The 123,515-nt window shown below is 51.2% G+C and overlaps 4 protein-coding genes across 6 annotated transcripts; 1 reads left to right on the forward strand and 3 right to left on the reverse strand.

Annotated features, from left to right (window-relative positions):
* Nucleotides 1-7,578: 7,578 nt before the first annotated feature.
* On the reverse strand, nucleotides 7,579-31,345 carry PPP5C (protein phosphatase 5 catalytic subunit). Its single transcript, XM_032613952.1, has 13 exons — nucleotides 31,154-31,345; nucleotides 24,715-24,956; nucleotides 17,348-17,495; nucleotides 16,540-16,661; nucleotides 13,604-13,669; nucleotides 13,184-13,282; nucleotides 12,161-12,266; nucleotides 10,639-10,781; nucleotides 10,447-10,534; nucleotides 9,530-9,570; nucleotides 9,257-9,435; nucleotides 8,270-8,351; nucleotides 7,579-8,101 (listed from the first exon to the last, which is right to left on the reverse strand). The coding sequence occupies exons 1-13, from the start codon at nucleotides 31,272-31,274 to the stop codon at nucleotides 8,039-8,041; spliced, it is 1,500 nt and encodes a 499-aa protein (XP_032469843.1). The 5' UTR covers nucleotides 31,275-31,345; the 3' UTR covers nucleotides 7,579-8,038.
* Nucleotides 31,346-33,058: 1,713 nt separating this feature from the next.
* Nucleotides 33,059-64,592, reverse strand: HIF3A (hypoxia inducible factor 3 subunit alpha). Its single transcript, XM_032614715.1, is given in 17 exon segments — nucleotides 33,059-36,457; nucleotides 38,792-38,873; nucleotides 40,464-40,581; nucleotides 41,685-41,956; nucleotides 45,467-45,571; nucleotides 46,903-47,013; nucleotides 47,015-47,058; nucleotides 47,061-47,093; nucleotides 48,066-48,184; nucleotides 53,117-53,264; nucleotides 53,435-53,541; nucleotides 55,012-55,220; nucleotides 55,726-55,838; nucleotides 56,387-56,471; nucleotides 58,065-58,210; nucleotides 59,322-59,512; nucleotides 64,551-64,592. Coding segments are annotated over 17 exon segments (2,007 nt in total). The 5' UTR covers nucleotides 64,577-64,592; the 3' UTR covers nucleotides 33,059-36,359.
* A 22,322-nt stretch (nucleotides 64,593-86,914) lies between these two features.
* PGLYRP1 (peptidoglycan recognition protein 1) lies at nucleotides 86,915-90,687 on the forward strand. Its single transcript, XM_032613872.1, is given in 5 exon segments — nucleotides 86,915-86,947; nucleotides 86,950-87,066; nucleotides 87,068-87,198; nucleotides 89,752-89,873; nucleotides 90,506-90,687. Coding segments are annotated over 5 exon segments (585 nt in total).
* Nucleotides 90,688-91,309: 622 nt separating this feature from the next.
* Nucleotides 91,310-109,380, reverse strand: CCDC61 (coiled-coil domain containing 61). Of its 3 annotated transcripts, none has more exons than XM_032611784.1 (14): nucleotides 109,334-109,380; nucleotides 102,005-102,163; nucleotides 101,670-101,752; nucleotides 97,865-98,028; nucleotides 97,121-97,282; nucleotides 94,628-94,838; nucleotides 94,457-94,539; nucleotides 93,605-93,774; nucleotides 93,411-93,486; nucleotides 92,936-93,078; nucleotides 92,768-92,846; nucleotides 92,537-92,591; nucleotides 91,726-91,801; nucleotides 91,310-91,611 (listed from the first exon to the last, which is right to left on the reverse strand). In XM_032611784.1, exons 2-14 carry the CDS (start codon nucleotides 102,150-102,152, stop codon nucleotides 91,514-91,516), a joined length of 1,548 nt encoding a protein of 515 aa, XP_032467675.1. In that variant the 5' UTR covers nucleotides 102,153-102,163; nucleotides 109,334-109,380; the 3' UTR covers nucleotides 91,310-91,513. The 3 variants fall into 3 exon arrangements, with proteins under 3 accessions (XP_032467675.1, XP_032467674.1, XP_032467676.1); XM_032611783.1 differs by having other exon boundaries at nucleotides 91,726-91,804; XM_032611785.1 differs by lacking the exons at nucleotides 101,670-101,752; nucleotides 109,334-109,380 and having other exon boundaries at nucleotides 91,726-91,804; nucleotides 102,005-102,140.
* Between the last annotated feature and the right edge of the window lie 14,135 nt (nucleotides 109,381-123,515).

Below are 123,515 nucleotides of genomic sequence, written 5' to 3' on the forward strand. Positions count from 1 at the left end.
TGACACTCTCTAATCAAATTATCTCATTTGATGACTCCCAAGATATTCATTTTAAGTTTTGTGTAGAGAATATAAGAAAGTACTTGCTGTCTGAAGCCAGAGGAAAAAGACCTGAATTTTTTCAGGGTTGGCAGACTGATGTTACGAAGTGTATTCCACAACAGAAAAATGGCAATGACTGTGGAATCTTTTGCTCCACACACACAAAAAGGCACTGCAAGTGCCTCTCCAGAGGGCAGCCTTTCCAGTGTTCACCAGAAGACATGCTTGAGTGTGGAAGGGGATTCACAAGTTGCTGTGTGAGTGCTGGCTCCTGGGCTGAAACTCAGCAGGGACTCTGGGAAATCTGACCAAGTCAGAGCAGATGATTTTGTTGCTTGAATCTCCAAACACTTATTTCAGTTTTTACAGATATTTCAGATCAGTGATGTTGGGCCACTCTTGCTACCTCAGGTTTACCTTTTTGTCCTTATTCATTTCTCCAGTTACCATGCACTATTTTTTAATGTTCGGGTTGGTTTCAGGTTTCTTTTTGTTTTTTGGTTTCAGTTTTAATTTGATGAATTCCATGCATCCCTTCTCCCTCATATTTAATATTTATATCCAAATGCATGCATATAGACAGGGCATGCCGTGCAGAGGGTTTTTTTTTTTTTTTCAAGTCTAAAAATGAAATAGTCGGGCTTCCCTGGTGGCGCAGTGGTTGAGAGTCCACCTGCCGATGCAGAGGACACGGGTTCGTGCCCTGGTCCGGGAGGATCCCACATGCCGCGGAGCGGCTGGGCCTGTGAGCCATGGCCGCTGAGCCTGCGCGTCCGGAGCCTGTGCTCCGCAACGGGAGAGGCCGCGGCAGTGAGAGGCCCGCGTACCGCAAAAAAAAAGATGAGATTACCCTGAATTATTCAAGTGGGCCCTAAATCCAATGACAAGTGTTATTATGAGAGAAAGAAGAGGAGAACCCCATGTAAAGATGGAGGCAGAGATTGGAGCCAAGAAATGCCAGGAGAGAGAAGCTGGAAGAGGCGAGGAAGAAGTCTACCCTAGAGCCCTGCTGACATCTTGATTTCGAACTTCCAGCCTCCAGAACTGTGAGAGAATACATTTCTGTTGTTTTAAGCCACCCAGTTTGTGGGGATTTGTTACGGCAGCCTTAGGAAACTAACACAAATCTGGACATAGATTGGATTTGGATATCATTGTAGATACACATACAGATAAGGACGCAGATGTAGATACGGCTGTAGCTCTAGATAAGGATACAGCTGTCAGTGTAGATATGGATGCAGATGTACTTAAGACAGAAACCTACAGACAGAGACAGAGATAACACAGATCTTGAGGAAACCCTGATACAGGAATGGAGCCAACCTGGGCTAACCATGGGGGCACTGCCAGAGGGAGGCCACCGCAGATGTCACAGACACAGCCTCCCACAAATGCTCCACAGCCAAACTCTCAAGGTTTTCTGGAGAATCCCAAATATCTGAAATGGCTTTCTTTAATGGCCCCAGAAAGCCTGCTCTTTTCTAGTTGCTAGATAATCATTTGGCACCCCCCCCCACCACCGAAGTGTAAAAGCAAAACTCGTCCCCAAAACATCTGCAGCTTTCTCTTATCTTTCTCGTATAAATCCCGTTTTGCCTTTACGCACTGACAGTAGTCCAAGGCCGTCTGCCTCCCCTTCCCACGCTGATAACTGTCTTCAAGTTAGACACAGGGGTTTGGAGCCCAGGAAAGAAGAGGGAGCTAGAAAGGGCTGAGAGAGGGGGCGCTGGGTCCCTAGGGAAAGTCAGGAGGGGAGTGCCCACCAAGCCACTTGGGGATCCAGCAGCCAGCGCCTTTAAACCAGCTCCAAATGAGTGTTGGGGCAGCTCTGGGAAAGAGGTCCCAAGAAAACGCCTTTAAACATCCCTGTCTTAGGGACAGGAAAACAGGCCCAGATAGGAGGGGACATAGAAAAGGGTAAATGCCAAATACTTTGATTCAGGCTCAGTTAAAATTGGTAGTTGAAACCAAGTGACGCAAATTAGAAATATGTCTGTCATACAAATGAGTAGGGAAAAAAAACGCGGAATAGAGAAAAGGTACTCCCTTTACCCCGGTACTTTACTGCCATCTGCTGGAACAGTGTTGTAATGAATATAGAACACCACGACTTTAACAGCGCCCCCTAGAGCTGTAGAATAGACAGTCACAAAAGTATCTAATGAGAACTCTTGAAAGGACAGATGGTTAACAAAAATGCTTTGAGAATTGCAAAGCTCTGAGGGATTTATGAGTCTTTATTATCCGCGGTAAGACTGCAAACCATCTGTCCTAAAAGGAGAAAAAAGAGATCACCCAGGTGGGATGAATTCTTATTTAACTTAAATCTTTATGTATTCTGTGTTTCATCATCGTGAAAATTTAGTTTGTTTTGTTTGCTGAAAGGGGTCAAAAGCTTTCCCCCAAATGCTCTTTTAGCATTAGCGTCAAAGGTCTTATTATTCAAGAAGCTCTGCCCCTTCCTAGCTGTGTCCTCAGGTAAGTTGCTGCCTGACTCTGTGCCTCAGTTTCCTCATCTGTAAAATGGCAATTCTTGTTATGAGGAGCCAATGTGTTCATGCCTGCAATACGCCTGACACAGGGAGTGCTCAATATTACTGCAGACTGGTTAAAGGCACAGACTTGAGCCCAGCTCTGTGTTCAAGTTCCAGCTCTGCTGCTTGCTGGCTGTGTGATCTGGGACACGTAACTTAACCTCTCTGTCCTTCAATTTGCTTATCTGTAAAATGGGCATCAAAAAGCATGTCTATTCACACAAATGAACTTATCTATGGAACAGAAACAGACTCACAGACATAGAGAACAGACTTGTGGTTGCCAAGGTGGTGGGGGGGGGAGGGAAGGATTTGGGATTGGGATTAGCAGATGCAAACTAGTATATATAGGATGGATAAACAAGGTCCTGTATAGCACAGGGAACTATATTCAATACCCTGCGATAAATCATAATGGAAAAGAATATGAAAAAGAATATATATGTATAACTGAATTACTTTGCTGTACAGCAGAAATTAACACATTGTAAATCAACTATACTTCAAAATTTTTTAAAAACTGCGTCTATTCATAGTGTTGGCATAAGAATTAAATGTTCATGCATGAAAAGTACTTAGAGCCGGCCATGTAGCAATTACTTTATGAGTTGCCTGAAAAGGTGTCCATTTTATAGGTGAGGAAACTGAAGCTTGCACAGATGCAAGCGTTTCCTTGAAGGTTGCTATCCTGATTGCTATCCTGCCCAGGGTCTCTGCGAGGCCAAGGTGGGTGGTGTCCCCCCCCCCCCCACGCCCCCCACCCCTGCCCTGCCTTCTTTCCCACCACATTTGCATCCCGCATCCCTGTTTTCAAAGTGACTGCGTCTATTTTTTATTGTGGAAAAAACACACAACATCCAATTTACCATTTAAACCATTTTGAAGTGCACAATTCAAGTGCATTTAGTACATTCACTGTGTTGTGCAACTTTCATGTCCATCTGGTTCCAAAATATTTCCACCCTTAAAAAACCCTTGTATCCGTTAAGTAGCCACTCCCCTTTCTCCCTGCCCTCCAGGCCCTGGCAACCACTAATCTTTCCGTCTCTATGGATTTGCCTCTTCTGGACATTTCAGGTCAATGGAGTCGTACAGTATGTGGCCTTTTGTGTCCAGCTTCTTCAGTTAGCATCATGGTTTCAAAGGTTCTGCCGTAACATGGATCAGAACTTCATTCCTTTTTAAGGCTGAGTCCATATTCCGTTGTATGAATAGACCGCATTTCTTAATCCATTCACCTGTTGGTGGGCACTGGGTAATTTCTGCCTTTTGGCTGTAGTGAACAGTGCTGCTATGCACATTCGTGTACTAGCTTTTGCTTGAACGCCCGTTTTCACTTCCTTTAGGCATATACCTAGGGGTGGAATTGCTGTGCGTCAGGACTGTACCTGGGAATGGTAATTCTGTTTAACCCCTTGAGGAACTACTAAACGGTGTGCCACAGCGGCAGTGGCAGTTTCCATTCCCACCACGAACATGGGACGGTTGCAATGTCCCCGTGACTGTTTTTAAAGTACAGGCTGCAAAGCATGAGGCCCCCTGAGGCTGCCCCTTTAGTCATCCCGAGATGGGCGCTCGCCCCAGCCTTCCCGACACTCTCAGGCTTTAATTGCTTCTGCCCACGTTCATTCTCCAATTCCTCAAGTGGGCTCCCTCATTCTTTGGGCCTCTAGCCCTGCGGTCATATTAACTCTGGATGTAGGCAGACCTGGGGGTCCAAATCCTGACTCCTTGCTTATTCTGTGTGCTCTGGGCAAGTGGCCTCAGTTTCCTCACCCTCCTCGTGCAGACACCAGAAGGAAACCTGAGGGAATTTCCCTGAAATCTGGGTGGAGGGAAAGGCGTTCTAACTCTGACTCACAAGCCAGAAGCAATCAAAGAAAAACCAATACCTTTGATTTCTTAAAAATAGGGAATTCCCTGGTGGTCCAGTGGTTAGAGCTTGTCACTTTTACTGCCGGGGGCCTGGGTTCAATCCCTGGTTGGGGAACTAAGATCCCACAAGCTGCGCGGTGAAAAATAAAAAAATAAAAAAGTAAACTTTTACATGGCAAAACCACCACAAGCAAAGCCTAAAGATAAAAGACACGTTGGGACAGGGTAAATTTTACGTGATGTGATTTTTTTTTTTTTTTTACCACAATACTAGTATTAAAAAAAAGGGGGGGGGGAGAAAATTATCTGCAACGCCCATGACAAATACAGGGCCTTTTAGTACCTCACTATGTACTGTTCTGGCTGGAGATCCACAACCAGAGTCTAATCGGGCAGAAACATCAGACGGACCCCAAATAAACATTCTTTAAACAAAGAGGATGGAGAGGATTGTCTTCTTCACGAATGTCAATATCATAAAAGATAAAGAGGCTGAGGAAATGTTTCCGATTAGAGACCAAAGAGACAGGAGAACTAAACGTAACCCAGGGCATGACTGAGCAGGTCAACAGATACAACTGGAATACAGTTAGTAGGATAAATACAAAGAGCACAGCCACGTTAAATTTACTAGTGGATAACTGTAGCGTGACTATGTGAAAGCACCCTTAATCTTAGGAAAAACACACTGAAGTGCATAAGGCTAAAGGATCATGAGGTATGCCAAACAATTTACTCTCGACTCAGGAAAAATGTGTGTGTGTGACACATACAGGGACACACACACACCAGTGCAAGCAAACGGAACAAAATGCTCTGTAATAGGTGAGTCCGGGTAAACGGTACACAGGGGTGTTCTTCGGACCTTTTTTGCAACTTTCTACCTTTAAAGTTGTTTCCAAATACAAATTTAAAAAAGAAAAAAAGAAACCGTCGGTATTTTAAGAGGACTGCCAGCGGCATGCAGTCTGGAATCGAGTCATCCTTAAAATAAAAAGCAAAATCGAAAAGCTGACAAATTAAATGCTAGCCACGCGCCTCTTTCTATAGGAATAATTGCATCTCTGGGCTTAAAGTTAATTCTAAGCAACTTGAGACCAACCAATAAATTTACTTTTAATCAGAAATTTAAGTAAATTATTAAAAAACTTCCTCTGAAAGTGCTGTCAACATGGGTCTTGGTGAGGCCTCGCGTGGCAGGCAGTGTTCCGGGGAGGGGACTGGCACAGTGTCTCCCATCTATTTCCCCAGCCCCTTGAATCTGGGTCCGTCTAGATGACGTGGTCGATGGACACGATGTGGGGGAGGGAATGCATCGGGACTTCCGAGACCAGGTCGTGAGGTCCTGCGGCTTCTCTCTGGGCATCCAGGATGCTCCCTGGTGGGCCCCGGCTGCCATGCTGTGAGAAGCCCGGGCCACAGGGAAGGCCAGTGTGGGCACTCCAGCCACAGTTCCCAGCCAGCAGCCTGCCCCAGCTGCCAGGCGTGGGAGTGAGCCATCCTGGACGTCCAGCCAGGCCAGTCTTCAGGTGAGTCCAGGCCCAGAGGCCACCTGACCGACCACAAATGCCTGAGACTTCAAGTGAGAACTGCACGGCCGCCCTGTCAACCCATGAAACAGAGAAAGATGGGGGTGGGGGGAGGGGTGTGTGTGTGTGTGTGTGTGTGTGTGTGTGTGTGTGTGTGTGTGTGCGTGTGCGCGCTCTTAAAGTGAGTTTTAGGGTTTGCTATGCAGTAAAGGATTCACCTCACCCAAAGAAAGGTCTGGCCAAGGCGGGGCTCTAAGCCCTGGGAACATCCTCCCAGATAAGGGTCTTTTTTTATCCAGGTGGCCTATACGTACCCGAGATTTATGCTGGGGACCCTGGGCCACACGGTATCGGCTAGTCTCTCTGGAGACTAAGGTCAGCCATGTGGGATGGGTGGCCAACGTGACCAAGCCCAGTAAAGACCCTGAAAACCAAGGCTCAGGTGACCTTCCCTGTGCGTGTTGTCACATGGTTGCTGGGAGAAAGCAGCGCCATCCGTGTGACTTCACTGGCAGAGACAACCGGAAACCCGCGGCTGATCTCTCCTGGGCTCCGCCCTGTGGGCCTTTTCTCTTTGCTGATTTTTTTTTCCCCTTGCTGTGATAAACTAACGGTGCGTATAACAGCTTTCCTGGGTTCTGTGAGTTCTTCTAGCAAATGACTGAACATGAGGGTGGGCCTGGGGACTCCTGAACTCCGGGGTTACCAGCAGGAGTGATCATAACACCCGGACGCCGGGTGCCTCGCCCGCTGGAATTCCCCCTGGAGGTCTGAAGGACTCCTCAGAACACTTGTTTCCCATGGGAAGTAAATGCAACTGGCACATTGGGACTCGTGCCTATTTTCCTCAGGACAGCCCAGTGCATACCCCCGGAAGGTGGTTCATTCACACCCACTGCAACACCGACTTGCCGTGGAGAAGAGGACCTACCCGCAGGACCTCTCTGAATGCCAAAACAGAATTAGGACTGAGATCACCTCATTTCTGTCCCCCGGGTCGGGGGGCGGGGGCGGCACCTGAGGGGTCAAGGTACTCACCGGACTCCACCCTCCATCTGCTGTCATCTGGAAAAGGTGGATCCAAAAGAGCTCAGACTCAAAAACAGACATCTCTCCAGTGGCCCAAGCCAGGGAGAGCAGCCTGAATGGGGTTCAGCAGTAACCTCTGATGGAGACTAAAAGGGGAAGTGGTAGAAAATACCTCCAGTCTTCCACGGCGGGTGGAGACGTCTGCTTCATTGCGTGATATAAGGACCGAGGCTGGCCTGCCCAAGAGGGCTCTGCCCCACTGGGCTGTGAGCAGCCTCAGTGAACACTTGCTGACGGGGATCGGCAGAGGGAAGGAGGAGCTTCTGCTCTGCCCTGGTCTCCCCACCTGCACGTGAGCCGTCGATGGGGGTTCTCTGTCCCAGGCAGCAGAACTCTCCCTCAGGAGCCCACTATGATGGGCAAAGGGGCTGCTTGGCTGGCTGGCCCCAAGACCGGCCTGTCCAGCTCCAGGGTGCCCCAGGGAGATGAGAGATGAGGGGATGGGACTTTATGAAGCGGTCACCCCCATCCCAGCAGCTCCCGAGGCTCCACCATCGGAGACAAGCTGACTTACAATAATGACTTTATTTTAACATAATTAATTACAGACATAAAAGAGCCGGGAAGGGGGTGAGCCCCAGCCTAGCCCCGCCCTGGGGCTGCCAGGAGCGGGTGAGGTGCAGGTGAGGCCTCCCTGATGACCCTCCTTCCAGGGGTCTTCCCTTGGCGGGGACCTATTGCTTTAGCAGGGGAGGGGCCACACAAGCAAGGGGGCGGGGAAGCCTCTGGGCCCCGCCCCCCCCCAGCAGTGCTGGCCTCCCTCCAGAACGCCGGCTCGGTGCCCCACCCTCCGCCTCTCCACCTCCTTCTTCTTTGTCCAGGGAGCAGACCATCTGGCCAGCCCCCCACCCCCTCTGCAAACCTAAAGGGGAATAAATACAAACTTTACAAAGTAAAAGGGGGTTCCAACGTTGCCTGGGCCGGGCCCGGGGTCGGACAGGGAGCAGGGCCCCTGCCGCGTGGGCCTCACATCATCCCCAGCTGCAACAGCGTGCTGGCATAGGCCATGGGCTTGACGTCGGGATGAGGCTGAGAAACCAGAGGCACACAGGTCAGACACAGACAGAAACGCGCCGGCACGTGGAGCACCAGATGCAGAAGCCAGCCCTACCCCTGAGAGCCGTTATGCACTCATAAGAGCCTCTTGCCCCCGGGGCCCAGGCCAGGGAGAGCAGGGGACCCAAGGGGGTGACTCACCACTGCTGTGAACTGGTGGAACTGGGGCCGCAGGTCAGAGCCCCGGAGGTGGATGTAGGCAGCTTTGTTCCCCATCTGGTCGCTGCGGGGACAAGGGCAGAAGGGCCAGTGTGGTCCATCAGAGGCTGGGTGGGCCTGGGGCATCAAGGAGGAGGTGGGGCGGGGAGAGGGAGGGAGAAGAGCCCTGGACAGAGTCAAGGACACGGACAGACAGAGGCTCACCAGGCAAGAGAGAGGAATCCAGGTGAAGAGGGGCCCAGGGGGCCGAGGCAGGAGGCGTGGGGATGAGGGGGAAAGAGGGCCACGTGGGAGCCGAGGGCGGGGAGGAGAGGGCCCAGGGAGCAGGGCCGGCAGAGGGCCTTCCTGACAGGATGGGCAGAGGGCACGGGCAGCCCCACAGAGGCAGGACTCTTGCCAAAACCTGGTCTCCAGGCTGACCATGCCCTGGCTCTAGTCAACAGGAAACACAGGGGACAGAGGAACGTGGTGTCCGGCCACCTGGGGATGGAACGGCCAGAGCACAAGAGACTCTGGTTTCTTCAACCAAAAACCAGCAAGGGGGAGGGCAAGAAGAACAGGCAACTCGAAGATCAGGAGACTGAAAACGTGGCCCTTGTTTGGGTCCTGCTTGGAAGAAATCGACTAAAATGAGATGTTGATGAGAGACGTGGGGAAATGGAACTCTGGCTGGGTTCAGGTGACTCTTTAGAAGGTGTGACAGTGGTGTCACAATTATACACAGGAAAGAAGACTTCCTTCTTTCAGAAATATACTAGGGCAACAACGGGTAGAAGCGAGAATGCCTGGGGTTTGCTTTACAATAGCCCACGGTAGGGGTGGTGAGAGCTGGTAACTGCTGAACCTGGGTGACAGGTGCGTGGGCGTTCATCATACTATTTTATCTACTCTTACGCATCCTGGGAATTTTCTATCACAGAAAGTTAAAAAAAGAAAACCACCAGATGGGTGGCGCAGGTGGGGACGTACCAGTAGTTGGGGGCAGAGAAGACGGTGACGCAGCGCCCGCCGTGCGCCACCTCATAGCCCTCGGCCTTGACCTCGTGGCTACGGATGATGTAGTCCAGGTTGTTCTCCTCCAGGAAGGCCTTGGTGACGTCGGGCCCAAACTGACAACTCACACCCCGCTTGCTGACCGAGCGCCCATTCTGGGGAGACAGGGAGCTCAGGGTGCCTGCTGCTCCAACCCGCCCGCTCTGCCCACAGCCCGCACCTGCTGGCCACGGCCCCGGGCAGACTGACCTGCGGCTGCGGGTCCGACCAGAGCAGGTCGCACATGGGACCTGGAAGGGAGCAGAGGGGAGCGTCGGGGCCTGACGGAGGGCAGGGGAGGGGCCGTCTGCCGCAGGGCGGGCATGGGGCACGTGAGACGGGACTCTGAGCCGCTGCTCGCCTCCCCGCTGACCTTCCCCCAGGACCAGACCCCATTCAATCCATTAGGGCCCCAAAGCTGGAGGGAACGTTTCTTTGTTGTTGTTTTTTTTAGCCGCACCACGCAGCACGCAGGATCATAGTTCCCCCACCAGGGATGCAACCCGAGCCCCCTACAGTGGAGCGCCGAGTCCCAACCACTGGACCGCCCTGGGGCCAGGGAAGTCCCTGGAGGGAGCTTTTAACACTGCAGTTCTGACCAGGTCCCTCTGTTGCTCAAGCCTCTGTGGCTCCCCCTGCCCTAGGAACAAAGACCAAGCTCTTCACCCGGACCTGTGAGGCCGGACAGGGTCTGGCCTCACCAGCCCCTCCGCGCCCCGCGCTTGCCCGGCCGCACTCCTGCGAGAAGGCACCTCCTCCTCCTGCCCTGTCGGTGTGCGCGTGGTGCCCCCAGGAGGCCCTCCCACGGCCCGCTACCTCACCACTCCACACACGCCCTCTCCCCACAGCTGTGTGTGGCTAACACTCTGCTGTGTGTCCCCATGACATCACTCCAGCGGCAGCAGGTGAGCTCACAGAGAAAGAAAGAAACGACCGCTGTGTGCTGCGGACACTCCTGCTCCCCGGCCAGCACTGCCTCACGAGGGAGGTGCACTGACCCACGTTACAGGTCAGGAAACTGAGGCTCAGCCTTGCTGTCTCTTGCCGAGGGCGCAAAGCCCATCGGGGCAGGGCTGGAGGCCCCGAGCCCCAGGAGGGAGGGGCTGTCCCCAGCCTTCCCCAGTCACCTGAATCTGGGGGCTGCCGACTCCGCTCGATCTTCCTGATGTCATCCAGGGTGACGCCGTCTTCACTGAACAAGCCCCCGTGCATGATCTGGGGTTCAGGTGGGAACAGCAGCGTGAGGGCAGGGGCCAGCCACACCTCAACCCTCTGACTCGCTGCACCTCATAGCGGCGGCGGGGGCGGGCCTGCCTCACCAGCACTTTGCCATTGATACACTGGGCCAGCGGGAGCCACTCGAACACCTCACTGAAGAGCTCGTACATCTGGGCTGTGTACTTGGCCTTCACCTCACCCTCAAAGCCATAGATCTGGTTCATGTTGTCCGTCTCATGGTTGCCTGGCCGACAGCAGGACAAAGAGAAACCTCAGCACCGCTGGGTGCCCTCTGGCTCAGACCCCGACCAAGGCTGAGGACAGCCTGGTGGCCCCAAGCCAATGGCATCCACACAGCAGCTCACTGGTCCCTCCCAGAAACCCGGCCCCTTTCTAGAGGGGCAAACGGGCTGAGAAGGCACACGGCCACAAGGCCCAGGCCTGCACTGATCATCACGGAGTGGGTGAGGCCTGGGTTCAGCCCTGGCCCCGATCCCAAGTGACCAGAGGCCTGTCCCTTGCCCCGTGAGCCTTGGGCTCCTTCTTGAAGGACTGGCCGTGCGTTCTGGGCAGGAAGTACCGAGGAGGGGGAGGTATTGACGAAGAGGCGGCCCCCTGCAGAACGCCTGCTGTGGGCCGGCCCCACGCCCTGCTTTTATCTCCCACCCGCAACCTCACTCCTCCCTCCTGGGGCCTGGGGGAGACAAGGAAGCTGCCAGGCCCCCACGGCTGCAGCAGGCGCTCATTGAGCGTCTGCCACACGCCAGGTCCTGCTGCAAGAACCCCCCGAACCTGGCTGTGAACCTGCCCGGTGTCAGCACTCGTGCCCCCAGGAGCCCCCAACCCAGCCCGCTGCCCTCACTTCCTCCTGGTTCCCCCCTTCTCCCAGCTGCGCCTTCCGCTCACCGCCCCACCTCTCAGTGGGCAGGTCCTCCACCGGCGGCCCTCACTCCCTGGTGACCTCATCCTGCCCAATACCACACGTACGCTGAGGAATCCACACTTTACAGCCCCCCGGGTGCCCCCAGACATCTCTCAGTCTCACAGCCACGTCCAGAGCCAATCTTCCAGCCTACACCCTGCTCTTCCTGTCCCCCCATCTGTCAGTGGCAGCCACAGCCCTCCAGATGCTCCAGTCAAAACCTTGGAGTACCCCCTTTGACCCCTTCTTTCTCTCACACCCTCATCCAGCCCACTGGCAAACACTCTGGGTTCTACTTTGAAAAGTGAGCCCCAATCCAACCACCGTTCCCACCCGGGTCCAGCCACCACCAGTCTCCCTGCTCCCACTCTCAGCCCTTGGTTTGTTCCCCACACGGAGGCCCAAGGGATCCTCTTAACACCAGAGAGAGCCCCTGACCCTCCTCTGCTCAGAGCCCTCCCATGACCAAGTCCTCACCAGGGCCCACAGAGCTCCATTAACGCGATACCGCTGCACAGTGCACAACCTGCCCGACCTTACAGGGCAGGCCCGTGCACGATCTCCGTGAAGACACAAAACAAACACACCTGCAACCGGTGTCCCCACTTCTTAGGTAAGAAATGGGAGGCTCACAGAGGAAAAAGCGAGGGCTCTGCCCAGGTCCCCACACTGACCCCAGACCCTGCTGCCTTCCAGCTCACCTCGAAGTAGGTGAAAGTGATCAGGGTACAGGAGCTTAAAGCCGAAAAGGGTGAGGATCACTTCTACAGAGAAGGAGCCGCGGTCCACGAAGTCGCCGTTAAATATCTGCCCTGCTAAGGAAAACAAGGGTGGGGGGGGACTGCTCCCTCCTCAGCCCCTCCACACCCCGGCTCCTGTCGGCACTGCCCCGGGGTCGAGAACGCCAGCAGGGCTTGGGGCATCTGGGCTTTCGTCTCTCCTCACAGTGTAGGTCTGGCCCAGCAGCTTGGCCCCTCTGAGCCTCGGGATGGTACTAAGATCTCCAACCTCGTCTGCTCCTCAGGGAAACTGATGGCAGAGCGGGAGACCCCAGGTGGTCAGCCGGCTTCAGCTCTCCCCCCAGTATAGGCCCAAAACCATAGGGCAAATGGGACACAGGCCCTCCCACCCGACACTGCACAGGCCTGGCAGCCCCACCCAGTGGCCATTCATCAGGCAGTTATAACATGAGCAAATACTTATCCAGCATGGACCGTGGGCCACTGAGCACGTCACAGGTGTTAACACACTATTCCTCTCAGTAGCCCGATGAGGGAAGCCCACTTTACCACTATCTCTTCTCCCCATTTTACAAACGAGGAACCCGAGGAAGTGCGAGGTGAAGTGACCTGCCACAGCCATAGCTGGAAAACGGCACAACCAAGAGGGAAGCCAGGTGTGGGCAGGGCCAGGCGCCCCACCTATGTGCTCTTGTACCACACACATCCAGCCCTCTTTCAAGCCGGGGAGAAGCTGGGGCTCGAACACACTGGCCACCTGCCCAGGTCACACAGCAGGCGGGGACTGGCCCTGACCGGTCTGGCCCCAGAGCCCGGAGCGCAAGGCCGCCAGCCGCTCCACCCCCACTCAGTGCCAGAGCAAGCACGCAGGCCTCTCCCTCCTCAGGCTCACACCTGTTTCCCAGGCAGGGGTTCCTCTCCCTCCTGCACCCCATACCCGGGAGGCGGGGCCGGGGAGGGGCCTGCCCTTCCGAGGAAGGATACGTAGGGGTTGGTGTCCGAGGGTAAACCATTGAGCTCAAATATGTTGAGGAGGTCATAGAACTGGCCGTGGGTGTCCCCGCACACCGTCATCTTCTCTGTCTGGAAGAAAAGAGGCCACCGGAGAGGGAGGGGCCCAGAGAGAGATGTGGGGAGCGGGGAGGAGCGAGGGGAGCGGGGAGAGGTCACAGCAGACCGAGAAGAACCGTGCAAAACACACAGGCGTAAGGCACAGAAATGAAGAGGGGAGGAGAGAGACAGCCAGGAGGAGAGAGACAGGGTCGGGGAGGAGGGCAGACGTCAGGGAGAGAGAAGGCAGACCAAGCCCGGTGGGTCTGTGAGTTTCTGAGCTCCGTGGCCCCTCCCCAGCCAGGGAGCCACCCGCCCCGGCCCGCCTGCCCGCACACTGCCCCCAGCGCGCACCTCTTTGAGCGTGGTCTCCACAAGTGTGCTCAGCTTGGAGAGGACCTCTTTGACCTGTACCAGAATCTGGAAGGCAGGGCAGGCTGTGAGTGGGGCCAGCTGGAGGGCCTGCCGCCCACCCCAGCCCCAGAGAGACTGTACTGGCCAGGAGACGCTGCTGGGCTGAGGGTGAGGGAGAGGCGGGGAGGGGAGAGGAGAGGAAGGGGCAGGGGAGGCCTGGCTGCGCGGGTGCTGGCCGGGAACAGAGGCGGCCCCTGAGCTGTGACCCGAGTGTCCCATGCGGTATTTAAACATCAGGATTATTTCATGGGAAAACCTAGATTCTTGGTTTCTCTTAAAACAATCAGCATGGATGGGCCTAGAGACTGTCATACAGAGTGAAGTCAGTCAGAAAGAGGAAAATAAATACCGTATGCTAACACATATATATGGAATCTAAAAAAAAAAAAAATTGGTTCTGAAGAACCTAGGGGCAGGATAGGAATAAAGATACAGACATAGAGAAGGGACCTGAGGGCACAGGGAGGGGGAAGGGTAAGCTGGGACGAAGTGAGAGAGTGGCATGGACTTATATATACTACCAAATGTAAAACAGACAGCTAGTAGGAAGCAGCCGCATAGCACAGGGAGATCAGCTCGGTGCTTTGTGACCACCTAGAGGGGTGGGATAGGGAGGGTGGGAGGGAGACGCAAGAGGGAGGAGATATGGGCATATATGTATATGTATAGCTGATTCACTTTGTTATAAAGCAGAAACTAACACACCATTGGAAAGCAATGACACTCCAATAAAGATGTTAAAAAAAACAAAACAAAAACGATCAGCATCATGAAGAAACACACAGGATGAAGCCAGATGTGGAACATTTTATAAAACAACTGGCTTGGAAACGTCTAAATGTCAATGTCACGAAAATCTCCCAAAAAGGCTTGAGACTGCTCTAGGTGAAAAAAAGGTTAAAAAGGCAGGTCATATGCAGTAACTGATCCTTCAGTGGATTCTGGATTTTATTTTATATTTTATTATTATTATTTTTGGCCACGTCGCACAGCTTGTGGGATTCTTAGCTCCCCAACCAGGGATTGAACACAGGTCCTCGGCAGTGAAAGCACAGAGTCCTAACCACTGGACTGCCAGGGAATTTCCCGGATTTTGGATTTTTTTTTTTTTTTTTTTTTAAAAACAGCTAAAAAGAATGTCTGGAGGGAAAAACTGGGGAAAATTAAAATATTTGTCTAGAAACACAGAGTATTAGTTCTTTCAGATTGAAGATGACCTTGACAATGTCATGTACACCTGACAGTGTTTGCAAATCTTATGGACAGCCTGTGGACTGTTTGCATTAGTCAGTATTATTGTATTGGTACTAAATTACTAAGGTGGGATGACTAAATCATAGTCACGTAGGAGAATATCCTGTTTTTAGGGGATACAGATTATGATGCAACTTATTCTCAAATGGTTCAGGAAAAAGAAAAAAGTGTATGTGTATATACACACCCATATACATAGAAAGATGAAGTGAATGTGTCAAAATGTTAACGGTGAACCTCGGTGAAAGGGGTATGATGTTAACCGCACTGTTCTTTTGACTCTTCTGTAGGCTTGACAATTTTCTAAATACAAAGCTGGGAAAGTAGAGTGTTAAAGAGAAGAGGAGGGAATTCCTTGGTGGTCCAGTGGTTAGGACTTGGCACTTTCACTGCCGGGGCCTGGGTTCAATCCCTGGTCGGGGAATTAAGAATCCCACAAGCTGCACAGCAGGGCCTGGAAAAAAAAAAAAAAAAAAAAAAAAGTAGGAGATGTCCACTTCAGGTCAGAATGTAAAGATTTGTGCAAGGCTGTCATTCTTGCCCTAATGACGAGAACAAGCCAAAAAAAAAACAAAAACAAAGGAACAAACAAAACAACCCCTGAAACATCTGAGAGCAAGGACACAAAGAAACCTAAATTCATCAAACTGCAGGCAGTAACGGCGAGAAACCCTTCCCTGGGAGAAAGGGGCCGTGACTGCATCCCTCCTGGCAGCGCGCCAGGAGGGCAAGACCCTTCAAGGCTGAGGGAAAGCCAGCAGAACCCTCGTGCCTGCGTGGGCTGGCATTACAGAGCCCTGAGGGGCCCCGCCGCAGGCCTCCACCCTCGCCCTCAGATTCTCTCCCACAGCCACCCAGAAGGCGAGGCGCAAGGCGGCGTGGTGGAGAGAGGCCATCTGAGGCACAAAAGTGGGGGTGAGACTGGAAGGCAGAGAACTCCCCAGCCGCCCCATCTTGGCAGCAGGGCTGAAAACCAGAGCGCTTTCCTCCAGTTCCAAAAGCTGGAGACTTTACAGCATAAAGACATCCCTGGGATTCTGCCAGGGCTAAGATCCCAAGCCCTGCTGACGGGAGAGTCCTGATTCCACTCTGAAGACACCTGAAACCGGCGGTGAACTAAGTCCAGTAAGACCTGCCCCTAAACTGCAGATGAGATGGACAGAGACCCTCACAACAGCAGCCCGACAGAATCAGGTCCTGCCGTTTCCTGAAGGGAAGTTTTGTCTCAGTCGCTACTACTCTTTTACACAAGATGTCTGGCATACAATAAAAAATTATAAGACGCAAAGAGCACACAACGGAAGCAGACCCAGAGATGGTGGAACATCCAGACAGAGACTTTAAAATAACTATGAAAAAAATGTGTTAAAGGATCTAGCAGAAAAGGTAAATGACATGCACGAACATATGGGGCAGAGAGATGAAAGCTATTGAAAAAAATAACCCAATGGAAATGCTAGAAATAAAGCATTCATTCGCAGGGTGCCAGGCACACCACGGGCTCAGCAAGTGTTCACTGCCGGTACCGCCCTTCTCCTCTCGCGCCCTGTGATGGGGTTCAGGCCCGGCTGTGATGCTATCCTGGGGTCCCAGGCGCGTTCAGCCCTCGACGGGGGCGTTACCTGGTAGGCGCATTTCCGGTGCAGTTTCTTCTGGTCCTTGTACCACTGCATGAGCTCTTTCATGAAAGTGATTGTCACTTTGCCGTCCTCAAGCTTGGGTCCGCTGTACTCATCTTCGATGGCTGGTGTGTGAATGGGGGGATGAGAGTCAGTGGCCATGGCCACTGTGAGGGTGGGAAGTGGGGCCTGGCTCCCAGGCACGGGGCAGACGGCGCTGGACACACAGGTTGAGAGGGGGATGGAGTGAGAGAAGATGCCACTCCCCGGCCGGGTCCTCTCATGGCCCGCTCCTTCCGTTCAGGTCAGCTCAAAGGCCCTCTCCTGGACTGGACTTGATAGCACTTAGCACTGTTAACTAACTAGTCAATCCTCTCTCCCCACTAGGACACCAGCTCCAGGAGGGCAGGGACTGTTTTGTTCTCAGCTGTATCCCCAGTGCCTACAACAGGGGCACCTATTAGGTGCCCAATAACCATCTGTGGAATGAATGACAGACTCAGCTGAGCGCCCAGAGGACCTACGGACAAACCAGACACAGGAGGCCCGTGACGGGTGAATGCAACTGTGGAGGGCAGGGTGGGTGGTACAGCAGGGAAGCTCGCCCGAATCCGGAACCTCCAGACCCAGCTCTGGACTGTGGAGTCCCCAGAAGCGCAGGTGAAGGAGCAACAGCGTGTGGGGACGGGCACCAGAGGCACCACTGAGCCCCATCCCCCCTGCGCCCCAGCATGCACTGGGAATGGAGGGGTCAGGCAAAGACGAGGAACGCTCTGGGCCGGGCACAGCGGGGCACCCAGGCCTGACTCACTCATGCTCTCGATGTCGAGTGAGTCCACGACGGAGCGCTTGTGCTCGTCACCTGCGATGGCCCGCTCGAAGGCCTTCTGCTTCACGATCTTGTTGCATTCCTGGTATTTCATCTTGGCATCCCTGTCGTGGGGCTTCACCTTCACCACCTGGGTACGTGGGTGGGTGAGAGGGGAGGGAAGGAAAGAGGCATCAACACCCAGGCCGGGGTCGGGGCCATAGGGAGACGGGGACGCCGCGGCTGCCCTCGGCCTGCCTGGCCCGGGGCTTCACGACTGCTGAGCAGAGCACCCGTGCTGGGTGCGCTAGGGGTGCAAGCCTGGGCTTGCTTCACCTCTAGGCCTCAGCTTCTGCATCCCCAAACTGGGCCTGACAGAGCTGCCCACACAGGGCTGCCGGGTGCATAAACGTGCTAACCCACGTAGATGCTCTTCATAAATCTTAGCTCTGACCATCATCAGAATAAAACTGGCCCCACTTCAGCTTCCTCACTGGAATCAGAGCGGGCTGAGGTGCACTCTACTGATACCGTTACAGTCAATACCAAGGAGGGTGGGATTGACAGGAAAGGGTGGGCCGGATCCAAAGTCATAATTTACAGCCCAGACTCATCCGAAGAGGCAATGACTTGCTGGATAACCCGGACTCGCTGAGCCTAAGTTTTCTCATCTGCAAGATGGGGGAGATGACAGGCTCCACCTGCCAGGGCTGTTGGGGCATGCAGCCTAGGCTCTGTGGGCAGCAGCGGGCACCTCGTGGTGACGTGGCCCTTTTTCAACCTTGGGCTCTGGGGAGACCCAGGACAAGTGAGTTCCCTCAGTTTCCTCCTGTGTAAGGTAGAGGTGACAGTGTTTCTACCCTAGGGGGCTGGGAGGACTAAACAAGTGAACACTTGTGAAGTGTGTGCAGCGGTGCCAGGCGGGAGTCCAGTCCACATTAGCGTAGGCTGCTCTTCAATGCCCTCTCTCGTGGGCTGCTGCATTCATTAAATGAGATCGTATGGAAGAAGCGGCAGGCATACGGCTTTGGGACACACTTAGCTCTCAGGAAAAGGAGCCTGTCCTCTCCGCTCTCCTTACCTTCTACCCTGCTTCCTAAAAGCTCTGATCCTCCAAGCTGAGAGGCAGGCAGGGCTGCATTCAGATCCCAGCTCTGCTACTTACTTGCTGGGTGACCCTGGGCAAGTGAATTCACCCCTCTGAGCCTCAGTTTAGTTATCTGTAACTGTTCCTGTAACTATTCCTGTAACTATTAGTGGACCCTGCCTGACCTGCGTACCCTGTTGGCCTCCCCAGGAGCGGACTCCCACAGCTCCTGTGCCGGGGGGCCCGAAAGGGGTGTGCCAGGGCTGGCCCTCAAGGGCAGGGATGCCCCCCGGCGGAAAGCCTGGCAGAGTGAGTCAGAAGCCTGGGAAAAGGCATCTGCTAATAACCCCTGAGGGTCAGTGTGGCTCACGCCCCTGAGAATGGGTGTGCAGGCCAGGAGCGGGGGCAGGAAGCTGGTTCGGGGCAGGCTCAGGCTAGGGCACCCTGCCAGGCAGCTCCACGCGGGGTAGGGGTGCGGTGCGAGGCTTGGGAGAAAGGCAGCACCAGACCTTCCCTGGAGTCCTCCCCACCAAGGAGACCTTACGAGTCCACACCGCAGGACGAAGTCCAAACCACCACTGGGCCTGGCCCACAGAGGCCCGCCCACCCCTCCACGTTCTCTGTTTGCCCAGCACTACCAGCCAGACCAAACTCCCAAGTCCCCAAGTGCACCAGCTCCTTCTCAACTCCAGGCCCCGTACAGGCTGCCCCCGGCCCAGAGCACCTCATTTCTACCTCCAGCGACTTTCTAGCCCCTCCTCCTCCTCCAGGTCTCAGCTCCCCTTTCCCCTCTCCCCCAGGCTGGGTCAGGCACCCCCTCTGGGCTCACACAGGGCCTTGGGCTCCCCCCGCCCGCCCCAGCCCGGAGCACTGCTGGAGATGGGTCTGCCTCCCCACTGCAAGGCGGCCATGGCCACGAGGGCAAGGCTGAGGCCGAGTCCCAGCTGTGAACGAATGCCCCACTAAGCATTCCCTCTGAGCCACTACCCTGTTTGCAGACAGCTCAGAGGCTGGGGTGCAGGATGCAGGCAAACGCCGACGACCCCGGGAACAGAGGGGTGGGAGCAGCGACAGCAGCAGCGGCACCGGGACACAGCTAAGTGTTCGAACGCTCACCACACGGCTGATGTTGTGAGCAATTACCTTGCTCACTGTATCCTAGAGCAGCTCTATGTGATGTTATCACATCTCCACTTGACAGATTAGGAAACTGAGGCCCAGAGAGGTGAGGTCACTGACCCGAGAAGCCAGGATTCAGCTCTCTCGCTGCTTGAGATCCTGCTCCCCCAGCACGCTGGGATGTGCTCCCCTCCCTACCGCTGCCACCGTCCCCACGGTGCCCTGCGCGGCCTCCAGGGAGACACCGTCGTGGTCATGAGTGCAGGCTCTGGGGCCAGGCCTCCAGGGTCTGCATCCAGGCCTTCCAGGGCAGGCAGCCCTACCTCTCCAGCCTCCCTCAGCTTCTAGAAAGCGAGGGAGGCTGGAGAGGTGGAGGGTGGCTGTGAGAATTTAACACCAGGCCCATCACAGGGCCCAGCAGCGAGCGAGTGCCTGTGCCAGGGCCTGGGGCTGCTGCGACTGCTACTATAACTGGCTGCCTGGCTGGGAAAGGGAAGTGACCCTGCCAGGCTCCCGCTCCTGGGGAAGGTCGTTTGCTCCAGGTTGGAGGGGCCTAGTGGGTCCCAAGGCCTGTTGGGTCAGAAGCGAATGCTGGACTTTTCTTTAAAAAGTGGGATCTGGGGGCTTCCCTGGTGGCGCAGTGGTTGAGAGTCCGCCTGCCGATGCAGGGGACACAGGTCCGTGCCCCGGTCTGGGAGGATCCCACATGCCGCGGAGTGGCTGGGCCCGTAAGCCATGGCCGCTGAGCCTGCATGTCCGGAGCCTGTGCTCCGCGACGGGAGAGACCACAACAGTGAGAGGCCCGCGTACCGCCAAAAAAAAAAAAAAAAAAAAAAAGTGGGATCTGGGTTGTATCCGTGTCAGTATCCAGATTCTGATAGTGATGCCAGATACGTCACTGGGGAAAACTGGGAGAGTGGGATCTCTGTATTACCTCTTACGGCTGCGTGTGAAGCTACAACGTTCTCAAAATAAAAAGCTGCTTTTAAAAAGTGGTATTTTCAGCTGGGAGTATTCACAGGCAGTTAACTACAACGACTCGAATCAATGAAATGATAACATAGGCTTGTGATCCCCACGTGAAGCCACGGGGGCTGCGCGTGTTTGAGAATTGGGAACTCTTCGGATTTTAGAAAGGTGACACAGTGCACCCGCATGCTGTATGTTACAGGACACCTCCAGCAAGTCCGGGTGGCACCTGGTAACCACACACACTCCCGTTTCTGCAGTGAAACTTCTAGTCGCACTACATGGGGGCAAACAAGACCATCAACGGCCTATCAGTTCAGATCAGATTTTGCCACCAAATGAGTTGCCCAAACTTACCAGACTATTTTTCACAACGGCTCGGGTTTACAACTGAGGTGAAGGAGGACTGTAGTCTGGGAGCAAAAGCTCACTTCAGGGGACCCACATGACAATGGGTGGTGGGCCATTATGACTATTTCCAATGTAGAGGTGATGGGATGCAGCCCAGAGAGAGGCCACGCCTGCCAGTGGCACATGGGCAACCAAGGAAGCCAGGGGTCTGGGGGAGGCAGTGGGAAGCAGGACACTAGGGTTTTCACCCCATGGGTCGAGACCCTCCAGTGAATTCATCTAGGAGGTCACACCAACACTCCTTCCATAATAAATCAGAGTGAGACCATCGGAGTACGCTGTCTGAGCTAAGGGCGATGATTATGCCGACAGGTCTGGGACCAGGCTGTCCCTTCCTGGCTGCGGGACCTTGGGGCAGTGACTGCTCTCTGGGCCTTGGTCTTCTCACCTGTAAATCAGGGATAGTAAGAGTCCCCACTGCGTAAGGCTGTCATGAAGGTCACATGAGTTTGTACAGCACGAAGGTCACCAGCGCACCCGGCCCCTGAGAGCGCCGTGTCAGGTGTCAGCTGTGACCGTTCCTGTCACTATCATACGTCCACACCTTAGGGGAACGGGCGTTCGTACAGGCTAGTGAGGCAAAACGCACTGCTAACTGACTGTGCTGGGCTATGCTGTAAGAAGAAACCCAAATGCAAACCATATTACAAACCAAACCCCAAAAATCCCAGGAGAGGGTGAAGAGTGCTGAAGGAGTCCCCCAGATCCGGCACGGGCCCGTGTGACTCACCACCTGAGTTCCAGCCACAGACGGGAAAGAACACAGGTGGAATCTTCTGAGAAGAGGACCCAATAAGGGGGCGGGGAATCCTGGAGCCAGAGTCCCCCGGAAAGGATGAGCTTGGAGATGAGGGGCATTGGTGGGGGGATTCAACATGGACCCATGGAAAGGGGAGATCAGCACCTGCCCTGGAGGGAGAGCAGAAGAGAGGTGCCCCCACGTCCCCGCCCCCTAACAAGGCCCTGTGTCTGCACACGGCCCTTCCTGGGGGCCGCAGCCTCTTCCCCAGACACCCACAGGAGAAAGCGCACCCAGTACTGAGCAGGGGCAGGCCCTACTCTGAACGTACTACTCTTGCCGAATCCTCACAAGGCCACTGAGGCAGGCTCTGCTGTTATCTTCCGTTTACAGATGAGGACACTGAGGCCGAAGATCCAAAGCTCTCAGAGATACACAGCTCATAGCCGGGCGTCCTGACCACGGAGCCGGTGCCTCCAGCCCCTGCATGAGTGACCTTCAGAATTTGAGACTATGACTCACAGTAAGAAATATATATTTTATCACACCTAATACGCACCCGTATTCACATAAATGAAAAATACTCTTTCCCGAATATATACGTACTTCCTCCAAACAATGAACTGCTGTCTTCTTCTCTATTCTGTTTGATGAAGACAGAAGTGCTGGTCTCAAACTGTTACACTGACTTCACGGCCCACTAACCATTACAAGCATGGACTATGGGTTAAAGTCTCAGCCCTGCCACTTCGCTGCCGGGTGACCTTGGAGGAGGGACTTCCTCTCTCTAGACCTCTTTCTCCTTCTTGCAGAACAGATTGAACGCATTTTCCTTCTTGTAAAAAGCACGTCAAGAGCTCACAGCAGAGCTAGGCCCACAGTAAGTATGCAGGTGAGGAAACTGAGGCTGAGAAAAGAAAGGTCCTTCACCTGAGGGCCCAGGCTGCTGTGAGACAGAGCCTCAGGCTCTTTGTTTAACCAAGGTCACATCTTGGTTCCGCCTCCGAGGATGCCATGACTTAAGAGGGGGCCTGGGCACATCCTCCGTGAAACTCCAGCACGTCACAAGATAGCCCTGGAGGTAGAGACTCTGGATGGGGAGCCACCCCAGGGCCCAGCCCTCTGCCCTGCACCCAGAGTCGGATGAAACGCGTCAGAAAGGACGGCCTGCAGGCGGGCGGCTGGCCCAGGTGGGCAAGGATCTCAGGCTCGTGCAGGGGCTCCCCAGGGCTGCTGGCAGAGCCCTCACAGGGAAATGGACCGTGACCCGGCCCCCAGGGCATCCGCAAGGCCCGGGAGAAAACTCAGATGCAGTATGCCCACAAGACGGTTGCAAGTGACCTCTCAGCCTCATGGAATATGTGGGGCGAGGCCCCAGTCTGGGCCAGAGCTGTGCCGCAGACCTGTGCTTGGGGTTCCTCTTATCTCCTGCCCCCTCCCATCTCCTCCAGGCCCCTCCCCCCATTTGGGGACCTGCAGGAAAGCCCTGTCCCCATCCAACCCCACCTGTCTTCCGAGTTACTCATTACAGAGCCCTCCAGCCCTATGATCTTTACACACACCACTTCACCAGAGCCCAACAGCTGCCCAGGAGGTGGCCACTCCTCTTGTCACCATTCTCCAAATGAGGACGCCAAGAGACAAGGGAGAGGTTTGGCTGGGGAACGGCCTGGGAGCCCACGCTTGCAAGGGCTCTGTTCTGCTGCTCCTTCCTCCGTCCTCCTCCCGGGGGGTCACCCCAGCCCCCTCCTCCATTCCGCCCCTCAGTCTCTGAATTATCTCTTCCTCCAGGCCTCTGCCCGACCCTGACACAGGTGCCCCCGGCCCAGCGCCTGGCTGGAGCCTACACTTGGCCTGACAGCCGCCCTCCTCTCCGGGCCAGCAGCCAGCCCCAACCGTCTGCCCTGGCTCCCTCCAACTGCAGCCTGTGGCTCTCAGCCTCCCCTGCCGCCTCTCCCGACACCACAGAAGCTGCTCAGCGTGTGTGACGAATGAAATGAAAGGAGGGAGTGCCGGGTGCGGGGGCAGAGTGATCATTCATTCAACGAACACTAAGCCCCTGTTGGATGCCAAGCACCACCCCAATGACCAGAATAAACAAAACCCCTACTCTCAAGGAGCGACTCTCTTGAGTGGGGAAAGACGTGGGCCGGAGGGCTGGGCTGCCTGCCTTCAGATCCCAGCTCTGCCACTCGCCTGCTGCGTGCTGGTGGGCAGGGGACTTGAGCCTTCTGGGCCTCAGTCACCCCATCTGTACGATGGGAGTAATCACAGTTCCCACCTCACAGGGCTGCCGCACGAGTCCCTCAGCCAGCTGACGAGAAGGGTATCGAACATGCCTGGCCCGAAGGCGTGTGCTCTGGGAGTCCTTACCCTGTCGTTATCATCAGAGCAGTTACAGTGATGGGGTGGCAGACGAGCGAGTGAACTGGTGAATTCTTGCCGTCCTCTAGGTCTCCTCCCTTGTCACCTCGTTAAAACACATTCCCCGTTTGCTCCCCTCTAACAGCATATCACCCTCGTCTATTTCCTCCCAGGCCCATATCCTCACCTGCAACGATTCTGTGTACCCTCACAATGACGGGTTTGCTTTTTGCCCTCCTCCGAATTATAAGCTCCACCAGAAGAGCTGTGTGCCTCTTGTTCACCAACAATAACAGCAACAATTATCATAATAGTTAATTATTACAGAACACTGACTACATGCTAGGGGCAGTTCTAAACACTTGGAAAGCAGAGGCTCATTTACTCTTCACGGCAACCCTGAGAGGTGGGTCTTACTGTCCTCCCATTTCACAGATGTGGGAAAGGAGGCACAGAGAGGCCGGGTCACCAGGTGACGATGGCAGAGCTGGGCTACGAGCCCGGCTGGCAGCTGTGGGATGAGCAAGCCGCAAGTAAACGTGTGAATGCCCCTCACACCTCCCCCGTCTAGTCCAGCCGCACACACAGAGGCCGTCCTCCCCCAGCCCGCCCCACCCGGCCCTCAGCACCCGCCCGGCTCAGAAGCTGGGAGCCGGCTCACCGCCCCGAGGCCTGGCTCACCGTCTCATAGTCGCGCAGGGCGGCCCGGAACTTGCCCAATGCCATGTTGCTGGCGGCCCGGCGGTAGTAGCCCTTGATGTACTTCTTGTCCATCTCGATGGCCCGCGTGGCGTCGGCCAGCGCGTAGCCGTAGCACTCGGTGCGCAGGTAGGCCAGGCTGCGGTTGCCATAGTAGATGGCATGGCTGGGGTTCAGCTCGATGGCCTGGCTGTAGAACTTGATCGCGTTCTCGTAGTCCTTGGCTGTGAAGACGGAGGAAGAGGAGCGTGAGGCAAGGCTGCCACCGCCCAGCCAGAAGAGGCCCTGGGCTGGGTACTCGCCCGGTCCCCCAATTTACAAATGGGGAAACTGAGGTCCACAGCCGAGCTCAGAAACGTCTCTTCAGCCCACCCCCCTTCCCTGTCCTGGCCTGTCCCACCCTAGCACAGGCCTTGTCTCCTCAGGCCCAAATCCCTAAGACCCCAAATCACTTCCACACACCCATCCACCCAACCATCACCCCCCAAGGCCCCAGGTGGACAATACTTCTTCCAGGACTTCAGGAGGGTCTTACTGAATGTTCCCCATGGCCCGGAGAGGATATGTTACTGAGTGCCAGACCTGGGCTGTGAACCAGCAAGTGTGAGTCTTCCCTGAGCCCCTTGGTTGTCCAGCCCCCCAAGCAAGTAAACAAGCCCAAAGAGGGGTTCTAGTAGAATAGGAAGTGGGGAAGTTAAAACCTACTTAGGTCTCAAGAAGGGGACACTTCAGCAGAGACCCAAAGGAAGCGACAAACCAGACCAGAGGAAGAGCATTCCCAACAGAAGGAACAGCAGGTGCAAAGGCCCTGGGGGGGGGAGGGGAAGGGGTGAGAGAGCATTATGTTCCAGGACCAGCAAGAGGGTGGTGTGGCTGGGGTGGAGTGAGCTGGGGGAGGGCAGGATATGAGGGCAGGGAGGCTGGCGGGACAGATCCCAAAGACCACAGCCAGAGCTGGGTGTGGACATCAATGTTCTAAGTGTGGAGTGACAGGATGTGACATCTGGCCAAGGGGAAAGGTCAATTTTATTTGAAATGAGCTACGGCCATGCCTTGCACGTTACATCTCAGCCTGTGGAATCCTCGCATCCCCACGGCATAAGCACCATCTGGTGCTCACTTTACAGTAAGCCACAGAGGTCTTGTTCAAGGTCAAACATTCAGTCTGTATCTGCAGAGCTGTCTTGGGTCCTGCCCATATGGCCATTCAACAGGCAGGAGGCCGAAGCTAGGAGGTGTGCCCTAACTGCGGAGGCCATGATGTGCCAGGTGCCACGTGGGGCTCTTGGTGCATGAGTCGCCTCACTGAACCCTCACGGCAACCCCGAGGACAGCTGCATTAGCCCCATTTTCCAGGCGTGGCTCTAGGAGGGAAACCCCAACACACAAAGTGGCAGGCAGGAATTGTGAGCCAGGCCAAGACCCAAATGCTCCCACTCTCATCCTCAGTACCAGGTGGCCTCTCAGTGGGAGCCTGGCATAGAGACAGGCACAGACACAGGGGCAGGTAGCCTGGGCCCAATTGCTGGCTCCACTCCTTACTAGCCGTGTGTCCTTGGGCAAGTTATGTGCCCTCTCTGGTCTAAAGTTTCAGAGTCCTCCAGACACTGAGCCTAAAATGAAAATTCCTGCCCTAACTTCCACTACTCTTTTCTCCAGAGCCATCTGATAAACCATGGCTTTCCTTTGTTTGCTTATAATCCATCATCCCAGTTTGAACCTAAGCCCCATAAGGGCAGGGGCCCTGATTGTCTTACTTCTTTGAACCCTTGCCCTGTCTGAGGACACAGCAGCCCCCAGCCCTGCCCTCCTGGGGCTCACAGTCCAGTTGCGGGGTGGGAGTGACACAGCACACACAGATCCACCCCCAGGCAGTGATGACCCAGAGTGTTTTACAACTGGGGCAACCCAGAGGGGATGCTGGAACTGAGACCTGGAGGAGGAGAAAGAGTGAGCCAGGTGAAAAGAATGGAAGAAGAGGATTCCAGGCTTCATGAATGGTTCCTGAATGAAGGCAGGAAGGAATGAAAGAAAGAGAAAGACAGGACACACCTACACTAGAGAAAGAAGCCAGGTGCTGGGAGATGCCAGGAACAATATAACAGCGATTCCTCCTGCAGGCTGACGTCTGGCAATCTTTCAAATGGCTCGGGTGTCACCTCCCTTGGGAAGCCTTCCTTGACACCCAGGCTGGATCAGGCACCTCTCCGGCTGCCTCGGCCCCTGGGCTCCCCTATGCCAGCCCTGCCCCCTCTGCGTAGTCACCGTTAGGTGATGGGTGTGTCCCCCAGGATGGTGAGCACTGGAGGGCAGCCCAGGACTTCCCAGAAACACGCAAGGGCAGAAGCTGGCAGCCCAAGTCTGACTGACCCTCCCTGGAACACCAACACCTTCGAGGGCTCCTTCCAGCCTCCCGGCTGGGCTCCAGAGGCAGACTGGCCAGTGCTCTTGCCGGGCCGTTCGGCATCGGGTGGGGAGCCTGGTGTCTCGGAGCCGGACATCTGGCTCTGAGGATCCCGACCACGAGACCTTGGGCAGACAGCCTCCCCCTCTCAGCCTCAGCTTGCTCATCTGAACTGCGGGAACCACAATCGGCCCTGCCTCATGGGCTGGTTGTGAGGGTGAAAGGAACTCCTGCATGAAATGTGGCTACAGCAGAGAAAGAGGTCAGCAGAGGCTTGTAAAAGAAGTGAATAAATGACTAAATGAAAGGAAGAAGAGACTAGAGCAAACAGGAGGGGCCTGTGCTTCGCACAGCCACCCAGTGGCACCAGATCCCAGCCCTGCTCTGTGTGCTCGACAAATATGAACGCATTTAATCCTCAAGAGAGGCCCCATTTTAGAGGACGAGACTGAGGCGCAGAGAAGTTAAGGTTTGCCCAGGGGTCACACAGCAGGTAAGAGGAAGTAACAAGATTTGAACCCAGGCAGCCTGAGCTCTTAAGCCTGTCTACAAACTCTTAGACTCAGAGGCCTCCTGGGGGGTCAAACAGAACCCCTCTCTTTTTACAGAAGGGGGTGGGGGGCAATGAGGCCCAGAAAGAGGGGAAGAGAGCTGAACGACATTGGGGATCAGGCTCTGCCCCACCAGGGCCTCTGGAACAGGCCTGAGTTCACAGAAGTGATCCAGCCATGCTGATGGGGGCGGGGGGCCTGGGGCCCCTCTTCTCCCACCATGTTGAGCCCCTGGGCCCCTCTTCTCCCACCATGTTGAGCCCCTGGGCCCCTCTTCTCCCACCATGTTGAGCCCCTGGGCCCCTCTTCTCCCACCATGTTGAGCCCCTGGGGCCCCTCTTCTCCCACCATGTTGAGCCCCTGGGGCCCCTCTTCTCCCACTGGGGCCAGGACGGCTCCAGGTGAGGCTGTGGCTAAGGACTCTGAACGTGGGTGCCAAGCGCGTGGTGAGGAAGGGGGATATCCGGGCTGTGCTGCTCACACACCCTGACCTTAGGCAAGCGGTTTCACTTCTCAGAGCCTCAGCTTCCTCTAGAAACAAACAGGCCCGCCCCTACCTAGTGCCTGGGGGAGGATTAAACAAAGTGGTACCTGGCCACCATGGGGGGCTCAATTCAGGCGAGCTGTAATTATTCTTTTTATTGCTATGCCCCCAGCCCTGGAGACTGGGGCTCTGCGCCTGCAGCTGCCTGCCAAACAGCGAGGGACCTGGACCAGAAGGGGCATTCCCCTCCGTTCCAGCTCGGTGCCAGGACCGCTGGCTACCTGCCCAGTCTCAGGCTGCCTAAGAGCTCAGATCCCAGGTCCTGGAGGGCAAGGAGCCCTTCCCGACGGCCTACCGTTTCCCAGAATTCTTCCCTCGCCACAGCGTCACCCCCATACTTGCTGCTCCTCTCGAGCCCCATTGCAGGAACAGCCCCACCTTCCACACCACCCCCAGCTGGAGACTGGACCCTGTCCTGGACACCTGCAGTCACCCTGTTCTGTCATGTCAGCCTCCGGAACATCTCTCAAGTCTATTCTCTCACTTCCACCCTGAGAACCCCTCTCTGCCCTGGTCTGGCCTTCACCCTCTCCTGCCCAGGTTCCTGCCCCAGCCTCCTCCCAGCTCTCCCAGCGTACGCCCCCTCCTGCCGCTCCCGAGGGGCCTTCCTGAAGCACAAACCCCATCCAGTCCTTCCCCACTCAGAACCATCCACGGCTCCTCGGGGTCCTCAAGTGGAAAGCTCGGGCTCCTGCCTGCAGCCTCACCATAAACTCCTCTGGCCTCTTACACTCCAGCCCCACTCACTTCCTTGGTGCCAGGCTCACCTCTGGGCCTTTGTCATCCAGCTCTTCCTGCCTGGGGTTCCCTCCTCCCTCTCTCCAGGCAGCCGCTGTCATTCTCCCTCTGAAACATTTCTTGAGTCGATTTCCGTCTCTCCCGCCTAGCGGGCACCACCCCCCTCCCCACTCACCTGTCCACCATTCTAGTCTCCTTCCTGGTCTCCAGCCTCGCCCTTGGGTCCAGTCTCTACGAGGCCGCTGGGGGATCACCTTCAAACGCGCTAATCAGACAGTGCTGCTCCTCTCTTCAAACCTTCCTTGGCTTCCTACCACCCTTGGGATCACGTCCCTGACCTGCCTCCAGGATCTACCTTCCAGCCTCACCTCTCACCAGCCCCACCTCCTTCTCGCTCCTCTGGCCTGACCTGGCTTTCCCACTCTTAAAATCTGTTCGTGCTCCCACCAGAGGACAGCTCTCCACTAATGCTCTGGATTCCTCCCATGCCCCACCCCTCCTCCAGGGCTCTGCTGCTGTAGGTCTCCTCTCTCTCCTGCAAGATCAACTCTCTCTCTGTAGGACCATACTCTTAGTCTCTTCTATCCTTAAAAAAAAGCACCCTCCCCCCATTTCTCCACTCCCCCTCAGAACCAAAATTCTCAAAACCCTTGTCAACAATTGCTGTCTCCACTTCCTCATTTCCCATTCACTCTTCAGCGCCCTTCCCTCTGGCTACCATCGCTATCACCCCCTAGAAACTGCTCTGGTCAAGGCGACCACCAACATGTTATGGAGGCAAATCCAATGGTCAATGCTCGATGCTTGCTTTGGCAGCATCCGACCTCAGGTAGAGCCCCTCCTTCTAGATGCACTCTCTTCTCTCAACTTTCCTGATTTTCCTTCCACCTCACTGACCACTCTTACTCAGCCTCTTCTGTTCTAAACATTAGAATCCCTTGAGGTTCCGTACTAGGCCCCTTCTCTTCTGAGGTGACCTCATCCATTCCCAGGGTGTTCCAGTCCACCCACAGGCTGATCATACCCAAATCCCTCTCCAAAGACTTCCAGACTGGCCCGTCAACCTACTCAATGTCTCCTCCTGGATAGCAGAGTCAAATCCACACTAGTCTATGCAGTGACTTGTGCCACCCTACATGAACTGGCCCCTGTCCTAAGCTTATCTTGTACCTGTTTCCCTACTAACTCGTTAAAGTTCCAGCCAAGCCAGCCAGTCTCTTTTCATTCCCGACCTCAGGGCCTTTGCACAGGCAGCTCCACCCACCTGGGACACTCCTTCCCAATTCTCTTTCTAAACTTAAATGCCTTTTCCTCAGTAAGATCTTCCTTGACCGCTCTCTCTAAAGTACTAGCCTCTAACCCTTATTCTCTACTTCACACTACGTTGGGGTTTTTCCAAAGGACTCATCACAGCTTCTAAGTATTTTAATATTTATCTGTGTGTTTACTCAATGTCTGAGTCTTCTGCTAAATTACAAGCTATATAAGGGTAGGGCTACATCTGTCTCATCTACTGCTACATCCCTAACGTCGAGCATGGTCCTTAGCACATAGCAGATGCTCAATAAACGTAATGAATGAATGAATGAATGGGTACCCCACACCTTTCTTTCCCAAGATCCTAAGTCATACTATTCTTGGGATTGCCTCACCTCTACTCTCAGAACCTCCTTTCTCCTGGTGTAACCCCAAATCTCCTACTTCCTTTCCCTCCCATCTAATGATCTATTCTCCACTCCCATGATTTCCTGCTCTATTGGGACAGTTCCCCCCTCCCCCCCACTTGGTGTCTCTCCACTTGGTAGCGCCATCACTGCCCTGCCCCATGTCACTACTTGGTAGCGCCCTCTTCAGGTCTCACCATAAGCTGGCACCTCTGGGGTCTCACATTTGGTAGTGCCCTCATTCCCGTCCCCCTCCCGTTTCATACTTGGAAGCGCCTTCCTCAGTCTCCCCGCTTAGCACCCGCTCCGTACGCCACTTCTAGGTATCACCCCTTCTCTCAGAAGGCCCCTCTGTCGCCCCTTGGTAACGCCATCCTCGGCCTCCCCACGCCCAGTCACTTGGTAGTGCCTGCCCCGCGCCCAGGCTGGCGCTCCTCGTTGCCATGGTTCCGCGCGGGCCCGGCACCCCTTGACCTGGGCCGCTCTCCACCCTCCTTCGCTCCCTCCAGGGCGGGCGCACCTTTGAAGTAGTCGTTGGCCTGCGTCTTGAGCTCCTCTGCCCGCTTCAGAGCGCCATCAGCCGGGGGCTCGTCCCGGGGGGGCTCAGCACACTCAGTCCGCTCGCCCTCCGCCATCGCCATGCCGCAAAGCGACCCCCCACCCTGGCAACCGCGGCCAGCGGCACCCGGCCGAATCGTCGCGAAGGAGTGCCGAGTTACCGCTGCCGCTGCTGCACAAGTGTCGTAAAGCGCGGGCCCTGAAGGCTCCCTTCGCGCGCCTGCGCAGGGCGCTTTAGCCATAGAGCGCGCGGAGAAGGTGACCAGAGGGCCCCCTGACGGCGCCCTTCCTAGCATGAGCCAATGGGGAAGGCGAAAAGGGGCGCGCGGGCAAAAAAGGCCCGGCGTGGCCCCGTCTCCCAAAGTTCCATGTTCCGAGCCGCAGAAGTTTCTCGGGGTCTTAAAGTGGGATTTCCCTGCCGTCTTCTCCCGTTGGTAGGTGGGTTGCGAATGCTGCTGGTGGGTGTGGCTTTTCTGCGAGGCACCACCGTGCCCAACGCGGAACGGGAGCCGGGGGGTCAAACCCTTCTGTCAGTCTACCTGCGTGACCTTAAACAAAGAAATCTTCCCTTCCTCTCTAGGGCCTCACTTACCTCTCTCTGAAAAATGGGCGGTTTCTCAAACCAACACCAGAAAGGGCCAGTGTTTCTAAGTTATTAATTAAAGGTGCCCTGGATCCCCTAGCCCTGAGCTAGGCTTAGAAGTTTGTTGCACCACCTCCTTTCTCCTTCCTCGCCCCCCAGTCACCAGCCTTCCATGGCTCCTCGGTGCCCTTAGGAGAAAACCCAGACTTTTTCTGATGACCTAAGAGACCCTGAGTAGTTTAGCCTCAGGCAACATCTCCAGATGCCACTCCCATCCCCAGTCTTCATTCACGGTACACCATTCCAGACTATCCTTCCTAAACCCACAGCCGCTACTCAATACCGAACTGTAGCACTAAATCCTTTAAGGCCCTGCTCTGGCTCCTCTCCTGGAGATAGCACAAGCTCTCCCACCCCCAAAACTTCTTGTCCTGGCAATCTGACCCTACCACATCCAAGAATCACCCGAGAAGGTAAATACTAGTATCGTCTCCATTTTACAGATAAGGACACTGAGATTTGCAGAGGTCAACGTATTTGCCCAAGGTCATACAATAAGAAAGTGGCAGAGCCAGAACTTGAACCTGTCCACCTAACTCCTGTGCTCTTAATTCCTACTCTAGGTTCCTCCAGAGCCTACGCTGTGGGTTAGATTTTTTTTTTTTTTTTTCTGGTGTGTGTGGGAAGAATGCCGTAATGGATTTGAATCCTGGATCCTGGATTCGAGTCCAGCACAGCCCTTCCCTGCTGTGTGACCTCGGGCAAGTGATCATCCTCTTTGAACCTCAGTTTCATTCACTGCAAAATGGGGATAATAACTGCCTATTGTATAGGATTAGAGGAGAGTTTGATAAGATCACGTAAGTAAAGTGACAGAGGGCCTGACACAGTGTAAGTACTTTTTATATCTACTCCGAAGTACTCAAAGCGGGACAGAGTACCTAGAGCTGATGGGGGGGGGGGCGCGGGCAGCTCTCAGGAGGTTGTGGGAGGACCTCACCCAGCTGAGGTAGGCAGGGAAGACTTCTTGGAGGAGGGGATGTCTGAACCGAGATCTAATGTATGAGTAGGAGATTATCAGGTGAAGAGAGGGGAGAAGAGAGAAAGGCATTTAAGGCAGAGGGAACAGCAAGTGCGAAGGCTTAAAAGTGGCTTTCTTTTTTTAAATTTTTATTTATTTATTTATTGCCACACCGTGTGGCTTGCGGGATCTTAGTTCACCCCAAGCAGGGATTGAACCCGGGCAATGGCAGTGAAAGTGCCAAGTCCTAATCACTGGACCACCAGGGAGTCCCTAAAAGTGGTTTTCTTCCTTTGAAAAGATTACTTTGTGGAACACAGGAGAGGGGTTATGAGGGTGACAAGACAGAACAGGCACACCCGTCCACACAGGAAGCTGTAGACACAAAACCTCTCTTTGGCACGTGTGCACGCACACACACACACACACTCAAGTACAGAGAATCATGTCACAGAGACAATACACAGAATTATCCTGTCACACAGTCCCATACGTGCATCTAGAATCACACCACCACACAGACAACACGCAGGTACAAAAAAAAAAATCGCAATGCCTCCTACACTCAGGAACACAGAAATCCACAGTAATGAGGAACACACATAAGGCTGAACCATTTCACCCAGACAGTAACACATGTAGGAGGAATTACAACCCTCCCCACACACAGGTTCACAGAATTATGTCACAATGACCCACACAGAATGAAAACATCACCAGACACACAACGTTACATAGACCTATATCACAAAGTGACATGGACACCCAGTCAGCCGGTGCACCCCCAACCCCTGAAGCGACCCCACAGATGAGTCAACACACAGAGCTCTGGTGCCTACCAAGGTGAGATCTTTATGGGGGTTTAGAGATCAGTGGGTTTCAGAGCCAGCATGGCTGGTCCAGTCCCTTCCCCTCCCCCAGCCCACACAGTTCCCTCCATAGAGGGCCTAGGTCACCCGCTGAGAGAGAGAGGGGTCAGACCCTTCCCCTCATAGCACCGATCTGGACAGGCCATCCCTTGACAAAACAGTGAGAAGTGCCTTCCATAAAGGGGGTGAATTGGGTTGAGACAGGGAGGCCTTTTCCTGTGGGAGACCGAGAATAGCACCATCGTCGAAAGAAGGTTGGGGGAAGGGGACGGGGACACATAGGTGGTGGTGGAGTACTGAGGAGTCCTGGCCTCTCTCCCCACCCCATGATATGCAGATAGGGCTGTGCGTGTGCCTGTGCGGCTGGGGAAGTCACCTGGATTATGAGGGAGCCCCAGGTTCCCCAGATACCTGGGGTTAAGTAATAGTAAGTACGTATCTGAGGGCTGAGGTGGGGAGGGAGGGGGTTCTAGGACAGAGAACTTTTAGGGATATGAGACTGAGAATGGAGAGGCTTGAGCATGAAGTCCATTAGCTCAAGGACCTGGAGGGTAGGGATCTGGGATGGGAAGACTGAAGGCAGAGAGTAGTAATCAGAGCAAGTTGAGTTGGGCGGGAAGCCCAGAATAGAGTTAGGAGGGTGGGGTCTGGAGTGAGGGAGTCAGAGGTCTTACGATTCAGAACTAGAGGAATCTACAGGGCAAGGTCCAGATTCTAAAATCAGAAGCCTTTGGAGGCTGAGTTCTAGAGCCAGAAGAATTTGGATCTGAAATCAGAGGCACTTGGACGCTGTGAGGTCTAGAACCAGAGATACAGAGTAAGGACTAGAATTTGAAAAAGTCTGAAGACCAAGTTCTAGGACCAGAGGGATTTGGGAGTTGTAAGGTCTAGAATCAGGAATTTAAAGCTGTAAGGTCTAGAACCAGAAAAATTTATAAGGCAAGGTCTGTAATCAGAAGATGTTTGAAGGCTGAGTTCTAGATACATGGTAGTTTGGAGTCATAAGATGTGGAATGAGGGGCAATTGGAGATTGTGAGGTCTAGAACCAAGGAAATTTGTAGGACGAGGTCTGGAATCAGAAGACATTTGAAGCCCATTACTAAAACCAGAAGAAAGGGAGATCATCAGATCTGAAATCAGAGGGCCCTGGAAATTGCAAAGTGTAAAGGTTGTATAGTCCAGGACCAGTCAGTGGTAGCGATGATGAGGTCGAGAGCAAAAGAGAACTGGAACATTGTGTCTGGTTCTGAAAGGTCCAGACACGAAACCCATAAGGTCAAGACATGAAACCCATTTTACTTCTTTTTGATGGGAGAAGCAAGTCTCGAGTGTAGAGTTGAAAAGGGATGAGCTGGGCATCATGAATCAAAATGACTGAGACATCACAAAGTCTAGATCTGGAACGAAATGCATTACAGATCAGGAAGACTAGAACCAATCCCAAGCTTGGGGATGTGGGGTTCCAAAATCAGAAGAAATCTGGTTGTAAGAGCTGGAATCAGCAGGAGTGGGAGCATGCGCCTTTGAGAACAAGGGAGACCTGTGGGGAGAGCTCTAGAACCAGAGGAAGGCGGAGAGTGGGCTCTAGAACCAGAGGAAGGCGGAGAGTGGGCTCTAGAACCAGAGGAAGGCGGAGAGTGGGCTCTAGAACCAGAGGAAGGCGGAGAGTGGGCTCTAGAACCAGAGGGTTCTGGTGGTCCTAGGCCTGAGGGAGTTGTGAGGCCTAGAACCAGGCAACTTTGGAGAGCGTGAAGTAGAAAGATAGAGTTGGAGATTGTGAGGTCCAGAAGGAGAAAAAGCTGAGGACGGTGAGATCCGGAATCACTGCCGTTTGGAGGATGCAAGGTCTAAACCAGACCACGTTGGGGGTTGTGCAGCCTAGAACCAGAGAAGGCCGGGAGTGGCACAGTCTAGAACCAGAGTAGGTCGAAAGCTGTGTGGTCTAGAACCACAGAGGGTTGGAGGTGGCATGGTCTGGAAGCAGAGGTCGGAAGCTACACCTGGGATAGGAAGACCACCTATGGAGTCGGGGTCCAGGTCAGGCAGGAGCCAGCAGAAGTCCAGAGCGGAGGGGTGGGCAGAACTGGATGGCCGCTTGGGAGGCTAAGGGCTCAATCAGGAGTCGCCGGGGGTGAGGTCTGGCCCAGAGGCCTCCCGTCCCCATTGACACCTGAGTTGGTGGGAAGATCAGAGTCCCACATTCTTGTGGACCCCAGGCAGTTCATAGCGATGAAAGACATATCATGAAAGCAACAAAAATAAAAATAAGAATGAAAAAAAGATGGATGGAAAACAAGGTGCTTCTGGTTATCAATACTCCCCCAAGCCCAGAAATGCAGACCTGAGCCCCAAACTCCCCCACCCCTAATTACCGAAAATAAAGCCAAGAGAATTGGAGAAAAGGATGAGGTAACCGGTACTGAGAACCCCAAGGGAAGTCCTGAGAGAAGCAGGAGGGGGCCAGGGACCCCCTCCCAGAGGTCACTGAGCTGAGACCACCCCGGAGCACCCCCAGACAGTGGGGGTGGGGCAGAGGGGTGGGGACTGAGGTAGGCCTGAGGCGGGCGGGGGTCACCGAGAGGAGAGAGGGAGCCCCTCTCCCGGCACCTCCATCCTGTGCATTGGCTGCCGGCTTGGAGTATGATTGACGTCCTTTCTTGTTGGGGGAGAAGGGAGGTGGGAAGAGGACCTGGCTCAGTTGGCCTGGGCCAAGCCTGCCGCTGGCTGAAAGTGGCTCCTGGGCTGGGCGGTGTCCTCCTCCGGGTAGAGAGAGAGCAGGGAGGGGCCCAGGCCTGTGGGGGAAGATGGAAGGTAAACCAGTGGGGAGTTACCACCCAACCACCCAAACCCGTCTTCAGACAGTTAAGAGCATCGCTGGTGAGGCAGGCATGCCCGGATTCAAATAGGAGTGAAATCTTGGGCAAGAGCTGTTCTCTGAATCTCAGGCGTCCTGATGTTAAGAAGCCTGGAGCCAGATGCCACCTGAGTTTGAATCCAGGCTCTGCTATTTACTTGCTGTATGAACTGGGACAGGTGACTTTACCTCTGTGTGCCTCAGTTACCTCATCTGTAAAATGGGCTAACAACAATACCTCCCCTGCCTCCCACAGGGCTGTCAGTGAGGAGTAAATGAGTGAATCCATGTAAAGCGCTTTGAACAGCGCCCAGTGAGCTGTGGTCATCTGGGAAACAGGGATACTTAGACCTACTTCACTCATGAGAATTCACTCATTCAAAAAATATTTGTTGAGCACCTACTGTGTGCCAGGCACTGGAGACACAGTAGTGAACAGGATAAATGAAACTTCCTGCCCTCGTGGGGCTGACATTCCAGTGAGGGACGTCAATTGGATCATGTACATAACAGACTGAGCACAAAGCTTGGCACAGAATGAGCTCTAGATAAACGTTAGCTCTTCAATTACAAATATGTACTGAGGCCCTGCTCTGTGCCCAGCCTTGCACACACGGTGAAGCACGATGACCAAGACAGGCCAGGCCCCTGCCCTGTGAGGAGCAGACAGACAGTAATCAAATAATGTTACGAACTCCTATGTGAACGTGGACTGTGATGAGTGTTTCAAACCATAGCTTGGGAAATGAGGGAAGGCTCTGTGGGAAGAGTCGTATTTGATCTGAGATCTAAAGGATGTGGTAATTAGACAAAGAACGGAGGGAAAAGCATTCCAGGCAGAGGGATCAGCATATGCAAAGGCCCTGAGGCAGCCTCCTCAAGCAAGATGACTTCAAAGTCCTCACAATGCCCCACAGTGGCCCTGTGGAATCTGCTTCTCTCCTCTCTTCTCTGTGCTTTAGCCACACTGGCCTGATTTTTCCCCATAGAAGACAGATACACTCCCACCTCAGGACCTTTGCATTTGCTGTTCCCTCTGCCTGGGATGCTCTTCCCCCAGAAATTGTCACAACTCACTCCCTCACCTCCTTAAGGTCTTTGTTCAAATGGCACCTTCTCAGTGAGACCACCCCTAATCATACTGTTTAAAATGGAAATCCCCCCACCACAGAACTCCTTTTTCCTCTGCACACATTATTTTCCCAAGTAGCACTATTTTTCATCACGTGTACTCTTTATTGCATTTGTTTCTTTGTTCTGGACTGTCTCCCTCACTAGCATGTCAGCTCTATGAGGGCAGGGGTTTCCGTGTGTTTTGTTCCCAGTTTTGTCTTCAGCTCTTAGGACAGTGCCTGGCACTTACTGTGTGTTTAGTGAATATTTGTTACACACATGAAGGAAAGAATGAATTAAAGGATAGTGACTGTGGCTGAAACGGAGGATGTGAAGCAGAGTGCAGTCTGAGACGAGGCAACAGTCAGACCCCGCAGAGACTGGAGTCCAAGATGAGGGGCTTGATCTTTCTCTGAAGGGCGCTAGGGAGGCATAGAAGAGCTTTGAGCAGAGGAAGGCCAGGGTCAGATTTGTGCTTTGGAAAGCTCCCTCATGGCCAGTACCTGCAGGTTTCAGGTGGAGCTATGGCTATTCATAGTTGTGCTGGAAGATGATGAGAGCAACACAGACAAAGCAGTTTGTCTCATACTCTGCAGGGTTGTGGGGGTGGGGTGGTCTGGGACCAGCATCACCTTAAGGGCGACATTTCTTGAACATTTATTGTGAAACAGGTCTCGTGCTAAGCTCTTCCTGGGCAGCATATCCACAAGTCCTCAAAACGTCTCCTTAAAGTATAAACTCTTATATTGGGTGGGCCAAAAAGTTCGTTGGGGTTTTTCCTTACAGAAAATAGGCCCCCACTGACAAGGAGGGGGAAACCGAGACTCCAGAAGCAGAAACTATCTCCCAAAGCCACACAGCTGGGAATGACCAAGGGACAATCAAACACAGGCTTCGGGAGACCTAGACTCAGGCCCGGGCTCAGCTTCCACCTCAAGGGACAGCTTTGGCCAGCCCCTGCCTCCCTCAGGGCCTCTCTTTCCTCCCACAGTGTCCCTGAGAAGAGGGAGGGGCTGCCTGTTTCCACTAAGGTCATGTCCAGGCACAGACAGACCCCCCACCAGCCTCAGAATCATCCCACCCTCTCTCAGCCATCTAAGGCACCTCCCACAGGAGATGGGGACCCAGAGCCTCTCTGTCTACCCAGGTTGCTACTCACCCAGGGGCTCATTCAGTTCTAGGAGGTGGGTGCTGGGATCCTGCTGGCTCCCTGGGGCTGGTCCTCCTGTCAGAAGGAAACTCTAGGGGACACAGACAAAGCCGCCATCATCATCATAATCATCGCCGTCATCACCGCCATCATCATATCCAAGGAGGCAGGATGGGGCAGTGGTTACGGGCACTGTGGTGTTCAGTGGCTGCTTATTGGCTGTGTGAATTAGGGTGAGTCACTGTCCCAGATGTCCTCTGTGGGTCCCTCCAGAGCCTTGTTCTCCCCTTCTTCAGTGCCCCAGCAGGCTGACCTGTGTGTGTGGACTCCATCAACGTGCAACCTTGCTCGGTGTGTTCCTTTGAGGTTCACATGATGGGAGATACCAGCAGGTGGGAGGAGGAAGACAAGGGGTATTTGATCTTCTAGCTGCTTCCCTGCTGGGTCATCTTGGGTTGGCTGTGTCCCTCCATGGAAGGTTTCAGCTCTTACAAGGTGGACCCTACTCTCTCCAGGATCCAGTGACCACCCCTCTGCCCTGTGCCTTCAGGCTAGGGATGGTGTTGCTAGCCCCAGGGTGATGTCTACACCTTTGCCAACAGTCCTGTTACTAAATTCTCCTCAACACCCCATTTGAACATGTTCTGTTTCCTGTCCAGTCTCTGACTGATACAGTTGCTTAACCTCTTGTGTGTAAATGTGAATAATAATATTTCAAGAGTGGCTGTAGGGACTGAATAATCATGCAAGGCACTTGGTTCAGTCAGCGTCCGGCACATGGTGGGCGCTCAATAAATAAGAGCTGTTGATACTATCAACCACACTCGCACGTTCCAACAGCCCTGTTCAGGGCTTCCCTGGTGGCGCCGTGGTGGAGGGCCCGCCCGCCGATGCAGGGGACGCGGGTTCGTGCCCCGGTCCGGGAAGATCCCACATGCCGCGGAGCGGCTGGGCCCGTGAGCCGTGGCCTCTGAGCCTGCGCGTCCGGAGCCTGTGCTCCGCAACGGGAGAGGCCAGAGCAGTGAGAGGCCCGCGTACCACAAAAAAAAAAAAAAAAAAAACAAAAAAACCAGCCCTGTTGAGAGTGAGGAGCCCGAGGTGCTGCTCTTGTTCGGTTGGTGTTTATACGCCCATTTATCAACAGCCCACTAAGGAGCAGCTAAGGGCCTGATTTCATTACGTCTCACGCCAGTCCTATGAAATGCAACCGTCTGCTACTTCCCAGATGAGGAGACCGAGGCTGAGAGTGGTGACGTCACCCACCCAAGGTCTCACAGTTACTGAGTGACGGACCTGGGACTCGAGCCCAAGTCAGTCTGACTCTAGTGTCTGTACTCTTAAAGCTACACTAATAATCCAAGGCCAAGACCTGTGCTAGGTTTGGGAGGGAGTGTTGCGTGGGAGCAGAGAAGATTCCTAGAGATATTCACCCTTGTCATTTCTCCTCTTACCCTGCTTATTTTTTCTTCTTAGCACCTACCACCAACTTACGTCTATTTGCAAAGCCCTTCCATACCTGTTGCCTGAACCAGCAGATCAAGGTCCTAGCCCCAGCTGGATGGCTGACCGTCCATTTGACCTTCAGCCAGGCCCTGCCTCCCTTGTTTTTCCATCTATAAAAACTAGGTTTAAGCCTGCTGGGTTGTGAGGGCCAGAGAATCCCACGAATCCCCACACGTACCAGGCTGAGGGGAGGCAGCAGGAAGTTTTCGGGTTCTGGGCTGGGGGGCCGTTTGGGGGGTCTCACTCCCAGCAGCTCCACCCCCTCTGCCTCGTCCTCTGCGCTCTGGGCCAGGGCCCTGGAGGAAGACAGGCAAGAATCTCAGAACCCAGCAAACCTGGGCAGGTGTGGGCACCAGTGTGAGCAGGTGATGAGCGTTCATTCACTCCCCCAAGCACCTATTTGTTCCTTTACGCATACACCCACCAATCCATCCATTCATCCATCTGCCAATCCATCTTCTCATTCATGTATCCAGTGATCCATCACCCACCCACCCACCCACCTATACAACTACCATCCGTCTATCCTTCCATTCGTCCGCCTATCTATCCACCCACTCAGCCACCCACTCATCCATCCATCCAACTACTATATTCACTAATTTCCTCCCTCTCTCACTTCACAAATCTTTATTAGGCACCCACTGTATATCCAGCTCCAAACTGAAAGCCTTGGAAAATAGTGAGATGTATCCATGAAAGCCTTATAAGGATAGTAACGAGACCACCCTGGAGACTAAATGGGCACATGCCTACAATTTGGAGAGCAAAAACTTGAGTATTAGTAGTGCAACATCTTTGGAAGGGGGACATGGATCCTCTGAAATTATACGCGAGATCATGTGTCTATATGTGCGTGTAAATCTTCTTGGGAAGGGTCCATGGCTTTCAACAGATATCCAAAGGTGTTAGGGAACTTAGTTCTAGACAGTTTCTCTGACACTGTGGCAATGTCCTCTGAACTATGACAAAAATTGTTACTAGGCCAGATAGAAACATTCTAAAGGAGAGGGCCGTGGTTGACTGGTGGGATATGGATAAACAATGAGAACAGTGGAGGGCACTCCAGAAGGAAGGTACAGCCTAGGCAAAGACATAAAGTTTGAAACAAACATGACATGTGCTGGGGACACTGCGGGCCTGGCTGGAGCAGAGGTCAGGGTAGGAGGAATAATGAGGAATGAGGCTGAAGTAGGAGGCAGGAGAAAGATGGGGTCAGGGACCTTCTCTACACTTCTTTTTTTTTTTTTTTTTTGCCATGCCACTGCTTACAGGATCTTAGTTCCCCGACCAGGGATTGAACCCACACCCTCAGCAGTCAAAGCGCGGAGCCCTAACCACTGGACCGCCAGGGAATTCCCTCTACACTTCTTTATATCCCACCTCTACTGTGGCTCACCTCTTCCGAGCCCCAGCCATGGGGGAGGATGCTGAGGGGTCCCCTCTGGAGGGGCTGGAACAGCTCAGCCGGGGGTCACTCCCCCAGCGGGGCAGCAGGGAGGGCTCAGGGGTTGGGGGTGACATGCCGTGGAAGCTCCGTGCACGGGGCCGGGGGACAGCCCCTGGAGGTCTGTGGTAGGCCCTGGGTAGCTGCTCACTGGAGTTGAGCTGGAAGTCATCATCCATGGAGATGTAGGGGGCCAGCATCTCCAAGTCCAGAGCATCGACGTCCTGCGGAGGGCAGGAGGGAGTTAAGAGCATGAGCCTTGGCCTTGGGTGGACCTGGGCTAGAGTCCCAGCTCCACCACTTCTGAGTTGTGTGCCTGAGGTCAAGAGTCTGAGCCTCAGTTTCCTCATCTGTAAAATGGGTAGAAGGACTCTGTGGTAGCCAGTTGCCAAGATGGCCCCCAAGGGTCCTCACCTCTTGGTATTCACACCCTAGGTTATTCCCCTACTATGGTGACTAGGGCTGACCTGGTAACAATAGGATATTGAGGAGATGATGGTGTGTGACTTCCAACATTAGGTTGTAACGATACTGTGGCTTCCGTTGTTGCTGTGCTCTCTCTCTCTCAGGTCAAGGACTTTGAAGGGCCCGTTAGAGGAGGCCTAGATTGCCTTGAACAAGGCATTAGTCAAAATTTGAACCATGAGGAGCCTGCCACTGAGGGCTTGAAGGCAAGTGAGGAACACATTATCCGAAGCTGGAGGAAAGATTTTTGCTGGGAAGTGGCTGAAAGTTTAGCAACACTGTCACCTGCAGTTTTGTTGAAAGTAGAAAATGCAACTAGTAAGCTGGGTGATCCAGCTAAGGAGATTTCCAGCCAAAGTGTTGAAGGGGCTGCCTGATTTCTTCTTGCTTACTTGGAGTAAAAGGCAAAGGGAGAGAAAAGATAAAGGAAGAAATGTTAAACAGGAAGGAGCTGGGGCTTGAAGGGCTTGAAAATTCTCAACCTCCCTGTGCAGTGAAGAATTTTACCCAAAAAGAGGTTCGGCCTTTGTCCTGGCTCCTGGGTGGTGACATCTAAACCCTTGGAATTTCCCAAGTGATAGGTGTGTCTTGGCTACTCGTGATGGACCCCTTGGACCACACCGGATAGTTTATTCTGACAAGACAACTGAGGATGGGGACTCTCCATGCCAGGAAAGCCAACCATGGGATTTGAGGGCTGGGGCTTTGGGCCCCATGAAATCAGCCTGACCTCCAAGGAAAATGTGTGTGTGTGCTGGGGAAGGTGGAACTGGAGATGGAACTCAACTGCATTGGCAATAACTCAACTGATCATGCCTGCACAATGAAACCACAATAAAAACTCTGGAGACCAAAGCTGGGGTGAGCTTCCGGGACTGGCAGTATTCCATATGCATGTTTCCACACATCAATGACAGGAGGGTAATACCATCCCTGGGGACCTGAGAGCTTTGAACTTGGGACTTTCCCAGTCCCAGATTCTACCCTATGAATTTCTTCCTTTGGCTGTAATATTCTTTTGCTATAATAAGACTGCAATCATAAATACAGTGCTTTCCTTAGTTTTATGACTAGTTCTAGTAAATTATAAAACCTGAGGAAGCCCATGAGAGTCTCTGAATTTGCAGGCAGCTGCTCTGAAATGAGGGTAGCCCTGGGGCCCCCCAAACTTGTGACTGACGTCAGAAGTCTTGGGCAGACTTGACGGTCTGGAGGATTGTGCCCCTCACCTTGGGTTTGGCTGACTCTGGGAACCAGATAGCAAGTGAGGCTAAAATTAAGAAATGGTTTCTGAGCAAAGAAGGGCACTCTCAGGAAAGCATGGTCTAAAGATTAAGCCCAGGGTGTGTTTATAAAATTCCTTGTTAAGACCCCAGAAAGACAAAAGGTGGTGCCTAGAATATCCTCAGTCAGACAAAAGGTACTCTAGGGTTTAAGGATGTGCCTCATAGGTCTTCTCAATCAAACAATAGGGCTTCTGTTACACCTCAGGGCACTGTCACTCAGCCATCTCAACAGAAGCCCAAGGTAGAGAAGGGTTTCTCTCAGAGATTTGTGGGTATGGCTTTTGTCTAATGGAGTGAACTCCAAAGAGATTCATTTAAGACATACAATGTTTTTTGTTGTTTTTTTTTTCTTTAAAGAGAATTATATGAACAGAAGCATTGCCAGCTTGGCCTGAAAGGGACAGAGATGCTACGAAATGAAAAGAGACCTTCGGGCCATCAGAGTTCTAAAAGCAGGAAGCAGGTTACAAAAACCACTCAGCTGCAAATACATGTTACCTTTTTATGAGAAAGGAAGGATGACTCAGAGTGAATTGCTACGAGCCCAGAGGGTGGAGCCAAGAACCACGGAGAAAAACTCCTGGGTGTTTTTTGAGTCAGAATGGGTTCTGACCAAGGAACTTTTGATATTTGCCCGACTGGATTTCAAAACTGCTGTGGACCAGTGATACCTGTGTGCTCTCCTTTCCCCTATTTTTTGAATAGGAGTGTTTTTGGCAGTTATTCTATGCCTGTCCCATCACTGGATGTTGGGTACGTGGGTGGCAGACAACTTGTCTCTTTAGTTCACAGACCAGCAGATTGAGAGGAACTGTATTTGAGGTGCTTTGCCACACCCAGACCTGACTGAGGTGACGAGATTCTGGACTTAAAGTTGATGCTGTAGTGGGAAGAGACTTTGGGGGACTTGGGAGGGGGTGAGTGAGTTGGGTGTGAAGGAGAGACATAAATCCCAATGACCCTGGCCTTTTGGTGTTCCCACTTGTTTGTGGCTGCCTTCCACATTGTGCCAGGGTTGGTCTGTATGGCCAATACAATACAGCAGAAGTGATGGTATGTCACTTCTGAGATCAGCTTATAAAAGACTACATCTTCTGTCTTAGGTTCACTCTCTGTCTCTTGGATTACTTGCCTTGGGGGAAGCCAGCTGCCATGCTGTGAGGATGCTTAGGCAGCCTCTATGCAGGCCCACATGGTGAGGAACTGAGGCCTCCAGCCAAAGCCAGTGAGGCACCGAGGCCTGCCAACAACCACGTGTGTGAGTTTGGAATTGAATCCCGTAGCCCCAGATGACTATGGCCCTGACTGAGAGCTTGACTTCAGCCTCATGACAGACTCAGAATAAACCATCCAGCTAAGCTGCTCCCAGATTCCTGATTCTCAGAAATTGTGTGACCTAATAAATGTTTGGGTTTTTTTTTTTTATGTGGACCATTTTTAAAGTCTTTATTGAATATGTAGCAATATTGCATCTGTTTTCTGTTTTGGTTTTTTGGCCCCGAGGCATGTGGGATCTTAGCTCCCCGACCAGGGATTGAACCTGCACCCCCTGCATTGGAAGGCAAAGTCTCAACCACTGGACTGCCAGGGAAGTCCCATAAATGTTTGTTTGAAGGTATTTGAGTTTTGGGGTAATTTGTTACACAGTGATATATAGCTAATACATCCATGCCACTGTCATTTATCTCTCCAGACCATCAATCATCCAAACATTATCCATCTATCATCCATCAAACGGTCTATCTATCCAGCTACCCATCCAAACATACATCATCCATCCATCTGTCCATCCATCCATCCATCCGTCCAAATACCTAAGCATTACCCATCCATCTCTCTACCATCATCCACCTAGTGAAGTCAATGACCCATCTATCCATCCATCCACTCATCCCCTTAACCATTCCACCATCCTTCTCTAAAACTTAGATATGTCACCCAGAACCCAGAGGTAAAGACCGTTCCTTCCGTGCCAGCCCTTACCTGAGCTATATCTAGATCTGTCTCCACTGCCTCAAGGTCTTTTCCAGAGGCGAAGAGTTTGTGTGCATTCTCCACATCCACAAGTAGTTCATCTGGGAGATCAGCCTGTGGGGAGAGAGAATAAGAGACTTAAGGAAATCTTGAGCCTGGGAGATGTTAAGCAGTAAGGCAGTCTAAACATTTGACCTCAGGGGTAGAAGTGAGGGTCAAATGTCAGCCAGCTGGGACACCAAAGGGGTCAAATAGCAAATGTGAGTTTCTGCACCTGGGTGTTCAAAAGGCTGAGTGCCTGGGTATAAATTTTTTTTATATATAAATTTATTTATTTAATTTTATTTATTTTTGGCTATGTTGGGTCTTCATTGCTGCATGCAAGCTTTCTCTAGTTGCGGCGATCGGGGGCCACACTTCATTGCGGTGCGCGGGCTTCTCATTGTGGTGGCTTCTCTTGTTGTGGAGCACGGGCTCTAAGCACGCGGGCTTCAGTAGTTGCGGCACGCGGGCTCAGTAGTTGTGGTGCACGGGCTCTAGAGCACAGGCTCAGTAGTTGTGGCGCACAGGCTTAGCTGCTCTGTGGCATGTGGGATCTTCCTGGACCAGGGCTCGAACCAGTGTCCCCTGCATTGGCAGGTGGATTCTTAACCACTGCGCCACCAGGGAAGTCCCGCTGGGTGTAGATTTACAGAGCAAACATCAAAGGTTCGAAAGACCAAAGCCTGAGGCCAAGATATTCTGGCCCTCTGGGGTTAAATGTCTTGGAGTCTGGAGGAAAACAATGCCCGGTCCAGCTTCCCAAGGATAAAGGGTGAGGTCAAAGGTCACAGTCTATTTCTCCAGTGAAGAGAAGATATTGGGGGGGGGGGGCGGTCACAAAGGTGGGAATAAGGAAAGTCAAGACCAGATAATATGGACCCCTGAGTGAAAGGTCAGACTATCTGGACTCTTAAGTGAAAACAGTAACCGTTATGGTCTCTTGAAGCCTTTCTAAGTGCTTCTCATGAATGATTTCGTTGAACCCTCACAATAACCAATGAGGTGGCTACTTGCTATTATCTGAATTTTACAGGTGAAGAAACTGAGGCCCCACTTGTCCAGGGTAACACAGCTATAAATGGCAGAGTCAGGATTTGAATCCAAGCTTGTGCAGTTTAAGACATTAGACATTCTGGACTCTGAATTCAAACCTCAGAAAACCTGGATGCTTGGTCACAAGCAATGAGGGGGTCACCCCACGGCCAGTCCCAAACATCCTAGGCTTTGGTCCAGATAACAGTTGAAGAATTTGGAATCTAGGTCTTGAAGGAACCCCCGACTCCATCTCATCCCAGCCTTTCCACTACACAGATGGAGAAACTGAGGCCCAGAGAATAGCAAGGTTCAAGCCAAAGGCCAAATCAGCCTAGACCCTGAGGGCTGAAGTGGAGGGGACTGCTTACCGGAAGAGGACTTCGGGGGCGTCGTGGGGCTGGGGGTGCGCTGGGGGTAGCGGCTACTGAAGTCCCATCCAGGATCGGTGCCAGGAGGCGACGGAGGTCAGGGCTACAGAAAACGACGGGGGTCAGCGGCCAGGGCGGCCTCACTCAGGGCAGGGGGTGCAGGAAGGCTAGGATCCGGGGACCAGAGGTGTCTGCAGGACACATCAAGATGGGGAGGACACAGGAGGGTCACCCAGGGCTGAGGGGCAGAGCCCTCTGCCAACCCCCCGGGAGCATAGCTGACTAGGTAATCAGCATAGACCCCGTTCACAGTGCTGCCGAGTCCTGGAGAACTCTGCTGTCCTTCAGTTGCCCTGGAGGGGCTAACGTGGGGTGAGGGCACACAGTAGGCTGGGGACTGTAGCAATTGCCCAATGGTGGGGAATGTTTTAATATTTAAAATTGACATGGCTGGACCATGGCACGTGACTGACCCAGTTCTCCGGTGGCACAGAATAACATTCAGCCTGGGGGGCTGTCACGTTAGGAGAAAAGACTGGCCCATGATCCCCAAGGAGATTCTAAGGTCCCTGGAGGTCAAGATGTGGCCCTGAGCCAGTTCTAAGCCAGAAAAGGAAAGGAGATGGGGGACCTCATTACCACACCCAGGAGCATGGGTTGCCAGCAACAGTTTGGAGACGGTGAGGCCCTGAAGAACAAACAGGGAGGGAAGCTCATCCATCCAGGATTGGAGGGGGTGGGGTGTTAAGCAGAGGAGAAGGAAGAGGTAGAAAGGAGCCAGACGTGGAAGGGTCAAGATTACCGGAAGCCAAAGAACAGTGAAGTGGGAGCACGGAACAAATGGAAAGTGGGGGCGATTGGAAGCCACAGCAGGATTCAGAGCAGAGAGCAACAAGACTGAAGCACTCATCCTGGGAACAGAGAAGAGGGAGGAGGGAAGAGAGAAGGGCATTCTGGGCGAAGGAAACTACATGTGCAAAGGCCCTGAGGCATGAAAGAGTTTGGTTTGTTCCCAGAGCACTAAGGAGGCTGGTGTGGCTCAGAGAGTAAGAAGGGGAGGGTAGCAGGTCACACAGGGCCAAGCGAGTGGCATTAAGGCACTTGGGCTTTCTTCCGAGCATCCTGGGGACACAACCCCTCCCAGCCCCAGCCCTGCCCCATACCCAAGGCTGTCACCAGATTAGGGGCATCCTTCTGAGAGGGGGTGCCCCGCTGAACGTGTCTGCGAGAGTGTCGCTCCGTTTGCTCCAGGGACAGCACCACTTCGGTCTCTTCCACCCGGCTGGGGTACAGGGCAGAAAGGGGAGTGGGAGTCAGGGAGGGTGCTTGGCAGCCTCCACATATGATGTCCTGTTAGAGGAGGGCAGTCTTATCCGGGGGCTGGTGGGCAATGTGCAGAAAATAATTTGCCACATTGACTTGTTTTAAAGATTTAAATTTTGTTGAATGCTTTTTATTATAATAGCATTGAAAAGAAAGTGAAGTGTGTCTTCCCAAGCTCCCTCTGTGGAAGGAAAGGCAGAAAAAAAGAGTTGGCATTTAGCACAGCCTGGGGAGAGAGAGAGAGAGGAGAGACTGAGGGGCCATGAGGGGCAGAGAGCAGGGAGAGTGAAAGGCATGAGAACTAAATATCCTCTTTATAGATATTTACTTATAAATACATTCTTATAAATGTATTGATGAGGAATATGCACTTACTATATTCTTATGTTGCCAAATAGGAAGAATTTATGGGGATATATTTTTATGAATAAGAGATTTTACTTATGAAGCTTCTATTCGTAGGCATTTGTCACATTCAAGGGAACGAATTTATAAATACATCCTTATGTCCCTCGTGCCTTCCTGCCGCCCCCTCCCTCCCCAGTCTGTAGCTGAAGAAGCCACTCAAATGTTCTCTCTGCAAATTGGCTTCTGGAGAATGGGTCTGGGGTGGAGGACCAGACCTTCATTTGCATCTCATTTGCAGAACACTATCCAGGTCAGAATGTGGGTGGTCCTTCTACCAGCTCTTTGAGAAGCTGTGACCCTTCCCCATCCTCACCCACCCCTTCTGAGCTGGAAACATCCCAATTTAGGCTGGATCCAAAGCCACCCCACCCCTCTTGAAAAACATAAGGTCGCACAGTCACACATGTATGCACCCTCGGCACTTACAGGCACAAACAGGAACTCCCATATACACCCAAGTGTATACATCAGATACGCACGCATGCTCTATACACTTGGGCTCGCACATATACATACATGCCACATGAAGTGCACGCGTTCATTCATTCCACAGACATTTCCCACACAACCAGTAATACTTAGTGGTTAAGAGCAAGGGCTCTGCAGCCAGCAGCCTGGGTTCAAATTCCAGCTCTGCCACTTATGAGCTGTGTGACCTTGAGCATATGGCTGACCTCTCTGGGCCTCATTTTCCTCTTCTGTAAAGAGGGAGTGATAATAGTACCTCCTCCCCAGGTTGTCGTGAGGCCTAAATGAGTTAGTGTATGTCAAATGCATAGAACCGTGCCTGGCACGGGGTGAGCTCTATGTAAGTATTTGCCATCATTGTTTATTGAGCAACTACTGTGTGCCAGACACTGTTCTAGGCGCTGGAGATTCAGCAGCACACAAGACAGACAAAACTCCCTGCTCTCATGGGGCTTAAATGCTAGGGGGAAAAGACAGACCTTCAATAAAAGATATTATTTGTTGGTAAATGTATCTATCTAGTTACAAAATATATATTTCCACTAACGAAGCACTTGAAACATGGCTGGTTGGAATTGAGGTGTACTGTCAGTATAAAATATACCCCAGATTGAAAAAATTGAGTATGAAAAAGAATCTAAAATATCTCATTAATAATTTTTAATATTGATTACATGTTGAAATGACATTTTTGGATGTATTAGAATACACGCCCATCTACCTGTATTACAATGTATAACACACTTAATAGTGTATTATTAATTACATTAATTAATAATGTATTACTGATTTAACAATGTATTATTGATGTGATATATTATTGTATTTAATAAAGTATTATTGAAACTAATTTCACCTGTTTCTTTTTACTTTTTTTGGGGGGGCGGGTATAGTTGTTTTACAACGTTGTGTTAGTTTCTGCTGCACAGCAAAGTGACGCAGAGTTCCCTGTGCTATACAGCAGGTTCTTATTAGTTATCTATTTTATACATATTAGTGTATAGATGTCAATCCCAATCTCCCAATTCATCCCATCCCCCACCCCTCACCCCCCACTTTCCCCCTCTTTTTACTTTTTTAATGGCTATTAGAAAATTCAAAATAACATATGTGGCTCATGTCACACTTTTTTTTTTTTTTTCCTACGGGGCTGGCTTGAGGGATTTTACTTTCCTGACCTGGGATCAAACCCGGGCCCTCAGCAGTGAAAGTGCAGAGTCCTAACCATTGGAGTCCTAACCACTGGACCACGAGGGAATTCCCACGTCACACTTCTATAGGACAGTAAGTATTAGGGGAAAAAAAGGCGAAGAAGGAGATATGCAATTTTGAGAAGGGCAATCAAGGAAGAAGGCCTGGTTAAACACACAAATAAATAATTACAAATGGTTCTAACTGCTCTGAAGCAAAAGGACAGGACCAGGAGGGAAAATGGGGAGATATGACCTCCTGTAGGGGTTCAGGAAAGGGTCTCGCAGTAAGTAATGTCTGAGCTGAAACCAGAAGGATGAGTGGGCGTCATTCAGGAGAAAGAGGAGGAGGGAAGGGGGAGGAGCATCCTGGCAGAGGAAACCCCACGTGCAAAGGTCCTGAAGTTTGGAGTGATAAGGGGAGGCATGCAGGAGTCAGGTCACACGGGGCCTGAAGAGCCATGTTAAGGTTTTTGGGCTTTCTCTTCTGGATACTGGAGAACCACAGAAGGGCTTTGAGCAGGGGAGAGACATGAACCAATTCGTATTTCAGAACCTGCCCCCTGACCTCGGCAATTGTGTGATCAGTGGAATCCAAACCAGCTTTAGATCTCAGTTAGGAGGTTAATGCTATAAACAAGGTGTGAGATGATGGTGGCCATGGAGACAGAGAGAAGGGAAACAAATTCAAGATCTATCCCAGAGGTGGACAGAGTGGATGGGGATAGGAGGGAATGAGAAAAAGGATGCAGGAGAGACTCCTAGGTTTCTGGCTTGAGCAAATAAGAGATTGTGTGGTTTGGTGGTTATTAGTGTAGCCTCCTGACCAACCTTGGGTCAAAACCCAGCTCTGACAGTTACTAGCTGTGTGACATCAGGCAAATGACTTCCCCTCTTTGGTCCTCAGTTTTCTCTCCTCAAAAACGGGGATCGAAATAATTGCTATACCTCATGGGGTGGTTGTGAGCACAAAGCCCAGGGCCTGGAATGTTGTAAGTGCCCCGTGCAAGTGAGTTGTATTTTTATGGAGCAGGTGCTCACTGCAACGGAAGGAGGCTTAGGTGTGGAAGGATGGATTCTACAAAGTGTCAGCACCTGGGCACGCACAAAGAGCCACGCAGCTGCACACCACACAGTATGTACACAGCACTAAGCATGATTCATACCATATGCTTCTCATCTCACTGTTACTAAGTAAACACCTATTCTTTCTTCACCCATTTTCTGCCAGTAAAACTGAACTCGAGGCAGATTGAAATTCCAGGGCCTGGCCATCAAAAGGCAAATCTTCATAATGAATGAAAGGAGCTTGCTGCAAGATATGGGGGCGGGTCCTCTCTCCTTAGCTCTGACCGTGAGGAGACTTCTCCCCAAGGCTACAAGTTATTCAAAGATTCTGATTTGAAAGGGTGTTAAGGAGAGAACATTCCAAGGATGATCAGCCTTGTTTTCTTGTGTATGAAGACTTAGATGAATATTCCTGTTACCAACCTCTGTTTTCTAATACAATCTGTTCTTGATCAAAAAGACCCAGGGAAACTCCTATGGCTTTAGAAATGAATGCCATGTCCTGGAAGATAATCTTCAAAGAAAAGCTGTAAGTCTCCGTCTTAGGTGATCATTTGCCGCCCTCGTCACCATGTTGTCATGGTGAAAAACTTCTAAGGTGCAAGATGGAAGCGGCGGGAAAGATTCACCACTACACACCCATTAGAATGTCACCCAATGAAGACAAAACAAGACAAAAACAGACAATACAAATGCTGGCAAAGATGTGGAGGAACTGGAACCCTCACACGTTGCTGATGGGAATGCAAGACGGTACAGCCTCTCTGGAAAGCAGTTTGGTAGTCTCTTAGGAAGCTAAACATACACCGACCATATGACCCATCCATTCCATCCTTGGGTGTTTGCCCAAGAGAAACGAAATGATCTCAAAAAATCCTGGACGAGAATGTTTACAGTAGCTTTTCTTGTAATTGCCCAAAATAGGCAACAGTCCAAATACCCTCCAACTGGTGAATGGATAAACCGTGGTCCATACATATTCACACCACAGAAGATTACCTAGCATCAAAAAGGAACGTATCGATACACACCTCAACGTAGATAAATTTTAAATGTATTAGGCTATGTGAAAGAAGCCAGGCTCAAAGGCTACATACTACAGAATTTCGTGTACATGACATTCTGGAAAAGGCAAAATTCTAGAGTCAGAGAACAGATCAGTGGTTACCAGAGATGACTGGGGGGTGGGGTGGGGTTCACTATGAAAGAATTTTCTTGGGTGATGAAACTACACTATAGCTTTTTTTGGGGGGCCACACTGCGTGGCTTGTAGGATCTTAGTTCCCTGACCAGGGATTGAACCCAGGCCCCTGGCGGTGAGACTGTGGAGTCATAACCACTGGACCTCCAGGGAATTCCCTACTCTATAGCTTGATTATGCTCGGGGTTACACGATTCCATGCACTTGTCGAAACTCATAGAAGCGTATACCAAAAAGAATGAAACTTCTCTATGTAAATTACACATCAACTTTTAAAAAGCACAAAAAAGCCCCCAAGATTCAGCTAGATTTCTTATTTTAACTTGAATATAGAATCCTTTTAGTTTAAATTACACGCTCACACACATTTGTGTCTACATGCAGATACGTGTGTGGTCAGTCACACATGTTCTACATACGTGTACCTGCGCACATTCCCTCACACACGTGTGCACCACACACATGCACACTTGTGCATATACACATACACACCTGTTCACACGTATGCAGACCAGAAGAGAACCACACACAGCCACCCCACCTCATTCCCGCTTACCTGATCAGGAAATGGACGCAGACGATACTCTCAGACTGGGGGCCCCGGCCCCCCGACACCACTGTGGCCTGGGTCTGGGTCCACAGGTAGCCACCACTCCGGGCCAGGAAGCGGTACTGCCCCGTTACTGCCTGGCCCTTGCTCAGCACTGGGGAGGGGCATGGGGAGGGGTTAGGGCAACTGGGGAGAGAAGGCCGTGGGAGCAGGGTGCTGGGTATGAAGGGGCCAGGGAAGAGAAGGTTCCTGGGGACTTGGGGAAGCAGGCAGCTGGTGTTGGCTGGGGCCATGCAGCACTGGAAACGGAACCTGAACACGTACAGGTATGGATGCTCTGGCCGACTGTATCTGAGTCCAGCGCATGGATGTACTCATAGGCAGAACAGCCAATCAGGTCATCAGGGCTGTAGCCAGCAACCTCCGCAATCCTGAAGTGGGTGCAGTGGACCCCGGTCAGTTCAACTGGCGAAAGTGGAGGGTGGGTGAAAGGAAGGAGAGGGGGACACGGGGATGAAGCCAGCAAGACAGAGAGAGACAGGGTTGTAACAGAGAGAAAGGGAGAGTAAGAAATAGAAAACGGGGTGTGGCCGGTTGAATGATGGCCCCTGAAGATGTCTCCGTCCTAATTCCCGGAACCTGTGAATATGCTACCTTACACGGCAAAAGGGACTTTGCAGATGTGGTGAAGTTAAGGATCTTGAGATGCGGAGATGATCCTGGATCATCTGGGTGGGCCCAGTGTAACCACAGGAGTCCTTATAGGAGGGGAGTAGGTGATCAGAGTGAGACTAGATGTGATGATGGAGGCAGAGGCTGAAGTGATGCTCTGTGAAGGTAGAGAGAGGGGCCACAAGCCAAGGAATGTAGGAGGTCTCCAGAAGCTTTCATGGCAAGGAAACAGATTCTTCCCTGGAGCCTCCAGAAGGAACATAGCCCTTGATTTCAGCCTCATAAGACTCATTTCAGACTTCTCACCTCCAGAACACTGAGATAGAGAATTTGTATTGTTTTGAGCCACTACGTTTGTGGTAACACGATACATCAGCCATAGGAAACTAATAGGGGAGGAGAGAGAAGGTAAAAATTGGAAGAGTGATGAAAAGAAAAGACAAAAAAGGGGACTTCTCTGGTGGTCCAGTGGTTAAGAGTCTGCCTTCCAATGCAGGGCACGCAGGTTCGATCCCTGGTTGGGGAACTAGGATCCCACATGCGCGGAACAACTAAGCCTGTGTGCCACAACTAAAGAGCCTGCATGCCGCAACTACAGAGCCCACGCACTCTGGAGCCCGTGTGCCACAACTAGAGAGAAGCCCACACCCCACAGTGAAAGATCCCGGGTGCCGCAACTAAGACCCGAGGCAGCCCAAAAATAAATAAATAAATATTAGAAAAGAAAGAAAGAAAGAAAGAAAGACAAAAGAGAATGTGAAAGAAATAGGAGAGGGGAAGAGAAAGAAAGAAAGTCACAAAAAGAAAGATAAAAAAGAATGAATAGAAATAAAAAGTAATCATGATGATAATGATTTTTAAAAATAGGCACTTCTAGAATGCTTTGTACCAGGCAACTCACTGAATGCTCAGAACAACTGTTCAAGGTAGGTTCTGCTATCACTCCATAGGGCGGATGAGGAAAGTGTGGCACAGAGAGGTGAAGTCATTTGGCCAAGGGTGCACAGCCAGCATTTGAACCCAAGCAGTCCGAACCCAGATACGAAGACCCACAGACAATTCAGAGACAGAGAGATACACAAAGACAGAGATAGATGGAGTCAGAGAGATAGAAACAGAGCAGAGAGAGCAGCTGGGGGGTAGGAGAGGAGACGTGAATGAACTTGGGCAGAAAGGAAGAAGAGGAGCCAGGCTGGCAGGTGGTGGGTGGGCCCCTGGCTCCTGCCCACCTCTCATCACAGTAGGTGAACTTCATGTCCAGGCTGTGGCGGCTGAGGAAGGCCCCCCGGCCCAACGGGGGCTCCAAGCTGCCAGGGTGGGGGATGGCTTCACAGATTAGCACCAGGCATTGCAGGGGGGGCTCCAAGTTGGGGCTCCCGGCCGGGGAAGACTGTGCAGGGGGCTTGTAGGCCCTCATGTGTCCAGAACAGTGCAGTACCTGGTGGGCAGGGAGCGAGGCAATGATGGACCTGGGCCTAGGGCTACCCAAGGGGCTGGGAGATATATCCCTGTAGGCCCCTCCCCTCAGGGAGCGGAGAAGAAGAAACCCCTGAGGATTCTAGAGACCCAGCTCAGGGAGCTCTGAGGACCCCCAGACCCCAACCCCACAGAGACCCAACCTAAGAAGGTTCTGACAATCTCTAGATTCTTAAGACTCAGGGAGCTCTGAGGACCCCAGATTCCAACCCCATGGAGACTCCAGGCCCAGGATGCTGAGGACCCCCAGCCCCAGGCTCACAGAGACCCAGACTAAGAAAGGATACAAGGACCCCCAGATCCCCAACCTCCTAGGTACCCAGAGGATGCACTAGACCCAGCCTGAGAATGCCCCACTGGATCCCTGGCCCAGGAGACTCCCGGACTCCAACCCACTGTGAGAACTTTAGGGCTCAGGTCCAGCCCCAGCAGGTCCCTTGCCCTCCTCCAGGCCAGGCCCTGCCCACCTTCCAGGTGGCCGCCTTGAGGTTGAGGGTGCGCCCGCGGCTGGTGAGGGTGCTCTTCATGCGCAAGGAGAAGCACCGCTCGGTGGGGGCCTCCGGCTTCTTTTTGGACAGGCCTGAGGAGGGCCGTGGAGGGGGGGGGGGAGGAGCAGGTCACCGGGCAGCTTGGGACAGGGCCCAGTCCCTCCAGCACCCTGGTTACTAACCTCTCCCCAGCCTCATCCCCAAAATTGAGACTTCCGACCCAGAGAGGGTCTCCACGGGGTATGCTATGCTCCTTTAGACCCCCGGGGTGCAGCCATGTCCCTGTATTCCCCTGGGGCAGGGCCACATCATCCTCATCCCATTTTTCTCAGTCCAGTATTTCAGAGGGGGAGAAGATATGCTGAAGAAAGGATGGAGGGCTTCCCTGGTGGCGCAGTGGTTGAGAGTCCGCCTGCCGACGCAGGGGACGCGGGTTCGTGCCCCGGTCCGGGAAGATCCCACATGCCGCGGAGCGGCTGGGCCCGTGAGCCATGGCCGCTGAGCCTGCGCGTCCGGAGCCTGTGCTCCGCAACGGGAGAGGCCACGACAGTGAGAGGCCCGCGTACCACAAGAAAAAAAAAAAAGAAAGGATGGAGCCTCAGTTTCTGTAATTCGGGGGCAGAGATCTCCAAGGACTCACTCTGCCGGGGAGTCAGGGCGTCCTGAAGCTCCTCTTGGTCACAGGGATGGACAAAATCAAAGATACTGTGTCCAATCAGCTCAAGCTGGGAGGGAGGGAAGCAGGGGGTGTCTTAGAGGAAAAGCATTTTTACCAGGGCCTCTGACCCATCTCCTCCCTCCCATCCTCATCAGCCTGCCCTAATTCATGAGGCTGGATTATTTCCCCAGTCTCCTTATTCATTCATTCATTCCTTTCTTTGGCATATAATTTGCTGGGCATTCTTCTACATGGTATGGGCACAGCAGTGGCTATGAAGACAAAATCCCTGCCTCTCAGAGCTTACTGGCTAGTGGCGGGAGATAGCCAATGAACAAACAAAACAACACACATGCATAAAACAATATACTAAATGATATGAAGAAAACTAAAGCAAGGTAAGATGATGAAATGATGGGACGCTATCTTAGAGGCAGTAGTCAGGGACAGTTTCTTGAAGAAGTGACATTTACACAAATTGCTGAACAAAGCCAGTGAGGTGGCTCTCTGGAGTAGAGTGTTCCGGAAAGAGGGAACAGCAAGTGCAAAGGCCCTGAGGTGAGACCCTATTCAAATTCCATTTGCTGTGCAAGCCCAAGACCCAACTCCTTATTTCAATTCAGGAAATGAGACTGGTGCTGGGAGGAGGTGACACAGATGAAAGGGGACCCACAGAGCCCACAGTCCAGAGCTAATGCTGAATAGGGGAGGAGTGAGATCTTGTAGTTGGATGTGAATCCGAGCCCTGCCACTTCCGAGCTTTGGGATCTTGAGACATTCACCTATCTGAGCCCAAGAGCTCAAACTAACAGAGAAATTGGTACCAAGAGTGGGATAACAAGGCAGGGGAAAGGAAGGGATGCCAACTGTGGAGCCCATTTATGTGAGCTAAGAAGAAGAATGGTATTGCTGTAAGGATCAGCTGAAATTGGTTCTACTCTCTAAATGTCTCTTGTTTGTCCTCCCATCCCCAGGCCCCTCATCCTACTTCTTTTCTCCCACTTGGGGCCCTGCATCCACTTCCTTATGGATTTTCCAGCCGCTAGTCTCACTCCCTCTAATTCTATCTCTGTGCAGTACCTAGAGGGATCTTTCTAAATAAAATGAAATTCTGATTCCACCTTTCTGACACAACCTCTCCCCTGCTTAAAATCTTTCCATGGCTCCACAGTGCCCTAGAGATAAACCTTCTATTTTGGTCCTAAATTATGTCCTCTCTAGCCTTTTCTCTCTCACTTTCTCCCATTGCACTCTGCACCTAGCTTGGATTAATGTCTTTATTTCCCCCAAATGCTGTTTTATCTCACATCTGTGTCTTTGCATATTCTGTTCCCTTGGCCATGTACATTGCCAGTCTTCTCTGATCCCATCCATTCTCCATACCCTTTGAATGGCTAAGCCCTTCAGGTTTTAGCTCAGATGTCTTCTCCTCCAGGAAGCCCTCAATTCCCACCCAGGCTGGGTCAGGTACCACCCTCCACCCCCGGCTTGTACAGCCCCCTAGGCTGCCCCACCCCAGCCCTGACCATTCTGAATCTTCCTGTCTGGTGACATATTTGTCTCCCCTCTGCACTGTGGGCCTTGTAAAAATAGGGCTAAGGTGGTTCTGGTCACCTCTGTATCCCAGCATCACCTGCACAAAGCAGGCAGCTCCTCTTACCTGACTGAGGCCCAGGTGTTTGCTGACATTCTCTGACAAGTAAGCCATGTCTCCCTCGGCGGTGAGCACCATAACGAAGCCCTCCAGGGCCTTCAGGTAGCAGGCATCCAGTGGTTCGCCCCCTGCTCCCACCTGGTTCCACTCCCCTGGTGTCCGGACCAGGATGGGGCATCTCTAGTCAGCGGTAAGGCCACCCTGGCTAGCCTCCCTCTGCTTTCCTTCACTCAGAGGAACTTATAGGTACCTCCAGGTGAGTGGAGCACATCCCAGTGGCTTGGGGTCCAAGGAAGAGGGCAGGACCACCAAGAACTGGAATTCTAAGGGAGCAGAGCCTCCCAGGGGTACAGAATTCTAAGGAGATAGGGGTTTCCTAAGGGAACAGAACTCTAAGGAGGGTAGAATCTTAAGGGGATGAAATTTCTAGGGGTCAAAATTCTAAGAAGCCGGGGCCTAGGAGGAGTCAGAATTCCAAGGGGGCCAAGCTTCCCAGGGGTTCAGAATTCTTGGAGCAGGACCTTCCAGATCGGCGGGATTCTAAAGAAGCAGGGACTCCCAAGCAACAGAATTCTAAGGAGGCAGAATTCATCTAATGGGCAGAGTCTGCCAGAGGATGAGTTCACTTTCCCCATAATAAAAGCTTTTCAGGGTCCTGGGATTCCAAGGGTGTGTGTGTGTGTGTGTGTGTGTGTGTGTGTGTGTGTGTGTGTGTGTGAAGGCGTCCTACAGAGAATTCTAACAGGGAGGGAATTCAAGGGGATGGCTACAAAGGGGACGAGCAATAGAACTAGCGACCTGAGGAGGGGAAGTGGGACTCTCTCAAGTAATTAAATATTGGGCAGTGAAGCCTCCTGGGGATATTGATTATAAGGGAGGGAAGCTTAGCCGAGAAGATCTCTCAGGAGACCAAATCCTAAGGGTCCAGATGCCTTAGGGAGTTAGCCGGCCTCCTATTCCCTAGGGTTCTAACTCTAAAGAGGCGGAGCTTCCCAAGGGCGCGTTCCAACGGGCGGGGCCTCACAAATGATAGACTTCTAAGGGGGCGGGGACTCTTAAGAAACTGGGTTCCGATTGGCCCAGAACCTGAAGGGGCGGGGCCTCTCCCACTAAGTGGATTCCAGAGGGGTGGGGCTTCGCCGGGAAGACATAGGGGGCGGGGTCTTGTGGAGATGAGGCTTCCCGGAGGAGGGGCCTCCCTGGGATGTACCTTTCCGAGGGCGGGGTCTTGCTGAGGTGGGAATTCCCGGGGGCGGGCCTCACCTGCGGCGCAGAGTTGGTGCATGCGCAGGTAGCTGATGGTGAGGCGCATGATGGAGGCCTTGTCCAGGTGGGCGCTCACCCCGCGCGCGAAGGGCAGCGTGTGCGCCAGCTGGTACAGCACCTCGGTCTCCTGGCTGCGCCGGCTGCGGGCCGCATCCCTGGACTTCTCCTTGCGCAGCTCCGTGCTCGACCTGCGGGCATGGGCAGCGTTCACTGGCGGCGCCCCGGGAAGGGAAAGAGTTGGATGGGACAAGCACGTGGGTTGCTGCCACATGGGTCTCGGGTTCAGAGAGAGCAGAGCCGCGACTGTGCTGGCCTCGCAGTGTGGCCCGGGCGAGTTGCCGGAGCTCTCTGGGCCTGGGTGGATTATACTGTGGAGTCGCTCCTTGCCTCAGGTTTTATCTGTCCCGGCGCCAGCCCATGCTGCCCTCCGGTGCCTCACTCCTCTCCAAGGCGTGCCCAGGGCCGCTCTGTCCCCTCCCTGACTTATCTGCTGTTTATTCTCCGGGCTTGGGAAGACCGGGGAACAGGGAGGCCTCCGGCTGGGAGGGGGCTGGCAGAGCTGGCCAGGAGCCAGGGAAGGGAGGGCGCAAGAAGATGCCTGCAGCCCCCCAGGCCCCCTGCCCTACAGCCTCCCAGAACCCCCTCTTCTGCCCTTTCCCCTCCTCAGCTGAGCTGAGTCCTCAGAATCTTGGAGTACAGATCTCAAAGTCCAACGACCCACCAACAGGGGCCCTGCCAGGGTGACACAGCAAACCAACCCCAGGGCCAACGGCTCACCACTCATCTCTGCCCTTTAATCCACTTCAAATGCCTGAATTCTGCATGTGGGGTTGGGAGGAGAGGATGAGTGTCATTTTTTTCAGAAATATCTACCACTTAGCCAGCTTTACTATTAGGTCAGACCCCGTGCCAAGTGTGTAACTTACATTAACCCGTTTAGCTCAGACATCCCTAGAAGGAAGGTAGTAACATTTTCCCCATTGAACAGATGAAGCCCAGGCACAGAGAGGTGCAGTGCTTGCCCACAAGGAGTGAAGCCAGGGTTTGAACGCTGGTCTTCCTAAACTCTTCAGTTTCCTCTGTTGTATGGCCCTGGGTTTATCTCCAGATTTCAGTACTTCTCCCTGTTTCTGCCACTGTCTTAAAAGTCAAACTCCAGGTCTGTCTGAATCCAAATTATAGTTTTGGGGAAGAAAATTATAGAGTATGTTACATATAGTATAGTATATGTAATCTTATCTATATTGATACTATTGATAAAACCATTAATAAGCAGCTATAAGTTGCTAAGCATTTATGGGTCTGGCGTTGCTCTAAGTAAGGACTCAGCCTATGTGTACTCATTCAATCCTAAGAAAGCCCTAGGCAGAGAGCACTTTAAACCTCCACTTCACAAAGGGGAAACTGAGGCTCTGGAAAGTCAAGTCCTTTGCCCCAAAAGTCACAAAGCCATTAAGTGGTGGAGCTGGGATTTGAAGTCAGGCAGTGAAGTTCCAAAGCCTTTATTCTTCTCATTCCTTTCTTGTGACGTCCCCGCCAACCTCCATGGACGCAAAACTCTAGGAGGGGAAGCTGCCCCTTCCTAAAAGCCAGAGGCCACTTCTGGGGCATCAACCTCACCCCCAAGCATGAGACCTGCAGCCCAACCCACAGGCATGATGGAGGGAGGGGAGTGGACTCTCCGGACTCTCCAGATGGGAAAGAACTCCTCAGTGCAAGTGGGTGGGAGGCACAGAAGGGGGCAGCTGGGTGGAGGGAGCCAGCAGTTGCCCTCATCCCCTCCCTCCTGGCTGATGGGGGGCAGGGGCCTCCAGTCCGGCTCTGCCCAGGGGACATTCCGTCCTCCTGTCCCGTTCTGTTCCAGCCCTGTTTGTCTTCCTGCCCAGAGGGTGGGGGTGGGCGGGCCTCACTGAGCTGGGGGCCCAGACAGAGGGAACAGGGAGTAGGAACAGGAACGGGGTTGGGGGGTGGGGTTGGCCCCCCACCTCCTGGGCAGCTGGGCTCTATAATCCTCTCTGTGGCCAAATGACTCCTCCCTCCATAGAAGAAGCTAGCTGGTGGCTACAGCGGGACCCTCCTTCTAGCTCCCAGCCTGTTCTCCGGATGTTCTGACAGGAAGTGTGGCCTCTCACTTGCTCCACAGATGCCCGGTCTCTGGCCTTTCCCTTTAAACAGAGTCGGGGCTAGTTCCTCTGGTGCAGGGTTCCAATCTCAACTCCCTTACTTAATAGCTGTGTGACTTTGGACAAGTTGCATAGCCTCCCGGAGCCTAAGAACAGCACAAACTCATGGGGCTGTTGTGAAGATTAAATGAGTTAATATATGTCAAGGGCTTAGAACCGGGTCCGGCAATTGGTTGGTGCTATATAAAGGTTCAACTTTTATTATCTCCCCTTTGTCCACATCAGGGATGGAAGGCTTAGGAGCATCGTAGGCACTGGAGAAACCCTCGGGCTTCAGTGGTAACCCCATGGTGTGGTGTGTGTATGTCTGCAAGTACAAACGTGATTTAAACGACACCTTGGGAAGAAAACTAAATCATAGTGATACTAATAATAATGATAGCTTTGGTGGATCAACACTCATGGGCTTAGAGACCCCATCAAATCCTTTCAACAAACCCTAAGAACCTGGAAAAGTGATCTCCCTTTTACAGAGTCAGAAACCAAGGCTCTGAGCAATTGCATCACCCAGCCAAGTAATCAAGCTGGTAATCCCAAGGCCCTCCACCAATGCGCAACCACGCTCAACGCTTCTGTTAGTCTGACCACGTATCTGCTTCTACCCAGAACCCTGTCGGACTTGAACACAGTTTATTGCTCACCTATCGGGTATCCTGCCCCGAAGATCTGTCCCCTCACTGCTTCTCATCTTGAGCGGGTGCAGGGGAGGGGAGGTATAACCCTCATTTTCCAGGCTACAAAACTAAGGCTCAGAGAGCAGTTGCTGGCACAAAGCCACACAAGCCAGGAAGCGGGTGATCTGCAATTTGAACCCTGATTTGGAGGCCTGTGCTCTTAAATGCCATGCCTTGGTGGGCGTGCCACCCAACGGACCCCTGTCCTACCCCTCCTCTGTCCATTGGCCCCAGTCCCTTCCCCTTGTCCCACCACTGCTGCCTCCAGATTTCCCCAGCTGGCCAGTCCCCCCAGCTGGCCCCAAGCCCAGCCCTGGTCCATCCCCTTGGCACTCTGCCCAGGTTGGGACGTGCAGCTGGAACCCTGCCACCCTTCCTCTGTGTTCCAGTAGAGAACGGGGGTGGAGCCAGGCTGGGAGGCCCCAGGGTAAGGCCTGGGAATGGGGACTAGGGCTTGGTGCCCCCCCCCACAACCAGGAGAGGGAGAAGCCCACCTCTTCCCTGCCCTGAAGAACTTGCCACCCGAGAGCAAAGGCATGGAGAAGCGGGGACACCCTTCCCCACGTTCAGGGCTGCTCCTGGGCCTCTCTCTCCTGATATTCAGCTGGGTACTGGGGGTCTTGCAAAAAGTGTAGAGGATTTGGGTGGGGGCTTAGGTTGAATACATGCAGGGACTCCTCTTGGCATTGCGCCAAAGTGGCCTGAGAGGGTTTGGGTTTGAGAAGGGACTTGGGGTAGGGGTCAGTGGGAGTCTCTCTACCCCTGACTCTGCTCCTTCCTAAGGACATGATAATCCAGTGGGGTGCCTGTACCCAAAGCCCTATGTTCTCTGGGAACCTTCTGACCCGAGGGGCACCCTGGGCCGAATGCCCATCAGGGACTTCCCAAGAATCACCCTTGCCTGGGGTGGGATGGCAAGGATGGAAGAAGCGAAGTGGGTAAGGGAGTATGGGGGGCCCACTCACCATCACCCTGACCCTCTTTGGCCCTAGCGCCATCCTAGGGGTGCAGGAGGGGATGGAGCGTGGCTGGGATCTGGGTGCGAGTTATGAGTGGGTGGTGCGTGGGCTCGGATAACACCACAGGAGAGGGCTGGCCTTGGATGGGGAGGGGGGAGTGCCCCAGCTCAGCCAAGAGGGGCCCCCACCTAGGCAGGAAGGGGTGCTGGGAGGGGCTAGACCAGGGTTGGCCTAGAAGGGGTGGGATAGAGTTCCCTGGCAGGCCCAGAGCCAGAGACTAGAATAGAATTGGGGGGTGTATAAGTGGGGGGAGTGAAAACATGGGGGTGGGGAAGGATCCAATCAGACCTGCGAAGCCAGGGAGGAGGGAAGGGGGTGAGGTTTCCTGAACGCCTCAGATTGGACAAGAGAAACCAAGGGTGTGGGATATTTTCCGGGGGTCCCATGAAAACATGGCCAGATAGGACCCCCTGGCAGTGGACCCAGAGCACGAGTTCCCTGTGCTGCCCCAGCAAATCTGCACCTGCTGGGAAGGGAACACAGAAACCCACCACCTGTCCGGGATGACCCCAGCTGGGCTCTGTGGCAGGGGGCGCTTCCCACAGCTTGCACTGAATCAGACACAGCACCCTCGCTGGAGTCTTCCCCAAATAAGGCTTGGGTGCCCCTTCCCACTGTCACAGGGACTGGGTGGGAGTGGAGGAGTCAGATAAGAGGCTAGACTTTGGGAAGTGGGTCAGGCTGTTTTCTTGTTCTTAAAGAGGGTGACCCTACCTTCCAAAAGGCCCCTGGGAAGGGTCCCAAGGTGGCTTCTGAAAGGTGACCATCTCTGCCTATTTCTAGGCAACTCAAGGTTTGGGAGACTGTCAGGGAGGGTCCAGTTAAAGAAGATCTCTCTTCTCTTGAACTCAGAAGCTGACTCCGCATTCCAAGGGACTCCCTATATCTGGGAAGGCTCAATTTGGGGGTACCCCGGATCCCCTAGGACCCTAGGGGTCTGGTGTCAAAGAACAACCTCAATTCTGGGGGCTCGGAGGCCAGAAGGGTCAGTATGTGGAGGGAGAATGCCTCCCGCAGAAGCCTGGGAACTGCTCAAATGCAACCACCCCCGATTCCATGGGGACCCCGAGTTTCAACCCCAGTCAGGAGGGGAAGCGAACCCGGAACAGCAGGAAATCTGGGATCACGACCCAGATGTCGCTCCTGGCTAGAGGGGCGTGGCAGCCTGGACTTGGGGAAATGCCCCCACCCCTGCAGTCCCCTAGGGTGGAGGGTGCGGCGGGGATGTGTCTCCAACCGCGCGCCCGAGTGGCCCTAGGCTTGCACCCGCGCCTTCCCCACCCGGCTCAGGGGTCGCTGGAAGAGGAGCCCCCCCAATTCTTATCATTCCTGACCCCCAAAGCCCAGTACCTTGCGCGCTGTAGCCCCAGCGCCATGACTCGCCAGTCGCCGCTGCGGAGCCCTTCGAGGCCCCTAGCCCCTTCCCCTGTCCTGCGAGCCCCCTCCCCAGCTCCTCCCCCCGCCGAGCGGTTGGCTGCGCAGCGCCCGGCCCGCGGCTCTGGTTGGTTGACCGGTCTGTCACTTCCATGAAAGAGGCGGGACAAGAGACGAAGACTTGGAATGCCGGAGGGGGGGTGCGGAGGGGGGGGAGAGAGGGGGGGGGTGTAGAGGGGGCGGGTGCAGTGGAATACACCCACCCACCCCCCCAGCCACACTCCTTGCCGCGGACTTCTCAGCAGTGTCGCCAGCGCGGTGCAAGCAAGGTCGGCTGGCCGCGCCTTCTGGCCCAATATCTCCCGCCAAGTTCCGACACCAGTACTCTTCTGAACCCACCTAGTTCACTCCAGCCCCCACCCTCTAACTCGCACCCCCGGCTCACTCCTCCATTTCCTACCCCCGGGTGGGCCCCTCCGACCTCCAATCCCACCCCCTCCAGTGGCCCAGCCCTGCCTCCTGAGTCGCCCAGCTCCGCCTCCACCCGTTCCCTATCCACTGAGTCCTCCGCTTTTCCTCTCCGCCCCCAACTCCCGACCCCACCCCAGTTCTACAATCCCTCCCCGCTCTGTATCCCATCGTTCCCTCTCAGTCCCGAGCCCCTTCCTTCCACCTTCACCCCTCCATCTCGTGCCCAATCCCTCTGCTCCCCACTCCTCCGGTCTGGCACCCTCTGTACCCCAGCCCCACCTCCTTGCCTCTCTAACTCCGTTTTCAGGTTCTCACTGGTGAGTGATCAAGTTTATGTCAAGTAAATATGTAAAACTCAATCACACCCACTTTTCAAAAGAGCGGAGAAATGATCTTTCTACCAATGAAGTAAGAAGGGAGAGGCACAAGGTCACCAAGGAGTGGTGAAAGTGTTACAATTGGATAAGGAACAGGGTGTGTGTGTGTGTGTGTGTGTGTGTGTGTGTGTGTGTGTGTGTTGGTGGTGGTTGGGTTCTAATCTATAGCAGACCAATATTCAGGATGCAGCTTTGGGCAGGGAAGAGGACACTATAGCAGAAGTCTGTGGTTTTTGCCCACCCTAGTGTCCCACTCAGTTTTCTTTTGGGGAACCACTTCTCTCCCCTCTCAGTCTATTTAATTTGAATAGGGCTGGCCATAATCCTCCCCTCACCAGCTCCAGGGACTAGACCTAGCCAGTTTATTCTGTTTTTCTGATCACAGTGATTGGTTCAGGGAAGGCATGTGACCTAATCTAGCCCAGTGAGAACCAACGCTGAGACATTTGCTGCAACTATCACAAAAGAGGTTCTCTTTCTACTGGAGTTGCCAAGCTGGTGGGATATGAGCCTGGAGCTCATGGGGCTCTGTTACCATGAAAGAAGAAGCTTTATGCTGAATGTCAATGCAGAGGAAAGCAGAAATGAAAGTTTGTAAAAGACAGTCCTAATACTAGCACTTAAGTGCCTGGATCCAGCCATACCTGAAGTCCATTTTAATCTTAGAACCATTATGGGTTGTTTGGTTGTTGCTCTTGTTGTTAAATATTGTTTTATTCATTTACTTTGTGCTTAGATTAGTTGAGTTGATTTCAGCTGCTTACCCCCAAAAGAATCTTGATAAACTGAGAGAATATCTCCTGAGCCTCAGTACAGAGACATGCGAATGAGAGGTCAAAATTAGGAAGGGCTGCAGGAGAAGCAGGTCCTATCCAAGGAAGCAGAGGCTATCTGAGTCATAGCAGATAGCCAATCTGAGGATTTACAGTGCCCAAGGAAAATTGACATTTGTTAAACAAACATTAAAACAGGACTAAAACTTGTATACACAGATGTGCCAGGCATCTATGATCTAGGTTAGTGTTAAACTTCACTTGATGGTTCCTGGCAGCAAAGGTGATATGGGAAATGTGTTTTTCGAAATGATTTCCAATTTTTGCTAAAAGGATATGTTCTTGTTTGGGGCTTCCCTGGTGGCACAGTGGTTAAGAATCCGCCTGCCAATGCAGGAGACACGGGTTTGTGCCCCGGTCCGGGAAGATCCCACATGCCACGGAGCAACTAAGCCCAGTGCGCCACAACTACTGAGCCTGCACTCTACAGCCCACGAGCCACAACTACTGAGCCCGCACGCCTAGAGCCCGTGATCCACAACAAGAGAAGCCACCACAATGAGAAGTCCGTGCACCACAACGAAGAGTAGTCCCTGCTCGCTGCAACTAGAGAAAGCCCGTGCACGACAGCGAAGACCCAACACAGCCAAAACTAAATAAATTAATTATTTTTTTTAAAAAAAGGGATATATTCTTGTTTTTCTGGAGAGACAAGTTTTGTTCCTGGAGCTGAAGCTTAGGGGAGAGCTTTACATTATTAAAATGCAAAGTGATCCGAGCCACCAGGAACTATGGGAGCTCGGTGCAGGCACCTCACCCAGCCTAGGGGGGTTGTCAAGAAGGTTTCCTAAGGAGAAGACCTCTGAACAGAGACTTGAAGGATGAATAAGAGTGAAGAAGGTAAAGAGAGAACTTCCCTGGTGGCGCAGTGGTTAAGAATCCGCCTGCCAATGCAAGGGACACGGGTTTAAGCCCTCATCTGGGAAGATCCCACATGCCGTGGAGCAACTAAGCCCGTGCGCCACAACTACTGAGCCTGCGAGCCACAACTACGGAAGCCTGTACGCCTAGAGCCCGTGCTCTGCAACAAGAGAAGCCACCGCAATGAGAAGCCCGCGCATCGCCAGGAAGAGTAGCCTCCGCTGGCGGCAACTAGAGAAAGCCCGCGCAATGAAGACCCAACACAGCCAAAAATAAATAAATAAAATAAATAAATTTATTAAAAGAGAGAGAGAGAGGGAGAGAGAAAAGTATTCTGGGCAGAGGGAAGAGAATGCAATGGCTTGGAGGCAAAAAAAGAGCTTGAGATATTTGAAAGGTACCTGTGGCTACAATGTGGAGTGTAAGGAGAGGAGGTGGGCAGTGGTGGTGGAATGGTGCATGCAGGTGAGATCAAACCAGATCTGAAAGCCGTGAAAGAAGTTTGGGCAATATCCTGGGAGCACTGGGGAGCCATGGCAGAGTTTTGAGCAGGACAGGAACACAATATGTGCCTTAAAAAGATTCCTCTGGTTGCCATGTGGAGAGTGGATAACAGGGCTGAGACTGAAGGTCAGAGAACAGGAGGGAGGCTGGGGTGCAGATCTGGGTGTAAAGAAGAGATGCCTGGGCCAGAGAAGGGGCAATGGGGGTAAAGAAGAGGAGACGGATTGAAAAGATATTGCGGTTCACCCCCCCATCAACATATTACTATACTGATATGGATAAACAAACTGTGGTACACCCATACAATGGATACTACTCAGTAAGAAAAAAGAATGAACTATTGATACACATACAACACAGATGAATCTTAAAATCATTATGCAGAATGAAAGAAGACAGACACAAAAGAGAATTACTATGTGATTTCAATTCCATGAAGTTCCAGAATGGGCAAGGCTAATCTACGGTGGAAAAAAAACAGTGCAAATGTCCTGAGGTGGGATTTGCCTGGTAAGTTCAGGGATCAGCAAGGAGACCAGTGTGGCTAGAGCAGAGGGATGGATGGGAAGATTGGGAGATGAGATCAGAGAGATGATGTGGGGAGGAAGTGGACAGTGGTGTGGAAAGATCATGCAGGGTGAGTTTTTTTTAGGTTATGTGTTGGCTTTCACCCTGAGGGAGATAGAAACATAGAAGGCTTTTGAGCAGGAAAGTGACATCTGAGTTAGGTCTGAATGAAGTCCTCTTTCCCCAAAGGTTGGAAAGAACTGGAAGCTCTCTCATTTACAAAACAAACCACCCAAACGAGATTTATTTTGCTCATGAATCTGCAATCTGGGCAGGGCTCAGTGGGGACAACTCATCTCTGCTCCACTTGGCATCAGCTGGGGCAGCTTAAAGACTGTCAGCAGGAATGATCTGATGCTTCCTCAGTCACATGCCCGGTGGTTGATGCTGCCTGTCAGCTGAGACCTCACCTGGGGGCTGTGGCTGGAACATCTACATGGGACCTTTCCATGTAGCTGCTTGGGCTTCCTCACATCATGGCAGCCAAGCCCCAAGGGAGAGGGAGAAGGAGTGAGGAGACAGGCAGAAGCTGTGTCTCCTTTATGACCTAGCCCTGGGAGTCATGCAGTGTCACTTCTTTTCATCAAGGCAATCACAAAGTCCTGCCCAGTGGAGGGAAACAGACTCTACTTCTTTTTTTAAAAAAATTAATTAATTAGGCTGCACCAGGTCTTAGTTGTGGCACACGGGATCTTCGTTGCAGCGTGCAGGATCTAATTCCCTGACCAGGGATCGAACCCAGGCCCCCTGCATTGGAAGCATGGAGTCTTAACCACTGGACCACCAGGGAAGTCCCCAGACTCTACTTCTTGATGGGAAAGGTCAAGCTTCCACAGGAAGAGCACGTGGAACTGGAAATATTACTGTGGCCATTTTGGAGAAATATCTCCCACACTCTTTATAGAACATCTTGGAGCTCTGCTATGAGTAGCACCGTGGAGGTAGAGTCTTAGGCTTTGGGATATTGGAGAAAAAAATGCTTGATTTATTGACAGGGAAATAGGGTTCAGCAACAAAACCCCAGAACCAGGCACACACCCAATCTGACAAGTCAGCATCTCCGGCTGCTGTTTTCTGTACATCTGCTCAGATATTTTATTTGCTGGTGTTCACCTCTGTAAGACTCACCCTCCCTACTGCCCAAGACTGGGGGGAATTGCTCCTCACCTCTCTACTGCTGCCTCTTGTGATCCGATTTTCTCTCTGCTCTCCCTTCCCCTGGCTCTGACTCCTCATAGTATGGGTTTATAAAGGTCAGCTGGCATTCCTGGAACACGGCCAGGGGCAGAAAATCCCTCCAAACTCAAGCCAAGGCCAACCTGGAATCAGATGATGGACGTAAGTAGGGCGAGGGTTCTGTGCCCAGTGCTGTTCTGCTTTGACTGGAACATCACGACAGCCCCATTAGGTGGGCTCCATTATTTTCCTATAGTTTCGTGGTTTCAGTATATGGTTGTAGAGCCAGCCTTTGGGCTCCATCGCGTGCCAGCTGTGTGACCTTGACCATGTGATTTAACTTCTCTGTGGCTCAGAGAGTCATTTCTGAAAACTGCATTTAATAAAAAAATAATATACCCTGTGGTAGATTGGATGATTGTTTCCAAATCTCCACTCCCCTGCCAGCCAAGGGGCTCCATCCTGGAGGGTGGACAGACAAGGCTCAGACAGGCACGGTCACTACCCACACGTCCACATGCATACATGTCCATGTGCATTTTGATGTCACGCATATAGGATAGGTGTCACGTAACAGGCTGCCATTAACACACAAGTCAGTAGCAACACGTGGATTCTGACAAATAGACGTGTCAGTACATACCATGGTCAAGATATATGTCTTGGCATTAGGCATGCCTTGATGTGAGCCTGCTTGTTGATGCTAGCACGTGGATGCATGTTGTTGCACACACAGATAGTGACACATATCTGGGTTCTGTAAATAAGGGCACCTGTCATCGATAAAACATGTGAGACACACGCACGACTATAATCACACACATGTAAAAGTCTCTTGCATGTCATGGTTCCCTATGCAGACGCTGATGTGTATGTTGGTGTAGACGCAGGTAACTGCCCCGCCTCTGCACTGTGGCCGGAGTCCCCTGCTCGCGTGCTCAGCGCTTTGGCGCCCCCTGCAGGAGAATCTGTCGCTCCACTCTGGGAGGCCAGGAGGCCCCTCCCAGCGCCCTGAGACCCCACCTCCCTGGCACATCCCTCCTTGAGGGTTCAGTGAGCAAGACCCAGTAGCTGGGGCAGTCCCGGGAGATGTATGTAAATCTGTAGGGCTTCTGGTATTTGGTGGCCAGGGCCAGGGAACCCAGATTCTTGCAATGCACTGTGCAGCCCAGACCAGGAGGGGTTTCCTGGGTTCCTGCCCGAGTTCGTAGGTGCAGGAAGAATCTGTTAAGGATCATCTTAGGCTACAGTGGCTCCCATTTTACATATAAACAGCAAAAATTTTACACTATTTTAATACACTCTGAATTTTTCAGGAAAGCAACTACATGTGAATCAAGGGAAGATCATACCCTATTTGGGGCAAAAGTTGGTATTAGGAGTGCTCACCATGTCAGAGAATCATATCACTCACATTCTCCCTCCTTAGGGTATTTGAATCCCAGACAATCTAGCTGGTCACTCTGTTTTGGTTTCTTTCTTAATAGACATACGAATGTTTTTTGTTTAGCCCTTATTTCAAAATGTCAAATATAAAGATAAAAATCTGACTGAGTCTTGTCTTCTTCACCTTAAATCTAAACTTATAATTCATCAAAAGCAGGAACATCGGGCCCTGTAGTGTCTGAGAACACTGACCTAATGGAACACTTCATATTTAATCATAGATTACAGGCTCACCATCAGTCATCCACAATTCCAGGATCCAAATAGCTCTGAAAAGGAGAGATTGTTGTCTAGTGTACTTGACAGCAAAACCTGACCCGACCCGGGCTATTTTGGTAATCTATATTTATCCCACTGTGGTGGGATAAACAGCCCACATTTCACTGCGGAAATATTGATCTGTTTGATTCCAGGAGCCACCCTGAACCTAGCTGGGCTGACCTCATATATGCCATATACACAAACCACCTTTCTAAAAACCAAACACATGCTTCATTCCTAAACACACATGTCTAGTAAAGGATTCTAGAGTGTATTTTTCTTTTGTTTCTTTTCTAAACTACAGATAACGTACTGCAATAATTTTAAGTTAGAGATTATATGTACAAATAAGTTATGCTGTACATGAATTTTGTTTCCTGGTAATAAAAGGAATACTATAAAAATCTATTATTTTTAAAGAGGGTACTGGATTGAATAGATTTAAGACATATTATATTATATTATTTTATTTTATATTATATTACTAAGCCAGTGATTCCCAAGTATGGTCTGCAGACCCCTGGGAGTCTCTGAGATCCTTTCATGAGCTCCACAAGGTCAAAACCATCCTCATAAGAATACTAAGATGTTATTGGCTTTCCTCTTCTTCCTACTATAAGGTAAAGTTTTCCAGAAGCTATGTGATGTCTGATATCATTACTCTGATATTAACATGTAATGGATTTATCATTGCTACTTTTCAATAAATAAATAAATCTTTAAAAATTATCAGTTTAAATTTATATAAGGTAAATATGAATAACTACCCTATGGTGTGCTGGTGCCAGCCCTTACTGACTTGGGAGAGTGAATTGTTAAATTTAGGATCATGTGTACCAGTTGTTAAAACTTTGATAGCATGAAATGGGCCATGGTGAAGTATTTACACCATAGAAACATCGTATCATGGACTTTTTTCAGAAGGCTGGTTGAACAGTACACCATATTGTATATTACCCACACAAGCAAAGACTCTCCGGGGGTCCTCAACATTTTTTAAGAGTATAAAGACGTTCTGAGACCAAAGCATATGAGAACTAGTGGTCTACCTAAACTAAAAAACAATGAAGCCGTAACCTAAGCCTGACGCGCCCCCTGGTGGATGTGATGATATACACACTCAAACATACATACCTAAAAAGTGTGTGCATGCGTGTTTGTGAAGAAATAGCTACAGGTAAAGGTCACATTGATTACATATTTTTAGTGTCTTGATTTTACATAACAAGAACACCTTCGATTTAGTGAAATATTATGTGCCAAGGAATGTTACAAGATTTCACATCATATCATTTAATCCTCACATCTATCCTATAAGACAAATATTATTACCTCGCTTTGGTTTCCAGAGCCATTGAGGGTAAGTGGCCGACATAATGCCTCATCACCTCACCTTTGAATATTTTGTGCGTAATTACTGCAAACAAGGGCCACTTTTCCTACATAACTACCTTCAACATCAGGAAATTCACATGATACATCACTACCTTTTAAGCCTCAGACTGCATTCAGGTTTCAAAAATTGTCCCCCTTTATAACAACAGGGCCCAAGTCAGAACCACCCACTACACTTAATTGTCATGTCTTATTTGAATTTCATGGTCTTCACCCTTTTGAAGCTTGCAGGCCAATTATTATTTATTTTATTATTATCATTTTATTTTTTGGCTGCACCGCGCAGGATGTGGGATCTTAGTTCCCGGACCAGGAATCGATCCCACGTCCCCTGAAGTGGAAGCACGGAGTCGTAACCACTGGACCACCAGGGAAGTCCCAGACCAGTTATTTTGTAGAACATCCCTCGATTTGGGTTTGTCTGATGTTTTCTCATCATTCACTACAGGATATACACCTCTGGTAGGAATGCCGCAGAAGGGATTCAGTCTTCTTATTGCATCCTTTCCAGTGACACGTGATTATGATTTGTCTCATTATCCATGAAATTAACTTTGATTACTTTTAATAATTTGAGCCTATTAATACCTCTCACTTTACTTCAAAGTGATATTACTGGGGAAAGGTGGGGAGGAGGGATAAATTAGGAGTTTGGGATTAATATATGCACACTACTACATGTAAAATAAATAACCAACAAGGACCTGCTGTATACCATAGGGAACTCTACTCAATATTCCTTTTTTTAAAGGTTTTTTTTGAGGTGGACCATTTTTAAAGTCTTTATTGAATTTGTTACTATTTTATATTTGTCTCTATTTTATGTTTTGGTTTTTTGGCCTTGAGGCATGTGGGATCTCAGCTCCTCAACCAGGGATCGAACCCTCACCCTCTGCACTGGAAGGCAAAGTCTTAACCACTGGACCAGGGAAGTCCCTCAGTATTCTGTAATCACCTATATGGGAAAAGAATCTGGGGACTTCCCTGGTGGCGCAGTGGATAAGACTCCACGCTCCCAATGCAGGGGGACTGGGTTCCATCCCTGGTCAGGGAACTAGATCCCACATGCATGCCACAATTAAGAGTTCGCATGCCACAACTAAGGAGCCTGCCTGCCACAACTAAGGAGCCCACCTGCCACAACTAAGGAGCCCTGGAGCTGCAACTAAGGAGCCCACCACAACTAAGACCCAGTGCAACCAAATAAATAAATAAATACTTTTTAAAAAAAGAAAGAAAAGAATCTGAAAAAGAACGGATATAATCATATGTATAACTGAATCACTTTGCCGTACACCTGAAACAAACACAATATTGTAAATCAGCTATACTCCATCCAATTTAAATTAAAAAAATACAAAGATTAAAAAATGATATTACTTTCATACATTGGTGTGGAATGTCTATGCAAATTAAGTTCTTTCTTAAAAAGTCCTCTGTGTAAATCCAGAAGTAAAGACAGACAATTGTTACTTTATCTTCCATAGACAATACCACATAATACTCCCCTGAGGAAGATACTTACCAAATACTGTAAAATAGATCATACTCCTGGATGGGAAGAATTTCTTTTTAAAATGCTGCACTAGACGTAGAGAATGGACTTGAGGACACAGGGAGGGGGAAGGGTAAGCTGGGACGAAGTGAGAGAGTAGCATTGGCATATATACACTACCAAATGTAAAATAGATAGCTAGTGGGAAGCAACTTCACAGCACAGGGAGATCAGCTCGGTGTTTTGTGACCACCTAGAGGGGTGAGATAGGGAGGGGGAGGGGGAGGGGATGTGGGGATACATGTATACATATATTCACTTTGTTACACAGCAGAAACTAACACAACAATGTAAAGCAATTATACTCCAATAAAGATGTTAGGACAATTAAAATATCACTTCCTTGATAATAAAAAAATAAAATGCTGCAATATATAAAAATATATCTAGTGCCATTCTAACCAGTTTTTCATACAATTTGAAAATGAAGAGTAGCCCGTGCTGGCCACAACTAGAGAAAGCCCAGGCGCAGACACAAAGACCCAAGGGCATGATAAATAAATAAATGAACGAAAGCATTCAAAGGTCTTTGTAAGTCCTAGAAAACAAGTGCCTTTCTCTAGGTCATTTTCCTACCCCCAGCCCCTCTTACTACGCACCTGACATTCTCTCTGTAATCCTGAAAGTCCACCACTTTCCTGCCTGTTTCCTGGGAGAGATTCCCTGTGTCCAGATAAAAATAACACCTAGATGCTGCCAGGAGGAAGATTCAATCAATTTATTCCTAGGGCAAAGGGGAATCCAGCGAAGAAGTACATGAAGACAGGAACTGATGGGGACTTCTCTGGTGGTCCAGTGGTTAAGACTCTGCGCTCCCAACACAAGGGGCCCAGGTTCAATCCCTGGTCAGGGGACTAGATCCCACATGCTGCAACGAAGACCTGGTGCAGATAGATAGATAAATAAATATCTTTTTTAAAAAAAACAAGAACTGACAGCATCCTCCTGGGTTTCACATCCAGGAGCCCAGCTCTGCCATCCTTGACTAAAAGCTGTGGGAAGGACAAGCCAGGTCTTGTTCAGGGGTGTCTGACCAGGTCCAGCCTGTCCTTCCTAGAGGGTTTGGAGGCTCTTGGACTGGGATTCAGGAGACCTGAGTTCTATTCCAGCCTGTATCACTGACCAGCATGGGACCTCAGGTCACTATCTTGCTTGAATCCAGGGAGCGGGTTGAGAGAATTCAATAACTGGCCAATTGATCTCACCCTTACTGTCCAGAAACCCAGAATCTTTTAGACATGGCAAAAGCAGAGAGTCCCAACCTGAGACAGCTTCCACTCAGCAGCCTCGGCCCTGCCTCACGAAGCTGGGCTCAGGAGCGAAGACAGAGCCACTCCCACACAGAGAGGACCAAGGTGAGCAGAATAGGATGGGGCCTCTGAGGGAGCCGGTAGTGAGATTGCATAGTGCTGTGTGTAACCGCTTTTATGACACTTGAGAAGGGATAGAAGCACGATGCCAGCACAAAGCCTTATCACTGTCAAATCAGGGGCTCTCAGCGTCCTTCGAGCCTTGGCCTGGTCCCCGCTGCCCCCCTAACAGCACAGCCTCTGAGTTTCCCCTGCAGTGTCAGGATCTCTCTCCACTTTCCTACCGCAGGGCCTGACTCAGCTGCCCTGAGAGATCAGACTCCAGGCCAGGGAGGGTGGGCTGGATTCCTCCCTCCACAGAGATGTTAACCCCGATGCTGGCCTGGGGACTGTGCTTCTGTCTCTCACCCTGGCTGGGATCCAGTCCCGGCCTAACTTCTCTTTTTGGTCGAGACAACCAGGTTTGCATTCCTCCAGGAAAATCCTGATACTGAGGACCAGAGAGATGAACCCTTTTATTTATTTATTTATTCATTCATTCATTTAGGCCATGCAGTGCAGCATGCAGGATCCTAGTTCCCTGACCGGGGATGGAACCTGCGCCCCCTACAGTAGAAACCATGGAGACCTAACCACTGGATCCCCAGGGAATTCTCGAACCCCTTTATTAGAACACGTGATGGGGCAGGTAAGTTAGTGATTTTTTTTTTTTCTTTTTTAAAAATTTATTTATTTATTTAATTTTATTTTGGCTGCGTTGGGTCTTCGTTGCGGTGCGTGGGCTTCTCACTGCGGTGGCTTCTCTTGTTGCAGAGCACGGGCTCTAGGCACACGGGCTTCAGTAGTTGTGGCTCACGGGCTCTAGAGCGCAGGCTCAGTAGTTGTGGCGCACGGGCTTAGTTGCTTCGCCGCATGTGAGATCTTCCCGGACCAGGGCTTGAACCCGTGTCCCCTGCACTAGCAGGCAGATTCTTAACCACTGCACCACCAGGGAAGTCCATTAGTGATTCGTAGGAAAAGAGGAGGTGATTCCCAAACCTTCTCTTTTCTCAAGTGTTCTAACCACTTGTCTGTGACTCACTGGGGAAAATAGATATTACATCATTATGTACCTTATACACAGTCACAGAAGAAAGTGCATTAAACAGTATAGCACAGCATCCTGTTCACAGCACACTCTCCCGTATTCTAGTCTATTCTTATTCAAGTAAAACATACTATTGTTTATGCCCAAGTGAATTGGTTTTACATCCTACCAGGATGCCCCAGTCTTTTCCTTGGGAAATATTGTTCTACCTGCTGCTGTAAGGGATGGGGCCAGAGAGCAGACGGGGAAATGGTCCTGCAAGAGGAGGTGGAATTACCACATCCTCTGTCAGGAGAAAGGGGTGATCAGTTCCCTGCTACAGGGTGGTGACTTATGCTTCAGAAGCCTTCTCCCTGGTCTCCCGCTTCTACTAACTCTCCTGTCCACCTTCTTCACAGCAGACAGACACCAGGAAGTTCCACAGACACAGATTTGACCACCTTCATTCCCTGCTTATGATCCCTCCACAGTGCCCCGTGAGCTCAGGATCATACCCAGAGTATCTGAAAGCCTCACGAGATGACCAGCCCTGCCACCTCCAGCCCCTCTCCTGGGCCCACCTTCTGCTCTTAGAGGCTCCAGATTCACTGAATCAGCCACAATTCTAGCTCATCCTTGAAATCTCAGGGAAGATGCCGCTTCTCCAGTATCATCATCGCAGACTCTCTCCAGGTAGCACTTGGTCTTCCCCACCTATGGCTTCCCAACCAGCCCTGACCTTCCTGAGTCAGAGGCTGGATCTGTGTCCCCAGTGATGGCACAGGATCTGCTACTGAGTTGGCACTGTGTCCTCACATCGCCTAGAGTTACAGAACCAAACGTGGGCCTGCTTGCCTGTGTGCAGTAAAGCCAATCTACTGACACCAGGTTGTGATGAAGGAAAGTGCAGCGTTTACTGCAGGGCGCCAAGCAAGGAGAATGGGCAGCTAGTGCTTAAAAGACCCAAACTCCCCAATGGCTTCCAGTGAAAGATTTTTAAAGACAGGATGAGGAAGAGGGGTTGTAGGGTGCATGATCAGCTCGTGGGCATTCTTCTGATTGGTTGGTGGTGAGGTAATCGGGAGTCAACATCATCAACCTTCTGGTTCCAACTGGTCTGGGATCTATGTGCTTGTGGTCAGCAAATAGTTAACTTCTTCCACGTGGTGGGGCTTTCAGTATCTGAAAAACAGCTCAGGGACTTCCCTGGTGGTCCAGTGGTAAAGAATCCACCTTCCAATGCAGGGGACACAGGTTCGATCCCTGGTCAGGGAACTAAGATCCCACGTGCCATGGGACAACTAAGCCCACGAGCCACAACTACTGAGCCCAGGCGCCTCAACTAGAGAGCTCACGTGCCACAAACTATAGAGTCCACCTGCTCTGGAGCTGGTGCGCCACAACTAGAGAGAAGCCCACGCACCACAGCGAAAGATCCCACATGCCTCAATGAAGATCCCGCGTGCCACAGCTAAGACTCGAAGCAGCCAAAAAAAAAATGCTGTCAGAGTCAAATATGAGAAAGCAAGTCCTCCTCTTATACAAGGACAGGAATAGTGTTACCTATAAATGGCCTATTTGGCCCTTTGAGAAAGTATAGCAATTCAAACCCAAGACTCTCTGACCCTGAAGCCTCATCACTGTTGAGTCTGGTGTTCTCAGTGTCCATGGAGCCCTGGCCTGGCCCTCAATGTCCTCCCACCCGTACAGCCTCTGAGACCCACCCTCTAGCCCTGCCCTGATCTCCTCTCACTTTTCCACCCAGGTCCTGACTCAGCCCCCTGGAGAGATGAGGCTCCAGATGGGGGGAGGCGAGGGGGCTGGGCTCCTCTCAAGGAATGCCAACCCCAAGCCTGCCCTGGGCAACCAGCTTCTCTCTGGAACTGGCAGGTATCCAGACCTACCTCGCCCCTCTTTTTGGTAGAGATGCCAAGCTGGGTGCCAAGCCTACCTTCAGCCACTCCAGGAAGCACCTGGGATGGAGGATGTGAGAGCTGAACCTATTTTTGGGGAAGACATGATGGGACAGCTAAGTCAATGGCTCTGAGGAAAGCAGAAGACAAGCCTGTGCCTGGAGTCTTTCCAATCGTGTGTGTTTATTACCCATTGTATGTGACTCACTGGGAAAGATAGATATCACATCCTTATGTGAGTTAAGATTCTCTGCAGTGCACGCGATTCTATCTTCCATCAATTCTCTTTTCATTTTCAAAGAACTCATTAAGATAAATTCATTGGTTTTACAACCCGAAGGAGTGTCACGACCCACAGTTTGGAGAACACTTTTCTACCCTGCAGCTGTAAGAGGAGGGGAGGCCTGAAGAACAGGGGAAGAAATGGCTCTGGGAAACGAGTGTGCTATACATCCCACCCCCTTGAGAGAGGTCAGACATTTAGAACTCTGGTAATTGCATGATTATTTCTGCTCCAGAAGCATCCTCTCTGGTTTCCTGCTTCCTGTCTGTCCACCCCCCTCACAGGAGACAGACACTAGGATTTTCCACAGACCCAATCCCAGCCATCTCTCCCCTGCTTCCCCACCCCACAAACATAGGACTCAACCCTGTGTTGGGGGCTGGAAACCCAGGCTACCAACAGCATCAGGGCCCTGCCAGGAGTGAGCAAGTTGGGATGGGGCTCAGAATCTTCTCTATTCTTGATTTTACTGACTGCCTGGTGACATCTATTAGGAAAAATAGACATTACATCATAATGCATCTTTGAGATACATGCATCATGCATCTCAAAAAAAGCGAAAAGAAGTATAGGCAAGTGGCTTCTCTAGTGGCGCCGTGGTTAAGAATCCACCTGCCAATACAGGGGACAGGGGCTCGAGTCCTGGTCTGGGAAGATCCCACATGCCGCAGAGCAACTAAGCCAGTGCGCCACAACTACTGAGCCTGAGCTCTAGAGCCCGCGAGCCACAACTACTGAAGCCAGCACACCTAGAGCCCGTGCTCCACAACAAGAGAAGTCACCACTATGAGCAGCCCACACGCAGCAATGAAGACCCAATGCAGCCAAAAATAAATAATTAAAAAAAATAAAAGAAGTATAGGCAAAAATGTGCACTGTCAGCCTCCCTCAGGGGAGCAGCTCTTTCATCTTCTGATCCCAACTGGCTTCTCTCAGAGGAAAAACTACTCCCCTCTCCCTCAGATCTACTTAAAATCTGGTGTGGACTTTTTGTCCAGAATGGCAACAAAACAAATTAGTATGGTAACGATCTTGGTCACATCAATCACCTCTAAAGTCATCTATTGCTTACCAAGTACCCAGCACAATTTCTCCCATTCTCTCATTCATATTCTTCACATCTCCCAAATCAGTTATCATTTATATTGTTTAGATTATTCCCAAAGCAATCAACAGATTCAATGCAATCCCTTCCAAAACCCCAATGACTTTTTTCCTTCTTCCAGTAATGTGAAAGCGTATTCTCAAATTCATATGGAATTGCAAGGGACTCTGAATACCTCAAAGAATCCTTAAAAGAACACTCTTGGTAGACTCACAAGTCCCAATTTTAAACTTACTATAAAGCTACAGTAATCAAAACAGTGTGGTACCGGCATAATGATAGACATATAGATCAATGGAATGGAATTGAGTTTCCAGAAATAAACTCATGCATTTATGGCCAATTGATTTTTTTGTTAATTCTTTATTTATCAAGAGAAGCTATTCCTTAGCCCAGATATTCATAGTTCATAGTTTCATAGTTCAGAAACACAGGTAAGTGACAAACTTCCACAGAACCCAACCCAAAGAAATTCTTTGCATTCCAAAATCACTTTGCACTCTGAAAGATACCAGCCTTCCTCATCTCCTCAAAATCTTTTATAGAATCATAATTTCTGTGGACAGACTTCCCTGTGGTCCAGTTGTTAAGAATCCACCTCCCAAAAAAAAAATAAAAAATAAAAAATAAAATAAAAAAAAAAGAATCCACCTCCCAATGCAGGGGACGTGAGCTCAATCCCTGGTTGGGGAACTAAGATCCCACATGCCGTGGGGCAACTAAGCCCATGCATCGCAACTGTTGAGCCCGCGCACTCTACAGCCTGTGTGCCACAACTAGAGAGAAGCCCACGCACCACAACAAAGAGCCCACGTGCCACAACTAAGACCTGATGCAGCCAAATAAATTAATTAATTTTTTAAAAAGAGTCTCTTTTTAAAAAATAATTTCTGTAGAAATCTGCATTTTCAACTCTCAGGGAGACAATGAATGCTCCAACAATATGAAATCACAGATTCTTGGCCAGAACACATCTGAGGTTTTGTCAAAAACTGGAAGCCATGGTAGTTTTTCACCTTGACAGCTCAACAACAATGTCCTTACAGACTGATGGAGAAATGGACTTTGGCCAGTTGATTTTCAATGAGGGTCCTAAGACCATACAAAATGGGAGGAGGTTTTCAACATGTGGCAGACTGGGTCAAATGCATATCCATAGGCAAAAGGATGAAGCTGGACCTCTACCTCACACCATAAACAAAACTAAATCAAAGTTGATGAAAGGCCTAAATGTAAGAGTTAAAACTAGAAAAGTCTTAGGAGAAAACATAGGAGTAAGTCTTCATGACCTTAGATTTCAAAATGGTTTCTTAGATATGACACCAAAAGCATAGAGGCAAAGGGAAAAAAAAAAAAACCCCAGCATATATTGGACTTTAAAAAATTTTTAAGTTTTGGGTATCAAAGGATACTGTCAAGAAGGTGAAAATACAACTCACATAATAAAAGAAAATATTGAAAATCATATAGCTAATAACGATCTGGAATATAGTCTCCAGAATATATAAAGAACTCCAACTGAATAACAAAAAGATAAATAATACAATTTTAAAATCGGCAAAGGACTTAATAGATATTTCTCCAAGAAGATATCCAAATATCCAATAAGCACATGATAACATGATCAAAGTCATGTTTTTTTTTTTTTTTTTTTTTTGCGGTATGCGGGCCTCTCACAGTTGTGGCCTCTCCCGTTGCGGAGCACTGGCTCCGGACACGCAGGCTCAGCGGCCATGGCTCACGGGCCCAGCCGCTCCACGGCATGTGGGATCTTCCCAGACCGGGGCATGAACCCGTGTCCCCTGCATCGGCAGGCGGACTCTCAACCACAGCGCCACCAGGGAAGCCCAAAGTCATGTTTTAAGGGAAATTCAAATCAAAATTACTAGGAATTACCACTGTATAGCCACTAGAATGGTGGTACTTTTTAAATGATAAAAAAAAAGTGTGTTCACAGGGGTATGGAGAAATTGCAAACTGCACACTTTGCTCGTGAAAATGCAAAGTGGTGCAACTACTGTGGAAAACTGTTCATTCCTCACTAAATTAAACATGTGAACAAACAAATTTACTCCTGGATTATAACCAAAAGAATTGAAACAGATGTCCAAACAATCATTTGTACATCAATGTTCATAGTAGCATTTTTCACAAGAGTCAAAAGGTGGAAACATCACAAATGTCCACCAAATGATGAATGGATAAAAAGATGTGGTATGCCCATACAATGAAATATTATTTCTCTTAAGAAACGAAGTGCCGATACATGCTGCAGCATGGATGAAACTTGAACACATTGTGATGAGTGAACGAAGCCAGACACAAACCACCACATCTTTCATAATTTATATGAAAACTTCAAAGTAGGTGAATACATTGAGACAGAAAGCAGATCAGAGGTTTATAGGGGCTGGGAGGACAGTGGGATGGGCAGTAGTGATTGCTTAATGAATATGAGATTATCCTTCCGGGGTGATGAAAATATTCTGGTGATGGTTATACAACATCTTGAATGTACAAAATGTCACTGAACTGTACAATTTACAGGGGTTAAAATAGTAAATTTTATGTTAGGTGTATTTTTCCACACAGATAAAAAAGAAAAGTAAAAACATTTGAATGGGGGTGTGTGTGTCCAAAGAACAGCAGGAACTGTCCACACCTCTAGTGCTGACCAATTCGACCTGTTTCTGGAATGATACTTTCTCTGAGTATTTCACTTTATAGTGTGCTTTTTTTTTTTTCCAGTACGCAGGCCTCTCACTGTTGTGGCCTCTCCCGTTGCGGAGCACAGGCTCCGGATGTGCAGGCTCAGCGGCCATGGCTCACGGGCCTAACCGCTCCGCGGCATGCGGGATCTTCCCGGACCGGGGCACGAACCCGTGTTCCCTGCATCGGCAGGCGGACTCTCAACCACTGCGCCACCAGGGAAGCCCTATAGTGTGATTTTGATTCCCAACTGCTCGTGCAGAGCGAAGGTTGGTGTCGTTCACCTAAATCTGAAACCCTTGATCTGTTTGGTCCCAGAAACAACTCATTCCCTTCTCACTGAGCATCAGAAGCACAACTGGCTCTAATTCTCAGGTGTCTTCCTTGACAACAAAGCCACACACACACAAAAAGCTGTGAAAAGTGCTCAAGAGAAGACATCCAAGGTGCTATCAGGATGTAATGAGGTTACAGACCACATCCTCAGAGTTCAGGGACATTTCATGTGGGCAACATTTAAACTGAAAGCTGCTGTGGGGGTGGTGCGGGGGCCGTGAATAGAATGCACGTGAAGAGATTGGAGAGAGGGTCAGACAGAAACCACCATGCACGAACCCTGGAACTTGTGGATGTGGGGGGCACAGACACTGATGCTGAGGCACAAGTAAGAGGGAAGAGAGTGGTGAGGCGTACAGCTGAGGACTTGGCGGTTGAGCCGTGGGAGACATTTTGGGTTGTAATAAGCAGTTATAATAATTTGGGGGCAAGGGGGAACTATGAGGAATGGGCAGGACACTTGGCATCATTGCCCTCCACTGAGAGCCTCCTTGTCTGCAGAGGCTGGGAAGATTCAGACTGCCTTTCCCACACTGCCTTGCAGCTGGAATTCTGGGTGTATTTGAAGCTCTGGGCATCACAGCCAGGTGTTTCGCCAGCAGCACCCGTGAGTTTAGGCAATAGCTTTGAGGTGCTGAAAAGCCACTAAGCAGAAACAAGGGCATCCAGATCCTGGATCACAGCTCAAGAGTGCTGTCCTGAGTATCATTCATGGAGACACAGCCTAGAGCCTGTTCCTCCAGCCACTCCTATGACATGTAGGCTCTTAATTCACTATATCATGTGGAGGATCCAACCAGGCCTGGGTCAAGCCAGATCATCCATTCTTTCATCACTTGAAGTCACTTTGCAGGGAGCAGGGGTCTGTTTCTGTAATCCCAGGGATATGGTTGGTGCAAAGGGTTGACGCAGCCTCCCCATCAGCCAGCAGAGGAGGAACCTGCTGGCTCTGGGGAGCCCCAGCCCCTTCTGCATACCTGACCTTCTCTCCATACACCTGAAAGTCTACCTCATTCCTGCTTGCTTCCTGGGAGGGGCTCCCTAAGGCCAGATGGAAATAACACCCAGATACCGCCAGGAGGAAAATCAAGTCTATTTATTCCTGGGGCAACAAGGAAGCCAGTGGGGAATCCAGTGAGAGCAGGAACTGACAGCATCACCCTGGGTTTCACATCCAGGAGCTCAGCTCTGCCAGTCCCAAGAAGGGACACATGGGAACGTTAACCTGGGTCTTCCCCAGGGTTGTCTATGAGCAGAGGCTGTCCTTCCTAGATGGGCTGGGCCAGGGATGTTCGGAGGCCCCCGAACTGGGGTTCAGGAGGCCTGGGTTCTAGTCCAGCCTGAGTCACTGACCAGCAGTAAGACCTCGGGTCAGTGTCTTCCTTGGATTCAGGGAACAGAATGAAAGAATAAAACAAATGGCTGTTTGAAGTCAGAAGTAGAACTTTCTCTAGCCATAAGTAGTAGCAGGTCCCGACACCAAATGATGGCTCAATCATCACAAGCCAGGTCCCTCCCAGATCTGGGCTCTCTTGCAGAAGACAGAGCTGTCCCCAGACAGTGAGGTCCCATGGTGGACACAGTAGGATGGGAGTCTCTGAGGGGGCTGGTGGTAGGATTGGACAGGACTTTGTGCAAAGGATTTTTTGATACCTTGAGAAAGGGGCCAAGGCAGGATGTGAACCCAGGGCTATCTCATCCCAAAGTCTCAACACTGTTGAGTTAGTGGCTCTTGGTATCTACAGATCTCAGAAATGGCACTGCTCTCCCATCAGCACCCAGGCCCCCCTACCCTGTCCTGATCTCCTTTCATTCTCCTGCCCTTTAGTGACTCAGCTCCCCTGAGACACAAGGCTCCAGGCCCTGGAGTGCAGTCTGGGCTCGTCCCTCTTCAGAGACGGAACACTAACCCTGCCCTAGAAAACATCCTTTCTCCCTCACCCTGGTTGCTGTCCAGGCATCTACCGCACTCCAGATTTAAGCAGAGGCAACCAGGCCTGGGTCCTGTCCTGCCTGGAGCCATCACAGTAAGGGAATGGAATCAAGGTCAAGAGCAATGTGCCCCAGCCTGTAAAACATGACGGGGCAGCTAAGTCTGTGGCGCTTATCAAAGGAGGAATCCACCCTTGCCCTGAGCCTCCTCCATTCAAGACTTTGTTAACCAACAGGCTGCAGCTCTCTGGGAAAAAATAAATATTACATTATTATGTGGCTTCCAACATCCTTGAGGGCAAGTTTCAGGACACAATGTTTAATTGTTGAAATCCACTCCCTAATCTATATATTTTCAATTAAAAAATAACATAGCTTATGACCAACTCTAGTGGTTATCTAACCTACTAAAATGTTGCAATCTGCTGTTTGGAGCTACTCAGCGGCTGCAGGAGAAAGGACACCAGAGACCAGAGGGTGATGTGGGGTTGGGAGGGGAGCATGCTGTACCCCTGCCCCATGGGTGATAAAAAACAAGACTCTGGTAATTGCACAAATATTTCTGCTATAGCAGGACCTTCCCTGGACTCCTAACTCTAGTCTCAACCTTCCTGTCCACCCTCCTCCCAGCAGATACTGGGATATTCACAGACACAAATCTGAATACTTTCCTTCTGTGCTCAGGACCTGGCCATGGTGCCCAGTGTCCTGAGGATAAAGTCCTGAGTCCTGGGACTTCCCTGGTGGCGCAGTGGTTAAGAATCCACCTGCCAATGCAGGGAACATGGGTTCGAGCCCTGGTCCAGGAAGATCCCACATGCTGTGGAACAACTAAGCCCGTGTGCCACAAATACTGAGCCTGCGTGCCTAGAGCCTGTGCTCCATAACAAAGAGAAGCCACTGCAATGAGAAGCCCTCGCACCTCAACAAAGAGTAGCCCCTGCTCACCGCAACTTGAGAAAGCCCCCGCACAGTTAGGAAGACCCAACGCAGCCAAAAATAAATAAATAAATAAAAATAAATTTAGTTTTTAAAAAAAGAATGGAACTGTCAGCTTACTACCAAGGGTAGATTTGAGGTCAAGTCCCAGTGATGATTTTTTTTTTTTTTAATTTACTTATTTTATTTTTGGCTGCGTTGAGTCTTTGTTGCTGCGCGCGGGCTTTCTCTAGTTGTGGAGAGCGGGGGCTACTCTTCATTGCTGTGTGTGGGCTTCTCATTGCGGTTGCTTCTCTTGTTGCAGAGCACAGGCTCTATGCACGTGGGCTTCAGTAGTTGTGGCACTCGGGCTCAGTAGTTGTGGTTCACGGGCTCTAGAGCTCAGGCTCAATAGTTGTGGTGCACAGGCTTAGTTGCTCCGCGGCATGTGGGATCTTCCCGGGCCACGGCTCGAACCCATGTCCCCTGCATTGGCAGGCGGATTCTCAACCACTGCGCCACCAGGGAATCCCCCACCTCCACCCCAGTGATGCTTACGTGGCACTATGAGTCAGACATCTTCTAAGGGATCGACCCATGAGTTAGATACGTTATAGTATCAGCCCCATTTTGCAGGTGGGGAAAACTGAAACCCAGAAAGGTTGTCACTTGCCCAAGCTCACACACTGGAATGTCACCAGAATTCAAACTCAGGCAGCCTGGCTCTGAATGAGGGCTCTGGACCACCAGGCTTTACTATCTCCCATGTGGCAGCAAGGTGAGTAGCCCTCTTCTGGCCTGTTTACTCAACTGTGAAATGGGCTTCCCATTAGTCACCTCTTCAGTTTGCTGCAAGGGTTAAATGACATCGGGCTTAGGTCCAAGAGGAGTGTTTTTAAAATGGGACCCTTTGTTTCTTCAGCTCCTTGCAGGAGGATGGGAGAAGAGGCCTGGCCGCCTGCCTCCCATGTTAAGTCCTGGTGAGCTGTCCAATGCTCCACTGAGCGGAGAGACAAAACAGGGCAGAGATCCAGACCCTGGGTCTTCCAGAAACCACGGGGCGAAGTGCCCAAGGGCCTGTGTGCCTCTCCCCACCCCCCACTCTCGGCTGGGTGAGGGGCCCCTTGGCTTTACCACGGTCTCCCCCCTCCGGACCGGAGCACACCGCATCCTGTTGGGGCCCTGCCAGAGAAGGAAGCGGAGTCTGGGTTCCCACTGGGAAGTCCCGCGGGGTGTGGTGCAAGGCCTTCCCTGCCCCCCAGGCAGATAAAGGCGCAGAGCCAGCCTGGAGCTGCTAGCCATCTCCGCGCGCCCTGCCTGCCATGACCCGCCGCTGCGCGCTGCTCGCCTGGGCCCCCGCTCGGCCGTCCTCAGCCTCGGGGCGGCTCAAGAAGCCTCGGTAAGCTGCATCCCCATCGTGCCCCGCAGAGAGTGGAAGGCCCTGGCGCCCGAGCGCAACCAGCGCCTAAGACGGGCCCGTGCGCTACGCGGTGGTGTCGCACGCAGCGGGCAGCGCCTGGGACACCCCGGCCCCTTGCCTGAAGCAGGTCCAGAACGTGCAGCACTACCACGTGCGGACGCTGGGCTGATGCGACGTGGGCTACGAGTGAGTGCGGAGGAGAGGCAAAAGCTGGAGACGGGACTGGAGCAGAGGGAGGAGCGCGGGCCCAGGAGACCGCGGGGACCCTGTTCTAGAGCCGCCTGGCCGACACCCCGGGCACCTTACTCAACCGCGCAGCATCTTCGTTTGTCCCCAGGGTCGCCGCTTAGGGCTGGGCGTGTGCAGGCAGCGCAAAGATGCTAGGAGGAGGGGAAGCAGCTGCAGTCCAAGCTCTGTCCCCAGAGGAACGGACAGACTTTGTCAATACACAGGAAGATGTCCTGTGCACTGGATTCCCTTGGTAAAGTCCGGTGCCTCGTTAAGCACCAGGCCAGGTTGCCGTCCCAGCTCCGTTTACTGCTGGCTGAGCCCTGGGGCAGGCATTCACCCTCTTTCAGCTTCAGTTTCACCTTCCTCCTCTGCAAAGTCAGGGGGGTGGTGGCCCACTCCATCACTAAGCCAGCCAATACCACTTAGGACACCGCCTGGTGTGCAGTGGGAGCCCCCAAATCCATGGACTGTTGGTGCCTATTACCATGTGCCAGGCTGTGCGCCATATGCTGGGACGGGGGCACAGCCACGAACAGTGTGAATCTAGCCCAAAGGGATTTAAAGACCAGCAGACAGCAACAGGTAAGAAACAAGCAAAGTCAACAAGATGAATTCAGATGGTGAGAGAAGCGATGGAGAAAAGGAACAGAGTGACTGACGCGGCTCCGGCATATGGGAGCCGAGAGAAGAGTGTGGTAAGCTGGGGGTACAGCAGAGGTAGAGGCCAGGAGGCTGAGTGAGTGGGTCATTCCTGAGGGACAAAGGGCAGCGTGGCTGGAGGTAGCCGGGAAGAGTGACATGAAATGAGGAAGGAGTTGGCAGGGGCCGGATGGCACGGGGTCTTGTGGGCCATGGGGAGGACCTCCGTTCTACTCTAAGACAGGAGCCATGAGAGGGATGTGAGCCTGCTTGGATATGAGAAGCTCCCTCTGGCTGCAGTGTGGAGAACAGACTGTAGGGGGGTGAGGGCAGAAACAGGGGCAGGGATTGGTTAGATCTGCCTCTGGGGCCCATGCCCACCAGCTCCCTTTCCAGGGTAATAGTCTGGGGTCCTGCACACGGGCTTCTATAGCAAGAGACTCTACTGGTTCTCAAGCCTCGGTAAACACCAGAATCACCTTACTGGAAATGCAGGTTCCCAGGCCCCACGCTTAGAGACTGCTTCAGTAGGGCTGGGGTGAAGCCAGAAAGCCTGAGGACCTCGCTTGGAAAAACCTGGAAGCCTTCAAGGGTGTCCCCAGCTCTTCTGGCTCAAGATTTTACCATTCAAAGGCTCCAACTTCAAATTTTTTTTCCAAAAGTCAGGCGCTCCAGTTCTAAGCGTTTCCCTGAAGGAACGAAGAGCGGAGCTTGGCTCCACAGCCTCTGGTCTAAATCACTTTATAGAAAAGCAAACTGAAGTTTGTTTCTCAGATTTTAGGATTCAGAGTCTGATCCAAATGTTTGGAATCCCCCTTCCTTGTCGCATCTTGTTCGGAGCCTCAGTTTCTTCACCTGTAAAATGGGACTCCTGACTACCCACCAGGTGGTGGGGTTTAAAGTTTAAATTAGATGCATCCATTTAGCTAATGTACAGAGAGTACCAACTGCTTGTGCCAGATGCTGGGGCTGTGGCAGGACCATAACCGGCCCAGCCCTGGGGGTCAATATCACTATGGTATTTCTAGTCTCTTCAATCCGGATTCTGAGAGTCTGCCTTCCCAAATGGCAGATTCAGGACCCAGTATTAGAGTTCCCACATTCTGTGCATCCTTGGTGACCTTGGGAGCCAGAGGACTGAGGTGACAGATATCGCATCTCCAAAACGCCAATCTTCTGGTTAATTCCAAATTTGTGCCAAATTAAACTTGCTCAAGCAGGACGTGTTGAATGACTGAACCTGACAGATCTGCTGCCAGGATTGGAAACCTCAAAGAGGCAGGTGCTGCGGCTCCAGGGTTTGTGTCTGGTTGCAGCGCCAACCCTCGAGTCCCTGATCCTGTCACTCAAGTGTACCCCAGCAGGGAAGAGGAAGCAGGAAGCAGGCTGGGGAGAGGGCAGAAGAGCTTCTCAGTGGAGAGTTCTGAGAAGCATTAGTGTCCAGGACGTGACCTTGGGTAAATAATCTAAGTCTGCTTCCTCAGCTTAAAGTGGGGATGACAACAGTGCCTGCCTCCGAGGACTACATGTGAGAATTCAGCAAATCAAGAGCTCAGCCAATCCTCCAGGGAGGCAGGAGAGAGCCAGACCATGTGAGTGGGAGTCACGGAGACCTGGGTGAAAATCCTGACTCCTCACGGGGTTGAGGATGCAAAAAGGTGCATGTAGAGCTGTGCTTGACAAATGGCAACGGCCATGGTCATTGTTCTTACTGTGGAAGATTAGAGGATAGGAGGAGGGTGTTGGGGAAATTGTGTGTGAGTGACAGGGACAGGGGCGGGGCGAGCAGAGGACAGGGAGGGAGTCCTGCCCCCCGACCCCCGGGGAAGCCCTCCGTCACTCATCCAGACCACCCTCCCACCCCCACAGCTTCCTGATGGGAGAAGACAGGCTCCAGTATGAGGGCTGGGGCTGGAACACCTTGGGCGCCCACTCAGGTCCCACCTAGAACCCCATATCCCTCGGCATCTCCTTCATGGGTAACTACATGGGTAAGTGACTGTCCAGCCATCAGCTAGGGGGCTGACATGGAGCCCGGGGGATGGCACCGCGTGGTGAGTAGTTGCTGGGAGGCTCTGCCACCTAGAAGCTCTGTGACCTCGGGCAAGTGACTCTGCTTCTCTGAGCCTTGTTTCCTCTTTGGGATAAAGGCCATTTGCAACCACATGGGTTCAGTGAAGATTAGTCTGTCTCTATAAAAGTTCTTAGACCAGTCCATGGCACCTAAGAAGTGCTTGATAAATGCCAGCTATTGCTGCGGCTCGGCTGGGGAGGTCTGGGGGCAGATGAGGGCAAATAAGCAGTAATCTTGACAGCTGACACTTGCTGAGGGCTTACTCTGTACATAAAATAACTCTTTTGATTATCCCACAGCCCTGTGGGCAGGTGCTGTCATTCTCCCCTTTCACAGATGAGGAAACTGAGGCACAGAGAGGTTCTGTCATTCTCCCCTTTCACAGATGAGGAAACTGAGGCACAGAGAGGTTAAGTCACTGCTTGGTGGCGGCAGGCTGGGTTCTGGGCCCTAGTGGGCCAGTTCATAGTACAAAATCAGAAGCACTACCCACACTCCCTCTGCCCTTCGAGGAAGCCCCAGCCTAACTCCTGCCTCTACCTCCCACAGGTCGGGTGCCCCCGCCCCGCGCCATCAGGGCAGCCCAGAGTCTGCTGGCTTGCGGCGTGGCTCAGGGATTCTTGACTCCTAGCTACGAGGTCAAAGGACACCGGGATGTGTAGCAGACGCTTTCTCCAGGCTACCAGCTCTACGAAATCATCCAGCAATGGTCACACTACCACCACGTGTAAGGCCCTGTCCGTCTTCTCACACACACCCCCACCCCATCAGAAACCCCACTGCCTCCCCCTCCCCCAATAAAGGCGAACCTCAAACTGTATTTGTGTCCCGCCATCCCCCTCCCCACCCTCTCTCTCCCCCATAGGATCCCAGCCATCGCCCCCCAACCTCCCAGAACTCTGACCTTGCTCAGAACCCAGAGGCCCCGGCCCTGAACCAAGACCCCAGAGATCCCAGCTTGGAAGCCAAATCACAGCTCAGAACCCAGAGGCCCCAGGTCACAGCACAGGAATAGCACCAAGTCAGCTGAGATGTCACCACCAGAAGCTCAGGGGTCCTCACTTCCCAGGCAGTGAGCCATGCGGCAAGACACCCCCTCTCTACCACACCGCCAAAGACATCCTGGGCAGCATCTCTGCTTGAACTCCTCTGGGGACAAGCTGCTCACTCCCACCCCTCAGGTTCCGCACCCCCATTGCTTTAGAGAGTGCGGGAGTTTTTTCTGAGCCTGTACTCCAATCTGCCGCCCAGTCATAGGCATGGCCAGAAATACAGGTCCCAGTTACACCCCCTCCCCACCCAATCTTCATTCCTCCTCACTCCACCCCGACCCTTCAGTCATAAGCTGAGGGATCCCAAGGGCACATATGTTTATTTACAAAACACACTTACCCTCCCTCCCAGAATGCAATGCCTGCGGGAGACGTAGGGATTGGGGCCTCGCACACCTGAGACCCCAACAGCACCAGGAGGAGCAGGGGCCTGGGCGGGGCCAGGACACACCAGCCCCGCCCCTCACGCCGAATCCATCCGAGGGGCAGTAGTCTCTCTCTGAGGTCACGAGTGCACGTCCAGTCTGTTCATGTATTCCTGCAAGGCCTTCAGGCGGGCGTCGATTTCGGCCATGTCCGCTGCCTGGTGGTCCGAGCTGTACTCTGTGAGAGCAGGCGTGGCTGTGGGGGTCCGTGAGGGGCCCAATATCCTGCCCTCAGTAGCATCCCAGTGGGCTCTGGGGCAGGTGAGGGGGAGATGTGGAGTCCCAGGCTCACCTTTGATGGGGACCCAGCCCCCCGAGTCTGCCAGGCGTCTCTGATGGCGGTCGCGTTCCAGGGGGCTAGGCTTCTGCTGCTGGGGGTGGCAGGAAAGGGGGTCAGGCACCCTCTATGCCTGCCCCCCAAACCCCACCGGCAATTCTGAACCAAAGGACCTCATAAAAATTAAGGGTTGACACCTACTGAGTACTTATATGCAAAATAAGCTCCCTGTAGCTTCAGCAGAACCCTCAGACGTGAATGCCATTACCATCCCCACTTAACTGATAAAGAAACTGAGCTACAGAAGCTAAGTGGCTACCTCGAGTCACACAGGTTCTAGGGAGGCGAGGCAGGTTTCGAGACCTGGCAATTTGAGGCCAGAGCCGGTGCTCCTAACCAGAGCCTCCTGCCCCCACCTCAGCCCCATCCTCCTCTCCAACCCAAAGGTCTCAAAACACTGCCTCCAGGGCTTCCCTGCTGGCGCAGTGGTTGAGAAGAGTCCGCCTGCCGATGGAGGGGACACGGGTTCGTGCCCCGGTCCGGGGGGATCCCACATGCCGCGGAGCGGCTGGGCCCGTGAGCCATGGCCGCTGGGCCTGCGCGTCCGGAGCCTGTGCTCCGCAACGGGAGAGGCCACAGCAGTGAGAGGCCCGCGTACCGCAAAAAAACAAAACAAAACAAAACAAAAACACTGCCTCCAGAGGTATTGCGGAGCCGCTTTTACAACCTGATCCCCTAGAATGGAATCATGGGAGAAAGGGCCAGCGAGCTTCCGGTGGTTTAACGCTGCCCCTGCCTCCTCCAAAGCCTGAGGAAAGACACTCACCGTATTGGACCCACTCCAGGTGGTGGGGCTGGGCGGCTTCCCCCGGCGACGAACGCTGAGAGGATGGAGTAATCAAGGACCAATGGGAGGGGTCTGTGGCACCTCCCACCTGGCCCTCTTCCTTGGTTTCAAGGCTCCAGCCTCCATCACCCAAGTTCCCCGCAAAAGACTGTTTCGAGTCTCCCCAGACACCTGTTTGGGGGCGGTCCTTTCCCCCAGCCCAAGTTTTACCCTCTAGGGAGGGATTCAGAGAAATCCTCGAACTCGCTGCAGGAGCTGGCGGACGAGTAGCGGCTGCGGAAACTGTCCACTAGAGGGAGAAGGAGAGTGTGAGCCTCTTGCAGTGGCCACAGCCCCGCCCAGCTCGTCTGCCAGTCCCGCGCGCTCCGGCCCAGTTACCCGAGGAGCGGCGGTTTCGGGAGCGGTTAGCCGCGTCTCCTCGACCGGTCACGGCTGCGGGGGGCCGAGTTTGGCGAGACCAGGAGGTGGATGGACCGTCCCCGCTTCCTCCGCTGCCCAATCGGTTTCGCTGCTGCTGCTGCCTGGAGAACAAGAAATAAGACGCCCACCTGTGCGCCCAACTAATTCGGGAAAGGGCGTCGCTGCGCCCCGTGGGTCACACCTAAATAGGGAAAAATCATGCGGAGACACAGACCAGGTAGGGGTGGGAGAGACAAATAAGCAGGGCGGGGGGATGGGGGAGGCTGGCGATCAGGAGAGGGGATGGAGGTCAGGCGGGAAGCAAGAGCAGGTAGGGGGAAGGGGAGAGATGGAGCAGGTGACAGGTGATGGAGATGGGAGTTGGGGATGGATGGTCAGAGGGTCAGGTAAAGGGGCAGGGATATGGGCAGGTGAGGAGAAAATGGGCGCTAACTTCATCTTGATCGCTCTCTGCTTCTTCTCCTTGGCTTTCACGAAGGCTGTTGGGTCGAAACGGGGCACGCGACCACCTAGGACCAGGTGGGGGTGGGGTGTGGAGAGAAGAGGAGGCTGGAGTCATAGGATCACGCCTCCACAGTTCTAGTTCCATCCACCTCCTCCCACGGGCAGAGCAGGGTCGTCACAGACCTGTGGGCGAGGGCGAGGGGCGGCCAGGGCGGCCTTGACCCCGGCCCCCGCGGTCGCTCTCCCGGGATGAGGAGCGGGCAGCGCCACGGCCACGCGACGTGGAGCGCTCCCGAGACGTCGAAGCCCGATCTTCCCGGGCCGAGGGCGGCACCACCGGTGTAGTCCGTCTCCTGGGAGCACAAAGCCCACTGTCAGTTTCCCACCAGCGACAACTCCTATCCCAAGCCTCTTGCCGGACTGCACTATCTCCGAAACTTCAGGCCCATCCCCCATCAACTCCTAAACATTCACGTACATACACGATCCTCACAGATACCTTCTCCCAGGGTCCACCCCCATCGGAGCCCCACAGACCACGCCCCCCCAAACCCATCTGTCACTTCCCTACAACCTAACACATCCTTTCACCAGGCCCTTCTCCCAGAGGTCTCCCACAGCTCCCTGGAAACCCTTCCCAATTTTTCAACACCCACCCCAATACATGCCGGCAAACATCACCCGGATACCCACATGCTTAGCCGCGCCCTTTCGCTCAACTAGACCTCAGACCCCGCCCCTTTTCGGTCCCTATCTCCAGGTTCAGCCTCCTGAATGCCGCCTCAGGCCTGCCCATCTCTCTACAGACTCCGCCCATCGTTTTCAACTACTGTGTGTGTCCTTCCCTATGCCCCATGCAGTCCATTAGGCCCCACTCATCCCTCCGTTAGGCCCACTCTCAGGCTCTACCCGCCCTCTCCACCCTACCTGGGCCCCGCCCCGTCACTTAGGCCCCACCCAGCCACGCCCGGAGCCCACCTGCAGGCGGGGGTCCACAGCTCCAAGGCCCCACCCACTCCGGGCCGCGCCCCTCACCCCCTCTTGTACACGGCCAGCTCGGTGTTCAGCGTCTTCAGCCGGGCACGCAGGCTCCGCTCCGACGCCTTCACCTCCTCTAGCTGCCGGGAGGGAAGAGGAGCGTAGAGGTCCAGACTGAAGCCAAAGTCCGGGACCCGCCAGCGCCCAGCCGGCCTCCCGCCCCCTCACCTCCTTGGCCAGGCGGCGGCAATCCTGGCTTCGGCGGCCGGACCCGCGGTGCCCGAGGCCGCGCTCCTGCCGCAGCTCCAGCTCCAGGCCGCGCACGAGCCCGCGCAGCGCCTCGACCTCCTGGCGCGCCGCCCGCCCGGCCAGCGCCTCCTCGCGCGATCTGCCCAGCTGGGCCTCCAGCTCGCGCTTCTCAGCCGACAAACGCGACACCCTGGGGGGAGCAGGTAGAAAGCGAATGCTGGGGCGGGGTGAGGGGCATGGTCCCATAATCCTCATTCCTCCACTGGGTTGGGCACGCACCATTTCTTGATCGGTAATTAGAGAAATGCAAATGAAAGCCATCAAGAGATGCTGAGATGATAGGAACTTTATAAGACAGGGATCCAGCTCTCAACATCCAAACCCATCAGTCCCAACACCACCTGACAGTAGCAAATACACAGCCCCACAGAGGAAGGCACTGTCCCAGAAACCTGAATCTGATTAGCCTATAGGTTTAACAACCACTTCGCGGGAAATAAACAGAACGGGGGACCACGTGAACCATGGAGATAAAATCAACAAAATCCAGGGACTTCCCTGAAGTCCGTTGAAGCTGGGGCACAAGTACACGTGCATTATACTACTGTCTACTGTGCGTGCTTGGAATTTTTCCCAATAAAACATTTTTTTAAATCTGTGGCTCCCCCGCACTCTCCAAGGAGCTTCCCCATTCGGTCCCTTCCAGCTGACTTCCCCCCTCCCCTCCTCTCCTCCCCCCTCCCTCTCCCTTGGTGCTCTTTGCAAACGCAAAATTCCCTCCTCCTAAACCCTCTCTCCTCCTCCTGGCAGGAACCACTCCACTCATCCTCCAAACATCACATCCCCCCCCCCCCCGCGGGGAAGCCTGCCTGCCCTCCCAGCCAGGCTGTCATGTCCCTCTATTCTCTCCTCTCCTGGCTCTCTGTACGTTTCCTTCCCAGCACCAATCATGGTGGAGCTGACGTTGATCAGTGTGATTATGTTTTCTGTCTGCATCCTCACTCCAGCTGTCTGGTCACTGTGTAGGAACTCGGGCTCTGTGGCCTGGCTGATGGCATCCAACTCTATTCCACTTCTTACAAGCTGTGTGACCTGGGGCAGTTTCACTTCACATCTCTGTGAAGTGGGATGATAATAATAACACCTACTGATAAAGTTGTAGGAATCTATAAAGAGCGCTTAGACTGTGTCTGGCACTGAGTGATGGCTCAGTAGACATCGGTAGGGCCAGGCAGTGTGCCTGGCACACCGTAGGAACTCAGTAAATGTTGTATGAATGAATGAATGAATCTTGGAGTCTTCCCAAACTCCCTAACTCCAAGCTGGGAAGAGAAAGGTAAGAACCAACTGTCCAGTTGTGGATCTCAGGGCAGATGACGCCACCTTGTGGCCATCCTGGGAAACACATGCGCACGCACCTGGAAGACTCGCAAGGTTCTCCAAGCCCCATGAGCTTGCACTTCTGGGAGGGGAGAGGTCTGGTCCTCCCAGGCAGCACTGAGCGCTCAGTCCTGGGCTAGCAGCTGCCAGCAGTGCACAGTGGCTGAGGAACCAAAGGTGGCTTGGGCTGACTGCCTGGATTCAAGGTCTAGCCAGGCCATATTACTTCACTGTGTAACCTGGGGCAAATTCTCTAACCTCTCTGGGCCTCGGTTTCCTCCTCTATAAAATGGGGACAATAGTAATGCCTACTTTGGGAGGATTAAATCAGTTAAATCATACAGCACTGAACAGAGTCCCTGGCACACAATTAAATGCTCAATAAACAATAGCTACTGGTATTATTATTATTACTACTACTAAAAATAGTATTAGCCCTCCCCAATGAGTGGGGCCCCCACCAGATGGAGACCAAGTCCCAGTCAGCCCCTCCACAGCCCTCAGCACACAGCAGGCACTCAGTAAACATGCCCATCAGGTTCCTGTCACAGCCTCCCATAACACAGGCTCCCTTTCCTGCCTAACCCCATCTCCATTTGCAATATACTCGGGTGGGTATGTGATCAATGTCTCTCTGCCCCCTGCACTGGCACTACACCATGGGCAGGGAAGGGGCCAGCACAAGAGAGGCGCTTGGTGAAGGTGGATTCAACTGAAGAGAGCCCTGCCTCGCACCCTGTCTTTGCACATGCTGTTCCCTTTCCCTGGAACACCCCTCCCTTCCCACGCAGGGTCAGGTCTCTCTCTGGACTCCCTCAGCCCCATCCATGGTGAATCTTCACTGTCTACAGACAGATCTGTCTCCCGCACTGGACTGGGAGCCCCAGGAGAGGACAGGGCCAGAATTATCTCGGTCATTGCTGTGTCCCCAGCACCATTAACACATGGTGGGCACAGAGGAGGGGCTCAGAATAAGTATTTGGGGAATGAGGGATGGCTGTCCTTCCATCAGTGCTAAGCATTGGGTCCCGCAGTGCATGATGGGATGTGTCCCCCCCAGCCCCAACCGCCCACCCCCACCCCCAGACTTACTGCTCCCGCAGATGCCAGATCTCAGTTTCCCGGCTGTCCCGAGTGTCCTGGCCATCCAGCCCTCGAAGGCGGCTCAGCTCCTCCTTTAGTGAGCGAATGATGCCCCGCAGGACCACAGGGTCTGGTTTGCCCTGGTACGGGAGGGGCAGCGGGTAGTGAATCCTGAGAAGGAGGATTAGAACCGTGGCATCTCAGAGGCCAAGAATCCACCCAGGAAAGGACATGTGACCATTTCTAGCCAAATACTACAGGAAATTGGTTGGGAGTCTTCTGGGAACACTTTTAGTTTCCTGATAAAAACAGCTGATACAATTAACAAGCACAGCCCTGTTCCATTTCCTCCTTCTTTGATATAGATGCAACGCCTGGAGAAACAGCAGCCATTTTGTGACCATGAAGAGATAAGGATGCAGTCAAAAAGCCAACACATTAAGGATGAGGAAAAGAAGAACAAAAACAAAAACAGAAGGAGCCTGAGTCCCTAACAAAACTGTTGAGTAGCAGCCATCTACCTAGACATCTCGTTATGTGATAAACTATTGTTTAAGGCACTGATAATGGTTATCCTGATACTTGTAGCCAAACACAATACTAAATGATATAACCCTCAACACTGAAGATTCCAAAGGCTAGGCTTAAGCAACATCCCCACCTAGCCCTGGGTACCAGGGGTTCCTAAGTTCTATCCACGTCCTCTCCCACCTGACCACCAGCTACCAGCCTGGTGGGTATACTTGTACCCACCTGTCAAACTCCACAGAGTAGATGAGGATCAGGTAGCGCTTGGAGTTGAGCTGGGCCGATCTCGATCTCGAGGCCAAGGGGCCTGGGCGGCCTCCCATCTTTCGGTTCCGCAGGGATTCCAGATCTGTGTAGGTCAGCAGGTCAAGGGTAACCGACTCACTGCTCTGTTGGAGAGAATGGGAGGAGCTGCCAAAAGACCCAACGTGGCCATACCCAGAGCACACAACCCACACACCTGGGCCACGCCCCATTCATTCTTTAGGTTGGCTGGGCTTTTCCACACTGAGGCTGGTGATCAAGATGGCCCTGCCCCATGAGGGGCTGCCACAGGACATCATCAGAGGGAGAAACTGAAAAGAACCTAAATGCTCAGCCATAAGAGACAGCTTAGTGCTGGGGCTTCCAAGTACTGTCCACAGACCCCTGGGGGTCCCCAAGACCCTTTCAGGCGAGTCCATGGGGTCAAAACACCTTGCATAATAATACTAAGATGTCATCTGCCTTTTTTGCTGTGTTGACATTTGCACTGATGGTGCAAAAGTCATGGTGGGTACAACTGCTGGTGCCCATTAGCACAAAGCAAGCCAGGGGCATCAGATGCACTAGTAACCATTGTATATTCCACTGCCACGCAGTCTCCGCAGGGGGATGGGAAGGAGGGAGAAACACACAAATAAATAAATAACTAGATAAAAACACAGAAAATGAAACCTAGGAATGTCCTTGATAAACCTGTAAAAATTATTAATTTTGGGGGGGCCGTACTGTGCAGCTTGCAGGATCTTAGTTCCCCGACCAGGGATCGAACTCGCACCCCCTGCAGTGGAAGCGCGGAGTCTTAACCACTGGACCGCCAGGGAGCCCCAAATTATTAATTTTTTTGACTCTTGACCCTTGAGTGCACATATTTTTACTACTGTGTGTGACAAAATGGAAAGTACACATTCGGCTGCATTATCAAGGTATGACATTTTCTAGAAAAAGCACTTGTGTGATTGAATTTTGAGCTAAATTAGCCACTTTTTCACGGAACACTATTTTTACTTGAAAAGGTACTGACAAAAACTACGGTTATTCAGTCTTCGATGTTTGGCAAGCATTTTCTCAAAAATGAACAAAGCAAGCCTGTCACTTCCAAAAAAATACAGCTAACGGTATTTGTTTTGCAACAATAAAATTCAAACTCTAAAGTGAAAATTAGAATTTTGGAAAACTTGCATCTGCCACTGTGTGCTTGATAGCTTCTCAGTGTTGAAAGGCTTTCCTGGACAGATCAGTGAGGATATTAATAAACATGACTTCCTGATATTGTATAATGAAATGTGTCAACATTTGGAACATGTGCACAACTCCGTGAACCAATATTTTCCAAATGACCAATGCGTGATGTTACAAATGATGCTACAAATGCATGATGTTAGAAAATGGGGAAAAGATCCCTGCAAAGTAAAGATACACCAATAGATTTTAATGTCACAGAATAGGAAAAGTTCACTGGGATGGTCTCAGATTCCGCACTGCGATAAACCTTTAAGAAACTACCACGTGTCCAGTTTTAATGTGCTGGCAAGAGAGGATAGGCACAATTATCTGAAAAAGCTATTAAAGGACTCCCTTTTTCAGCTATATATCTTCCTGCGGCAGATTTTTCTGCATGTACGTCAATCAGGACATATCACAACAGACTGCAGGAGCACATGAGAATCTAGCAGTTTTCTATTAAGCCAGACATTAAAGAGATTTGCAAAAAATGTTAAAAAAAAAAAACCCACTATATTTCTTACTAAATAATTTTGGTTTTGAAAATATTTTTCATAAAAAGGTTATTTAGGTCAGTAACAGGTTTGTTATTGTTATTTTTAAATGAATTTGTAAATATCTTTATATTTTTCTCAGTTTTAATTTACAATATGGCAAACAAATATCGATAGATAAAACCTGCATGAACAAAAGCTTTTTGGTGTCCTCAGTAATTTTTAAGAGTATAAACGGGTCCTGAGACCAAAAAGTTTTTTTTTTAATTAATTTTTATTGGAGTATGGTTGCTTTACAATGTTGTGTTAGCCTCCACTGCACAACAAAATGAATCAGCCATACACATAACGGTATCCCCTCCCTTTCGGACTTCCCTCCCATTTAGGTTACCACAGTGCATTAGGTAGAGGTCCCTGTGCTATACAGTATGTCCCCATAAGTTGTCTATTGTATACATAGATCAATAATGTGTATGTGTCAATCCCAGTCTCCCAATTCCTCCCACCCCACCCCTTTCCCCCTTGGCATCCATACATTTGTTCTCTACGTCTGTGTCTCTATTTCTGCTTTGCAAATAAGAACATCTATACCATTTTTTCTAGGTTCCACATATATGCCTTATTATACGATATTTGCTTTTCTCTTTCTGACTTACTTCACTCTGTGTGACACTCTCTAGGTCCAACCACGCTGGGACCAAAAAGCTTGAGAACCACTGGGTTAAATAAATCATGATGCATGGGTATACTGGAATACTAAGCAACCACTAACAAGGATGACAAACTCAAAAGTTGTAATAATAATAAAAATAGACAATACCTGTATAGCACTTATTATGAGGCACTATTCTAAGCTTTTTACATGTAATTCACTTAATCTTCATAACATTATGAAATGGCACTATTCTATTCTAAGCTTTTTACATGTAATTCACTTAATCTTCATAATATTATGAAATGGGGACTACTATCATCCCCACATTACAGATAAGGAAACTAAGACATGGAGAAACTGGCCCACAGTTCCCAAGTAGTAAGTGCTAGTGATTACTGATTTCAGAGTCCATGATCCTGGCCATTATGCTATACTGCCTATAGATACCAAAATGTTAACAGTCTGAGGTGGGGGATAGAAACAGAATTTAGACTCTTACTTTCTAAGTCACACATTACTTTAACATCATCACAGTTTTATGAGTGCATATTATACCTGTAACCAGAGAAATAATGTAGGTTCACAGTTTTTAAATGATGTCTAAATAGCATCTGTGTCACTCTAAGCCCCAACCTGCCTCTTTTTTTCCTATTAATATTTTTAACTATTTGACATTATATATTTTTTTCAATTGTCTGTCTCTCCCACTAGGCTGTCAGGTTCATGAGGGCAGGAATTTTGTCTCTTTTGTTTAGTGCTGTATTCCAGTGCCTGGCACAAAACAGATGCTCAGTAAATGAAATGAATGATTATCTATATCCACTGACATGACTAAATTTTTATGAATTATTGTTAAATCTTTTAAAAGGCTACAGAATACCTTGGGAAATATATCAACTATATAAAATTATAGATCTGCAAATACACACACGTTCACAAGTGAATACAGAAATGCAGAAATGGCTGGAGTGATTTCCATCAAAATATTAATAAAAGGGACTTTCCCAGGGGTCCAGTGGTTAAGACTCCACCTTCCAATGCAGGGGGTGCGGTTTGATCCCTGGTTGGGGAACTAAGATCCCACATGCCACGCAGTGCGGCCAAAAAATATATATATATTAACAAAATATTACTAGGAGTGAGTATTGGGAATGGAGTGATTTTTACTTTCTTCTTTACATTTCTCTGAGACTTGAATTTTCTCCATGATAATCATTATCATTAGAATTACAATCAGAATAAGGTATTTACATTTGGGAAAGAAGAAAAGAAAACGATAGCCCTGTTCCTTCAATGAAAGAGAAGGTAGAGGGTCTTGCATACATCAGGTGGGCACCTACCCTCCCAGAGACCCAGGGAACAGACAGCTCCCCCAGCCCCCAACCCTGGCCCCTACCTGGGTGAGGGCCGACTCCAGCATGTTACAGAAGATGTTGAACTGTTTGAAGTTCCCTGTCTTGTGAGTCAAATCTTCGATGACTAGGTAGGGAGAAAAGTCCTTCCTGAGGTCTGACCACTTGCCCAGCCCAAGGGCAATGTACCCAAGCTTTCCACCTTTCCCCAACACCAGTGCCTCTGGCCCAAGAGATGAGCCCTACACCCCCTCCCCAGCTTAGAGAGCTTCTAGTCAGGTAGAAGAGGCAGGTGGACAGGATCCTGACTGGCCTCATCTTCTGGGAGAAGCTGAGCCCAGGGAAGGACAAGTGAGCCCACCCAGGCAGGCACACTCACAGCTGGCATCGAATTCGGCCCGCCACTGGTCGGCCGTCATCCGGTCCTCCACCTCCAGCTCTAGCACCTGCCCAGACACCATCACCCGCACGGCATGCTCCACACCCCGGAAGACGTAGTCCACCTGCAGGCCAGCTGGCTGGTCCATGGCCAGTGTCGCTGGAGAGAGGAATGAGACAGAGACCCGGAGGGGCTGAGAGCCCAGACTCAGGAGCTGGAAGGCCAGAATCCTGGTTCCACCATGTACCACCTTAGGAAAGAGACTTTGTCTCTCTGTGCCTCAATTTCCTCATCTGGAAAATGGGTACAATAATGGCACCTACTTCATAGAGCTGTCATGAAAATTAAATTGGACAATACATGTAAAAGCACTTGGAACTGTGTCCTGCACGTTACTATGCCCAATACACGCTGGTTAATAGAATATATGATTTCCAATAAGAGGATCAAGATTAATACTATTGATTATTAATTTATTAATCCTTATACTCATTATATATTTATTGTTTATTCATTTATTTAAACATTTGTGGAGAAAAGTCAAGCCGTAAAGGGAGACAGAGTACTGAGATCAGGCTGGGCAGAGATTTTAAATAGAGGGTCAAGGGCAGGCCTCCCTGGGGAGGTGACATTTGGACAGAGAACTGAAGAAGGTCAGGGAACAAGCCAAGTGGCTATCCCTAAGGAAAGTGGTCCAAGTCGAGAGAACAGCCAGTGCATGGATAACAGATTATCCATGATAAACTTAAATCATTTACATTGAATTAATAATTGAACTTCTTCATTAGTCCGCTGTAAGCATAAATACTTTCTCTCAGCCAACAGGACTACTACTCACTGTTAGTTCTATGAGGAGCTGGAGGAGAGGGTAGGCCTCCACCCTCAGCATGAATTCTATGGAGTGGTTCAGAATGGGAGCCCCAGGCTGTTTGGGTTCGTGTCCAAGTTCAGCTATGTGCACTTAGATGGGCAAGTAACTTAACCTCTCTTGGAGCCAGATTCCTTATCTTTAAAGCCTGTGCCATCCTGGGTGCTGGGGATATGATGAGAAACCAGATTCTGTCCCTACCCTCAAGAGGGTGGCAACAGTTAGAGGCATAAAAATGTCAGCTGGTGGGGAATGGGGATACTAGCGAGTAGGGGTCACTCTTTTAGCTAAGGTGGTCAGGGAAGGGCCACCCCCTCCCTGCTGAGCAGAGGCCTGGAAGGAGGGAGGGGGGGAAGACAGGTGAATATCTGGGGATTAGGATCCAGGTAGAAGGAACAGCCAGGCAAAGATTCCAAGGCAGGATGTACCTAGTTTGTTCTGAAAACACCAAGGAGGTCAGCGTGAGGGAAGGAGAGAGGGAAAGTGAGGAAATCAGAGAGGTAACGGGCCAGATGATGTTCCTGCAGGCCTTTGTAAGCCCACAGAAGGATAACAGCGTTTATCTCCTTAGATTGGTGTAAGGATTAAATGAATTAATCATGTTAAAATCCTTGGTGAAATTCAGCCATCCCTGACCCAAGCAAGCACTCTATACATATCGGCATCATCGTCATTTTTTTTTATTGAAATACAGTTGATGGACAACATTATGTTAGTTTCAGGTGTACTACACAGTGACTTGACATTTGCATACATTATGAAATGATCACCACGACAGACCTAGTAACCATCTATCCCCATACAAAGTTATTCCAATATTACTGATCATATTATGTGGCTTATTTTATAGCTGGAGGTTTGTACCTCTTAATCCCCTTCACCTATTTCATCCCCACTCCCAGTCATCGCTATTCTTGTTATTATTACTTTGTTGTTGTTTCCGAGCTTGAAAGGGACTAGAGAGACAAGGCCAGCCCATTTCCTTCCCAGTGTACAGATGGGGAAACTGTGGCTCTGTGAGAAAAAGAGCCCTGTGCAGAGTCCCACAGGTGCTGCAAAGACAGAGGCACCCAGGGATGCCCCCAACCCAGTTCATGGGGACTCCTCCAGTGCCTGACCTCCTTCTCTCCCCACTGTCTCCTTCAGTCCTCACACTTTCCCCAATTTAGTCCTTCCTAAAGTCTGATGTTGGAAAATTTAATATTTTGAGCCCTGAATCTCTAGGTCAGTGATTTTTTTTTTTTTTTGACCGTGCCACTGCACGGCATGCAGGATCCTAGTTCCCCGACCAGGGATCGAACCCGCACCCCCTGCAGCAGAAGCACCGAGTCTTGACCCCTGGACTGCCAGGGATGTCCCTCTAGGTCAGTGATTTTTAATCTTTTTAGAGTCCTTGAGCTTTTGAGAATCTAATGAGATCTCTGAACCCTCCCAAGATAAATGAATAGATCATAACCTCTGCAAGTAATTTCAGAGTCTCCCAGAATACCACATCCCCAGGCTCATCCACAGATCCCCTTTCTCAAATGCCCAAGGACAATCGCCAGAGCCCCAGCCATCCTGAGAGGCACGTCTCTGCCTCTAGACCCAAGCTCTTAACTTTATCTGGGGGAGGGGGTCTCTGGTGCTTTGGACGGACTGATGAAATCTGGAGAACCTTTTCCCACTCACACTCTCATAACTGTACTTTCATTCTCTGGGGTTTCAGAAGCGGGGGGGAGGTTAATAATTCCTGATCTACAGGCAAACAAACAGCTACACATTTCAACATATCCCTCAACCCCTGGTCCGTAGTGCGGGTGCCAGGCAGCGCTGGCCCCGCCCTACCGGTGTCCTAAACCCCGCCCACCCACTCCGCCCCTCAGACCCCGCAAGCCAATCAGCGGTTGCGCTGTCCCGGTTACCACGGCGCCAAAGGCAGCAGCGGAACACTTGACGCGCCACGCAGCCTAACCGCCCCATTCACCACCCCACTCTTGGTACCCAACTCTCCCGAGGAGGCAGAGGAAGAAGGGAACCCGGCCCTGCCCTCCTCCTTCCCCACTCCCCTACATAAGCCCCCCATTCATAGGCCTTCATTAGATAACAGGGCCTTTCTGCATCCCACTGCCCTGATGACACAGCCAACACCTCAGTCTCCAGATAGTAAGCCCCTGAATATTCTGCCCGAATTCAACTCTCCCCTTACACCTACCTGCCTCCTCACCTGCACAAACTGCGCCCGCTCCCTCCCTCCATCCTCTCTTCTAGACAGAATAAATCCCACACTCCCCAGCCAGCTTGACTCTCCCCTCCTGACCCCAGCTCCCCATCACTCACTCCCTAGATGGCCTCGAGATTCTGGTCACTCCCCTTCTCCCAGTCCCCCATGTTCTACTGGGGTTCCCCCCATATTCTACTTGAATTTTGTCCTGTCCCCCACAACACACACAGTATTCCGCCTGGATCCTGTCTGCATATTTGCCCAAGGTTCTACTCCACACACACCCCATTTTCAGCCTGTATTCTGTAACCCTGATATTTCACCTGGATTCTGTTCCCTCTCAAATTCTATGTAAACTCCCCGCACCGCCCCCCATTTTCCACTTCTCTTCCCTTTGGAGAGCCCTCCTTGAAGTCCTCCTCCCCCCCCAAGTTCTGGAATTTTCCAGGCACGGAGTCACTCCCCCCCTCCTTCATGCCCCACCCTGCCCCCACTGCCGACCCTGTCCTTCTACCTGCATCCTCCATCCTTGCTCTGTGACTCCAACCAGTGGTCTGTGACCGCCGACCAGTGGCCCATCCTGGTCGCTGGTTTTGTTCCAGTCGCACGTCTCTCCCAGCTCCTCTTCGCCTCAGCTTAGTGACCTCCGCAACCCAGCCGGGGTGCTGTGCCTTTGAGGCCCCGCCCCTACCAACCCGCGACGTCAGCACTTCCACCTAGTGCACTCCGGGTGGACTCCCCAGCGCCCCACTCTGGTCCACACACCTGACACCATTTCTCCGGCCTTATGACATCATGGCTTCAGTGCACACGCGCGTGTACACACACTCAGTTTTCCAACCCCCAGCCCTCTCATCTTTCACTAAGGTGACCCCCTCTCCATTTCCAGTGTGACATCACCGCCCCTGGCTCCTCCTCCCGAATTATGCTCCCCGGATATTTCAGACTTCACAGCCCTCACCGCAGGACCGGAGTTGACAGTCCTCCACGCTGGGCTCCCCCAAAACAAGTCCACATCACCATGTCCTACACCAGACACAGGTAAATCACCGCCCCTGGCAGCCCCTACCCGATGGTTGTTTTCCCACCATCTGCCACCACCACGCCCCATACCAAATATTCCCGCCAGCCATGACCTAGCTGGAGTCTCCAATACAGCGTACCCCCCACTTCACCTTCATACACGTGGCCTGGCCTCAGTGACTCTTCCGAGCCCCCAGCTCACTGCCCCGCCCCCCACCATGTGGGTGAATTGGGGCTGGATGGAATCCCCTTCCCCTTAGCCCCGCACTCCAGATCAAAACCTTCCACATTATCCGCCTGGACTATATGGACCCCAGAGCCCTTTAGGACACCCACAATCCAGACCCCCGTAGTGCCCACCGCAGCCCATCACCACCCCCTGGGATATCAGACACCCTCCCCCACTGTCCCTCAAATGCTTTTTGCCTTAGATAAGGACTAGGCACGCCTACCAACCAGTGGCTCACCCGTAACTCTGCTCTCTGGTAGGTATTGCAACCGTCCCCCATTGTACAGAGGATGAAGCATCTTGCCTGGAATCCTGCAGCGAGGGACTGGCACATTCATCCCCCTACTCCTCACTCAGCTGCTTTTCCCTGACTACCTTCCTTTTCCTGCCGTAACTCTCTTCCTTCCAGCACAAATCCAAATGTGGGCTCATACCTTAAGCACGGTACACGCTGCAGGCTGGGGACTCCTGGGTTCAGATCCTAACCCACGATGTGACCCCCGGCAAGGCATTTACCCTCTCTGGGCCTTTCCTCATCAGTAAAGCGGGGATAATAAGAGTTCCCACCTCACACAGGATTATTGTGGGGATTGAATTAGTCAATACATACAAGGTGCTTCAAACAGAGCCTGGCACTTGGTCAACCGTTACCATCTGTGCAACTAGCTGATGACTAGTTGCCAGACCAGAAGCTCATGAGGGCACAGCCATTTTGATCATTCTTGTATCTTCAGCACCCGGGGCCTGGCACAGATCGGGGGATGCTTGTGAATTAATGATCGATGCCAGGAGGCGGGGTTCAAGGCACTGGAGGTACAAGCAAGGTCTTCTCAGCTCACTCCTTGTCATCCTCCAAGTCTCAGCTCCAAAGTCTCCTCCTGCAGGAAGCCCTCCCTGACTCCCAGGCTGGGTAAAGGGCTGCCTCGATCACTGCAGAGTCCCCAACATGGCCTAGCACTGGGCCAGCCACAGAAGAGGAGTTGAATGATGAGAGTCCCAGCCCAAGCTCTGAACCGACCTGTTTTTCAAAGTGAGGGCCGCAGACCTTCAGCATCAACACAGGAGCCTGATGACAATGCATCATCCTGGGCCTGGTCCCAAACCTACAGAAGCAGAATTCCTGGAGGTGGGCCCAGGAATCTGCATTTCCTATAAGCTCCCCTAGCACGAACTAGAGCTGAGATCTTCTGCCCGTGGCCACCACAATCTGCCCAGTTTATGATCCCATCTAGACCCCAACACCCTCCCAGCTCAACAACCCTGCCCTATATCACAGGGAGACCCCCCACGAAACGGTGGTAATGGTGGAACAGTACAACTAACACCTTTTAAGCACTATGTGCGTTTCTAGGTGCTGAGTTCTAGATCCACTTGAAGCCAACGCTCTAGTGAGGGGCGTCTAAGAAGCCCAGTGGATATAAACAAACACTAACATATGTCAGGTAATGGTAAACCTTATGAAGAAAAGTAAAGCCAGGTGGTGAAGGGCCAGAGGGTGGCAGGAGCTATTTTAGTTTGGGTGGTCAGCGAGGGCCTGTCTGTGGAGTTGACATTTGAACAGAGACTTGAAGGAGATGCCACAAAGGCATCTGGGGGAACTCAATGCAGACAGAGGGGACAGCAAGTACATTCCCCAAGTGGGGATGTATTTGCTATGATTGAGGGACAGCAAGGGGGCCAGGGTGGCTGAAGCAGAGTGAGTAAGTGGGATTGGTGGGATTTGAGAGCGGCGGGGTGGGGGGGAGCTGGATCAGGTGGGGCCTTGTAGGCTTGACAAAGGCTTTTACTGCGTGAGATGGGAGCCATGGGAGGGTCTGAACAGGGGAGCAACATGATCTGACTTCTGTATTAACTTGACCGCGGGGTCAAGGGCAGAGGCAGGGGACCCAGTGAGGAGCCCACTGCAAAACATCAGGTAAGGACAGGTGATGGCTTAGGCCAGAGCAGTAGCAAGGGAGGTGGTGAGACACGGCTGGATTCTGGATGTGTTTTGAAGGCAGGCCTGTGAGATTTGCTGATTGACAGTACGTGGGTGAAAGAACAGGGAGGAGTGAACGACAACTCCAAGATTTCTGTCCTGAGTACCTGGAAGGACGGAACCGCCATCAACTGGGTTTGGAGGTTGAAGGGGGAAAACGCCAAGTTTAGTTTGGGACAAGTTTTTAAGTCTGTATGTCAGCTGGACTTCCAAGTAGAGAAGGGCCAGCCATTGGACATATGAGTCTTGAGTTCAGAGTAGATATCCCGACTGGAGATAGACACTTGGAAATATCATTACATAAAGAGCATATGAAGCCAGGAGACTGGGTGAGGCCACAAGGTGAATGGTACAGACTGAGAAGAGAGGAGGTCATTCTACTGATGATGAAGCTGAGGCACAGAGGGTTAAACAACTCACCCAGTGGCAAAGCCAGTGGCAAAGCCAGCATTCGCGCTCAGGCAACACAACGCCAGAGCCCACACTCTTAGCCACCGGTAGGGTTAAGAAGTTTAAGAGTTAATTCACATAATACACTTGGTAGGTGCCTGGCACACAGTAAGCCTTCAGTAAACGCTACGTGTATCATAAGCTTTCACACCTCGTCAAAGCACACCCTCATCCTTGGAGTTCTCAATATCGTTCTTCACCTGCCCTCCACCTAAATCAAAGGTTTAACTGATGGCAGGGACTTCCACCACTCCACAATGCTCTATAATAACCCTCTGACTTAAAACCTCCCATTAAATCGCAAGGCTATCTTACGAGGAAATTTCTATATTTTACCATCTCCTGTCTCCTACTTTACACACTTCCCCCTTTAAAGAGCCTCCTGCGAAACAGAAAACGCCCCCCGCCTCACATACTGCCCTCTGCCTCACAACTCTACCCCTGTTAAAGGGCAACCCCTCCCGATTCTCACACTGCCAGTTCTGCTGCTTGCCCAGCCCACTCTCCCCCCAGAGCACCCCCCTCCCCCCAGGATCGCTACCCCAGCCCGCGCACCAACTACCCTGGCCGCCTCTCACCTTCTCCACGGACAACCCTCCTCGCGAGCGGTTCAACTGCCGAAGCTCCAGCCCCGCCCCAGGATCCGGCCTTCTCGCTTCTGATTGGTACTGGCTTACTCGCAGCCAAGTTCCCATTAGTCAAAACAGACGCCCGTCACTATAGCCCGCCCCAGAGAAGAACCCGCCCTCCAATGCTTGCAATTGGCCAACTCAGAAGAGAGGCTACGAAATGGGTCGGGTCGTCAGTCTTCTCTCCAATCACTACTGGCCGGTAACTACTGCCAGTCATACAAAGAAGGTTGTTCCTCTGAGAGGGGAGGAAATCCCGGAAGTAGCTCTTTGACTCCGCCCACAACCCCCTGCGGCAGAGCAGGCCACGCCCACGCGGAGGGGCAGGCTGGAGGAGAGTGTCCGACGCGCCTGCGCAGAGGAACGTCTTGGCTGAGGGTACAGAAGGTGCGGAAACGTTCCTGAAGACTGGTTGAGCTTTATCATCATTCAGTGCGTTCCAAGCCTGCACTTAGCAGTTTGCAGGCCTTGGCTTATTGATAGTTAGCAGTAACCATGCAATGTAGGGGCTATTATGATCCTTATTTTGCCACTAAAGAAACAGGCTCAGAGAGGTACAGCCACTGGCCTGGGATCACACAGCTTGAAAACTACCCCTATTTTGGCTTATGAGTCATCAATAGGGACGATACAGTTTATAGAATTTGATGGGGGAGTAGGGGAGGGGAGCGTTCTTTAAGTAAAGGAATACAAAATCACTAACCCAAAACTGGGTATGAACATGAAAATTTACTTAGAATATGATATGAAATAATTGTTATTGTACTTTTAATATTGTTACTTTTAAATGGTACATATTTAAAAGAGCTGACAAATACCACAAACATTGCAAAATCTCCAAAGATAAGGTAATGTTTTTTTACTACCTGACACACCTCTGTGGTATGTTTCCTACTCTTCTGGCTGCTTATACTTATTTCATAATATCCTGATCTGCAGAGAGAAGAGAAAAGTAAATTATCTTTCCTCTAGCATACTTGATGGAACTTTTTTTAGTCATTATCATTTAGAAAAAGTTCAGCTTCACAATTCAGTATTGGTGATGTCATCTAAGTTTTTTGGAAATTTGTGAAAACTTTCATAAAGTTTAACTCATGTAAGCTACATGTTTTGGAAGATGTTTCCACAGACTAGCTTCTAGCTCAGTCCTTTTAATTCTTGACTCCCTTTCATTATGCAGGTGCTTCTGGAGTAGACCACTAGAGGACCATTCATACCACAACAGACTGGCCTTGTAACTAGTCAGTTAGCACCTTGGACAATAAGATTATTCTGGAAGCCATTCCAGACACCAGGACAACTAGTTAGGTAATTTAAGTACAGCTGAAAGTGTCTATGAACCACATCAGAACATCCCATGGAACCCGACCTAAATGTATCCTCAACTCACCTTCCCCTCACCTAGATCCCACCAGTAACCAAGGTGACTCCAGCCCCACCCGTGGTAGAGACAAATGCAACAGGGGGACATAGAACTGGGAAAAACCAGTGGTCTTAACCAGCTGCATTTTAAATACCTTCCTTTTGCGAATTTTACAAAAACATCAGCCCACAGGAACACCTTGCTAGGGCCATGGAAGGGCCTATGCAAATCAGGGGCCCTGAAGCTTATGTGAGCTTTACTATAAATCCACTCTGAATACCTGTCATCATGCATCTATTGAATTGAATGTCCACTGTGTGCCAGAGCTAATGCCAGAAATCCTGCCCTGAAGCATAATAGCTCGTCCTGACACTGCCACCAACTGGCTGTGGGGACCCCCTCCCTCTCTGGGTGTGAGTTTTCCCACCTACAGATTGAGTATTGCTAAAAGACTAACATTTGGGGTTATTAGGAGGCCCAGACATAAAGTCCACTAAAGAGTCCTATTAAGAACTTGTGGGGGTGGGGGGCTTCCCTGGTGGCACAGTGGTTGAGAATCTGCCTGCCGATGCAGGGGACACGGGTTTGTGCCCCGGTCCGGGAAGATCCCACATGCCACAGAGCAGCTGGGCCCATGAACCGTGGCCGCTGAGCCTGCGCATAACGGGAGAGGCCACAGCAGTGAGAGGCCCGCATACTGCAAAAAAAAAAAAGAACTTGGGGGTTTGCAACCAGAGAGACCTGGATTAGAATCCCAAAGCATATGGAAAAAAAATAATCTCTCAAGGCTTCCTCTTACCAGCTTGGGACTGTCCATAAGCCATACGTCTTCTGTGAGCTTCGCTTTCTTCATCTGTAAATGGAGTTCAGTGCATTCATTCATTCATCAACTGTGCCTGCTATATTCCAGGCACTTTTTTATATTCCAGACACTATGTGCTGAGAGTAGGTACCTCAGTGAACAGGCAGAAAAAGCCCATGCTCTAGTGAAAGGGAGACAAACAATAAAATGCAAATAAATAAATGTCAGGTGGTGATAAGTGCTGTGGAGAAAATAAAGCAGAGTAAAGGGGACAGGATGGTCAAAGAAGTGTCTCAGCGAAGCTGGCTTAGAGCAGAGACCGGAAGTAAGTGAAGGAACCAGCCTTGTGGTCCAGGGGTAGAGCATGCCAGGAAAAGGAAACGGTGAGTGCAAAGGCCCTGAGGTTGGGAGCATGCCTGATGCATTTAAAGAACAGTGAGGGGACTGCCCTGATGGTCCAGTGGTGAAGACGTGGCACTTCCGCTGCAGGGGACACGGGTTCAATCTCTGGTTGGGGAACTAAGATCCCACATGTGGCACAGCCAAAAAATAAAAATAAATAAAAAATAAAGTCTTTAAAAAAAAAAGAACAGTGAGGAGGTCAATATTGAGTGACTGGGAATGTGGTAGAAGAAGTCTGGGAGGGATCCAGAAGCCAAGTTGTGTAGGGTCTTAAAAGCCATTGTGAGGTCTTTGCTGTGAGTGAGAAGGGACCCACTGAAGGTGGAGGGCAGCAGGGGCATAATTTTACTCATGTCTTGAGCAGTCATACTCTGTTAAGAATAGGCTGTTAGGGCTTCCCTGGTGGCGCAGTGGTTGAGAGTCCGCCTGCCGATGCAGGGGACACGGGTTCGTGTCCCGGTCCGGGAAGATCCCATGTGCCGCGGAGCGGCTGAGCCCGTGAGCCATGGCCGCTGAGCCGGCGCGTCCGGAGCCTGTGCTCCGCACGGGAGAGCCCACAACAGTGAGAGGCCCGCTCACTGCATTAAAAAAAAAAAACAAAAAAAAAACAAGAGTAGGCTGTTAGAATAATTCCAATGAGATAAAATGGTACAACCTGGGAAAAACATTTTGGCAGTTCCTCATAAAATTAAACATACAATTATCTAATGACCCAGCAATTTCACTCCTAGGTATATACCCGAGAGAACTGAAAACTTGTACTCAAACAAATACTTTCCATGAATCTTCATAGCAGTACCATTCATGATAACCAAAAGGTGTTAACAACCCAAGTGTCTATCAATAGATGAAAGGATAAACAAAATACGATCTATCCATACAATGGAGTATTATTCAGCTATAAAAAGGAACGGAGTACTGATCCATGCTACAACATGGATGAACCCTGAAACACTGTGTTAAGTGAAAGAAGCCAGACACAAAAGGTCACATATTGTATGATTCCGTTTGTATGAAATGTCCAGAATACGCAAATCATAGAGACAGAAAGCAGATTAGCAGTGCCAGGGACTGGAGTTGGGGGGTGGAAAGGAGGGGAATGGGGAATCATTTAATGGGTGTGGGGTCTCCTTTGGGGAGGATGAAAATGTTTTGGAACTAAATAGAGATGATGTTTTCACCACATTGTGAATGTATGAAATGCCTTTGGTCTGTGCCCTTTAAAATGGTTAATTTTATGGTGTGTGGCTTTCACCTCAATAAAACAATTTTTTAAGCAAAAGATTACCAAAAAATCATTCAAATGAGAGATGATGGTGGCTTTTCTGAGGGTGGTAGCAGTGGAGGTGGAAAGACGTGGTTAGAATCTGCATCTATTCTAAAGGTAGAGCTGACAGAATTTGCTGATGGATTGGGTGTTGGGAGGAAGAGAAAGGGGAGTCAGAAATGATTGCAAGGTTTTTGAGCTGAGAAGCTGCCAAGATGAAGTTTCCATTTATTGAGATTAGATGAATAGCAGGTGCGGGAGGCAGGGGAAGAGTGGGGATCGAGAGTTTGGTTTTGGATGCATTCAGGTACCTAATAGATTTCCAAGTGGTAGTGTTGAGAGGGTAGCTGAATAGGTGAGTCTGAATTCAAGGGTGAGGTCCAACCTAGATAGATAGATAGGTAAGTAGATAGATAGATAGATAGATAGATAGATAGATAGATAGATAGTTAGATAGATGAATGATTTGGGAAGGCCATCCCCAAAGGAGTGGGTAGAGAGAAAAAAAGAGAAGAGGACCAAAGACTGAGCCCCAAGACCCCAAAGATGTTTAAAGACCCCAAAGATGAGGAAGAAACAACAAAGGAGTCTGAGAAGGAACAGCCACTGAGATAGGAGGGAATTCATGAGAGTGGGGTGTCTTAGAAGTCAAGGGATGAAAATAAACCTAGGAAGAGGGTGTGACTGTCTGAGAGAAGGCTCAAGTAACGTGTGGGCAGGGCACTGAACTATTAAATTGAGCCATAGGGAGGTTCCTGATAACCTCAAGGGGTGATTTGGCCAAGTGGGGGAGCCAAACCCTAACCGGAGTGATCCAAGAAGGACTGAAGGAAAGGAATTGGAGATATTAGTACAGATAACTTTTTTGGCGGGTTTTGTTGTTGTAAAAAGCAGCACATCATTGGAGCTGGTTAATAAAGCTTGTTTGTATTACACCGTGGTTTTACACCAATGGAACGATCAGAAGAGAGGGGAGAATTGATGACCCAGGAGAGGAGAGAATTGCTTGATTTACATCCCTGAGTAGGCAAGAGGGGATGGGATGTAGTGCACACGTGAAGAAGTGGCCTTGGCTAGGAGTGGTTCCCATCATTAGCAGGAGGGAAGGCTGAGAATAGGGTCTCTGGTACAGGTAGCTGGGATAAATATGTTGGGAATCTGCGGAAATTCTCTTCTGATGGATTTAAAACAGGAGCAGGGTCAAGGGTGAGAGTGAGGACACAGAGGAGGTGGTTGAGTTTGAAGGAGGGAGGAGAAGGTGTGAAATATGCTTCCAGGAATGTGGGAGAGTGAATGGGCATGAGGGGGGCTTCCAGGCATGAAATTACGGTAAACTCAGGCTCACTGCAGTGTGTCTCTTTGCCCAGCCACATTCAGCAGGTACAGGCGCATGGCAGATGAGGAGAGTAAGGTGAGAATTGCCTGCAATCTCATTCACATAAAAGCTAGGAACAGGACCTGGTACCTGGTGAGTGCTGGAAAGGAAGGCAACTGTAATAGCTATAAGTGCTTTGATTTGGGAAGACAGAGGGACTGTGAAACGAATAGGGATGAGGATTCTGTCCAACCTTATCCCTTTACAGGATGGTGGAACAGAGGTCCAGGTGAGTCCCTTCCGGGTTTCACACATTCTACCATGATTTTTTTTTTTTTTTTTTTTTTTTTTTTGCAGTACGCGGGCCTCTCACTGTTGTGGCCTCTCCCGTTGCGGAGCACAGGCTCCGGATGCGCCGACTCAGTGGCCATGGCTCAGGGGCCCAGCCGCTCCACGGCATGTGGGATCTTCCTGGACCGGGGCACTAACCCGTGTCCCCTGTATCGGCAGGCAGACTCTCAACTACTGCGCCACCAGGGAAACCCTAACGTGATTTTTTTTTTAATGTGACATGGTGTTATTACTATATCGGTAAAATGTAAAATTTTACAAATTTGTAAAATTTTTACAGCTGTGATAATTCAGAGGCTTCATTAAGCCTCAGGTATTTTTCGTGCATCGTCTCATTCAGAGGTAGTGAGGTGGTGAATGAGCGTGTCTGCCTGGGTCTGAATCCCAGCTCTGCTCCTTCTGGCCAGTTTCTCTGTGTGTCAGTTTTCTCATCTGTAAAACGGGGGTGATACCAGGAGCATGTGCCTCATAGTGTTTTTGTGAAGAATAAATGAGTTAATACAGATAAAGGCCTTAGCAGAGTGCCTGCCATGTAGTAAACATATAATAAACAGTGGCAATTATCATCACGATATAGGAAGGAGGTACTATTATGTTCCCTTATTTACTGTGACAGTGGCTAAAATATTAAAGTGTTAGCATTCAAAACCACACCACACACACACACACACACACACACACACACACAGGTAAGTTTGTAGTAATTCTGAGCGGAGATGCAAACTAAAGCAACCCAGAGAAGCTTCATTGATCTACATAAGAAAGTATATAAAACAATGCTTTCTTTTTTTAAAATAAATTTATTTATTTTATTTATTTATTTTTGGCTGCGTTGGGTCTTCGTTGCTGCACGCAGTCTTCTCACTGCGGTGGCTTCTATTGTTGCGGAGCACGGGTTCTAGGCGCATGGGCTTCAGTAGTTGTGGCATGCAGGCTCTAGAGCTCAGGTTCAGTAGTTGTGGCGCACGGGCTTTGTTGCTTTGTGGCATGTGGGATCTTCCCGGACCAGAGCTTGAACCCGTGTCCCCTGCATTGGCAGGTGGGTTCTTCACCACTGCGCCACCAGGGAAGCCCAGCAATACTTTCAAATCCTTTAGATTGGCCAAAATTAGACAGTCTAAGAACACCAAGTTCTGGAGAAGTATGTGGAAGAGCAGGTCATTGGGCACTGAAGTATGAATAGGTGTATCCTTTCCAGACAACAATCTGACAATACTTTGAGAAATTGAATATGAGGATGGGGCTTCCCTGGTAGCGCAGTGGTTGAGAGTCCGCCTGCCGATGCAGGGGACACATGTTCGTGTCCCGGTCCGGGAAGATCCCACATGCCGTGGAGCAGCTGGGCCCGTGAGCCATGGCCGCTGAGTCTGCGCGTCCGGAGCCTGTGCCCTGCAACGGGAGAGGCCATAACAGTGAGAGGCCCGCGTACCGCAAAAAAAAAAAAAAAAAAAAAAAAAAAAATCTGAGGATGCCGGATAACCTCATTTCCCCACTGTCCAAATGAGATGTGTATGAGGATGAACCTTGAGTGGAGTTTAGGTAGCAAAGAGTTGGAAAGTATTTGATGTCCATCATTAAGTCTCAAAAAATGGAATGTAAATCAACAATACTTCAATAAAATAAATTTTTAAATAAGTGGAATGGAAAATATATCCTGGAACATCCCACAGTAGTATAAGAGGTAGAAGCTGACATTCATGCCATGCTTAATAATGCTTCCTAAATGTTTTAAGATGTCAGCTTGCAACGATCCTGTGAGAAAGGTACCATGATTTAACAACCCCCATTTTACAGATAGAGAAACCAAAGCCCAGAGAAGTTCAGTAACTTGCCCAAGGTCATTTAGCTAGTGGGCAGCCGGGCTGGGACTTGAACCCAGGCAGCCTCTCCAGAGTCTATAAGACTTACTCCTCAGGAGCTAGAAATAAGCACAGCCACATGTAGAGCTCTCAAAACAAACCAACAAAAAACACACACACACACAAAGAAAGAAAGATAATGAGTTTCTTCGCTCAGTGACATTTTTGCAAATTTAAAACACAGACAACAAGACTGACCTTAAGGATACATAGGGATCTTTGTAAAAGAATAGAAGGACTGGGGGCCCCAAATTAAGCACGCTAGAGTGGGTGCCTATGGGAGCGGGCAGATGAAGGGGGGAAATTACTAAAATTAAATTCCACCAAAGGCGGTTGTGTAGAATCAGCTTCAGCCTATGCACTGGTGGTCCTAAGCGCGAGAAGCATGGAAGTTCCCAGGGAGGGGGTGGTTATGGAAGGGGTGAGGGTGTACCTAGAAATTCAACTGAAAAGAGAAGAACTCCTGAGGAAGAGAGGCAGTGTGATAAAGTTAAGGGGGTATCTTCATCAGCCAGGCTGTCAGAGTTCAATTCCAAGCTCTGTTGCAAGTGACTTAAGCTCTTGATGCCTCGGTTTCCCCAACCACACGCGGTGGAAAGATGCAAACAAAACTCCTTCTCCCTCCACCAGGCCTAAGGCAAGAAATCTATATCGTCCCTCAGTGTTCTTAGATACCCCATTTTTGTTTCTCTTGCATACAGCACAGTGTCTGATCTGACTTACCTTTTTTAAGGATGGCTCAGCTGCTGTCAAAAGGATAGGTAAGGGCAGAAGCCAGGATCCCAGGAAAGGGGCCCCTGTGGGTGTCCAGATGGGAGCCGATGGGGGCCTGGACTTTGATGATGTTGATAGAGGTGGCGAGACGGGGTCAGACTTGGAATTTAAAGGTGCTGCAGCAAAAGTTTGCTGATGGATTGGATGTGGGTGTGAGGGAAAGAGGGGGTGTCAAGGGCGAATGCAAGGTTTTTGGCCCGAGCGACTGGGAGAGTTTGGAATTTATCCCAGAGGCAGTAGGAAGTCATAGGAAGATGTTGAGGCTTGGCGGGCGTGGGGGGAGGAGGGGATGTGGTCAGATGCCATGATCACCAAGGAGGCAGCCAGGATCGTGAACACATGCTTGAGAGACAGGAGAGGGGGATGGAGTCTAGCCCTGGCTCAGCCCCCAACTCACTGTGGGCTCCTGGACAAGATACAACTGTTCTCCAGATCTTCATTTCCCCATCCTACAAAAAAGGCTATTAGGAATAAAAGACCATCAGCACAAGAATTTTTGCTCCAAGATTCTCTGACTCAAATATACCCAGGATCAGATAAATATAAGATCATCACTCAAGATCAGACCTCCTCTCTTCATCCTCTTTCCCAAAGCCCATCCTTGCCCCACTGGACAGGACACGGAACCTCCCTGGTCTGGGAGCCTGGAGGATAATATCAATGACAATGGCAGGCAATGCTTGTTGAGTACACATTCTGTGTCAAGGGCTATTCATGCTCTGCCACACGGAGACCAGACAGGAGCCCTGAGAGGTGAGTGCTTTATCATCACTCCCATTTGTAAATGGGGAAACTGAGGCTCTGGAGAGGTGAAATGGTTTGCCCAGAGTCACATGGAAGAACTAGGACTCCAGTGACATCTCCCCAGCTGCACTGCTATCTACCGCCCTGGTCCAGCCACCAGCACTTCTCACCTCCTCATTGGGCTCCTTACTTCTACCCCAGCCCCCCACATAGTGTTCTTCACGTGCAGCTAGAAGGATCTTGTGATAAAGCCTAAGTCAACTGAGATCTTTCCTCAAAACCCTCCCAAGCTGCCCATCTCACTCAGAGTCAAAGCTAAGTCTTTACAGTGGCCCTCAAGGCAGATACAGTGTGTTCCCTGCCTAACTCTCTGGCCTCATCCCTCCTGCTCTCCCCTCCCCACGCTTCTCTAGCTTCCCTGGGCTCCTCCTTCTTCCTCCAACAGACCAGGTGCACTCCAGCCTCAGGGCCTTTGCACCTGCTCTTCCCCCAGAGACCCATATGGCCCACTCCCTAACCTCCTTCATATTCTGCTCAAATGTCACCCCCTCAAGCGAAGCCTTCCTTGTCACTCTGTTTAAAACTGCAGGGAATTCCCTGATGGTCCAGTGGTCCAGGACTCCACACTCTCACTGCTGAGGGCCCAGGTTCGGTCCCTGGCCGGGGAACTAAGATCCCACAAGCTGCGTTGCTCGGACAAAACAAACAAACAAAAAACAAACTGCAGCCTCCCTCCATTCCCCTGCATCCCAATCCCTCAGCCCCCTTCCTTAATGTATTTTTCTTCACGGCATTTACCATCATCAAACAGACTATGTTTTACTTCTTTTGCTTGTTTATTGTCTACCTCCAGAATGTGAGCTCATGAGGTCAGGAATTTGTGTCTGTTCTGTTTACTGCCATATGTCCAGTGCCTAGAACAATGCCCAACATATAGTAAGCGCTCAAACATTTTTTTTGTCAGGTGGATGAGTGAGGATCAGCCTTTAGAGTTGACACTTGTATCTACTATACGTTGTGTGCTATACCCTGCGTTAACTGCTCCGTATGTTGGGTTCTTTTTATTTTATTTTATTTTATTTATTTATTTATTTATGGCTGCATTGGGTTTTCGTTGCTGCACACGGGCTTTCTCTAGTTGCGGCAAGTGGGGGCTACTCTTCGTTGTGGTGCACGAGCTTCTTATTGTGGTGGCTTCTCCTATTGAGCATGGGCTCTGGGCACACGGGCTTCGGTAGTTGTGGCTCACTGGCTTCAGTAGTTGTGGCTTGCAGGCTCTAGAGCGCAGGCTCAGTAGTTGTGGCTCACGGGCTTAGTTGTTCCACAGCACATGGGATCTTCCCGGACCAGGGCTCGAACCTGTGTCCCCTGCATTGGCAGGTGGACTCTTAACCACTGCGCCACCAGGGAGGCCCTGTACGTTGGGTTCTGATCACACCCTTCCATCTCTCCTGCCCCTACTGGGGTCCAGGCAATGAACCCCTCCTCCCTGGAGTCTGTTCTGGCTCAATCCCAGCCCCCAGGCTGGTTCCTTCCCCTCCATTGCCCCTTTGATGCCCATGTCACTCCCCTGCTTAAAATCCTCCAATGATTCCAGGATTCCACCTCATAACCTCCACTCCAGGGTTTTTCATACTGCGTGTCACAACTGGTTAGTGGACTGTGAAATCAACAAGCATTTTTCAATAGCCTAGACTAGATCAGAGTCTGTGCACATAGTATAGACATAGTATAGACTAAGGTATAGGTGAAGTATGATTTCAAGAAACTTTTGGGGACTTCCCTGGTGGCGCAGTAGTTGAGAATCTGCCTGCCAATGCAGGGGACATGGATTTGATCCCCGGTCCGGGAAGATCCCACATGCTGCGGGGCAACTGAGCCCTTGCACCACAACTACTGAGCCTGTGCGCCTAGAGCCCGTGCTCCGCAACAAGAGAAGCCACCGCAATGAGAAGCCCACGCACCGCACCGAAGAGTAACCCCCATTTGCCACAACTAAAGAAAGCCCTCTCAAGGAAGACCCAACGCAGCCAAAATACAAATAAAATTTTTTAAAAAAAGAAACTTTTGTTTCAGTGTCATATGCCCTGGAATCATGATGTAAATGTATTTCTTACTGTGGGTCAAAACATTTTGCCAAACCCTGCACTACACAGACCTGCCTCTCCTAAATCCCATGTACAGACTGGATGGATGATGTTAATATCAGCTTAGATTTCTCTCTTTGCTGGGACCCATGGCAAGTGATTTTATCTGCTTTGGTCTTGGACTCCCGGCCACACCCCAAGCACTGTTAATGATTCCCAGTTGACAGATGGTGAGACTGAGGCTCATACTGGAGAAAGCCCATGCCTGAGGTCACCAGGCTGGGAAGGAGGAGAGCAGGGCCTGAGTCCCAGCCAACCTCCCTCCCTGAGCCTGCTCACTCGCCCGCTGGCCCTGCCCCTCCTAGTCTGCTCCCCACCTACACAAAGAACTCAGCTGTGCCAGCTCATCCCCAGAGCCTCCAGGTGCAAGCTGACTCAGAGATCCTTCAACATCCCAGCCAGCAGTACTGGTTGAACCCCCATTTTGCAGGCTAGAAAACCGAGGCCAGAAGGCATTTCCAAGAATCCACCATTCTATCACTCTTCTCCAAACTCCCCTCTTTGAGAGGCAAGAGAGAGAAATGGCTAAGGACGCATCTTTGACTGTCTGGGTTCAAATCTCATGCTTCAAAACTTTGTAGCTGTGTGATCCGAGGCAAGCTCGCTGAACCTGTTTCCTTTACTGCAAAATAGGAATAATAATAGTAACTATCCATAAAGCCATGCTCAAGACTTAAATAAGTTGAGATAAGTGTAAAGTTCTTAGATCAGCGGCCACACCCCTTGGTTGGGAATCTTCCCAACATCTCTACGTAATTAGACTACTATTTGCCCCCGAAGTTTGTAGCAGAGAAAGGGAGGCCCTTGCCTGAGTTCGCACAGCCAGGAAGCAGGAGAGTCAGAATTTAGATGCAGATCTGCCTGGGCTTTTAACCACCTAGTCACAATAGTCCTTCGGGATGTTAGTATCAGCAGCAACGACATTTTCCGAATTAAGGAACAGGAGACTCAGAGAGGGTAAAGACGTGCCCAAGTCACACAGCCTGTAAATGGCAGAGGCAGGTTTCAAAGCCAGGCTTGTGTGTGTCCAGTACAGGCTGACTTTTGTCCCATGAGCCCCTCCATAAAGCTCTGGTGGGGCAGGAGGAGAAAGCAAGTTGAGAGCTGCCCCTGTCTCCAGCTCAGTCTGGGGGTCTTGTATCCCTGATTCCAGCCCCTGACCAGCCTAGGGTGACTGCTTCCCTAAAGGCTCTAGGGTGGGGGTACTGGGGTGGCACAGATGATGGCAGAGGGTGCAGCCTCCCCCTGCACTGGCCTCTGATTGGGGCCCTGCAATCCCCCAGGATTTGGTGCTTGGAAGGCTGACGTTGTGTTGCTATGGCAATGGGTTTGGGGCGGTTGCCATAGCAGCAGAACTAGCCTGGGTTTAAAAATATCTAGGAGGAGGTTTGTGTTTGTGTGTGAGTGTGAGTGCGTGACCGACCGTGCTGTTGTGTGTGTCCAAATGGGAGGGCTTGGGGTGTGTGTGTGGAACTGGGGCTGCAGGCATGACTTGAGGGTGGGGGCTGAGCAGCACCCTGACTCTATGTGTGCTGTGTGTGTTGCTGAGTGGCCGCGAGGTCCCCTGCATTTTGTGCATTAGTCTACGTGGGCCATGTATCTAAATGTGTGTGATTCCGCAATTAGTGTGGAAGACACAATTGAGTCTGTTTGTCAGTCTATATATCACGTCACTACCATGTATGCCTTATGTAACATAGGTTGTGTATGTCTTGTAGCTTTGATCCTGTACGTGTAAATTCTCATCATGTGTGTGGCCAAGTGTGGATTTGTTTTGGCTCTGAATAGGTGCACCTGGGACGTACTCAGATATTAGATTATGTATCTATTTGTGCATAAGAACCTGTGGCGTGGCTTTGTGGATGTGCATTATGCATTATGGGTGTGTGTGTATGTGTGTGTATGCCTATTCCCTGTGAGTCTTCTTCATACATTAGAGTGTGCCTGTGTAAAATTGTTGAGTGTGCACCTGTGTGTCTGCAGGGGGACCTGTGTGATTCTGTGTGTTTTGGGGGGAATTTCACACCTTACTCCACGGATGTTGGGATATATATACCTGTGTGGTGTGACTACATGTGACTCGAAGGTCTAAGGTGTGGATCTCTGCCTGACCCCAGTATCTCCCTGCATCCCTCTGCCTCTTCTCTGTCTCCATGGCAACCAGCTCCTCAGCTCCCTCCAAGAAGATGGAGGGGGAGGATCCAGACTACAGTGGACCACAACCCCCTCCCGTCCCCTTTGACTCTGGGGACAATGGGGGGGAGGGGACAGATGGGCAGCCACCCCATCCACCCCAGGCCATCTGCTACCCTCCCCATCCTGGGGACCTGAGAGCGTGGCAAGGGAAGGACGGGAGTGGGGTGGAGCAGAGGGAGGGGCCCCCCAGCTGCCACAATTACCCCCATCCAGGCCCCCTCTGAGCCTAATCTTGCCTCTGGCTGACCTAGGAAGGAAAAAGAATCCTTGGAGACCAGAAATCCAGGGAGAAGAAAATCCATGTATCAGACAAAATTAAATATTAGCAATGATCCATTCTAAGGAGGGTGCCCCTACTTCCAGTGACTTTGGGCTCTGAAATTAAGCTTGGCCTATGTTTGAATCCCAGTTTTCTCTCTGTCTACCTATACACCCTTGGACAAGCTACACTCCACATTCCTGGGCCTCCATCTGTCATATGAAAATCAGGTTTTCTTGATGACGTGAATAGTAATACTTACTCTTTAAGGGCCAAGACTGTTTAGTCCCCTGTTGTATCCCAGTGTTTGGGACAGTGCCTGGCACTTTGTAGGTTCATAAGTGCCATTGATCGAATTGAGTGCCAGTTGGGTGCTAGGCTCAAGCACTACATTTTGTAAGTCAGGTGTTCATTGAACTCAATCCCCTAAGCCCTTGCAGTAACTCTGTCGATTCTTCAAGGGATAGATGAAAGATTTGAGGAGCAATTTCCCAGCTGTCGGGGATGCGAGATATGTGAAGTGGGATTTCTTTTAGCAACCAAGTGATGTCAAGTGGCTGAGGCTCAGTTTCCTCATCTGTAAAACGGGGGTAACAGGAGTACCTCACAGAATTGGTTGCTCTAGGAATTAAATGTGATAATGTTTGTGACG

The sequence above is a fragment of the Phocoena sinus genome, chromosome 19, assembly GCF_008692025.1.
Source record: "Phocoena sinus isolate mPhoSin1 chromosome 19, mPhoSin1.pri, whole genome shotgun sequence".
In the NCBI taxonomy this organism is placed as follows: domain Eukaryota; kingdom Metazoa; phylum Chordata; class Mammalia; order Artiodactyla; family Phocoenidae; genus Phocoena; species Phocoena sinus.

Coding starts and splice junctions, on each gene's coding strand:
- PPP5C (XM_032613952.1), bottom strand. CDS start 31,274: ATGGCGATGGCGGAGGGCGAGCGGACTGAGTGTGCTGAGCCCCCCCGG. Junction 12,267..13,183: donor CCTCGGACACCAACCCCTAC/GTATCCTTCCTC, acceptor TTAGCAGGGCAG/ATATTTAACGGCGACTTCGT. Junction 9,436..9,529: donor GGTCGGACCCGCAGCCGCAG/GTCAGTCTGCCC, acceptor CTGTCTCCCCAG/AATGGGCGCTCGGTCAGCAA.
- CCDC61 (XM_032611783.1), bottom strand. CDS start 102,152: ATGGACCAGCCAGCTGGCCTGCAGGTGGACTACGTCTTCCGGGGTGTG. Junction 92,592..92,767: donor TCTGAATCCCTCCCTAGAGG/GTAAAACTTGGG, acceptor CCATCCTCTCAG/CGTTCGTCGCCGGGGGAAGC. Junction 91,612..91,725: donor GGGCTGGGTCCCCATCAAAG/GTGAGCCTGGGA, acceptor CTGCTCTCACAG/AGTACAGCTCGGACCACCAG.